This window comes from Magallana gigas, chromosome 7 (genome assembly GCF_963853765.1).
Source record: "Magallana gigas chromosome 7, xbMagGiga1.1, whole genome shotgun sequence".
Taxonomy (NCBI): Eukaryota; Metazoa; Mollusca; class Bivalvia; order Ostreida; family Ostreidae; genus Magallana; species Magallana gigas.
Window position 1 is genome coordinate 7,344,604 of NC_088859.1, and position 123,354 is coordinate 7,467,957.

General features: G+C 33.0%; 1 protein-coding gene across 1 annotated transcript; it reads right to left on the reverse strand.

Annotated features, from left to right (window-relative positions):
* Window positions 1-45,399: 45,399 nt before the first annotated feature.
* LOC105335833 (E-selectin) lies at window positions 45,400-104,709 on the reverse strand. The gene is made up of 13 exons (XM_066067493.1): window positions 104,554-104,709; window positions 99,007-99,147; window positions 98,748-98,924; window positions 80,942-81,166; window positions 77,264-77,470; window positions 76,982-77,104; window positions 61,425-61,610; window positions 60,828-61,013; window positions 58,418-58,603; window positions 50,753-50,938; window positions 46,878-47,069; window positions 46,437-46,539; window positions 45,400-46,265 (listed from the first exon to the last, which is right to left on the reverse strand). The coding sequence occupies exons 1-13, from the start codon at window positions 104,573-104,575 to the stop codon at window positions 45,971-45,973; spliced, it is 2,229 nt and encodes a 742-aa protein (XP_065923565.1). The 5' UTR covers window positions 104,576-104,709; the 3' UTR covers window positions 45,400-45,970.
* Window positions 104,710-123,354: the final 18,645 nt, after the last annotated feature.

Below are 123,354 nucleotides of genomic sequence, written 5' to 3' on the forward strand. Positions count from 1 at the left end.
CTAGAATTATGACCTCTGGCAATCATCTGTGAAAAAATGGTCAAAATCGGCCGAATAGTTTCTGAGAAATCGCGTGCACAAAATTTGTGGAAAAAAATAACAATAAGAAACAGTACGAAAACAATAAGGTCTTCCGTTGGAAACGGAAGACCTTAATAAACTAGATACGATCTCGTTACGGGTAACGAGTAGGTCTTCCGTTCAAATTTTAAACGATACGATTAAAATATCAATGAAATTTCAGATAACCACTCCATTTCAGATATTGTATACGATCGTCAATATCCTTTAAAATGCTTAACAAAGAGTTTTGCTTTATCACATACATGTACAGCACATTTAAGATTTAAGTTTTGAGTCCCCCACAATCCCTAATTACCTCATCAATGGGTTTGGAAATTAGTTTTACAAACTGATATTGTTACGATCAACAACTTTGTTTCTGTAATGCTTTTCAAAATTTGATCGTTTTTAAGGTATGTGTAATAAAGTTTACGAGTGTCTTGGCCCCTAATTTAAAGGGCCAGCCCCTTTTTCTTGAGTTTATTTGAAAGGTCTTACGAATACTAACATTTTTTTGTTCTTACACCTATCTAGAATTTCTATTCATTTTTTAGATACAAATGATTGGATATTTTAGGGGCCAGCCCTCTAGATCCCTTATGGGGACATACATTGGTGCTTTGATTAATGGAATCGATTATAATCATCAATGCAAACATTTTCTCTTCTACAATGCTCACTAGAATATGTCTACTTCTTTAGATATATTGTGTCAAAGTTTAAGTACTTCGGCCCCTAAAAATCCCTAATTACGTACTAAATGGGCAAGGCAATGATCTTACCTGATAGATATTGTAACGATCAACAACTTTGCTTCTATAATGCATTACACAATCTTGATCGTTTTTAAGTAATTTGTTATAGAGTTTACGAGTATCTTGGCCCCTAATTTAAGGGGCCAGTCCCTTCTTCTTGATTTCTTTGAAAAGTTCTTAAGAATAGTAACATTTTTTGTTCTTACACCCATTTAAAATTATTGATCATTTTTTAAATACAAATGATTGAATATTTTAGGGGCCAGCCCTCTAGATCCTTAATGGGGACAGAGATTGGTGTTTTGATTGATGGAATCGATTAGAATCATCAACGCAAGCATTTCTCTTCTACAAAGCTTAACAATATATGTCTCCTTCTCTAGATATATTGCGTCAAAGTTTCAGTACTTTGGCCCCTAAAAATCCATAATTACCTAAAAAATGGGCGTGGCAATGATTTTTCCTGATAGATATTGTTACGATCAATAACTTTGCTTCTATAATGCATTACAAAATCTTTATCGTTTTCAAGTTATTTGTAATAGAGTTAACGAGTGTCTTGGCCCCTAATTTAAGGGGCCAGCCCATTTTTCTTGATTTCAATCGAAAGGTCTTACAAATTCTAACATTTTTTGTTCTTACATCTATTTAAAATTGTTTATCATTTTTGAGATACAAATGTTTGAACATTTAAGGGGCCAGCCCTCCAGATCCCTAATGGGGACAGAGATTGGTATTTTGATTGATGGAATCGATGAGAATCATCAATACAAGCATTTTCTCTTCTACAGTGCTTAACAAAATATGTCTCCTTCTCTAGATATATTGCGTCAAAGTTTAAGTACTTTGGCCCCTAAAAATCCCTAATTACGTAATAAATGGGCGTGGCAATGATTTTACCTGACAGATATTGTGACGATCAACAACTTTGCTTCTATAATGCATTACAAAATCTTAATCGTTTTAAAGTTATTTGTATTAGAGTTTACAGGTGTCTTGGCCCCTAAATAAAGGGACCAGCCCCATTTTTTTTGATTTCGTTGGAAAGAACATTGAAATATCTACTACTTTTGTTATATATGTTTTATCAAAATATTAACTGATAGAAAGATACAGATCAAAATGTATGAAAATTTTGATTCAAAATTCGTATCCATTTTTCGAGCCCAGGCGAGCTCCTAAACTTTGCGCCACTGGCGTAAAAAAACTACTTTGTGCACAACTACAATCTATGGTCTACCTATCCTGAAAATTTCATAATTATATCTTTGATAGTCTCTGAGTTTATGTCTGCACAAAATGGGTCGTAAAAACTTACAAAATCGGCCGTAAATCGGAACCGGAAGTGACGATTTCAAAATTTCAAAAAACTTCTAGAATTATGACCACTCGCAATCATCTGTGAAAAAATGGTCGAAATCGGCCGAATAGTTTTCGAGATATCGCGTGCACAAAATTTATGGAAAAAAATAATAATAATAACTAGACACGATCTCGTTGCGAGCAACGAGGAGGTCTTCCGTCCGATTTTTTGAAGAGGAAATGACTTTGTCTTTTATCTTCATCAACAAAACTTATCAGGAAATGCACATGTGATCTAAAAGAGCGATGGATGAAGGATTATACACCCCATTGGATCCCTAGTTTTAAGGACCAGCCACATTTTATTTCATATTAAATAAGAGGTCTTTTGACCTTAGAACAGGTCTAATAACCTGTAATAAAAAGAAACCGTAGAAAAAATGAGGGTCTTCCTTTGTAAACGGAAGACCCTCATAACAATAAGAATAGACCCGTCCGCTGAAGACGGAAGACCCTAATAATAAATGACTGTTTTCGTCTAAATCTTAATTGAAGAGTGTTTTTCAACTTGTACTACAATCCAGCAACCCTTTTATGTTGAATATTTTAGCTAGAAAATTTAATAAAAAGGAGAGAAGAAATAGAGAGAAAGAAGAAATCTTGGCTCCGGCGAGATTAGAACACACAGCCTTTGCAGGTGTCTCAAAACATGGTTGACGCAAAATAATTCCCGAATTTGTCTTTGAATTTGGGGCGTTTCCACCCGGGAGAAGAGCTGAGTTTTTGTATGAGATAAAAAACAACGTGTAAGATGTCTTACTATTCAGGTTTGGTAACAGTGCGAGGTCATTTGAAATATTGATGCGTGTTTGTGTCTGGAGGGGGATGAAAAGACCCGAACTTGATTTTCGTCTTAAATAAATCGAAAATAGAATTTTGAGGTGTGGATTTCGGATTCGGTTAACAACAATTAGGGGAAGTCCTAAAACAATGACTGATGCATTTTACCCATGTATTTCAGTGTGGAGAATATTTTTTCGTGTCGTTTACTATTATGTTTGACTGTTTTATTTCAGCAGGATTGATAAAATCTTTTTAAATGTAGAAATAACGAAATCAGTAACGCGTAAATTTATTCGGTAAAAATTTGATGACGGTAATTTCCCGTTCTAACATTCATTAGTAGTTCACACGCTTTCGTAGATACAGATTAAACGGAAAACAAGAAATATACATGCAACAGAAATATTACGCGGCTGCTTATATCCCTTGTACTGTGTAAATTTTAAGTCCCCGTACAGGCTATACTCGCCGTTTGATCTCAGGAATTTCTCCTTAATTGTTCAATCCGCTGCATATTTGGCAAACAATAAGAATGGGGTCCGAGGTACATTTACACAAAATTTCATTAGGATTGAGTAAGGGGCTCGGGAGTTAGAACTTTTTTCTACAGTACATGTCAAGCACGCCAATCGAAACTCGAATGCCCAAGAATTCATATCTCTCTTAAAAATGAACGAATAGGTCTGCATGGTCATTAGTACATAAATCTAGACTTGAATTAGGTTGAAAATAAAGGTTCAAGATGAAAGATCCAGTAAAATCAGGCCAAAAAAACTAAATGATTTTGGGAATAGGAAGGGGGGGGGGTCGGTGGGTGTACTGTGTAAATTTGATTTCAACGTATAGGCAATAAGCGCCGTTTAATCTCAGGAATTTCGTCTTAATTGTGCAATCCGCTGCATATTTCACAGACAATAAGAATGGGGTCCGAGGTTCATTTTCACGAATTTTCATTAGGATTGAGTGAAGGGCTTGGGAATTTTTTTTTTATAATACATGTCAAACACGACAATTGAAACTCAAATGCCAAAAACTTCATAACTCTGTTATTAATGAACGAATTGGTCTGGTAATTAGTACAGTTATCTAGAATGGTAATTAGTTGAAATTAAAGGCCCAAGATCAAAGATCAAGTTAAATCGGGCAAAAAAACCTAAATGATTTTATGAATTGGGAAGGGGGGGGGTTCGGTCGGTGACTTCTATATTAAACGTAGAATATTAAATTCTAAATATCACATATTACACAATTTCTAAATAAAATACATATGTTAGAAAAATGTATATGCCTTGTTTGAAAGGATACATATATTATACCCAGATAAAAATTTTCGCTAGGCTAATTTATACGGATATGCACATCTAGCTATAATGAGAGAGAGAGAGAGAGAGAGAGAGAGAGAGAGAGAGAGAGAGAGAGAGAGAGAGAGAGAGAGAGAGAGAGATGAGTATCAAAAATCGTTATGGTAAAGAAATTGTTAATTTTTTTTATCTGCTTCTTTGATACATCGATTATTTTTTCTTTTTGTCTCAAGTTTATCTTTGCCGACTAACACTGTGTGATGATAAAAAAAATTCTGCAAAGTCGGAAAATAAAATTACATACATCTAACAAATGTAGCATGGTTAATTATCCCCTCTTTTCCCAAATCCACTCGATACCCCAGTGTTATGTCTCAACGATCAGTGTTATAAGCAATCAGTTAATAACAGGAAATTTATGAATTATTGACACCGCTGCTGAATCACTAATCCCGCTTTTGGGCGAACACGTACATGTTTGTAGACTTTTGTAAATAAATATAAACTTTATAAGACTGATTGTAAATGATTATAATCCCAATCCACCCTGCCGTAATGATTTTTATAAATTAAAAGTGAATAATCAGACTCTTTGTTTTAACAGTGTATTTCAACGATCGGTGTTTACATCTGTTAATACATAGGCCCGAACACAGATACAAGAGTGGTCAGTTTTCACACCGTATCGCAGTCACCCGGTTGTCAGGGTGAGAGAGAGAGAGAGAGAGAGAGAGAGAGAGAGAGAGAGAGAGAGAGAGAGAGAGAGAGAGAGAGATTACATAGTGTTTTATAGTGTTCAGGAAATCAAATTGATATAAGCAACATATGTCAATAAACCCATGTATACATGCATGCGTGTATCTATATAATTATGTGAATAAATACTAATATGTCCTCCTTTTAAAGCCATGTAGAATATCGTTGGTGCATTGCTAAATATTGTGTGCATACAATCATGGAGATGACGGCATTTCTTTGATGCCGGCAAAGCGACTCAGTGAACTCTAATGCGGTCGTACTGCAGGGGCGCTTTGGCGGCATGTCTTTGATGCCGGCGATGCGACGAGCGTCTGAATTAAGCAAACTGCTGACAGAAACGAGAACTAGATTTGTACTAAAAAGCTGTTATTATTTTTATTTAGGATAAAAATAAAACGGAAAACAATAAAAACCACCATTTAAAAGATAAAATCGTTAAAGAAAAAAAAATAAGGAAAGAAAAATAATCGGCACTCGGGGACGGAACCCGGGTCGCCTGGGCACAAGTTCAACACTCTAACGACTGAGCTACGCGGACTCTCGCTTCAGAACTTTTGAGCTCAAAATCTCAGGAATGCTTTGATCGATTTTAAAACAAATTTCATGTTCTGAAGTGTTTTAGGCGTCTTAATCGAATAAAAACATAAATAAAATTCAAGTTTAAAAAATTGAAAAATTAAGGTTTTCTATTTCCTTCCGGTGACGACCAGAAGTGACGACGGACGTTCGGATATGCGAAGGGCACTGCGGCCGTTCACTCTTTACCTTCTCTGAAAATTTGACAGTCCTATCTTGAATACTTTTTTAGAAAAATTGTGAACAAGCAAAAACATAAAATCTTAAATAACTCGGTACCGGAAGTGACGACCAAAAAAATCTCGTGTAATTTTCTTACAAATTTTGTCATGAATAAGAACTGAAAGTTTCATCAAAATCGGCTGAAGCACTTTTCAGAAAACGTGGGAGAAAAAAAAAAGAATAATAATAATAATAGAGGAAAAGAATCAAAGCAATAACAATAAGGTCTTCCGTTGGAAACGGAAGACCTTAATCATAACTAGATACGATCTCGTTACGAGTAACGGGTAGGTCTTCCGTTCAATTCTTAAACGATACGATTAAGATATCAATAAAATATCAGAATTCCCCCCTCAACCACTCCCTTTCAGATAATGCATACGATTGTCAATATCCCTTGAAATGTTTAACAAAGTTTTGCTTTTTCAGATACAGCACATTAAAGATTAAAGTTTTTAGTCCCCTATAAACCCTTTTTACATCATTAATTGGTTTGGAAATGTGTTTTACAAATTGTTATTGTTACGACCAACAACTTTGTTTCTGTAATGCTTAACAAAATCTTGATCGTTTTCAAGGTATTTGTAATAGATTTAACGAGGGTCTTGACCCCTAATTTAAGGGGCAAGCCCCTTTTTCTTGAATTCATTCGAAAGGTCTCACTAATACTTACAATTTTTGTTCTTGCACTTATCTAGAATTGTTGTTCATATTTTAGATACAAATGATTGAATATTTTAGGGGCCAGCCCTCTAGTTCCTTAATGGGGACATACTTTGGTGTTTTGATCAATGGAATCAATTAGACTCATCAATGCAAACATTTTCTCTTCTACAATACATAACAAAATATGTCTCCTTTTCTAGATATATTGCGTCAATGTTTAAGTCTTTGGCCCCTAAAAATCCCTAATTACGTCATAAATGGGCGTGGCAATAATTTTTTCTGATAGATAATGTAACGATCAACAACTTTGCTTCTTTAATGCATTACAAAATCTTTATCGTTTTTAAGTTATCTGTAACAGAAATTACGATTGCGTTGGCCCTTCCCAAAAAAGGGGCCAGCCCCTTTTTCTTGATTTTGATAAAAAGAACTTTTGATTCTCTACAATTTTTGTTATATATGTTTTTACAAAATATCAACAGATAAATAGATACAGATCAAAACGTATGCAAATTTTGAATAAAACTTCGTACCCAATTTTCGTGCCTAGGCGAGCTCCAAGAAATGGCGCCGCTGGCGTAAAACAAAATAATAGTGCACAACTACAGACTATCGACTACCTATCCTGAAAATTTCATAGTCATATCTCTGATAGTTTCTGAGATCAGCTCTGCACAAAATAGGTCGTAAAAAAACTACAAAATGGCCGATAAATCGGTACCGGAAGTGACGACAACAAAAATTTCAAAACATATAAAATTCAGATCATGACTCATTACCTGTGAAAAAATTGCTGAAATCGGCTGAATAGTTTTAGATAAATCGCGTGCACAAAATTTGGAAAAAATAATAATAAGAAACAGTACGAAAACTATAAGGTCTTCCGTTGGAAACGGAAGACCTTAATAATAAGAAACAGTACGAAAACAATAAGGTCTTCCGTTGGAAACGGAAGACCTTAATAATAATAATAAGAAGAAACAGTACGAAAACAATAAGGTCTTCCGTTGGAAACGGAAGACCTTAATAACTAGATACGATCTCGTTACGAGTAACGAGTAGGTCTTCCTTGCGATTTCTGTTATAAATCATACCATGAATAATCGATACAATTTCAGAATTATCCCCCCCCCCCACACTTTCAGATAATGTATACAAATCCCTTATTACATAATAAATGGGTGTGACAATGAGTTTTCCAGATGAATATTGCTACAATCAACAACTTTGCTTTTATAATGCATTACGAAATCTTAATCGTTTTTATCTAATTTGTAATAGACTTTACGAGTCTCTTGCCCCCCCCCCCCCAAAAAAAGGGGCCAGACCCTTGTTCTCGATTTCCTTGAAAAGTTCTTAAGAATACTAACAATTTTTGTTCTTACACCCATCTAAAATTGTTGATCATTTTTGGGATACAAATGTTTGAATATTTTAGGGGCTAGCCCTCTAGATCCTTAATAGGGACAGAAATTTGTGTTTTGATAATAGGAATCGATTTAAATCATAAATTCAAACATTTTTTCTTCATGATGTCTAACAAAATATGTCTACTTCTCTAGTTATATTGCGTCAAAGTTTAAGTACTTTGGCCCCTAAAAATCCCTAATTACGTAAGAAAATGGCCGTGGCAATGATTTTTTCTGATAGATATTTGTACGATCAACTACTTTGCTTCTATAATGCATTACAAAATCTTTATCGTTATTAAGTTATTTGTAATAGAGTTAACGAGTGCCTTGGCCCCTAATTTAAGGGGCTAGCCTCTTTTTCTTGATTTCTTTGAAAAGGTCTTAAGAATACTAACATTTCTTGTTCTTACACGCATCTAAAATTGTTAATCACTTTTGAGATACAAATGATTGAATATTTTAGGGGCCAGCCCTCTAAATCCTTAATGGGGACAGAAATTCGTGTTTTGACATGTGGAATCGATTTAAATCATAAATTCAAACATTTTCTCTTCTATGATGTCTAACAAAATATTTCTACTTCTCTAGTTATATTGCGTCAAAGTTTAAGTTCTTTGGCCCCTAAAAATCCCTAATTACGTAATAAATGGGTGTAGCAATTATTTTTTCAAATTGATATTGGTACGATCAACAACTTTGCTTCTATAATGCATTACAAAATCTCTATCGTTTTTAAGTTATTCGTAATAGAGTTTAAGAGTGCCTTGGCCCCTAAATAAAGGGGCCAGCCCCTTTTTCTTGATTTCGTTGGAAAGAACTTTTGATTATCTACCACTTTTGTTATATATGTTTTAACAAAATATCAACTGATAAAAAGATATAAATCAAATCGTGTGAAATTTTTGAATGAAAATTCGTACCCAATTTTCGTGCCCAGGCGAGCTCCAAGAAATGGCACAACAGGCATTAAACAACTACATGCTGCACAACTTCAAACTATTGTCTACCTATCCTGAAAATTTCATATTCATATCTCTTATGGTTTTCGAGTTTATAGCTGCTCAAAATGGGTCGTCAAAAATTACAAAATGGCCGACAATGCGGTACCGGAAGTGACTATGAAAAAATTAAGAAAACTGTATGAAGTTTAGATCACGCCCTAACAGCTGTGAAAAAATGGTTGAAATCGGTCGAATAGATTCCGAGAAATCTCGTGCACAAAATTTGGAAAAAAATAATAATAATAATAATAAACTAGATACGATCTCGTTACGAGTAACGAGGAGGTCTTCCGTTCAATTTTTTAAACGATACCATTATAATATCAATGACATTTCAGAATTTCCACTCAACCCCTCCCACTCATATAATGTAAACGATTGTTATTATCCTTTCAAATGCTTGACAAAGTGTTTTGCTTTTTCACATACAGCACATTAAAGATTTAAGATTTTAGTCCCCTAAAATTTCTAATTACGTCATCAATGGGTGTGGCAATAAGTTTTACAACTGATATTGTTACGATCAACAACTTTGCTTCTACAATGCATTACAAAATCTTTATCGTTTTTAAGTTATTTGTAATAGAGTTTACGAGTGCCTTGGTCCCTAATTTATTGATTCTTGATTTTTTTAAAAAGTTCTTAAGAATACTAACATTTTTTGTTCTTACACCCATCTAAAATTGTTGATCATTTTTTAGATACAAATGATTGAATATTTTAGGGGCCAGCCCTCTAGATTCCTTAATGGGGACAGACATTGGTGCTTTGATAAATGGGATCGATTAGAATCAAAAATGCAAACATTTTCTTTTCTAAAATGCTTAACAAAATATGTCTCCTTTTCTAGATATATTGCGTCAAAGTTTAATTACTTTGGCCCCTAGAAAATCCTTAATTACGTAATAAATGTGCGTGGCAATGATTTTTTCTGATAGATATTATTACGATCAACAACTTTGCTTCTATAATGCATTACAACATTTTTATTGTTTTTAAGTTATTTGTAATATTTTTACGAGTTAACGAGTGTCGTGACCCCAAAATAAAGGGGCCAGCCCCTTTTTCTTGATTTTGTTGGAAAGAACTTATGATTATCTACTACTTTTGTTATATATGTCTTAACAAAATACCAACTCATAAAAAGATATAAATCAGAACGTGTGAAAATTTTGAATGAAAATTCATACCCAATTTTCGTGCCCAGGCGAGCTCCAAGAAATGGCGCCACTGGCGTAAAACAACATAATAGTGCACAACTTCAAACTATAGACTACCTATCCTGAAAATTTCATAGCCATATCTCTGATAGTTTCTGAGATCAGCTCTGCACAAAATAGGTCGTAAAAATGTACAAAATGGCCGATATATCAGTACCGGAAGTGACAACAGGAAAAGTCTCACAAATGTATTTAGTTTACATCAAGTCCCATCTTCTGTGAAAAAATGGTTGAAATCGGTTGAACAGTTTTCGAGAAATCTCGTGCACAAAATTTGGAAAAAAAAAAATAAGAAACAGTACGAAAACTATAAGGTCTTCCGTTGGAAACGGAAGACCTTAATAATAATAATAAGAAACAGTACGAAAACAATAAGGTCTTCCGTTGGAAACGGAAGACCTTAATAAGAAATCGTACGAAAACTATAAGGTCTTCCGTTGGAAACGGAAGACCTTAATAAACAGTACGAAAACAATAAGGTCTTCCGTTGGTAACGGAAGACCTTAATAAGAAACAGTACGAAAACTATAAGGTCTTCCGTTGGAAACGGAAGACCTTAATAATAATAATAAGAAATCGTACGAAAACTAATAATAAAACAAGTCCCTAAATACATAGCATTTTAAAATTTAAAACTAAATATAGATAGAAATTGTTCTTTGGTAAAGTTGTATTATAACATTATCATGTATATTTAGTTGGAAAAAATTAAATTTGAAATTGTATTTTTCGACAAAACCAAAGGTGCATTTGCGCTATCTTATTCCCCCTACCTTTAATAAAAATATCTTGTATCAATTATCAATTATTTTCAAGTTCTAAGTTTTGTCAGTGGTGATGGCGTGTGCGTAGGTCGAAACTTCAGTCTTTTCCCACATGTTTTGGAGTAAAGAAGACTTTTAAAATAAGATTATATACATGTTCACTATATGGCTATATGGTCCCACCTTAAGGTGTAAACCCCGGACCAAGGGCTCATGAATTTCACAATTAAGGTAGAGAACTTACCAAGAGCCCATGAATTTCACAATTGCTTGGGAGTAGAGAAGTAGATTTTTGAAAATAAGGGTTTTTTTTTGCTAATTTGGTCCCAGCCTGTGGCGCCCCAAAGGGTAGTAGAACCATTAATTTTAAAATTTAGATATCTCTTACCATAAAAATGCTTCACATCAAACATGGTAGCAGTTGGCCTTGTAGTTTCAAAGAAGAAGTTATAAATGTTAAAATTGATGGACATCACGAAGCGCACGACGCACGAAGACAGACGAAAAAACAAAGCAATAGTTTACTAAAATGTCCTAATCATACCCATCGTTTGTGAAGCAAAATATTGACCTAAAGATAGCGTAAATGTTAAGAAGTCTTCCTCTAAAATGGACGCCTGTACAGTTTGCATGAGTAAATTTCTAAATGACGGAAGTGAACACAAGTATCAATACTTCAGGATTGCTAATTTCAATTATTTTTTATATATTCTTAAAAAAATATTTGAAAAATGTAGCGTTACATACAGTGACATAACTTCACAAATAAAAAAAACCCTCAATCAGGATATATAAAAGGGCGATATATTGGCAATAATGTAAGGCTAATTTTAGATATTTTTGAATATTGTGAAAATACGAATACTGAAGAAATTCTCCTATTTGCCGACTTTCAAAAGGCTTTTGACTCCGTCGAATGGAACTCTTTCTTTTTAAATCGCTAGAAAAATTTAATTTCGGAAAAAACTTTATCAAATGCATAAACATTCTTTACACTAACCCATATTTTTACATTAAAAATAATGGGTGGATCTCACGAAAATGTAAAATGCGCAGGGGGATACGACAAGGATGCCCTGTCTCAGCGATATTATTCTTATTTGTTATGGAAATTTTGAACGAAAGGTTAAATAGTACAAACTCAATTAAAGGCTTTAAATTAGAAGGAATAGATAGAGAAATAAAATGTATACAACACGCTGATGACAGTACTTTCCCTTTAAAAAACACAGACTCCTTAGAGAAGACAATTGACATTATCGAAAATTTTGGAAGTGTCTCGGGAACAAAATTAAATCTATCGAAAACCGAATGTATACTCTTAGGAGAACTAAAAAATATGCTTAAAGAAGAAAATTTCATACTAAATATCATTATAAATAGGACCACTGTAAAATGCCTAGGGATCCACATTGGACACAACAATAAAGAATGCAATGAAAAAAACTGGTTATGCAAATTAAAAGAATTTGAAAAAATCCTAGATTCATGGCGAATACGAAAATTGACGATCTTTGGAAAATGTCAAATAATCAACTCTTTAATTGTATCTAAACTTGTATATGTAGCAACAGTACTTGAATATCCGGAACAAAATACAATCAAACAAATAAATAGAATTATTTTCTCGTTTCTCTGGGGAAACAGAGAAAGAACTAGAGACGAGCTCGTTGCAAGCAACGATTAGGTTTTCCGTCGTAGCTGCGTCATACTTGTGACGTATTACAAAAAATTTATAGCTGACCATAGTACAATATTAGATGTACAAACACTGAGAAACAAAGTATTTCATTACATAATCAAACGGATTTTGTTGTTTTATTACCAATTAGATATTTGCGTCTATTTTGAACTGCCGGTCAATAGGACCGCCGGTCAATAGACTGCAATCTATTGGACCGGCAACGTATTTCAGAACGCGGGTATGTTAAAGGTACATCCTTTCGATAGTTCTCAGGGAATGTATATTCCTTTACATAGACGTTGTTTTTAGTACTTGGTGAAACTAAATTCAATGTTATCAAAATGGAGTATCAAATAATCAACAGCTTTAAAGCCACAAATAAGGTAAAAGACTATTTAAAATCTAATGGGTTTAAGCCCCCCTTCTTTTGTTTAAACTACTATTAAATTTGAGATGTTGTAATGCATGCAATGTAATGCTTGAACAGTCAATAGACCATAGATCATACTGAGCTGTTCCCTGCACCAAGGGAAAAAAATTCTGGTCTATTGACTGCTCAAGCATTAAATAATTGTATAATATTTCTGTGACCGCGTAGATTTTACGGTGCTAGATAATTCGTCTGGATCTGCATCGGTCATGTGCAGTACGAACCGGGTGAGGGAATGTTGGCGTAAAGTGTATAAGGTATAAGGTTGTGGCGCGCTGTGGGCTGTAAGCTAAAACGAAGGGTAGGTTTGCCGTATTCCCGAAGGTCCACCAGTATACAGTTCCAGAGAAATAAACAGGCAATTGATGCAGGATTCCACATTAATTGGACGACACTCAACGATGGCAACATTATAACAATTTAACAGACAGACATGTTACAAACAAGTGGCCTCGGGACTCAAAACTCTGGGAGAGTCGGACGTGGCCGGGGCTGGCCGCCGTATTCCAGACTGCGCATTGACAATTGTACGTCAGGCAATAAGAATCTTAACAATGAGTATAAATTGACAGGTAATGATATAAGTAAGCTGAGTGAAAGGTTCACAGATATAAAATAATTAAATAAACTCAATGAGTCTTTGATGTCCAAGAAATGAAAATCTGATAATTGCACAATGTTGTTTTAAGAGATAAACAGTCCTTGAGACATGACACTCTGTCTCTTTGAAATCACATATTAAGTCTGAAGAGTGTACATGTCAATCACTAAATAAAAAAGTAACTTTGTAAGAAATAAACTGTGAGAAAAAATTATACGAAACAGATGTTGAATTTTACAAGTACAGTAAAAAAAAAATTATAATTGAACAGTACATTTTGCACGATGATACTACACGTTTATAAGCAAATACAGATCTTAACACGTTGTCTCTAGCTTGATTCGCCGCATTTTATTCACAGAGTGGGACTATGGTTATGCCCGGTACGAAGGTAAAAAGACCATTGGCAAACGTTTTACACGCATTTTTATCGAACGCAAGCGCCAATGAATCTCTTAGTATATATGCGGATATCCTGGAAATTTTACAGGGGGTTTTGAAGAATAATTTTGTATTTCGAGGAGGGGGAACATGCGCGGATCAGAAAATTTTTCCGGGGTGGGGGTTGAAAAGTCAGACAGTTTTTTGAGTTTGCCAAGGGATGTCCGAGGCATATTTGGTAAGTTTATAATGTACACGTAATTGAAAGAAATTTCGCTGGGGTGGGGGGGGGGGGGGGTCTGGAACCCTTCCCCTTCTAGATCCGCGCATGGAGAAGACCGGTGCCGGTACTTTTACTGTAATTTTAACCATTTTTATATAATAATTCATGTTCATAATTATCAGAAAACCAATATTATCTTTCAAAGCAGTTAAAACTTAAAACTTACGAACCATTTAGTCTCGGTGAGTATTGCGTCCGCGTACGAAAGAAATGGCAATTTTCAAGAAATTCGGATGGACGATCTGTGTCCTAGGTCGTCCATCCGATTCTTTTTCAGACTAAAAGCTACAGACCTGCAGTTAGAGATTGTCAAACTTTTATTGATTATGTCAATTTGTTTGTCTCAAAGAATCATCTTTAAATCAATAAAGTTTTACCTTAAAAAAAAGAAAGAAATCGGGCACAATTTTCAATGTTAGCATTTTACAATTTTATGGTCTAATAAAATTTCAAGAAACAACTCTTCATTGCTTTATCCGAAATATTGCATGAAAAAAAAAATTACATCGCATTTTTTAAATTACAAAAGGATATTCAAAATGAACTTGGATTAACCGCTAACAAACAGGCATAAAGAGAGACTGAGAACCAATTTCTTCTTTCTTTTTTTTTTACATCAAAAGAAATTCAAAAATAAATCAAAATATATTTCTTCTTTGTATGCGTTAATGAAAATGTAGATCAGCAAAGGGTTCTTTGTCGTGCAAGCACCTACTTAACAGATTGTTACACGGGTCTACAACGATGACAAATATCGAAAAGGCAATATTGTGGGTGACGGATGAATGTGTAGTTAGTTTTTGAAGTTTATTTTTGATACATGTAATTATATTTATCTGGATCGGTTATGTTTGTTGGTTTGTTTTGTTTATTAAAGAAGGGAATAAAGAAATGAGTAATTTCCAGACACGTAGCATCGTTTTTGAAAGTGGGGGGGGGGGGGGGGCAAACTCATCCAACAAATCTTGACAAGCAAAAAATGAAAAAAAGAAGAATAATTTTGAATTTTTCAAAATTGTCAAAATTTCACCCATAATTTCATGATTTTCATACCATTTTTTTTACATGCTACCAAAATGGGGGGGGGGGGGGGTGGTAACTCCATGATAATTCAATTTTTGTATGTATATTTTAAAAAAAATAGTTGCTGCGAGAAAAAGTGGGGAGAGGACATCTTTATGTCATATAACATGTGAAACTGATTTCATTCCACCCACAAGCTTGAAATAATTTTAATGAAAACAATATAAATAGACGTCATAAATCCCATATCAAACGACATATTACCACTTGATTCTGCGCGTCTTTTTAATGAATTTATAAACAGCGGCAAATTCTAAAATGTATTTTTAAAGGTAATGTTGGTTGCAAGTGTGTAGACCTTGTATGAAAAATTTCGGATGGTAGTCTATTTTTCCGGGATACAGACCGAGCGTGTACATGTACTAATCCTTCTTCACAATGTAATTTTTGTATATATCTTCTCTGCACTGTAAACACAGTTTATTGAGAATAAAGTTCATTGTCATTGGTACATATATGCAGCTAAGGTAACTAAGAATGCTTCCAATAAAATACTAAGTTGAGTAATGCAAGCTTTTAAGAAAGCAATACTTATATTTGTTTAAAATATTACACCCCCAACACTTCGTCTTACATTCGCTATTTGTAGAACAAGCAGAACCAGTATCAGTCCGACCGGCCTCACCATATACATTGTTGAAATTTAATTGTCCTAGCATTGCATTGCTCTGCATGTACACAATTTCTTTTAAAAATTAAACACTTAAATTGTTCATCTATATGGCTACACATAAAGTACACACGTGATTCAAAATAACGCAGACGGAAAACGGTAAATAATTCAGTCATTAGGTCTACATTTTATAGAACTTGTAAAAAAAACACATTGCGGGTCTGAATGTTTGTTGATATGTCAATCTATCAATATACAGTTTGTTAATTATTTTCGATTGCTAAGGCTACAGCGTATTTGATGAACATTGAACAACATTTTTTCCATGCCACTTTTTTCCATGGAAGATAGCGAGTACAAGTATAAAGCATTTATAAAATTTATTTAATTACCTCTTTAGAATTGTGTATGGAATAAATAATTTATAAGTTGCTGCTGAAGGTTGTTTGGTATTTTCGTTTGTAGATGTTTTGCAAGTAAAAAACGTGAAACGCGGGGCAAGTCATAATTAATATCCCTAATAATCGTAACTTAAAACTAGCGGATTAGGATTCAAATATTATCGTATACGAATATTACATTCACTTTTTAAAATCATCTCCACGATGATAATTATATTATGTCCATCGCAAATCAGTATTTTTTTTTTTTGCTTTAAAAGAAATGTTCTATCGGGAGCAATCCCGCGTTCGCGTACATTTGTCATGTCAGTAAAACGCATTGTGCTTTATAAGACGGCCGTGTATACGTATTGTAGAAAATTTGAGTTTAATTACCATGTATTGGAACCATTTTATTAACACATCTCCCAGTACTGAAACAATTCAAAGTAACACAGTGGGGTGTTAAACGTGAACGTCCAGCTCTACAAGCACATACACTGTCGTCTAGGCGACGGCCATGAATACAGCTAGCGACTCTCCTATCGATCGGTTACCTGAGTCTCGTAATGCATCTAAATATAGACAGGGGCACAGTTATGAAACAAACAACAAAAATAAGGTCAGAGAGGTTCATCTTTATGAAATGAAAATGTACATATGAATAAAAACATTTGGGAATTTTATGTGGAATTATTTTTGCGCGCTACATGTATCAGTTAGTGCATTACAAGAAGTCCTTTCATAACCTCATAAACGTGCGCACCCCCACAAAAATGGACCGAACTGACAACAATTGTTTCTGCAAATACTGACTATAAATTACGAAAACATTAAATTGAATACTATGGAAGGATTCAAAATTAATTTCTTTACAACTTTGCTTCAATAATGCATTAGAAATTTTTATTCCTTTTTAAGTTATTGACAAGAAACTTTGGACGCCTCTAACTCCCTAATTATAGGGGCCAGCCCCTTTTTCGGTATACCGAATGAAAGGTCTGAGTAAGACCAAGAACTTTTACAATACATGTTATAACAAATTTTTATCAGGTAGAAAACTAACACGGAAAATACGCGAATGTTTTTAATTTTTTTTCTTACCTTTGTTTCAACATCTATACCACCCCTTTTATTTGCATTTAAATAATAAATGAAATATATCTCGCACAAATTCAATGTACTAGCTTCAAAACCAGCCCATCTTTGAGACTCTGCCAGTCATCGCTATAGCTAAACCCCCCTGGACAAAAGAAGTCGTTAAATTTTACTAAAAGGGGAATAACTCAAAACCGGATATGGATTTTCCTCAACTAAAATATGCAACGACAACATCAAGCGGCATGTTATCAGTCCTGAAAATTTCAAAACAATCGGTGAACAAACGAGCGAGATATTAAGGATCAAAGTTGGCGTCTAGAAGAAAAAAAAAATAATAAGAAATTTGAAAATTTTTCAGAATAATAGTAAGGTTTTCCGCTGAGAGCGGAAAACCTTAATAAAACGTAAAACACTTATCCGACCCATATCAGAGGGGGGAATTGGTATCACCGACTTCGAATTAAAAATTAAAGCTATAAAGGCAGCATGGGTCTCAAAGCTTATACAATCTGACAATGCTTTAAACAAATTCATAAACTCTTGCATTAGAAGATATAATTTAGACATAGCTTACTTATTAAATACCAATGTAACAAAGACAGAAGACCGAAACATAAAACACCTTCCAAATTTCTATAAAGAAGTGATATGTGCCTTTAATGAGTGTAAAAGTAATTGTCAAGAAAAACTTCAAATTCAAAATATATGGTTTAATAAAAACATAACATATAAAGGAAAACCTCTGTTTTTTCCAGCATGGGCTAAAAGTGGACTAATATTTGTAAATGATGTTATTGATGCAAATGGATTTCTAACTTTAGAAGAAATTAAGAACACGCTTAAAACTACAAACAACTATCTGTGTGAGTATATAACTGTCAAAAGTGCCCTTCAAAAATATGCTTCAAAAACAAACCTTCGAGATTCCGCAAAACGAAGGCATTTAAAATTTGTATTTAATTTTCGAGGTCATATTAAGTCAATCGAAAGGCAAAAGTCAAGCTTCTTCTATAGTATCTTACTTCAACAAAACTCAAAAAAACCTAACATGGAAAGTGTGTGGGCAAATACTTTTTTACTCGATGACACTTATGTGTGGGAAAATATATATACGGAAAAAATAAAGAAAATATTTGATAAAAATGTGTCAGAATTTAATTATAAACTATTGCATAACCTTATAACATGAACAAATATGTAAGTAAATGGAAAACAGATCTAGACAAAAATTGTATTAATTGTAATCTAGAAGAAGATGTTAAACATCTTATTTTTGATTGTTATATTTCTCAACCATTATGGAAAAAAATATCTGAGGTTTTAAATGTAAATGTGTTATGGAAAATTATTGTTGTTGGTTTTCCAGCATATTGTAATGAGAATACATTTGTCTTAAACAACGTTATATCCTTTGTGGCATATAAGATGTATAAATATAAAATGAAATGTAGAGTATTAAGCGAAAATGTATCATATAATGGTATTTTATGTTTTTTGAAAAATGCTCTTACTCAGTTCTTCCTTACAACAAAATCCTCTAAGAGCGTATCATATGATTTCAAAATTTTAGATACATTGTGTAAAAAACTGTAATAATCCAAGGGTGACCCGGCCTTTGGAGCATAACTAGTAGGGGTTTCTATGGACACTTTATTTTGAATCCCCTACTTATTCATTTTGTAAATTAACTATGCATAATATTTTCTTTATATGCACATGTATTTAATGACATAACTCAAACTGAATATTATTATATATTATTATTATATATTATCATATGATTGATATTTATTATATAAAAAAAAATTATATTGCTACATATATTTCCATATTCGGAATACAATGTATGAAAGTTGTGAATCTATTGCTTACACATTTAAAATATAATTATATGTATTATGCACTTACTACAAATGTATATTGAATGATATAATACTATATAAAACTGTATAAAACTATAACTTATCGGATCCAGGGGGCCCCTGGCACCCCAGGTGACGATATACCGGAGGGTCTCTGCGGAGATGTTGTCTCGCTTATTTTGTAATTTATTGAATAAAATATATATATATATAAAAAACAAAAAAAAAACAAAAAAAAACCCCAAATCTTTCAAATATATTCCACCTAAAATATATAATCATTAAAGTCCTGCTCTAACACCAGAACCCCTGACCCAGGGCCCTTGAAATTCTTACTTTTGGAAGATGCACCCTTCGTCTTCATAACCATGTACTTATCGTTCATCTGCTTAACATTTAGGAGCAAAGGAGACTTCAAGATTTTCAAAAAATGTATGCACCTTCACTGTAATCACTAGAGCCCCGCCCTCACACCAGAACCCTGACCCAGGGGGTATGAAATTCACAATTTTGAAAGAAACATTCTTCCTTATCATAACCATGTACATGTTTATTGGCGAAATATTCAAGAGGAATGGAGAGGAATGGGCCATGCATATCATAAATTTGGTAGAGGGCACAATGTTTGACTGCTTTATGTCCAGGAATAAGAAGAAGGTGTTTTGAAAGCAAACACTGCATTCAGAACAATATATGATTTGAACCTTAAACGGTCCCTTAAAATAACAATCAATATTTTACTGCCATTCTATGTTTTCATTGTAGAGATTTACATGTAATTTTTTTTTCATAATTTCCCTTTTGAGTCATTTGCCCACAATTTAGAAATATGACATCATAAAGTTAACCATTTCCTGCAATTTTTTTTTATATATATTTTTAGCTTAAAGCGGCTTGTTTTAATTAGTTTTTCTTTCAGCGAACACTTAGCGCATGTTTGAACAAACAAAATATTTTCATTAGAGATGTATCTATTTAAGACTTATAAGTGACAAAAACTTTTGCTTTTTTAAAGATGCCCTCTATTTTTCCATTCGAAAAACGACGAGAAAAATGTAAATTTTTGACTGATATTTGTTTAATTAGAAAAAAGCGTCACTTCTGACGTCATGTGCTGAGTACAAAAAAATCAAATAAAAAAGTGGAAAATATACCTTATATCAACTCTTCGTAAAAATAACACAATAATTTAATTACTAATGGCAAATTATGGGGGCCAAATTTGAATCATATCGTATATAGTTCTTTTGATGGTTTTATCCCCACATCTCAGGCCCAAGGGGCTATTCTTTTACACTTTTTACTTCTCTCTAACCATAAATGCTTTATGCCAAATTTGGTTGAAATTGTTTCCATGGTTCCAGAAAAGAAGTTTAAAATGTTTAAAAGTTTCCGACGAACCACGTACGACAAGCCAAGATCGGATCAACTGTTTGCTAAGGTTAAGGTTCAAAGGCGCCACTGGAGGAAATGGAGATTGGCCAGGTAATACCCGCCTTTCGGGAACTGACATGAACGGGTGATAAGAAAAGGACTGTTAGCGACTGATAGCAGGGATGGAGGTCAAAAACGGACACCTCAAATCTTTACTGCATTTTTCAGTCATTCGAGCCAACGAGATTTGCCATCCAGATGATCAGAATCTGGAAAGCGTTAAAGATCAGGTATTCAATTCAAGTGATAAAAGTTGTAATACACGTGAATGACAATAGGAATCAATTAATATTGGTTTATCTTTGATTCGTTATGAGGTTAGAAAAGAGGAAAATAATAATAACTAGATCTCGTTCCGTCCGATTTGTTTTATAGAATACAATGAAATATCAATACTCTCTACCAAATCTGAGATCCTGGTGAAACTAAGTTTTTTGTCTCGAGGCCGGAAACGGACGAACGAAAGTGATTGATGAAAATAAAAGCTTTTTTTTTTTTTTATACATTTGCCTAGTTTACATCACTGTTTATCATGCTAGATGAAACACCAAAGACAATCAGTAAAAACTTGTTAAAAACATGAATTGTTTGAACTCTTCTGGTGAGTACCGGAAGTGACGGTTGACAAAAGAAACCCCGTTAAACACATCTTCAATCAACTGTCTATCATTCATAAAATTCGTGTCTCAATCACTTACAGTGACTAAAATCTCGCGGGTATCAAGTTTGTAAAAAGGATAGGTACCTAAGATATTTGATATAACTCACCGGAAGTAGGATATGTTTGCTTATTTAACAAATGTAAGATCGTGTAATGATATACCGTTATTCATTCCATGTAAAAAAAAATAAGGAAAACAATTTAAGTGCTTCCGGTGACGACCGGAAGTGACGACAATTCAAACAAAATAATGTAAACACGGATACATACTTAGGGCTATCATCCCACAGAGTTTGGTTGTTCAAGTCATCACTGTTTTTTTTTAGATCTCGTGGAGTAATTGTTTTTTGTCTCTTGACAGGAAACGAACAAACGGAAATGCTCAGTGAAATAAAAAGTTAATATTTCTTGAACATTAGACACTTGTACTTTATTGTTTTGTCATTTTTACTAAAAATATCAAAGAAAAACAGTTAAACTTTCAAACAGCTTGATTTGTTTTAACCCTTCCGGGGAGGACCGGAAATGACGGTTGACAAAATGAAAGCGAATATGCGCATTTTCTATCGAATGCCTATTATCTATACAAGTTTCGTGTATTGATCACTTTACTTTCTAAGATCTCGTGGGTAAAACATTTATTTAAAAAACGCTTTATGGGATATTTGAGATATCTCACCGGAAGTAGATTTTTTTGCTTTTATTTAAAATCGGATACATGACATATATAAGGATTTTTCTTTTATTTCATTTCTTTATGAAACGAATTAAATGTGAAAGAAAAAATAATTTTTGAAGTGCTTCCGGTGACTATCGGAAGTTATAACGGACAAAACAAAATAGCTTAAAGACATCTACAAGTATAGATCTATAATACTATAAAGTCTGAATGCTCAAGTCCTTATCATTTTTGAGATCTCAATATCTAAAGCTTTTTGTCGCGGGACAGGATACGGACGACAGGAAATGAACTTTGAAAAAATGAAAAATGGATACTCGAGAAGTAAATTTTTTTCTATCACACCTGAAAATTTCAAGAAAATCTATCGAGTCATCTCAGAGAAATAGTGTGTTCAAAAAAGGGGAACAAAATTTGTACCCAATTTTCGAGCCATAGTGAGCTCTTAAGAATGGCGCCACTGGCGTAAAACGAAAACAATAGGCACAACTTCAGACTATGGTCTACGTATCCTGAAAATTTCATATCCATATCTTTGTTACTTTGTGAGAAGAAGCGTGCACAAAATTGGTCGTAAAAGTTACAAAACCAGCGATAAATCGGTACCGGAAGTGACGACGACAAAAATATTAAAAAAAAAAATTAATTAAAATTCAGATCACTTCAAATCATCTGTGAAAAAAATGGTGTAAATCGGTTGCATAGTTTTCAAGAAATCGCGTGCACAAAATTTGTGGAAAAAAAATAAGAAGAAGAAACTGTACGAAAACTATAAAGTCTTCCGTTGGAAACGGAATACCTTAATAACAATTTTAAAAAAATAGATTTTAAATGGCAGGGAATAAGTCTTTCACGTGTTGTAATTATAGGTGAGCGAACCACAAAAGCCCCAAAATAAAAGGGTAAAGTCATCTTCATGGAGCTTGGAAAAGGAATATCACAGAGCTGGAGAAAAGACAGAAAAAGATGATATCAAATAAAAGAATATGAAAGAAAGGTGAGGAGTTTGGCTTTCAAACATAACACAGTGCCCCCCTTATCCTGGTAAGTTAATTTGAACTTTAGGACAACAGGGCCCTGCATGCATGCAGTATTTATCAAAGATGTGTTTTATTTTCAATCGCTTCTTTTTGCCTCTAAAGTTTTTTAATAATATTTTATTTTTATAACTGTTTATTTCTACATTTCTTACTCGATTAAACAAAATAACATTATTTAAAGTTTGGTTCGTAAGTCAAAAGTCAAAAGTCAAAAGTCGGGCGTACGAAAGTTGTTGCTACGATTTAAAATGAACGTCAATTTATTCACACAATTATTATAACCACCTTCGTTAGGATTGTTTTGTGTAGTGCGGCCGGTCGGCAGGGAATACTTACTCCTCCTAAAACCTGATCCACCCTTTCTTTAGATCTGTGTTGTTCTGCTTTGAATTTGTATTTCGCTATATAGATTTTTAAGATGGTTGACAGATTGTTTTTGTATTTTTTATTTATACAATTTGTATATATACATAGATAAATAAATTTAAAAAATTACCCAATAGTGTTGTGTTTTGCATGTACTATGCATAAATAGTAGTTTACACTTTTTGTTGTTTAGAAATATCCTTCATCTCGTGCACAACAGATCATGAAAAAAATACATAAAAACAAAATAAGCCAACTTACGGTTATCTTTCCTGTTTTTTATTTTTATTGCGATTATATAGTACGCATTCCCTAGGTTCACATTCCATGTGGGATTATTGTCTTGTGGGTAAGTTGATGTATGAGTGCATGTGCCGCTACCGAAATCTCCATCGTCGTTCCCATCAACAGCCTTGTCAGAGGTAAAAGTTGTACTTCCATCAAAATAATCTGAAGACTGGTTGGTAGATTTCCAAAGCGCCACATTTTTGCCTTTTAATATAAAAGTGAAAATCAAGATCAAAATTTCAAAACATCTAGATCTACAAAAATGTTAGATGTTTGCAATCTTATTATAATTAATAAAAAAAAGCATGTATCGGACACCGAAAGGTAACTCTAATTTTAATTAGATTAATAATAACATTCTGCTTTCTAAAACTACAAGTGTATGTGTATACGACAGATCTTCATGTCAGTGTTTAAGATAAATATGACAACTATTATGTAGACGTAAGATAAAAACCAATAAATATTGCATGATTATGTGTTATATTTTGTAACGTATAATATTTACCCCTCTCTATGTCCGAAATGTGTTATTACATAACTTCAAAAATAGATTATCAATTTGATATTCGTACCATACTTTTTCAATTTAAATACAAGATTAAAGCTCACTACTTTATTTTATTGTAAACGTGCTTACATAATTAAATATAAACATATAAAATAGATGGTGCTTTCTAATAAATAGCCGCCGGCATTTCTGGAATGCAATAATTCAAGTTTTTTGTCATTGTGATATGCTACAAGAGAACAATACAATTTAATACATCAATATGCAATATTATTTAAAAATTTAAGCATTTTTAAATCAATATTCTACTTATCAGAATTAGAGTTTGCAATTGCATTCTGTTTGTGTATAGTTTCTGTGTTCTTTTAACATTAAAATGTTGAAACGTATTGTTCATACATACCTCCAAACACCTCTATTTCATTAATGTCCAAAGAAGAACTAAATGTCATACGCAGTCCACTTGTCAAAACCGTTTTTTCAAAAAAGATCGTCGGCGTAGATGGCGGAAAGTTACCATTAAATATAATGTTGCTTCTATCGTCCTTCACAATCAAGGTGTCCAAATATTCACTTCCTTAAACAAGTATACTTGTTTCAATACAACGATTTTTAAATCAAATATTTAATTGTAAATGCAGTTTGAAATTGATCAATCAATTACTTGCTGGCATTCTGAGAGCATCAACATAAAACGTTCCGTTAAAATTTATTGTGGCTCTTCCATCTATGATTTTTCGATGCGTAGTGAGGTTTCCATCAAAAACCAGATCTCTAGGATCATAAGCCAGGTTAACTAAAATTTGAATTTTAAAATGAAATTGGCAAAACACTACTTTTAACCGACAAAAATGTATGACATAACAATTTCACATAAAGAATATAATAAATTTCAAGAAATCAATGTGTTAATTATGAAAACAGTTGACATTAATGATTACACGTAATAATATTTTTTGAAAATATGGACTGAGCACATGGATTTTTGTTAACTTTACTGAGAGTATTAAAAAAGTATCGTTCATTAGACATATTCTAAAAACTAAAAACATTCATTTTTGATAATGACAAAATGACCGTCGCTAGGTTGTAAGATATTTAACCCTGTTTAGTGGCAAAAATGGTTTTCTCATATCAGAATCTCCCTCTCTCTCTCTCTCTCTCTCTCTCTCTCTCTCTCTTTTTATATATATATATATATATACTTACCGTACTGGCACCCTGGTCCCATCCATCCAGGTTTACACTGATTTCCTGAACCTGGACAGTCACCTGTCTGTGCATCAAAGGTTAAGAAACAATGTTCTTTTTCCGTACAATCTTTTCCGATTGAACTTGTCTGTCTAGTTTGGCTCGAACAGAATTTACCTATAAAAGACATGAAAGATTCATGTATCAGACTGTACTCAATCAAAATATTGTGATTTATTTTAAAAAATATACAGCAAAGAACATTTTAACCTTGCTGTTATTACTTATATTTACAGAAAAAAAGGCAAATCGTTCAGGCTCCTACCCCACCCCCCCCCCCCCAAAAAAAAAAATAAGTTTAATTTCAAATACTGAGAATCTACTCAGCTGAGATTTTTCTCAAAATGCGTTTCTGGAATCAAACTTTGTCAATTCCCAACTAAGTTGAATCTTTTACTTAGCTGAGTCAAGAATCTCCATTGTCACAAGAGGTTCGGTATAAATTTTCCATGTGTTTTCATTCATCAATGAAAACAATCCTCTGATTTTGTTTTAAACAGAAGAAATATGTAGAATTAACGCCTAAATGGAAGTCAAGGTTTAATACACAGTGAGCCTTACCTCTGTTTGCACACTATGTATTTAACTCCGACCACTATTTAGGCATAGTTAATGCACAACAGAACAATATTCTATACACAACACTATTCGACCTCGGGTTGTCATGCAACATACACGCAAACTCGTACTTTAAATTCCTCTTTTCCTTTCAATTTTACATACCAAATTTGGTACCAAGATTTGACGTCAACATGATCGTTTATCTTAACAAATTTTAAAAAATAAATACTTTTGATGAAAGCTTTTATTTCATTTAGAACTTTATGTTGTCAATTAATACTACATGTATGACAGTTCAGAAATCAGTAAGGTTATATTTTCTATTTTTAAAAAAAATATAAAACATACTACTTCTTGGAAAGAAAATAGTTCATAACAATTTGAAAACAAAGATCCACACAACACGAAACACTTCATTAAGAATTCCTTGAAAAGTTACCTTGTGGAATGTGGATACGTATACAAGGAAGTTAAATCTAATCTTATCAGCAATTCATCTCTTCAAATTGAGACAATATCTATATCACCAGGTGGAAACCAACGGGGTAGCGATTGTTATGTTTTGTATTACGATATGTTTAACAAGAAATTCTGAAAAGAATTTTAAAAAGTGGATGCTAACGTTACCGCAATATAATCAAAACTAAAAACTTTTCAAAGAAAATGAAAAATAAATATTCCCAGGGCATCCATCAAGTAAGGGGTGTATTCATTACTTTATTATTGCGAATTATGTTAAAAATTGGTCAATACAGTCATCTTAAAACAAACAACATTCACTGTTTATCATCTTAATTCGTTGAGAACGATTTTGTTGTTGAACCGATCAACAAAATATTCGTTGTTGAGTATGTATATTGTATATTAAATACATATCTGACATAATGAATAAGTAATTCATTGGCACAACTAATATTTTCTAATTTACCTGTTCTTAAAACTTGTTTGAAAAAAATAGAGTAAAAGTCAGAACAAGAATGGTGTTTTGTCGTTTATGAATCATATCTTTCAGGCGTAGGTTTAGATCTCTCAATCATAATCAAGACAAGTACTATATTAAGAGGTCTAATTCATGTCTCCTCTTTACAAATTAAAAAAAATACACTACAAAATATGACATCTTTATACAATATGATAGGGAAAAATATAATTATCTATAATTTGACAACATTGTTCATTACTTCTATAATGTCACTTACATGGGACATTTCTCATCTTATCTCAAAATAATAAAATAGTAATACCAATAATAAAATATAAATACATAACTATTGCTAGGTTAAGATATAAATTCAATATCTCCTGGATAATAACACTATAAACTGCGTTTGGGCGTATTAGGATTTATAAACCGTTGAAATATAACGGACTTGTCGCAAACAGAGAAAATACGGACTTATTATTTTTCTTAATTTTTCTCCACTAAAATACCTGTATTTCGGCATCGAAAATAATGAATTAAATTAAATTGAGTTAAACAAATGTTATTGATTAAATCAAAAGGATTAGACACAAGGTCTAAATAACTTATATAGTCTTCTCCTTATAATGACATTTTATAAATATTGCCAGTAATAACGTTATATATAAATACACATAAATAAACATGAATAATCAATTTACTACATATATAATATCACATTATAAATTTAGACATTTTTTTAAAAGCAACCACATTCACTCAAACAATTTGTACCGTCTTGAAAATTTCTTTTCATTCATTCATTCATACTTTATTTCTCCATAAGGAGATAATGAAAATACATACAAGTTATACATTTTCAGAAAACATCAAATAATAAGGAAAAGGGTGAAAAGAAAAGAAAAGATGACTAACATAAACATATATACATAAAATATACATGATTGTATACTGCACTATTTCATAAACATTTCGTCAGAACTGGAAGTTATGAGCTCACATTGCACTTAAACGAAGGGCTCTGAAGTATTGGGCGGCACATGAACGCACTAAACGAAAATTGGTCAGGTAAAAGGACGCATGGAGTGACTTGTCCAGCGGAGTAGATGTATGGCGACCAATGAGTCATATATAGGTCATCTTCAGAGAGACCACTTATTTCTGCAATTAGTGGAATATCAAAAGAAATAATAATTACGCTCCACCGCCTATTACGAAGATCGGAAATAACTGGGCACGTACATGAACAGTGACAAAAGACATCCCTGAATGCGCGATTGCACAACACACAGATAATTATATAGATTTTCATGATAATTACAATGCATATTTGAACACAATTTGGCAATTTACACAAGTCGATTTTGTCGGGAGTTGATGGTAATTTCCATATAGATGAAGGTATAAACCTGGAAAAAATTTCTCGGAGGAAGGAAAAGTCTGAATCATAGGACATGCGTATCTCTTGATCTCTGTTATGAGACGATTTCACAGTTCGTCTTACAATTTTTTTCCAGGAGTCTTTGGTTGGGAAAGCACCATTAAACAGCCAGTTTTGTAAGTAGTCTGCAAGGTCATAAAGATGAAGGATTGTTATGATGTCCGAGATAAATCCTTTTTGCTTGTCCGACAAACCTAGCATAAAGGACATCAACCGAGTGAGAAAGATTATTTTACGCAGGGCATCGTAATCCAAGCGGCAGAGTCTTCCAAAGAAAAGCAGTGTTCTTGTGTCAATTTCAGCTGATATAGGTTGAACGTTGAAAAGTGACTCGGATATATCAGATCTGCATAGTTTGGGAAGATCCAGGGCATTTTTGCATACAAAGTGTTGAAATGTATTAAGTTGCTGTAGATCTGAAGAGGTCATATTACTCCACAGTTCACAACCACACAAAACCGATGGAAGAACTACACATTTATAAAGGTGAGGCACTGTTGCAGGGTTTAAGTACTTGGATCCAATGTCAGATCATGCAAAATAAGATTTGTTGCCCTTTTTACACGCATTAGATATCGCGACCGATAGTTTGCACTTGGATTGAGTGGATGGTAATGCCTAGGTGGTTGTACGACTCTTCTGTGGTACTTCAGTTTGTCCAAGATGCCATAAAAATTCATTTTTTCGATTGTTGCACTTAGCAGAGAAAGTTAATACGCAGGATTTTGACGCGTTGAATTCGAAACGCCACTTGCACGAATATGCCAATAATCTCTGAAGCTGCACTGGCGAAGTGGAGATGAACGATAGGTCATCAGCTAGCGAAGTACAGCTGCTTCTTACGCCAAGAACACCAGAGTTTGGACTGTTGAGTTCCATGTCATTTATCAAATCATTGATAAATACCAAATACAAAAATGTATATAATATCCCACCTTGCCGCACGCCTTGGTGTACAGAAAACCATCTCGATCGTACGAAAGCCGAGAAGGATCATTCGAGATTCGAGATTCAAAATACGAGATTCGACATACGAGATTCAAGATTCGAAATTCGAGATTCAATATCTAAATTGACCAATCAAATCAAGGATCTGAAACCTGTATCCTAGCGACATCAAACTGTTCTAAATAAAGATCATTCGTACATGCTCTTTCCTACAAATACATGTCTTAATCGCTCTTATATAGTGGTTATAAAAAGGTTAAATTAACATTGATAAATTAACCCCACACAGTATAAACAATTAAATTAGTGATAACGCTGTGGGCTTTGCAAATCTATGTGATTTTGTTTGTCCTGTATGTATTTCCCCCCCGAACCATTTTAACCCGGTGTGTATTCGCCCCAACTGTGTAAATTCGGCTCGCGAAGAAAGATCTGTTCAATCTAAATAATTAAAACTGAGTGTGGTTGTACCTATGAAACGAAATTCAATGAAATAATAGACATGTCCAAATATAGGTTATGATCAAGTTTTAAACCATAGAAAATATAATGATTTACAACCTCAACGACAACAATCCAGATAGGAATAGTGTATTGTAGGGTATCAATGTCATTGTCGATATGAGAGACACAGAGAGAGAGAGAGAGAGAGAGAGAGAGAGAGAGAGAGAGAGAGAGAGAGAGAGAGAGAGAGAGAGTTTTGTAGTGTCAAATTCAATTTTGAAATAGAATTTGAAATGTATTTGATTTGATACAAGCATATATAGACAATAATGAAGCCTCTTAAAGGAGAAAAGAGAGGAGGTAGCTAGGGTAGGGCAGACCAACTAGCAAGCTTTAATTTTAACAATGTTAGCGCACCTGTGATTTACATCGACTCTCTCTCTCTCTCTCTCTCTCTCTCTCTCTCTCTCTCTCTCTCTCTCTCTCTCTCTCTCATTCATCACCTAGCATTTCCTTTTCCGTGAGGGGGTTTGAGGTATTTGTGATGTCTTACATTAGCTAGCGAAAATGATAAAAAAAAAACATGAAATTTTCTTTAAATTGTGTGCGGATGTTGTACTCAATAATCTGTTTTCAGTATATAAATTTCGGGAGGGGGGGGGTGGTATAGTCCTAATTTAATTTGTCAGTTATTCTGTCCCCACTTCGTTTTCTCTTCGTTTTCCAGGTTTTTTTTAATTTGATTTGGCTCGGCAAATTAATTTCAAACTCTCTGTGTAGCTCCATAACGATGCACTATAGATAAATTATGAGTAGTTTTACTTTTGATAAACAGGTATATATCCGTACTTGATTTTAAATTTGACTCTTATAATCGGATTTAATGTTCCAATTGATATAGGGTAGGAAAGGACGGGACTTTTTTGCGCATATCCTACTGTACCATTCATTCAACACATGTATTAGCACTCATCGAGTTCGACTTGCTTTCCTTTTTTATCCACTGGTTTTAAAGCTATTAATTTTTGACGAAATATTTCGAATTTATGGCCTGATTATATATATATTAGAGCTGCGCTGATGCATCTATTTACCCAAATGGACCAAAATATAACCAAATGAATCTAAAAATTTTGACAAAATTAGTTTTAAATGACTCATTTTTCAATTCTCATCCTGTACATGTATGTCCTTTAGAAAAATCTTGAACCACACACATGTTTAGCAAATAAAACGACAATTGTTTCATTTTTTTATGGGGAGGGGGTGGTGCCGGTAAAGGATATGTATTGCTTGTGGTAGTTGCGCTATACTCTCATTTGTTATAATAGGTAATACTACATATTGATATAAAATGAAAGTTTCCAATTACACTGTACATAGCTTCTATCATGCATTTGGACCCGTGCGATAGTTAAAAACAATTTTCAAAGCATTTAATTCAACCGATCATTTTTGGAATTTATTTTCTGGATCCCCGCCTGATACATTCGTCTCCTTGTATATTAGAATTACATGAACGTTGACCATATGTACACATTAACTTAATCGACTATGTTATGTGACGATAACATTTTTTATCAATGTATTTGCAGGATAGGTAACAAATAACAGCCTATTTGTTGGTTTTTGCACTGATTATTTGAGATAATTTGTCGCCATCTTTTATGCATTCCCCACACCACTCACAGTTTCTTTATTTGGTGTTCTGTGTGTATGGCGGCAAATTGGTAAGGTACAGTTTCTTTCAATATTTGCCCTAAAATTCAAAAGTTGTTTAAATCTCATAAAAATACACATATACCATTTTGGACATGTGTGTATATAAAGTACCAAGTTAAACACTTTTTTCTTGTTTCAATAAATAGTTATGACTTAAACATTTTGGCATATTTCTAATATTTGGTAAAAAATGATGAAAGATGGCACATTTTCTCATAGGTTTTTTGAAGAGGAAAATGTGTCCGCAGCCGTCGCCCAAAACGAAATCAATATATTTTATGTGATATCACATGATAAAGTTATAATGCGAGTTTCATTGTGGGCGACAGCTGTGGATATATTTTTCTATTAAAAAACGACTAAGAAATTGGTGTCTTCTGCTCAGTTTAATGAAATTTACATTGTATGTGAAAATGCAGTTTGTGACGTCACAATTAAACTTTAGGAAGTCTAATCTGGTAACTATATATAGATTCTTAATTTATGGGTATTCTTTTGTAAATAAACGTTACATTTCAATTTCTTGTGATATCTTTAAAATCACTCTAAAACAGGGCAAAATATGATTGAAACTGTACCTAGTTCTTTGCACCACTCGCCGCTTGTAGCTTCACCCTGATTACATTTTATCTGGCTAAGTGTAATGTAGTAGTATATTAAGTACACACATCTTTACAGCGCTTATTTACATCTTTAGAGAGTTACTTACATACAAAGTAAACATTTGTATGATTTATATGTAATTATTATCTATACCTTCTATTCTTTCTTGTTGATATATCAATGAATGAATTATAACAAAATACAACAATTAATTTTTAAAAATCCATGCACAATCAAATTTTTAAAAAAGTTTTACTGTTCTCTGCACAAGAAATCGGCAATGTGAACAAATTGGCACCCTATCATCCCTACCTTTAATTGTAGAGAGTATGTATCCTTCTATATTGAAAACAATATAATGCCAAAAGTAAGAATCATAATAAGTTATTTACTGAAGAAAAGGAAACAAAATTGTATTAATTAATAATTCCTTATGATGTGATAATATCTCAATGATTAGTTTATAATCATAGTACTAGTGTATGCCTGTATACATACATAAAAACGATAAGTAATGCTTATATTTATCGGTGAAACCGGACTGATTATTTATATTTCGATTATTTAGATACTAATCTTCATGCGCGGATCTAGAAAGGAGGGGGTCAGGGGGTCTGGGCCCCGTCCTCGGGAACATTGGAGCTTATTAAATTTACATAGTAAAATTATTTTAAATTGGCCTAGGACCCCCCTACAAAAATATTAGCTCCGCTTATGAAGTTCTCTACTATAACCGCATTTTTACACAAAAGGGGTGAATAAACCCGGGGTTTAAACTATTACTGGTGTCGAAATACCCCAGGGTTCAAACGCATCAGGTGGAAATGCACCATAGCAAGCAAAATCACTTAGATCCGCGAAGCACACTCAGTCTGCATTATTACTAGTCAACTTAAATATTCTGTGTAAAAATAAATACAAATAATTATTTAGTTAGGGAGAAGTGAACATAGCATTTATTTCAATTTGTATATATATAAGAGCATGTACGAATAATCTTTATTTACAGTTTGATGTCGCTAGAATACATATTTTCAGATCCTTGATTTGATTGGTCAATTTAGATATTGAATCTCGAATTTCGAATCTCGTATTTTGAATCTCGAATCTCGAATGATCCTTCTCGGCTTTCGTATCGTGTCTGATTAACAACCACTGAACTGGCCGTGTTGGAATGGCAGTTTTGTATCAATGACCAGGTTTTGCCAGTGATTCCAAGATTGAAAAGTTTAAATAGAAGTCCATTTCTCCAGACATTATCGAAAGCGTTACTTGTATCAAGAAAGCTGAGATAGACATTATTATTTTTTTTGTGTATTTGTCAAAGAATCATCCCCCATAACAGTAAATGTGCATCTATAATGTGTACATGACGTAATGTCAATAGCTTATTGATAAGAGAATTCCGAGCTATTGTATACAGACAAAATAAAACAAAAAAGAAATGATATCAATTGAATGAGCAAAGTGAATATATAATTGTGTAATTGTCTAATATTGAGAGATTTATACTTGTATACAATATATATACGTTTTCTCCCTAGTTTTTGATTTAATTACTATTGGTGATACTGATTGCATATCAGAAATCTTAAATGTCTATTTCATACAGTTATATTGATATATGTACATGTTATATAATTGTTGCAGGATCAATATCAATGTCAATATTAAATTCAAAATCAACTTAATTGATTATTTGACTTATTTAAAGCCAAGTCAGAAAAAACAGACTTGTGTTGTTTATATACCATCCGCAAATAATAGGAAATATAAACTTAACCTTTTGCTATAATAATATTCCTAGTTTTTTTATGACAAAGATCATACAGTTTGTCTTTATATACTTGAATATTGTATATATATAGGGTATCTCATGATTTGCGATGGTATGTGATTTTTATCCAACAAGTTGTTTGTTTTTTATCCTCTAGCCTTGGCGAGGGGATAGAAAACACACATCGCAAATCATGGGAAATTCTTTTTATGACATGTTTTACCACAAGTTAAACCTCAATCTTTTGTCAAACCTCAATCTTTCTGTAAACATTATAATTGTGAGCCGCACAACACATTCAATACAAGACGTCAACAACTTTACGCATGGAAAAAGTTTCTTTGAATATTGTAATCCTTCAATGATAGCAAAGCATACTTGCGGTATGCCTAACATTTACTAAGCAAGATTTTCATCATTTCTATTATATCCTAACTTACCTGAACACTGGGGAATCAGCGAGAAAATGAATACAATAATGTTTAGTTCCATGTTTCGAAGACAAGTTATGCTGGAGATCTGTTCAAAACGGAAGTTAAATTCAACCCGTCTCTTGCGTTAACATGTTTGTGAGGGCGAAATATAAACACAGATAACGTGTAGTCAAATACCAGGGGTGACCTAGACACGAGTACATGAGAGATAAAATCAAGGCCCATAATCGTAGATTTCTTAAATCATTATCTCTTTTTATGTAAGAATCTTTTTATTTGATAAATTGATTTCTGATACGCAGTGAACTTGTTTTACTAGACTAATTAAGAATTATTGAGCTCTTTGGGACAAGCTGTAGGTGTGTATAATTATTATGGCGTCAAGTTCTATATTTTTCTGCTCATACGCAGAAGAAGGATTGTGAAACTATATCTTTGCATAGTTGGTGCAAATTGGTGCACGAAATAAAAAGTTTTCAGAATTTATAAGTGGATATACCAAGATCGTTTTTCTCTCCCTCTCATCCTAATACACATATAAAAAGATAAAAAGAAAAGAACAACATACATTTTAATTGTACCTAATGGTATAATTCAAAGTTTCTAATTTTATGCTGGATCATTAAATTATCAATCATTGGTAGGGCTTTTACATGGAATTGTCACAGGTACTTCTTACTTGAATGAAAATTTAACTAACTGAATACTAAACACATAAAGCATCGAACTCCGAATTACGTCGAGTGGTGACTTTGACCCCCCCCCCCCCCCCACACACACACACACACACACACAAATGGCAATATGGTAAGCTTGTATTTATTCACTTCTGTCTACATTAACAATGTTCAAACATTGTTCAAGAATTGAAAAGTCGTTTCACACATCGAACCCTTACAAGTCCCTTACAAATCCCGGACAGAACTCAGACATTTAACTCAAACTTTGTGTTAAAATATCCTGTGTTGATCTGCAAACATTCAACAATCAGTACCTTATATAACATATCAGAAAAACACGGTTTTGCACATTGTAATGTGCAATATTTTTTGCTCCCCTAAAACCCCATTCGTGATACGTAATCAAATAACGCGCACTTATTCTGCGAGAGACCAGTGATTGGGAGTTCATACTTTCACGTACCAACAGACGTACGTCTACTTACATCTGCGTCGTAAGTCATGTGCAAGTCAATCGAACTGACGCACTGAATTAATTTTTTAAGATCTACTTAACAAGTAAAGATAGAACTTAGACATCCCAAAACGTGCATGCAAGTCAGCGACTCCTACATGTACATATGCAACAAACAATACAGCTAGAAAATCAACCATGATTTTGATAATCTTCAAATCTTGATTAGTGTTAAAAGCTTAGATCCTTTTGTATCCTGGGGATTTATATCTTCCATGCATATGGGATTGTTTTATCTTAGATAAAAGGGGGTTTAAGAGGGCACACATATCAGATTATGTATATGCAAAATGAAACTAAAATTCAGAACTTTATCTTTTGTCACCTTAACGGGGCTGTATTTCACATCGCCCTTTTTTCTCAAAACACAGTCTTTTTGCTTACAAGTCTGAATTTACAAAATATTTTATTACAATTTGAAATTAATAGTTAGTCGTGGGGAAAGTCTTTATGTCTAAAAATTTCATTCGATGACTGGCATTTTCTATAGTCTGTAATCTTTTTTAATCTTAGGAAACTATTATACTTTTTTGTCAACTGTTTGTTAAGTTATACAGAAATAGTTTACAAAGTCTGTTAAGAACAATTAATGAAACTTTATTTAAGCAATATTTGCCGAAGTAAACATAAAACGCACAGTAAATTTTGCGTTGATATACATACATGTAGTTTATATAATTCTCTTAATTTTAAAAACCTAAACGTCACAAACAATTTTTTTGCGTTGGTGGAAACCAGCTAATTTTGTTGGCATAAAAGAAAACCGAGTGACAAATTATTTGTGCATATTTCGTTTGTGGAGATTTGGGCATGGGCGCAGGGGAAAGCAATCAGGAGAAAAGGCTTGGAGGAAGATACATGAGCAAGTTAGTGTGGTGTACACAATTTTTTATAAGTATGAAAATACCAACTATGAACAATGATTTTGAAAATTATTCCTTCAGAGCCTTCTTTACAAATGAATAAATGTTTTAAAAGAATATAAAAAACATACAAACCTAGTCAAATATAAAAAGAAATCGACTTACACCTTTCTGAAGTCTGAACTACTCATATCTGACGTTTTTTTGGAATTCGGAAGTTGGAGTTCTATTCGTTTTTCGCTATTCGAATAGCGAATAGAATTCTGTGGTCGGTTCGGTATTCAAATTACCGTAAACATGCTAATAAACGTAAATTCAAAATTCCATTTAAACTTCCCTTTTTAATTGAAAGAAACAGCTTTATAGTAAAAAATATTATTTGCTGATTTAACTTGAACATTGACATCATTTAAACGACTAGTAAGAGGCTTAGCTAGCCTGGCGAAAATAGGACATTTCGTATAATATAGTTCTAATGGGATATCTTTCAAAGTGCTAGCCAACACCCTGTATCCCATATTTAGGCCATGGGAGAGCCCAGTCGACCCTCAAAAGTAATTTGGTTTACACGACCAATAAGAGACTTAGCTAGCCTGGCGAAAATAGGACATTTCGTATAAAATAGTTATAATGGGACTTCTTTCAAGGGGCTGGCTTACACCATGTATCCTATATATATGCCTTAATATTTGGTTAGGATGGACCTCGGGAGAGCCCAGTCGACCCTCAAAAGAAATTGGGTCTACACGACCAGTAAAAGGCTTAGCTAGCCTGGCGAAAATAGGACATTTCGTATAATACAGTTATAATTGGATTTCTTTCAAGGAGCTGGCTAACGCCCTGTATCCTATATCAACACCAGTGTTGACTCAAATGCACGCAAATGCTTTGGATTCGCAAGCGAGGTGGTTGTAGTTGTAGAAGAGACACATATTTATTACATCGAAATTGATTTAAACAAATAGTACAACATTAATTAAAATCAAGAAATGAATATTTGAATTACAATTTTTTTTTTCTTAAAACACAATATGCTTTGGTATGTACAGCGGGAAGGGGGGGGGCTATAATCAAGCCACTCCTTGATTTTCTTTATTCCTCCAAACATTAAATTGTTATATACACATAAATGCAAACATGTACTAGTCGTTGAAAGTTACATATATGCAATATCCGACATTTTGCTGTCGGAACATAGGTTCAGTTCTCTTCATCTATCACAATTTTTCAAGTCGATAAAAAGTGGGAACATTTGTTCGTCCGTAGCGCGAAATATTTTATCATATATAGTTACCATAGAAAAAACCTACTAGCATATCCATGCATGGATTTAGAGGACAGAGTCGCCCACCCCCTGCCAAACAAAATTATCCCCACGGGAAATTTTCTAATCCGGGCATCGTCCAGTGCACTCAGTGAGCAGTTCACACATGTGTATTTGTGGTTAATGTGTTGGAATAATAGAGAGAGAGAGAGAGAGAGAGAGAGAGAGAGAGAGAGAGAGAGAGAGAGAGAGAGAGAGAGAGAGAGAGAGAGAAAAAGAGAGAGAGTCTGCCTCAGAGAGAGAGAGAGAGAGAGAGAGAGAGAGAGATGCCTTTAAGATCAAGCAAATTTCACCAAAAGGAGGGGGCTGAAAAAAATAATTTTGTTGGTGGGATTGGTGTGTCCGACCCCTACCTCTAGTTCTACACATATAGTTGCCCACTCAAGGTACAATGGGTTTCTTTGTTATGTATAAAAATATAATATATATTATATAATATTATATAATATCAATTGACTTAATGCCCTATATACACCGCCTCCTTTACATAAAATTCTGTAAAGCATTGAGTTATTGGTCAAAGCAAATGCATATTTCAGGTGTTTTGGTGGGGTGGGGTTGGGGAAGGGGGTCACTGCTCAGACTAGGCATTTTTTTGTATTGCGCGTTTTTCTCTCTAAATTTTAAAGGCGACCTTGACTTTCATGTCAACAAACTGATACGCATTTTTGTTTGTTAATTTGGGTGGTAGCATGGGTCAGTTTCGCAGACCCGGTCATATTTTACAAAAAGGGGTAAAAGTGAGGTTTGTGTGGTTTTTTGAGGGGTATAAATTCCTAGAATATTTTTTTTATTTATTTTTTGGATAGGGGAGCTTATGTCTAAATCATTGACATATGACACTTTAGATGCGAAACTGTGGCCTCAATTTTCACTTTCGATTTGAAATGGAAAAGGGGGGATCAGAACATGAAACATCACTCGAAGGGAACGTCAATGATTTCAAAACAATTCTTGATTATTTGCATGGAAAAACATTAGGCTGCAAATTCTATCGTAGTTTATTGGAGTCGCCCGGAATTAAAGAGTACGTGTATAATGGGACCAACGTATATATAAAAAAAAGCGAATAAGGGACAATTCTTCAAAAACTTTTGAGATCGACCCTGGCTATTCTAATAAATGTTTGATGTAAGTTGTACATTTATGATTCCACAACGTCTGAAATGAGTTCTGACCATGTCTCCCCTACATGTAAACCAGTTGAAACCAATTTAAAAAATCAACTGAAAAAAAAAATACAACCAGCATCTGCTTCACCTTTCCTCAACAAATAGAAAATAATTTCTTTTCAACCTGAAGTTTCATATGAATAAGTATATATCGTATTTCAGCAAACAGAGTGAAGAAATAATTAAACATAACAATGAAATAAATTTCAAACAAGAGATGTTTGTGAAACATTTCTGCCCCCTTCCCTTGGAAACATCCACAAAGAAAATGAACGTAAACTGCAAATAACTGGTATTTTTCTAAGTTCAAGGGCCATAACTCTGTCGAAAATTGCTCTATCATACCCAAAATCAAACTTGACCTAGATATTATTTAGATAAACCTGTATTTCAAATTTCATATCCATATATGCACCCTCTGCGAAGAAAATGAGCAGAAACTGCAAATAACTTGAATTTTTTTATATCCAAGAGGCATAACTCTGTCGAAAATTGCTCGATTGTACCCAATATCGAAGTTGACCTAGATATTATCATGATAAACCTGTATACCAAATTTCATTTCAATATGTTTATCCTCTCCTAAGAAAATGAGCGGAAACTGCAAATAACTGGAATTTTTCTACGTCCACGGGCTATAACTCTGTCGAAAATTGCTCGATCGTACCCAATATCGGACTTGACCTAGATATTATCATGATAAACCTGTATACCAAAGTTCATTTCAATATGTATATCCTCTCCTAAGAAAATGAACGGAAACTGCAAAAAACTAGAATTTTTCTACGTCCAAGGGCCATTAGATAACTCTTTCGAAAATTGCTCGATTGTACCCAATATCGAACTTGATCTAGATATTATCATGATAAACCTGTATACCAAATTTCATTTCAATATGTTCATCCTCTGCGAAGAAAATGAACGGAAACTGTTGGTGGACCGACCGACAGACCGACGGACAGCAGCAAAGCAATATGCCCTCCCTTCTTCGAAGGGGGGCATAATTACAAAGCGACGTGTAAAATAAGTTTCAATTCACTATTAATCACTACACAACAAAAGAAAGGGGCTCTCCCGGGGCCCCATCCTCACCAAATATGAAGGCCCAAATATGGTATACACAGTGTTAGCTAGCCTCATGAAAGAAATTTAATCCCATTATAACTGTATTATACGAAATGTCCTATTTTCGCCGGGCTATCTAAGCCTTTTACAGGTCGTGTGAACCACATTCCTTTTGAGGGTCGACTAGGCTCTCCTGGGGCCCCATCCTCACCAAATATGAAGACCCAAAATATGTGATAAAGGGTGTTAGCCAGCCCCTTGAAAGAAATCCCATTATAACTGTATTATACGAAATGTCCTATTTTCGCCCGGCTAGCTAAGCCTTTTACAGATGGTGTGAACCACATTCCTTTTAAGGATCGACTAGGTTCTCCTAGGGCCCCATCCTCACCAAATATAAAGGCCCAAATATGGTATACACGGTGTGAGCTAGCCCCTTGAAAGAAATCCCATTATACATGTAACTGTATTATATTTCCGCCCGGCTAGTTAAGCCTTTTACAGATGGTGTGAACCACATTCCTTTTAAGGGTCGACTAGGCTCTCCCAGGGCCCCATCCTAACCAAATATGAAGGCCCAAATATGGGATACAGGGTGTTGGTCAGCCCCTTGAAAGAAATCCCATTATAACTGATTTATACGAAATGTCCTATTATCGCCAGGCTAGCTTGGCCTCTTACAGGTCTTGTAAATTTTGTCAATGTTCAGGCCATGTCAGCAAGTAATACTTTTTACTATGAAGCTGTTTCTTTCAATTAAAAAGGGAAGTTTATATGGAATTTTGAATTTACGTTCATTGGCATGTTTACGGTAATTTGAATAGCTACATGTAACCGACCACAGAATATTCTATTCGCCTTTCGAACAGTGAAAAGCGAATAGAACTCCAACTTCTGGATGCCCGTGTGCTTGGCTATTTTTTTCATCGATTTGAGATATTTTACTCACCAGGAAAGTGTCAGAACCGTACCGGTGTAACATAGAATATTGACCCGGGTTGAAAATTGAAATATTTCAAAAATATTTTCTTTTGTCATAACTCACCTGAACAAAATCGTACCACGAGGAAAACAACCAAGGTCGTCATAAAATGCATCCTCACGATGTGGCGAGGCATTTCCAAGATCTCATATAATGAAGGAAGTATTTTTTTCTTTTTATCAGACTTATTACATCTCCGGAAGACACCATAGGAACTAGGAAGTGTTTAGCTGCAATAACACATGACACTAGAATAAACAGTTTTGGATTTTTTTTGCATAAGATTCAAAGAGGGTGAAAGATAATGCCACACAGTATACATGTATGAACATATTAATAAAAGAAAAGAAGACAATACACAGTTAAATTTAAATTGAATTAAATTAAATTAAATTAAATTAAATTAAAATTAAATTAAAACTAATTATTCATAAACCCTTTCTGGATTTAAATACGTCTTCGGTGATATATACTAGATTGTGTAGTATAAAATATGGTTATGTCAATCAAGTATTATTTTGTAATTATAAGTTGTATTTCTAATAAAATTTCTGTGAAAATGAAACAATTGCATGGGAAATCTGTTTTGCTTTGTCGTTTCATACGAAATAATTTTAAGACCCTTATCTCTTCACGATACGATATCATTTTGCAAGAATTCAATGATTGTACCTGGGAAATTGATTCCGAATTTGAGGGCATCTGATTAAACTTCATGAGTGGTTTGATCTTTCTCTTTGATCATCAAATATTTCTTCTTTTATTAGTGACTGGTCCTGCTTTGCTGGTGTGTTTGGGTTTTTTTTTTTTACATAATTAAATGGAAGATTGGCTTGCAATTGGAAAAAATCTATTAACCATCGAAACATGTCTGGGATCAATCAAGCCTATTTTGGTCATTGTAGGTTAACACTTCAAATAACATTCGTTTTACACCGTATAAGAAAAAGAGTTTTAAAGTAAGAAAATGATAATGGTATGTAAAGGAAGTACATGTACATGTGTAGAACAACGTCGACCTATATTTTCATATACTGCAGTCTTCGCAATTTGTATTTGCTTGTAACAAGTAAATGTGCCGTAAGATCTATGTAATTCAGAGATCGAAAGAGCGGAGACATGCAAGGCTCTGTCTGTCTGTCTGTCTGTCTGTCTCTCTTTCTCTCCATTACGCGATTTCTTGATGTTTTCCATCTCTCTCTCTCTCTCTCTCTCTCTCTCTCTCTCTCTCTCTCTCTCTCTCTCTCTTACGTTATTTCTTGATGTTTCCCATAAGAAAATAAATAAGGTGAAATTTTTAACTTATTAACTTGTAATACTTCCTCAAACAACTTTGAGGCTTTACTTCCTTAGTTAACATGAGTGGACGAATTATATCCAGTTTAATCCGAAGAGCCTCTACAGGACGAAAAACACCGGGCTTAACTCATTCATGACAACTAGTAATAGGCTAACTTTGTGGAATCATATAAATCTGAGGGAGGGAGGGACGAGCAAATCTTGGCGGAATGTCAATTTTAATATTTTTTTTCATATAGTAACAGTGCATGTCATTTCGTGAATGTGGTCGTGCGTGTAATGAATAAAGATGTGCTTCATTATTCGCTGGGGATGTTAATTCGAAACTCTCGAAAACTATTCGGGGCAGCACACATCTAATGAATAAGCCAGTTATCATACAGTATAAAGTGTGACGTACAGCTAATAGAAAAGGTATTTGTAAAACTTGTTGAAACATTAAGTAGTATATTCTCAATTGTTATGTCAAAATTGCATCATATATAAAGAGTAGGCCCCTTTCTTTTGGAATATTTTATTGGGTCAGTGCAGCATGAATATTTATACAGAAAACTTGCACTCTGCAAGGTCTCTCTCTCCCCCCCCCCCTCAACCCCTACCCCGACAAAATCAAACCTTTACCCGCTCATTTGTAAACATCTCCCGTCCCTTATCTCAACGAGATTCGTAGCAACCAAAACAAAAGCTCAAATTTTTTAGTCTTTGAGTTTATCTCTCTACTATAGAGAACATTGGTAGCTTCTATTGCCTTTATCCTATTTAAGAGTACAGCATTTTAATTATTTTAATTTGATAATCTGTTCCGATATGTTTTTGCATCACATTTTTTCTTACTTATACCCTCTGCAAACAAGATTTGGCGGTATATTATAAGAATCGCCTTGTCTGTATGTCTGTCCGTGCAATCGTGTTATGATCCATATTTTTCTTCCTACTAGGAACATTAAAATATGAAATATTCCATAAACATGACAAATCAGATTAAGTGCGTTTCTTCTCATTGATATACAGCCATAAGTAAGAGAAACCAGGGTTGTTTTTTTATCTTCTTTGACTATTGGTTAGCATGTGATTTCTACCCTTTTAAAGGGAGACTAATCCTGTTATACGATTTGGTAAAAATACATCATTGCGAATGTCTGTATATCCTTAATTGAGAAGTATTTCTTATTTGGCAAAAATATTTCATCAAATAGCTTTATGCGTTTTATGATGGTCATGTATACATTTCCCATATTTGAAACTTGAGGTTTCTTTTATTTAATTGTCATTTGCAATGAATAATCTTTAAAAATTTGTACAGACTGTATATATACACCATGTACATTAAATTCATAATTATGAATTGCTTTGTGCATTTACAGTCGCTCTTAATTATAATAAGAAATTAATTGTATATACATGCATCTAATTAGTGCATCACGAAACACTCATTGCAATGACGATTGCAAGAATTAAACCACTTACATCATGCATGTAGGCACTTGATGTTAAAAACATACCTCTTGATTAATAGGAAAATATGTTTCCATACTTTAACCCTATTATTAAAGTAGGGAGTATACAAGCACCTTCAAAAAAGTAATGTTTTTATCATCAAGTGCCAATATTAACTACTGACTTGAATACTTTTATGAAAAGAAAACTTGAGCAATCTGCACATTTGTCATATAAGTGAAGATTAATTTTCCATTACTTGTAGTGTCCATTATGCCACGGTATAAATTTCTTTCATGATTGACTGCCGTGTATATAAATGTAATATAAATGTAGTTATATTAAGTGACTCTCGATGCATAAAAAACTTTATAGGATCTTGAAATGTATGAGTCATCAAACAAGTATAAATCTCTTTACAGTCATATGATTCAACTCAGCTTCTCTCAGTTTAAAAGTGTGTTGTTTAAATACTAGTTCTATCAGATGTTGGTGTCTGTTTTGTCTAAATCTAGTACATTTGTGTTAAAAGAATTAAAAAAATGTACAAGTGAGTTCTTTAGGTTTTTTTCACTCATAGAACATCAAATAAATTTCAAACATTTATTTTATTTACTTAATTTTAAATTTAATAAGATGTACGTTTAAGCGACATTGTAAGTATGCAAATACTAATAATTTAAAAATGGCCTAGTACTTAATATATCAAATATTAAATTTGGTTCCTCTATATCTTTCAGATTTAATTGTGAAGCGCAGTTTGTTTCCCAACTGTATATGATTCTGTAAAGGATGGACAATGGATGCAGTGTACAAAAATCCCACCTGCAATCACTTTTGGAGGCATTTACTTTGCAGCTATATTTGGATTGAAAAGTTAGCTCAGGTATTTCATTGCAACGCTACATGTTCTGGTTCATTTCTTATTTAGCGAGGTAGCGTGCCTTGATGGTATTTTATTTTGATAATTCAGATGGCTAATTATAATGAAGTACGCTAGAAAATTTCATGTAAGTAGATGGTTAAATTACACCGACCATTTAAACTAGTCTAATCCGGCGGAGGGTGGTTCTGAAAAATTTGGCTGCATTAGGCAACATCCGGTTTGGAGGACAATGTTACAAATTAATTTTAGTATTTAATACATTAGGTCTTGATCCTCTATTCTTGCAACATTTTTAATTCTTCTAAAATATAGTCGACCTCTTCAATTGTGTTTAAAGTGTCGATTTCCTTTTTATTTTTGATTTGCAAAACAATCATTGCACAACGGAATTCGTACAACAGAAATACTTTTTTTAAAAATTAAATTGATTAATTTTCAAAAAAGTTTAATGGCATGCAATGATCCTGAACCTAGGTTATAGTCAAAGTAGACCTCTGTGAAAAATCAAATCCTTTTCTTGTCTATAGTTTCTGTCACCATCGTCTAATATTTTTTCGACTTTACTGAAAAACTGTTTTTAGGTAAGTGGTGTGTTGTGTCCTTAGAACAACTTCCTTGGTCAAAACTCAAATGTCTTATCAGTTACATGTAGTTCTGTATCAAAACCTCGATTCTATTTTCTTTCTCCTTGGTGATATCTGCTTTTTTCTTCACCATGCAGTATTTGTTAGAATAAGGATGCATAATGAATTTACTTTTATTTAAAACCTCCTTTGCACTTTTGTTATTACATGTAACTTTTTTAATCCTCCAAACTGTTTGATGCTTAATTTTTATCAAAATAAAGAAGCAAATTTAATAAGAGGTTCATGCTAATAACATACTTATTTATCTACGTTTTTGTCCTCTTGGTAAGGTGACATTAACTGTGCTGGAAATGAGTGTTAACCATTACAGGGCTATTGTCGAAGACAAAATCAGCTACCACTGTCTTGATTTACGAAACTCAATATAACCAGACCATACAACTATTTGAAATCACAGGACAAAGAATTCATTAATTGTAAAAGTCTTCATGAATCATGCAATGTAACAAACAAAGTTGAGGTAAAAAGTATAAACAATGGAACACTAATTGCATGATTATTTGTTTTGTTTTCACTATGATCAATTATTTTAATTTATTGTTCATACATGTATATGCGTTAATTTGATTTGATCTCAAAAGTATATATTTCAATGTCATTATGGGCTGTTTAAAGCATTAAAAATGTTGAAAAAACTAAATTAATAAACCAGGAATCTTTTCTTAATAAGAGTCGTGCGCAATTTGATAGCATATATATCTGTACACGGTTTAAGAATCACTTGGTCCTTTTTTCAGTTGTCTCCCTTGGTAGACTCATCTGAACCATTTTCAGTTCCGCATATTCGTGGTCATTTTCGTTTGGCGAAGTACTTGTCTCCTCATAATGTCCATCTCTGACTGTATTATGGGGGTTGATGTTTTCAGAAACTGAAGATACTTTTGTAAGGTCATCATCACTGAGGTTAGAAATGTGTTCTATACCAGCGTACTCATGATCTCTAAGGTCTGATTGGTGAATTCTTTCTTCGTAGTCAGTGTTTCCTTTCTTCTTTTGCAAACTGCGTCGCCGTCTAAAATATTTGATAAAAATTATGTTCCAAATATATTGATGAAATCAAAAGGTATCACTGGGCTAGTTATTGACCTTAAACTTTAGCATTAATTTTTAAGATAATATTTTTACTTACAAATGATACTAAATTCATGAGGTTTTTAAAAGTTTTGATTGAAAACAGAGTTACCTTATAATGACGATAACGATCATAACAGATGAAAGTAAAACGATGCCAATGGCACCTCCTGACAAAAAGGCGACGGTTAATGATATCTGTGTGCTCTGGATTTCTTAAAATATAAGAAAAACAAAGCGTTCATGATCATTTATTTACATCTACCAAGTATTATTCCCTCTATTTCTTACGGAAACTTATAGTTACACATCTCACAAAAACTCTATAATGTTTAACGTAGTCAAAATATGGCAATCATATGGAAAAATAAGAAAATTAAAAATTCTTGATTGTTTTACTGATAACCAAACTAATTGATAGTAATTTACGGCATGTGCATGTGTATATCTATTTTCGAAATATGTTATCATATTTTATAAAAAAAATTATAAAATACGACCAGGAAAATAAAATATAGGTTTTAAAAAAAAGAAATAAGGATTATGGTTAAACCTATACATGTTGGTAAATTATGTTCAAAATCTCCATTGTGTCGACAGTATTTTATTGTGGGCCCTTGTAGAATGTATCCTAAAGTGCAGGTAAATTTAATAGATTCATTGTAAAAAAATATCTGCTGGAGTGTGTTTGTGGACAGTTGTAGAGCACTTGTAGTTTTTAAGTTTGGTCTCTTGCATGTTATGTCTGAAATAAAACAAAACAGCTTATATCAGAACAGGTGAAAATGAAATATCTTAACAGTAAATAAAAAATTTACATTTCGAAATTTGTATTTTACCACTTTATACTGTTATACGATTTTCTTGTAATACAAGTTTATTGCTAAATCATTTAGTATAAAATGCAGCATTTATAAAATCTTTGTCATACTTGTTCCAATTTTTTTATTTTCTACTGTATACTATTTACGATTTGTTTTTATCCTTAAAAATTTTTATAAGATGGAATAACACTGGGAAAAGGTCACTCAAATTCACAGTAAATTATTTGATTATGAGAAGACAAATTATAGATAAACTGTAAAATTTGCGAAACGCTGGCTGTTTTGGGATGAGAAATACATATCCAAAATAATCAATTCAGTAAGTAACAACGAAAGAACTTGCAAGATTTGAACTCCAAAATAAACTGATCACAATCCGGGCACTTTATCCAATCGGCTATGAAAAAAAAATCGATGTTGCCGTCGATAAAATGCTTTTGATAAAACGAAATGTCGTTACGATCACAGGTCAGCCATTTTGTGATGATGTGTTATTTAACCTAAAAGTGTATCTATGTATGATTCATGTAAATCTTCCTCAAGATAATGGAATAATAAAAGATCTTTCTATATTAGTTCATCTGAGCCGAAGGTTTAAGTGAGCTTTTCTGATCACCAGTTGTCCGTCGTCAGTCTTTCCGTCCGTCTGTAAACTTTTCACATTTTTGTCTTCTTCTCTAGCACCACTTGACCAAATTTAACAAAACTTGGTACGTAACATCCTTATTGGAAGGAAATTCTAAATTGTAGAAGAGCATATTTCTTAAAAAGGAAAAAATCGAGAAACAGTGTAAAAATAAGGGGTATAGTTTTAAGATATACTTCTAAACATTTTCTAAAAAACAACCAGTGCTAAAATTTATACAAAACTTGCATATATAGTGAATATTCTAAACTCTCAAATTCATATCCTGCAGACCAATACTAGGGCACAAAATGGGGCTCAAATTTAATGATAGTCATATATTGGGACAATGTTTATAATTTTATTCTCAAAAACTTTAATGATACAAATTGAGAGATTACAAAGCACGCATTCTTAGATAATGTAAGAATGAATAGTTTTTAAAATCGTCTAAAAAACCAGAACATCAGAAACGCTAAAATTTACACCTAAGCTTGCATATATAGTGACGATTCTAAACTGTCAAAATCATAACCACCAGACCAATATTTGGGCCCCAGATGGGTTCACATACTTACATAAAAATATATCGGGAAAATGTTTACAAATGTTATTCTCATAAACTGGGATGAATAAATTAAGAGATTACAATGCACGCATTCTCTGATAATTGAGATTCTAAATTGTTAAAACCGTGACCCTCGGACCAATACTGGGGTCACATGCGGGATTCAAAGAAAAAGTAGGGTAAGGGGAAATCTTAAAAATTTTAACATATAATTTTGCAAACATCAAACATTTTCAATATTATACAATATTTATTTAAAATATATTCAAAGGAACGAAATTACAAAATGATCATGCTCTAAGAGTCTTAATTATCTTACACGACATAATTAGAATAGTTAGGTTTCATCAGGGATATATAGAAAAATAGATAGCATGCGATAAAAATTGTAAATATGACTATTTGAACAAATTTAAACCAAAGAAATCCGATTAAAATTATGTTCTACAGTTGTTGTAGTAAACGTTAACATTGAATTTATTTTGGTTTAACGTGGTCTTTGTACATAAAATTAGAGGAATATTTCAATTAGTGACTTTTCAAATACAATCATGAATATAGCCAAAATATTTTTAAGACATCGAATGAAAGTCTTAGATGCGTGGCCTAGTTGTAACGCGGAGTTCTTTTTGATTTTTGGGTCGCTGGATCGATTCCACCAGCTGTTAGTAATTTTTTGTCACTTACTTGTAATTGAAACAAGTAAAATTTTAAGCAGTTCAAATTACATGTATCTAATCGGCTGGACTTGATTTTTCCTTCAAATTATCTTGTTTAATTCAGCCTAAATATGAATATGCCCAATATAAACAGATCTCTTCAATAACATTATACATGTATTCTATATACAACTGTACACTTATATATGTTATCATTGTTAGGTATACCAACTGACATTACATACAGAGGTCTTTATATTCGTTTCTCGATGCAAGTTTCCCAAACTTATGACAAATCAGTTGTTACAGACTCTATTATAAAAGCAGTATCTCTGTTTCAAAAATCATATTGCGACAGGTACCTGAAGGTATGTTTAGTAACAGGTACTTTCTGGCCAAACACAGGTGTATGCAAATTAATGGGAATAGGCGCTGTAGCTCTTTTCAAGCCCTAATTTGCACAATTTTTAAAATATCTATAATTCTTGAAGAACACGTGACATACAGGATTTGACTTTCACCGGAAGCTTAGTAAGATACGACTCAGGGATTCACAGGGATTCATAGAATAGCCATTAGATAATTATATGATCATGAAAAATCGACCGATAGAGTAAAGACTAATAAAACAAGATTTAAAGAGTGGCGAAGGAAAAAGAATGTGAATGAATCTGGTACTCTGAAATACTAATAAAATATACTAAATTCAATCAACGACGTAACTTGTAAATTACGACCCATGCAAGAACGTATGACGTGACGTATGATATCGGTTGTAGCTATATGAAAGTTTTTTGTGTTTCCATCGATAAAATAAGGAGAAATCCCTAATATATGCTAAGAACATGGGACAGGAGTTGAAAGGAAATTAGGATAAAATATAAAGGGCTAACGCTTTGCTAAAGTATTCTATGGTTTTATGAATGCCATTGTTAACTAAAGTCATTTTCTAAAATACATATCAATTTCATTATTATGATTAGTTGGTTATTATTGGCTAAGGTATACAATGAATGACATTGGTATTTTTAAGAAATGTTTAAACATTAATACCAGATTAAACAAATGAAGAAAAATATTTTATTTGCGTTTTGTTTTGAGTACTAGATAATTATTTTGGCATCGAAAAACATTTTTAAAAAATAGGTTTTTTTTCTACATGTGTGTAAAAAAATTATTTTCATTGATGAATTAAAATTTCAAAAAGTATGACAATCTTTCCAATATTATATTTGAATTTGCTCGACAAGCTTTCTAAGAAAATACTATTTTTACTTTAATTTTCTTTCAAAATTCTATATTGCAAATACTTAATTGTTGTCAAGTTACAGGGATTGCACTTTTAGATTTGATAAGGAATAAAAACTCGCACAGTTACTTTTCAGAAAATCGCACATGATTAATGACAACAAAAATATTATAAGTTATAAATGTCAAAGACATTTGTAGAAATAATTCCAATAGTTCGTTTACTCTAGGTTTAGTACCCTTTGATATTATATACACGAATTGGTGACTTACAGGTTTTGATTTATAAAGATTTAACGCTGCTGCGTACAAAATTGATGTCGGTTAGGATATTTTCTTTGTAATGCAACAATCAATTGTTTATTAACTTCTAATCTACGTAAGCATTTAAGATGTGTTGGTTAAAAACTCAACAGTTTTTGTCTATTTGCATTGTATTTATGAACGTATTGATTTGCATATTGTACAAATGAAAAAGAAAATAATGAAACCGTAATATCTTACTTGCACAAGTTGGTAAGTCATGTTGAAAATCATCTGTTTTCGTACAATATTTAATTGATGATCCCTGGAGATGAAATCCAACGGAACAGAAAAAAGAAAGTGACTCATTTAAATAAAACCTCTGTCTAAATGGATTGGAGGTAAGATGAAGTTCACTTGTTAAGTTAGGACGCTGACATGTTATAACTGAAAAAAGCAACAACAACAAAAATTAAGTACATTTGCTCAAGCTTTTATTAAGGTTTTCCGTTTCTAACGGAAGACCTTATTGTTATTGTTTTGTTTCGCTTTCCCAATTCTTCTATATCATTTTTTTTCTTAGAAATTTTGTGCACGCGAGATCTCGGACACTACTCGATCGATTTTCATGAAATTTTTTAGGTCTGATATCTGTGTGCGTCACTATGAATATTACAATGAGCTAGATTATTTCTGTTGACAAAACTTACTTCGTAAGATTCGTTTAAAAAAAAGTTCAGAAAACCAATCAACAAAAAAATCGGACACAAATAAATATGTACAAAAACACAAAGCCCATTAATTTGTAAAGTGTTATTTCCCACGCTTGTGCGGGATGTCATCAAGTTATTTTTATATTAAGGGTTTTATTATCAATTGCGTATACTGCAGGTATATTAGATAAAGTTTCTGGTCCGCTTGTCAATATAAATACATGTATCTAAGTACTTGTACTAGAACTCCGCTTTTAAATCTCATCAATCCAAAACCTTTATAGTTGTCTTCAGTTTAGCACTCATGTGCATATGACGGCTATGTAAAAAGGATGTGCAAGGTCGATTAAAAACTACTAATTATAAAAGTAATCGCAGCGAAAATATTTGTTTTTCATCATTGAATTTTTTTTAATGAGTCCATTCAGACAATGGTCATTCTATTAAGTTAACTACATGTAACCATTTGAAAACAACCCTTAATCATAGAACTATGCGTACAGTAACATTCGAAATATATGCTTAAAATTGCGCTTCGCATACAGTATGAAATAATGACAACTCATGATATTCTGAGAAATTTTTCCACTTTTATTTGCAATGACATCAAACTCAATGTCAGATTACTCTCTTGATGTATATATCTACCTCTACATTTTCACTATTCAGCTGTAATGATTGCATTTTGTATTAAGAAATATTTCAGTTTGTTGTTGTGAAAGGAATACTACTTTTTATACTTGTGCCAGTTTATTACCATAACGTATTGAATTGTTAAGGATTTTTTTTTACATCCTTTTATCAATTTATTTGATTAAAATTTTCGACTGTTCACGGAGCTACGTCTTCTATTTGTTTATTCGCTTCGACAAACAGCGTTACCCACAACCGCACACTTCCGGTCCTAAACTGTGCATGTTGTACAGTGTTTATTCATTTTTATAGCGCGTAGAATCAGTGGATCGGTAGAAAAAGGTCCTTCCGTGATCATAAAGTGTTTGACTTAATCTTTAGAAGACACTTTAAACATTTAGATAAAGTTCCTTCCGTGATCATAAAGTTTTTGACTTAATCTTTAGAAGACACTTTAAACATTTAGATAAAGTTCCTTCCGTGATCTTGTCTTAAAGTTGTTGACTCCATCTTTATCGCGAACATTTTAAACATTTTGTTAAGACATTATTTTTTTGAAAAAACCGAGAGAGAGAAAGAGAGAGAGAAAGAGAGAGAGAATAAAGGGGGTACAATTCAGTTGTTGCCTTAATATTAATAAGACACTTGAAACATTTAGATTGAGTTTTATCTTAAAAGTTTTTGACTTAATCTATAATTGACATTTTAAACATTTAGATAAAGTTCCTTCCATGATCTTGTCCTAAAGTTTTTGACTCCATCTTTATCGGACATTTGAAACATCCTTTTTTTAACTGATGGAGAGAGAGAGAGAGAGAGAGAGAGAGAGAGAGAGAGAGAGAGAATGATTGGATACATTTCACTTGTAATTCACTAAAATGAGACATTGTTTCTAATTCACTTTCCATGTATAAATAATTCTTTAATCGCTTAAGTAATGCACATTGTGATAAAATTTTAAAAAAGCAGTTTCAGTCAGACGCCACGTGTTTGTCAATCAAATCAGGCCGCGAGCTGCACCACGTGTTCCTTCTATGATAAAGATTTTTAGTAAAGTATTTTACAGTGTTTAATATATAATATGATTCTTACACACTAAGTGTGTAAGGTTGATTTGAATGCTCGTTGTTTAAACAGAAAAAAAATGTGTGTGTGTGTGTGTGTGTGTGTGTGTGTGTGTGTGTGTGTGTGTGTGTGTGTGTTCAGTTTGGAAGGAAGTTTAAAAGAAAACCCTTGCACGGATATTTATCAAACTTCGTACACTTATTTGACATGATTAAAGGAAAAACCCTGATAATTTTCAATTAGTTGAGTACTTTTTAATAAAGTATAGAAATAACACAATTTTAAACAGAAATTTTATGTAAGACTTGACAATAACTACTTCCGCTTCACTTCTGTGACACCTAAGTAAAAGTAAGCAGTTCAAGTCAACAACTTGATATTCTTTGGATTTAGATCTAGTACATGTAAAAAATAGTAGTTTTTGTAGTAATGGAGGGTTAGTAGAATGTGATCTCCTCATTTACATTTACATTACTATATATTCCTATAAATAATACACATCCCACACACAATAACTCATGTCGCGAGGGGATGCTCCGCTTAACGGTGCCCTTGTTTAAAAGTGTTTCAGGTACATTAATTTATTCTGGGATTTTTTAGAAGAGTTGACAAAAAATATGTTCTTTGCCTATTTGTTTGATTCATATACACTTACTTGCAGTATATGACGTAATAAGTGACACAATTTTTTTTATAATTAAATCAAAATCAATCAAAAAATTGAATTTTTTAGGTCTTTCAACGGAAGTGCAAAAAAACGAGGCATTCTAACATCCAGACATGTCTTAAACTTATTAGAACCCGACACTCCTTATTAAGCATTTGGTCAATTGCTTATATGTCATAGTTAGTAAAAAGTCTTTCGGCGGTATTAATAGCACATGTCATTTTTGTTTTGTTATTAGGCCCGCCTCGTCAGGAGTTCACCTTATGCATAAACCAATTACTAAGTAATCTCTTTGAACTTCATTTGGTTTTAATTTGGATCTAATGATTAGATCATCTATATTTTTATGTTTACTGTATGCAACCATAAGAGGTGTTGTGAATAATTTTTTGCATACTTCGTCATGTTGTAAGTTATCCCAGTATTTCATAAGTCGTTTCCTTAACCCTTTAATACATGGGTTAAATTTGATCACCAAAACGTTCGGTCCAGCCTTTTTAGTGTTTTTCTTCTTTTGTTTATTGAGAAGATCCATTCTAATTGCAGAAAGAGTTTCTTGCATAATAGGTTCAATTTCTGATTGTTTGTAACCTCTTTTTTCGATGTGAGTTTTGAAATCTTTGAAAATATTTAGTAATATAGCTTGATCGCTAGTATTTCTCAGATGTCTGGTCCATTCATACAGGCCCTTGAATACTGATTAGTTATGAGCACTTTGTATGTGCAGGTATTGGAAGCTGTTAGTAGGTTTGATATTTGAGCGAATGTCTAATCGCTGGCTATCTGAGAATCTTGTTCCTTTGTATATGGTAGTGTCTAAGAAATTGACACTGGAGTGAGATAATTAGTAAATCTCAGATATTTATGACAAAAGTTACCTATATCAATAAGTTCCTTAATTTCAGCCGGGCTTACATTAAATAGAATAAAGCCGTCATCACTATATCTGCCGTGATAGATAAGTTTGTCGGCATGTTGAAATTTAGATATTACATCATCAGTGATGTCTTTCATACGTATATCTGTAATTTCTGGTGACGGACGTGCCTCCATCGCCGCGCCAATAATTTGATTGTAATATTTTCCGTTAAACTAAAAAAAAATTGTTTTCAACTATGCATCTCAGAAAAAAAAGATCAGAACTGCAAGGTCGAGGTAATTCTAAACTAGAATTGTCTGCTAAATATGCTTTCTCGACAGAATGAAGTAAATCATCTAATTCCATGTTGGTGTACATGCTGGTCACGTCATAAGTAACCAAGATGGCATGTTCAGGTACAATCAGAGATTCGATTTTTAGTATAAAATCAGACGTGTCTTTGATGTAAAAATTCTGTTTCTGAACAATGGGCACAAGGAAATGAGCACAGTAGTAACTTACAGTACCGATCATGCTACAGTATTGAAGGATGTTTTATTAGGGTGCTTTAAAGCGAAGTACATACGTATCAGATTGCTGTAAAGTGATCGAAAGAAGCAACATAGCGTTTCAAAGCGACATCATACAACTAAAGTAAACCATTGAGGGAGGCAGCAATATTCACGGTCCAATTCCCTATGCAAAGCCGAGGGAAATATACTTGCTAGAGGGTAATTGGAATCTTGCTGACTTCCTCAATAACTTTCTATTATACCAATTGTTTTCTGATTGATTGTTTGTATCAGTATAATAAAACAGTTAAAGTATGCCATTGAAGGAGTCGGCAATAGTTTAGTTCTCCCAGAGCAAGTCAATTTACCGAGGCTAATCTTGCTTAAAATGTATATACATATTATACGCTAAAGATGAGTTGGTATAGCTAATCAAAACGATGTTTAACTAAAATTTAATTATTATGAGTATGAATATTTACGGTTATACTCGGGTAATTTTTCATTCTTTCTGTGGATTAATAATGAATTAGTAACCAGTAAGTGTTCCAAATAGGTGTGTATCAGGTCATCCAATTGACGCAACTTTTTGCAGGGAATCAGTCTGTTTGGCAGGGTGTAACAGCAGGGAACTAGACTGTTTACTTCAGGGAATCAGCGAAATATATCAAATTACTCTTTTTATATATAGTGAAAAATAAGCAGATGAGATGTCATAAATTAACAAGTATATAGAAGTGCACATAATAATTTGGTTTTTTGTTTGTATTTTAAATCAACAATCGTAAAAGAAGCGGAAAGAACTTATAAATAAATTTTTAAAAAACATATTTTAAAAGAATTGAACACCTCAGCAGTTTCATCCGTGATTTTTTTTTATACCGTGTTAGATCAGACATTTTTAAAAGGACATTACTGTTGTCTTAACAGTTTTATACCACTATTACACTGCCGTATTTTAAGTAAGCGAATTACCAATAGAATGTATAGTATTTATAATATAATATGTTGTTAGTGCATCAGATTTTGCTCATTTTGCGCAGGTAAACAATTAACTGTCTGATTTACCGAAGTCTATATTTGATTCGATACGTAAAAAATTCAAAATACAGGCGATATTACCATAAAGCATAAACGAAATACAAAGCAACGTAAAACAAGGTCATGAGTGAAAATGTCAACGCATTGAAAGATTCAACCTCAATTCACTTCACGAAATCGGCACAAATATATTAGCATGTTTCAAGTATCCCTTCGTACGTAAGCTGTTGCACAACAGGCAAATTTATCTTTGTCAGTTTGACCCGTTTGTCATGCGTCAACATTCAAACAAACATGGCTGCTTTGTACAAAGAACTTTCGTTTTCGATATGGTATACCGAACCCAAAGTTATAAACTGATTGACCGCGATTATCTCTTTATTTTTATTTTCGTAAATTACTCAAATTTGAAACAGAGTTTGCCGATAAATTTTGCAATTTACATTTTCCTTTCCATAAGAATTATTCATGCAAAATTACGTTGAATCGGACTCAGTAGTTCTTGAGAAGAAGATTTATTAAAATGCACCCCCTTTTTCTACATTTTCGATGTTTTCTCCGCTTTGAATAAAGACCGGTCTTTCATTTCTGCACTTTATTTTTGCCTTCTCATAAGGATGCTTTGTGTCAAATTTGGTTGAAATTGGCCCAGCGGTTTTAGAGAAGAAGTTCAAAATGTAAAAAGTTTACAGACGGACAGAAAGACGGACGGACAGACGGACAACGAACAAAATGTGATCAGAATAGCTTACTTGAGGTTTCAGCTCAGGTGAGCTAAAAAACTTACAAGTACTTTATCTCTATCTCAAACCCGTGTAATTTTGACGTTCAAATGTATTGTGACATCATCTATACACACGTAACGACGTCATAAATTCGACTGCAGATATGCATAGAAAAAGAGAATAGGATTAGAAGTGGGTTCATAAAAGGTATAATGAAGGGTATGAAAAAGGGTGAAAAAAATTAAATGTGATGATACAGAGGATGTGATGAAGGTGAATACCACTGTTCTTATTAGAGGTTCAGTTCAGTAGAACATACATGTACCATTTATTGTTTGAATTTATTCAGAGTTCAACTTTTTTTTTACACGAATATTTTTTAACAATTAATAGGCTATATCAAAGTAAACAATCGATTTGTTTGAAAAAAAATACCGATAACTCAATACTGATGATATCTATTTATGTGTTTCATTAAAGTAGCTTGGACAATAACCTATAATTGTCAACGGGGCGGGAGCGTATACCATACTTGTCATATTCTAACTTAGTTAATCTTCTTCATGTAGTCGAATTGTTAACATAAAAAGTAGAGTTGCTCCTTATTTATGCTATTATGGAGTATATTGTATCGGTTCTTGTGATTTTACATTTTTGTTATAAACTGGAATTTGATCAATCTGAATATCAACTTAAGAATTGAATTGAGTTTAAAAGATTGATCTACGGATGAGATGTTATCAAAACGAGATATACACTTAAAGAACAATTAAAATCTTCAGAAGAACATTATTATAATCATTTTGTTTTCCAACTTTTTCATTTACTTAAGGATGACGTTTACTCAGAATGAAAAAAAAAAAATCACTGATGATAATGAAAAACCAACTATTGTGTGTTATAGACCTTACATGGTAGTGTTATTCTTCACTTTTAAAAAAGTAGGTCAATGACCTACTTTTTGAGTTAATGACCATTTAATATTTTTTGAAAATTCAAGAAAAATCCAGTTTGCATATGTTATACAATTGCAAGTAAAATATAACGAAATATAATTATTTAAAATCAGTTCCAGATTAAACTTACTATGTACAGTAAGTTCAAGCATATATTGTACAACACACACCATACCAAAGCATAGCATTGCAATCTCACACCATAGTATTGTAATCTCATACCATAGCATTGAAATCTCATACCATAGCATACAATCTCATAAAATTTCATTTGTCATATCATGCCGTAGCATAGCATACAACATGATTTTAACTCGGTTTAAATGATTTTTATAAAAGAATAAATGTTCACATTACAGATAAGTGGTAAATTTTGAATTCTTATCATTCCATTTGGAATTGTTCGGAACTCTTCTGTGAATTGAGGAGTTTTTGTTCAAATCTAGTAGCATACCATATCATAGCATATCATACCATATCATCAAGCCCTTTATTTAAATTTCTCATAGCATTTTTAAAAATCTTATTGAATTGCCTTGGATCTCATAGCATATATTTGAAATCGCATACCAAAGCATAGCATAAGATTGTAAAAGATATGCATGTAATGACTGTGCATCTTAAATTGCTAAAAAATAATTTACTTTTGAAACAGAGCAAATAAAACGTGCCTACGAAATATAATTTAAAAAAATGTTAAGACTGTTCTGTTTTCCTCATATAAATAATAAAAATTGATTAATAAAAAAGCATACGTGAGCATGTAGGCAAATTCTGTTGAAAAATTCCATTCTGTGTACATTGTTTGACCGCCTCTCCAATCAAGTTGTATCCCTCTTTACAGCGAAACTCAATAGACTCATTGAATTGAAATGTATCTTTGTTTGGAGCTGTATCTATTTGGAGAGGGGACGTAACTGTTGGTCGCTGACATGTTGTACCTGAATACGAACATTTTAGTTATCTTACATGTATGTTCATGAATAACAATACATAACTAATCGAATAAACATTAAACCATCAGAATGTTTTGATTTCCTGTGAATTGTTATGGCAAAACGGGTAAATGTCTCCTTAAAAGGCAACCTTTGATAACATTTTGACTGCCTGATTAATTTTTAGAATGGTTTGGGATCTAAATTTTTATTTTATCTCAAACTTAAATCAAATATATCAGTATTTTAAAAAATAAATATCTAATACTTAATGTACTAAATTATGAATACTAATTCCTGATGTTTTATGTAACGAAAACGTTTATGTACTCAAATCCATTCAGGAAAAGAGTTATTGATGATTTCATTAACTTGGTTCTGTTATAAGAATTGGCAAACAATTCACGTACGTGAGCATGTAGGCAAATTCAAAAAAAAAGTGACAACACCAAGAATCTGTTAAATCATGTTCTTGATAAATTTGAAAAAAAAGAAAAAATTGTATGTAAATGATGCTTTTACCAGTATATAAAAACTTGATACCAAATAAATTGACCTAGCTATCTCTAAATAACACAAAAATGTGGTCTCTCTATCTCGATTATAACCTAACAACTGACGTAAGATGTTTGGCTAATCAGTGATATCTAAAGATAAGCAAACATTAAAATTAGAAAAGTAAAATTAAACTAGAGGGGATATCATTGCAAAGAACGAGAAGTCTTCCGTTTGAAAGCACCTTAAAATGGTTTTCCGGGATTGTCTCTGGACTTGAAGTGACGAAAAGAAAAATGATCGATTTTTTAAAAACAATTTTGTTTAGCGTAAGATCTGAAAGTTTTATCGAAATCAACCACAGCGTTTTTTTAGAAAACGTTACAGAAAAACTAGAGGCGATCTCGTTTCGGGCAACGAGAGGTCTTTAGTTTGAATGAAACTTAAGGGTTATCGGGATAGTTGTTCTTTTCTTTCATTTCTTAAAATTCCAATTAACCCTCTCTATAAAAGGATTTTAATATACATGTATTTATATTGAAAAGATATGCGCTAGAATTGTGATATTTGATTAATTTAAAAGGAAATTAAGCAAAATCAATCATTTTAAAGATAAAATCGTAAATCGAAACACCATTATAGAAGAAAAACATTCGGCACTCGGAATTTGACCCTGGGTCGCTTAGGTACAAGCCTACAACTCTAACTAAAACTCCATTGGGTCTCTCGATTCAGGGTTTGAAGGCCAACACTTCGAGATTGCGTAAATTGATTTGAAACAAATTTCATTTTGTGCATTTACCTATAAGGTGTTTAATTTGAAATATAACAGAAAAATATTTCAAAACAACAAAGTTAAAAAACAGAGGTTTTTGTTTCCTTCCGATTACGACTGAAAGTGATGGCAGTCCAGAACTAGCGCACGTTTTTCTGCGCAATAAATATACAATTTTTTCAATGGGTGGCCCTGTAGCTCTCCGGTTGTCAATATCTTTTTTCCCGGAGAGCTACAGTTCTGCAGCTAGTAAAGAACACGCATTCACACCAACAAAGTATGAATAATGGTTTCTTTCTTTTCTTTTCTTTAAGTTTATCCGGTTATAAAACAAACTAAAATATGAACAAATAATAAATCATTTAATTTGATAATCAGTTTAAGTTAATCTTGTTTTTTACAATTTCAGTTATTTCTAGGTCTAATTCATTATCTGTAAGATACATGTTACAGACGAAAAGACTCTCAACTGCCTTTGTTATATTGGGCGGGATATTGCTGCTTGTTTGTCTAAACATGGTTAAATTCGTTTGTGTATATCTAATTAAAGTCTACTGTCCAACTTGGGAAAACCCCTGAAACTAATTTGAAAAAAATATAATAATAGGGAAAAGGAAACAAAGCAATAACATAAAGGTCTTCTGTTGGAATGGAAGACCTTAATAAAAGAGGAGAAGAAACAAAGCAATAACAGCAATGCCTTCCGTTAAAACGGATGACCTTAATAATAATAGAGGTAAAGAAACAAAGCAATAACAAGAGGTCTTCTCTTGGTGACGAAAGACATTTAAAAACACTAGTTAGCCCCTTTTAGTTTGAACAATAATTTTAAAATCTGAAAATGCAAAATCCAGGTGATAACTTTAGAATTGAAAAAATCCATTCCAAACCTTAGCAGGTTTTTGTTTTGGTGTCTGCTTCATTAAGTAAGATTTTAAGGAATGACAAGAATATACATACGTGAGCATAAAGGCAAATTCTGTTGAAGAATTCCATTCTGTGTACACTGTTTGACTGCCTCTACAATCAAGTTGTATCCCTCTTTACAGCGAAACTCAATAGACTCATTGTAGTTAAATGTCAGTTTGTATGGAACTGTAGCTATTTGAAGAGGGGACGTAACTCTTGGTCGCTGACAAGTTATAGCTGAAAACGAACAATGCAGTATTTTTCAGGTGCATGTACAAGTATTATCATGTCCGCAACATCACTGATTTTGAACTATACACATTTGATAAAATAGACATTTGACCGTTCATGCACATGCGAATACAATGAGGTGAACTTAAATTATGTATGTTGCTTTGATAAAAAAGAAAATCATATATAATAAATTTACCTACTGACTAAATTCTAGAAAAGTGTGTAGTCCATAATTTGTTTATTCACTTTTACTAAAACTCAACTTCTTTAAATGGCATTATAAGTGATCAACATACCAAAAGTTCGTAAATTTTGTTATAACGGAATACATTTTGATTTTCCTCAAAAATATAAAGAAAAGTGCTTGATGGATATTTTTTTTTCAATTAGGGTATGGTCATCAAATATACATACGTGAGCATGTAGGCAAATTCTGTTGAAGAATTTCATTCTGTGTACACTGTTTGACTGCCTCTCCAATCAAGTTGTATCCCTCTTTACAGCGAAACATAATAGACTCCTTGTAGTTAAATGTCAGTTTGTATGGAACTGTAGCTATTTGAAGAGGGGACGTAACTCTTGGTCGCTGACATGTTATACCTGAAAACAAACCATTTTTTTTGTTATCTTTTAATTTCATTTATGCAACATCCTTTATTTAATTTGCCAAATAGACATAAAACTATGCATGGGCATGTGCGTGCCTTGATATGCATTTGCTTAAATATATATGCACCTAAAAATAAAAAAAATGTTTCAATTTTGACATTATATATTAACTGTATGATGTTTCATAGTTCGTTTATTCAATTTTTTCAAATGTACGTCATTCGTTTAAATTAGGGACATTCATCCATAATTTATAATCATTTTGTCTGCAACATCTGCAACATCACTGATTATTGACTAGATATTTATGATCTGCTAGACATTTACCTTTGCACGCGTTTGTGGTTTATGTAATGTGTATTAATATTTTGTATATCTGCCTAAAAGAGGAAGGTTTTTAATCATTTTGACATACTGGTTACTAAACAAGATCTGATAAATTTCAAATTATAATAAATAATACAAAATGTTAACATAAATAAAAACAGTAACAAGAGGCCAATTGGTCTTAAAGGTCACCTGAGTAGCATATAACCAATACACAAACTTGTCGAGGAGTCTCATACATGCATTTTATTATTTAAGTTGCATTCTGGAGTAGAAAAATTAAAAAACTACCTCCCGGCCTGAAATCTTTCAAAAAGAACTGTGAAACCTATAATTTTGGAGAAAAACTTAAAGATATGGTCTACAAAATCATGAATTCAGTTTTCCTTTCAGGTGTGTGGGAGTAAAGAAGATTATTTTTTAACATTATATACATTAACACCTATACATCCATTTTGGCGCTGTCCTAAAGTCAAAACCCCTACTCCAGGGGACATGAAAATTAAAATTTCAGTGGAGGACTTCCTGGTGAACATTATTATAAGTCAGTTTTTATACAGATGTGTGAGAATAGAGAAGAAAATTTTAAAACATTATATGCATTAACACTATATTGACATATTGCCTCCCCCCCTTATGTCCTGACCCCTGACCCAGGGGCAATACATTTCACAATTTAAGTAGAAGAGTTAGTGGACATTATAACCATGTAGTCAGTTTTTCGCCCACATGTGTGGGAGTAGAGCAGATTTCAGACATTTTTACTGTATGGTCATATTGGTCCCACCCTAGAGCCTGAACCCCTGACCCAGGGGTCATGAATTTCACAATTTTAATAGAGGGCCTCATGGACATCATAACCATACATTTAGCTTTTAACAAATATATATGGGAGTAGAGAACAAAATTTCCTAAGAATTAATATATTTTTACTATATGGCCATATTGGCACCACCCTAGAGCCAGAACCTCTGACCCAGGGGTCATGAATTTCACAATTTTGGTAGAGGGCCTCATGGACATTATATCCGGGCATTTAGTTTTTTACAAATATGCATTGAAGTAGAGAAGACGATTTTCTAAGATGTAATACATTTTAACTATATGGCCATACCCTAGAGCCTGAACCCCTGACACAGGGTCATTAATTTCACAATTTAGGTAGAGAGCTTCATGGACATCATAATAATGCATTTAGATTTTAATAAATATATATGGTAGTAGAGAGGAAGAATTCCTAAGATTTAATACATTTTTACTATATGGCCATAATTGCCCCACCCTAGAGCCAGAACCTCTGACCAAGGGGTCATGAATTTCACAATTTTGGTAGAGGGCTTAATGGACATCATAACTATGCAACCAGTTTTTTCCTCACTTGTGTGGGAATAGCATATTCGGCCCCACATGTGGCGCCCCGGAGGTTGTAGAGCTATTAATTTCACATTTTAGATTCCTCTTACCATAGAGATGCCTCACACTAAACATAGGTAATCACAGATTACTAAACTCACAAAGATGAGGCATCATCTTTATGAGACCACCTTTATCATTTTATATGAAAATCATACTTTATGATCTTGGATATTCATGGATACTGTTTTGACACAATATTGTATATCATCTATTAATAAAATTGTATAATATTCACATTTTCATTTCATCCGGTATGATAAGATACAATGTTTATCAATACAATAATATAAAATACAATATTGCATCCTATCACACTTACAATATATATCATATAATACAATAAAATACTGTAATAAACAATGATAAGATATGATATTGTAACATATGATATGAAAATGTATTGTGTTATTAATAATTGTATTTAACTACATAATACAATAATATAATATATTATATAAAATACAATATAGTATAATATGACACAATATCATATCACAAAATACATCATAATATTCTAACATATGATATTATATTGTGTAATATATTATAATATTGAATTGTATGATATTGTAACATTTTTGATACATAATATGATATCGTATCATATGATACAATATAATTTGATACTACATTGTATCATATCAAAATATCAAATGATACAATATCAAGTGATATAGTAAAATATTATATAATATAAAAATATATTATTAATATTGTATCATATGATACAATAATATAAATTACAATATTATATAATACAATTTCATGTGATATTATATAAATAGTGCCTGTTTGGGAGGGTAACAGTTAAAATTGACACCCCGAGGAAACCAATGTTAACCGACGCAAAGCGTAGGTTGACAATGGTTTTCGAGGGGTGTCAATTTCAACTGTTATCCTCCCAAACAGGCACTATTTATTTATTATGCTAAATGTCTTAATTTTAGAGATTTTTTTTTACTGATTTTAAATAGAAATGACGTGAACTCCACGGCGAACCGTACGTGCATAATTTACGCGCATGTAACAATTCGTTGTGTTACCCGTTGCTAAGTGTGTTGCTAACGCTGAGGGTAATTGAACGGATTATCAACTGCGTCTAAACCAATCAGATTTCAGTATTTAACATGAGAGTATAATAAAATCATATATAATATCATTCAATAAAATATTATACAATATCATATGATACGATATTATATCATATAACAATATCATATAATACAATTTCATGTGATATCATACTATATCATAGAAACCAATAATATATTATACAATATCGTAAGATACAATATCATATAATATACAATATCGTATCATATGATACAATACGGTATATTGCAATATCATATGTAACAGAATCATGTGATGATATAATAAAAAATAATACTTTATCATATTATACAATATTGTATTATTATATACATTACTATACATAACAATATCATGATACAATATCATATCATAAAACATACAAAAAAAATTGATACTATATCATATCATATAACTTTTTACAATATATGATATAATATTGTATCATATTAAACAATAGTGTATCATATTATACAATTTTTTATCATAGAAATCATGTTATATCATTTAAGAACAAACACTTCTATCTATCAAGCACGTTTGAGTGAGTTAGATTTTTTAAGCATCATTGATAATGTAGATCAGGCTCTACATCTAAAGCTACCTCGGTGTTTCATTTATAAAATAGTTAAATCAAGTATGCAAGCTATCATCTATAAAACATGTGACCAATTCCAAAAAACTTAACCTCATTCAGCATTTAAAACCTATGGCTCAGATTCAGCATTCAAGCCTGTCAGGTGCATCAGTATCATAAGACGCACCATCCATGCAAGTTTGGTGAAGTTAGGACCAGTTATAACAAAGATATATTTTTAGCATCCTTGTATTGAAGATCAAGCACTGCATCTGAAGCTTCCTCTGCGATTCATTCATATTTATTTATAGTTTAATCAAATAGGCACATTTGAAAAAGTACTATTATCTATTAAATGTGACCTGTTCCAAAACTTAACCTTATCCAGTATCCGAAACCTATGGCTCAGATTCAGCATTCAAGCCTGACAGGTGCATCAGTATCAAAAGACGCACCATCACTGCAAGTTTGGTTAAGTTAGGACAAGTAATAACTAAAATATCATCATCAGAGGACACCTTCAACAAAAACTCTTACCAGCTCTTTAAACCTTAATCTCCTCTAGCATCTGAAACCTATGGCTCAGATTCAGCATCAAAGCCTGTTTGGTGCATCAGTATCATAAGACGCACAATCCGTGCAAGTTCGATGAAGTTTTGACCAGTAGTATCTAAGATATCATCATCAGAGGGCACCTGCAATAAAAACTTTAACCAGCTTTAAAAACCTTAACCTCCTCCATCTTCTGAAACCTATAGCTCAGATTCAACATCAAAGCCTGTCAGGAGCATCAGTATCATAAGACGCACCATCAATGCAAGTTTGGTGAAGTGAAGACCAGTAGTAACTAAGATATAATCATCAGGGGGCCCTGCAACAAAAACTTTAACCAGCTCTAAAAACCTTAACCTCCTCCAGCATCTGAAACCTATGGCTCAGATTCAGCATCCAAGCCTGTCAGGTGCATCAGTATCATAAGACGCACCATCCGTGCAAGTTTGATTAGGTTTTGACCAGTAGCATCTAAGATATCATCATCAGAGGGTACCTGCTCCAAAAACTTAAACCAGCTTTAAAAACCTTAACCTCCTCCAGCTTCTGAAACCTATGGCTCAGATTCAACAGTCAAGCCTTTCAGGGGCATCAGTATCATAAGACACCATCCATGTAAGTTTGGTGAAATTAAGACCTGTAGTAACTAAGATATCATCATCAGAGGGCAGCTGCAATAAAAACTTTAACATGCCTTTAAAACCTGAACCTCCTCCAGCATCTGAAACCTATGGCTCAGATTCAGCAGTCAAGCCTGTCTGGAGCATCAGTTTTATAAGACACACAAACCATGCAAGTTTGGTGAAGTTAGGACCAGTAGGTACTTAGATATAAACATCAGAGGACACCTGCAACAAAAACTTTAACCTGCTTCAAAAACCTCCTCCAGCATCTGCAATTTAGGACCCAGATTCAGAATCCAAGTCTTTCAAGTCCATAAGTAGGTCCAGATGCATCATCCATGCAAGTTTGGTGAAGATAGGACAAGTAATAACTTAGATACAGGACCTGCAACAAAAACTTTAACCAGGACCGGACCCCGACGCCGACGCCGACGCCGGGGGTATAGCATAAGCTCCCCATGACTTCGTCTCGGTGAGCTAAAAATGGTAACAATCAGCCTTGTAGTTTTTAAGAAGAAGTGTAAAATGTAAAATTGTTAACGCACGACGACGGACGAAAACGGATAGCAATAGGTCACCAGAGTTTACTCAGGTGACTAAAAAGCAAATTCGAGCATCCAATAATAGAAAATAATTCATCTACTTAAAACTGTTCACATATCTTTTGTTAGAATCCACAGGGTCGGCCGATCTATTTGTGATTGTGTTAGAAAGTACACATACGGGAATAAGACGTTTTTTTCTTGACTCAATAAAATATTTCTTTCTCATAACATTTGTAAAATTTAAAAAAGGATCATTCAGAAACAGGTCGATGTCAAATCAATATGATTATCAAAAAATTATTCTATTTTTCTTTTGCTTTTATAGGATATTTATCAAATTAAAATTATTCATATATTTTGTATTTACAAATGCTCCCCATTAAAGAGTGTATAAAATAAACTCGTTATAAATAAGAGTTAACGGATAATCCAACAACGGAAAAATACAAATGACATTCGAGCTAATTTTTGTTATTTACAGGAAAGAGTAGACAGAAGCAAATTCAGTTTTGTTGATAAGATATTTAAAGGGAGGTGTTTGACCATCTTGTACATTTGAGGAACAAAATGTAAACATTTCTTATACGCTATATATCAGTTGGTACGAAATTTGTCTGTGTCTATGAGGGTCATTAAAGTAATATTTTCATTGAAAAACAAGTTTATTTCTTACTTAAAACAATGTCTTGGATCCCTACCCCACTTCCAAAAATAATTTAATTTATACACATAGAAGTGATAAAACAAACTTGCAACCGGTGTTGTTTAGCAGTTTTTCCCTCATAGTACTAGCTTCTCCACACAGAAAACCTATTATACAGTAGCCTCTCCCCTGGGGTGAAAAGCTACTATATAGTAGCTTTTCCCCTATAGTATCGTTTCGCTCTCACGTTTTTGGTTCAAATTTTATAAAAAATATTTATGGAAACCCAGTAAGGATTAAAATCAATATTTCAACACTCCTAGGTTACATATATCTGCATTCATCTGTACAGGTTAGGTTTCGTTTTGCCGATTTATAATTTGTTTTAAAGACAATGCTGAAAATTGAACATATGTGTAATTGAGTTATACATAGAATTTAATTTAGGTGATTAATTGAAAAAGTACTTGGTTTTACAAGATATAACATAACTCTCTGTTCTGAATTTGTATGTGAAAATGTTTTGAGATTTATTTAATAAATCTATCAGTCCGTCCGCTTAACCTCTGTTTAAGAGATTTTTTGGAAGAACTGAAGGATCGCTTATGAAGAAACAGTGTGTTCAGACTTTACCCTTTCAGACTTTACCCAATTTTCATTGAGGCCAAGTAATTAATATAATTCAAAAGTATATATAATATTTTTAAAGTTTTCTCATTATGTTATAATTGAGATATTTTTTGATATCGCCCAAGAAATAGTTATATTCCACAGAAAAAAATGATATTGCCCTCCCGAATTTGTTATATCACACTCGCGTGCATCAATTCTGTATATTAATTACGTTGGATTCGAAATTTAGCTAACATAAAGTTTAAACAACGTAAACTAGATCGAAATGTCAGGTCAGTGTCTGCTATTCGGGACGCTGCTATTCAGAGGAAATTACTTTAGTCGTCTTAGTTGAAAAATAATAAGTTTTTATTAAGATATGAAGATGTGTCACATGTTAAATTCATTATTCTTCAAAATATTAAATTAATTCATAAGATGATTAATGATATTATAAATAAATTGATAAATAAATCAATAAATTCTTATTTATAAAAGTAGCAACCGAAAAAACAAAAATAAATAACCAACAAAAGCGCTCTAGATATACGATTTTTTTTACTTGCCAGTTGATTAGAACAACAAGCTTCTATTTAAAAAAATAAGTCCGCTCATCATATAAATGTGTTAATTTTTTTTTTTTTTGATTGTGTTTGAATTTTAGTTACCCTTGTTTCATTGTTTGAAAATATAATGTGGTAAACAACTAAATATATATTGCAAAAATTTGATATACATAGTATGATAAGATTTTTAGGTAAATGAATCGTGTATTTTACTACATTGTATATATGTCATCGTTTTCAAAACTGTATATTTCTAAATCACGTTGCAAAAAAAAATTTTTACAAATTAACACGCAGTGAATGATAATATATTCATAAGTTTAGTTTAGGCTCCATTTCACATTTTCCGAATTGACCAGCAAAGATATCGAGTTTGTTCTGGTTGTGAAGCCATTTCATTTTTATTTAAATTGTCTTCATCATAAAACCTTGCGTTTGGTAAAAAGTGTGCTTAAAAACATGAATATGAATATGCGTAATTTTAAAACAAAATTGTAAATATTAACTTTACACATGCCTTTAATGTATAATAAATTATACTAACCTTATACCCATAATTTAGAACCCCATCAATCGAAGCGAAACATTTTATTTTCTAATTATATCATTGCACCCTGTCTATGGTTTGATATTTAGAAGTAGAAATACAATGTATATAATTATTGATAAGATCTTCAATTCTAACGGTATTAGTTTAAAATTTATAGCCTTTTGGACGAAAGGGGTAATACATTTATATTTCTTATTCCTTCCTTTACAAAATTAAGTCAAGATAGGTCAGTTAGTTTCCTGGGAGGAGCTTTATATATACAAAGAAGTTAATGCATGGCAAAATTAAAGTTCCAAGCCGGCGTATTTTCACTCAAATGTATTTTGACGTGTTCTGTGCAAAAATGTTCATGTCATAACGTCATAAAGTCAAAACTGTATACAAGAATCGATTAGAGAGGAAAAATTCGAGGTATTCCGAATCCGAATAAAAGGCGTTTCAAAAAGTTGTAACAAAAGGTGAAATGGTAATGACACAGAAATGGTATGAAGGCGAGTGCCTTTGTTCATATCAAAGTGAAAAACCATGTATTTTATACTATGTACAGTGTATCAATAAATACCATTTTTATCCTTTATTATGAGAAATTAATATCATTATCAGTTGTTACATGACCGGAATATAAAAAAGGGGGAAATCGACTATATAGGTTTCCGTTGGGGTAATCTGGCTATTAAAAAGAAGAAAACAACCACCATGTAGTCAGCTTTATGTGGGGGAAAACTGCTATATACATGTAGCAATTTTTCGGGGGGGGGGGGTGGATAGGGGGAAAGGCACTATATAACACTGGTATAGAGATGTCTGTCAAATAGATCACTTGAACTTTCAGATCAGGGGAGCTAAAAAGGCATTATTCTGCAACTGTGTGCGGAATTAGCATACAAACCATCAAGTACATATAAAACCTCATATATTTTGTTTTTTGTCTGTTCACAACAGTTTTGGTCAGTTTTTGGGTTAAATAAATGTTTACATTGTGGAACACATGTGTACAAGATATCCAGACATCCCCCTTAAGGATGTTACTTCGTGTAAGTATCAACCGACAACAGAGGCGATCAAAAGTATATTGTCGACAATTGCGGTTTAACAGCTTTTTGCTCATTACGTCACGTGCAGTTATTCAGTGTACACAAATGCAAGTATTGTCATGTGTTTTTCTCTGCATCATATAACATTAAAAAGAATTTGCGGTAAAACGTATAGTTTCATCCTTTAAAAATTCCATCATATAATATGTTTTACGGTGCTACCGTTGTGGCGAGCGCAGCAAGAATTACACATACCTTGCATCATTGTCAACTTACTTTTATTTGGGTATCAACGAACGTTAAAGAATTTTTGAGAGAGTAATGCTCTACAATAAGTATGCCAAATGTACTAATTTTAATGGTTATGATACATACAGCGCACCCCCCTTCCCAGAGAGAGAGAGAGAGAGAGAGAGAGAGAGAGAGAGAGAGAGAGAGAGAGAGAGAGAGAGAGAGAGAGAGAGTCCGGTACCTGTTTGTAGGTGTGTAATTTTCCACTTTTAAATTTAATTGTCTGACTATATACAATATCTACATTATTTTTTTATCTGTTTATTTTTTTCATTTTATTCCTATTTATTTAGTTCAAAATGTCCTATTGTTTATTTCCTCCCTACTCATGCATACACAATTAGCTTAAAAATGGATCGATATGACAGTAAAGTATGGCTCTTGCTAATATATATACATAAAATCTCTATATTAATTTTTTTTTTAAACAAATCATAGGTCAATGAGGCAGGTATCGCAGTTTATACTGAAATAGCTAGTACACGCATTGCAGATGTTTGATCCACCTCTAAATTTATCACGGGAAATATAGCGCGAGTGCACTGTGACGTCATCCATGACTTTGTTCGTCTTTGTTTACGTTTCTCGACTCAATACGGACGTATGGAAGCATGTAACAAATATGAGTCTCGCCAAAGCATATGCGGTACTCAAAACGTGTATTCAAACTTTAAGTCACTGTAAATTACGAGTTAAAAGTCGGTCATTTTTGGCATAGCACCACGGGTGAAAACATTAGAGAGCATTATGGGACGTAGACAAAAAATTTTGTTTGATGAACTGTTGGTTTAGCTCGTTCTTTTTCCCGCGCACACTGGTTCTTAGAGCTCGCATCGCTCGCTGGCGCTGCGCGCCGGCGAGCTGCGCTCGCTTTAATGTTTTGTTATCTAATTTGATCGAGTATAGACTAATCTACACTTTGTGGGATCAACCGAAATGTTTACAGTGAAAAACTCATGCACCGTTTTTATGCTTCCAAATATTTAGGCACCCTGTAATTAAATTACTCTGGATTTTAACTTTTTCTTTCATGTATTCGTAGCCCTATACTTGGGAAATCAAAATACAAGACTATAACAGCTACTGTGTGAAATCTATTGATTTTACACACACAGAGAGAGAGAGAGAGAGAGAGAGAGAGAGAGAGAGAGAGAGAGAGAGAGAGAGAGAGAGAGAGAGAGAGAGAGAGAGTCCGGTACCTGTTTGTAGGTGTGTAATTTTCCCCTTTTAAATTTAATGGTCTGACTATATACAATATCTACATAATTTTTTTAACTGTTTATTTTTTCATTTTATTCCTTTTTATTTAGTTCAAAATGTCCTATTGTTTACTTCCTCCCTACTCATGCATACACAATTAGCTTAAAAATGGATCGATATGACAGTAAAGAATGGCTCTTGCTAATATATATACATAAAATCTCTATATTAAAATTTTTTTTACAACAAATCATATGTCAATGAGGCAGGTATCGCAGTCTATACTGAAATAGCTAGTACACGCATTGCAGATGTTTGATCCACCTCTAAATTTATCGCGGGAAATATAGCGCGAGTGCACTGTGACGTCATCCATGACTTTGTTCGTCTTTGTTTACGTTTCTCGACTCAATACGGAGGTATGGAAGCATGTAAAAAATCTTTTGAGTCTCGCCAAAGCATATGCGCACGGGCGGATTTAGGGGGGGGGGGCCTCCCCCCCTAAAATTTTCAAAGTATGCATGACTGTAGATGATTTGATAAATTTTACATAGAAAAGTTAGCATTTTGTGTTTCACTTTATTTATAATTATGCCTGACTCAATATTACAACTCATTGATACACCAGCTGTGCCATGCTGACTGCAATTCTGCTGCTCTATAAACATCTATATTTGCATTTCCATTGTTCTTTCCCACTGTAAGCCCATACGGAGGAGCTGCAAATATTTCTCTATAATCGCAATTGCTCTGTCTGTATACTATGACGTCATAAAGGTGTAACGTTATATACTTTCCATGACGTTATAGATTAAACAGCTATACGATACATCATGTGTTTTTCTCCAACTCCATTAAAATTGACGTATTTAATATTGAAACATGTTTTTTGATAACATTTTAAAGGAATTACTGTTATGACATATCATTTATTCTGTTAACAAATGTATGTGAATTAAAAAGATACATTACAAAGTCTGAATGTTTACTTTTGATGTAATAGCTTAATGTCAAGGTCTAGGCTAATACAGGGTATTTGCGAGTGGTAAAATGCAAATATAAGTAATAAACAACGATTATTTAGTGAACATGGCGTTATGAATAGCAACTGCTCTGCTGGCATATTTTCCATGATGCGCTAGCGCGCATCATGGAATATGCCAACAGAGCAATTGCTATTCATAACGCCATGTTCACTAAATAACGTTGTTTATTTCTTAAATAAACATCTAATCCTAATGCATGTTGACAGGTTCTGATAACAAACTAATTAAACTGTGTTTAAAACAAGCAGTGTTGGTCATTTTATTATGGTGGCTGCATCAAATTCCCCAGGGCCCTGAACTTGGGGCTTCGACCAAGAATCGACTGGAAATCCTAGCAGTTTTGTTTCAAGTGTAGACTGCGCTGTCATTTCCATATTGCGATGCAAGCAGAAATTTCTGAATAACTGTATATTTTTTTATTTTTTTTCTAGGTAAATAGACTATTTTAATATAAGAATATTGAAGATTTGATGTATCAGATATTTCTAACAGCTAATAGGGGGTCTGATACCGTAACGTCATTAGAATGTTGTAACTTTGATAACCAGGTTAATTTTGGGAGCTCATAAATGCCTAAAATATTTTGTTTTTAATCCAATACATGTATTAGGTATAAGTAACAATATGTGTTAAATTGTTATATACTTTTGTGTAAAGTGTACATAACTGAAAAAATACCACTATTTTGAGCCTGGTTTTACCTTCAAAATACACGAAAACCCAGGAGCTTCCGGGGGCTTCGCCTCCTGTGCCCCCAGACCCCCTGCCTAAATAATTTTATCCACGCCCCCCCTAACTACAAATCCTGTATCCGCCCCTGATGCGGTACTCAAAACGTGTCTTCAAACTTTAAGTCACTGTAAATTACGAGTTAAAAGTAGGTCATTTTTGGCATAGCACCACGGGTGAAAACATTAGAGAGCATTATGGGACGTAGACAAAAATTTTGTTTGATGAACTGTAGGTTTAGCTCGTTCTTTCTCCCGCGCACACTGGTTCTTAGAGCTCGCTTCGCTCGCAGGCGCTGCGCGCCGGCGAGCTGCGCTCGCTATAATGTTTGTTATCTAATTTGATCGAGTATAGACTAATCTACACTTTGTGGGATCAACCGAAATGTTTACAGTGAAAAACTCATGCACCGTTTTTATGCTTCCAAATATTTAGGCACCCTGTAATTAAATTACTCTGGATTTTAACTTTTTCTTTCATGTATTCGTAGCCCCATACTTGGGAAATCAAAATACAAGACTATAACAGCTACTGTGTGAAATCTATGGATTTTACCCAGAGAGAGAGAGAGAGAGAGAGAGAGAGAGAGTTCCTTGCCTTTCATTGCCTATCATTAAAATACCTTTGAAATGGTTTAAAATTTTAAAAAGTGGGCGGTTTCAAGCTTTGTGTCAAATTATCTTGTGAGTATTTTAACGTAGGTTATAAGAATGGACAGTTATTTTACTAGAGTACTAGAGCATGTAGGCAAATTCTGTTGAAAAATTCCGTTCTGTGTACACTGTTTGACTACATCTCCATTCAAGTTGTAACCCTCTTTACAGCGAAACATAATAGAATCCTTGTAGTAAAGTGTCTGTCTGTTTGGGAATGTAGCTATTTGGAGAGGGGATATCACTGTTGGTCGCTGACATGTTATCTCTGAAAACGAAAACTTTAATTTTCTTTAATTTTCTTACCTTTAATTTCATTTATGCAACATCCTATACATAATTGGCCAAATAGACATAAAACTGTGCATAGACATATTGATGTTGTGAGATGCGAACATATGTTGGTCGCAAACATGATATTTCTAAATATGAAAACTTGTTTTATTACACATACACATGTAGCTTCAAATCTGCAACAAAAATATGCATAATATAACATTAAACGTGAATGAGTATGTGTATTCTCTGAACAGCATAAAATTTCGCTAAACTGCATGTCGAGAAACGTATGATGCAAAAAGACCTGCTATTTTAATGTTGAATATTAAGAACTATAATTGTACAAATATTACGATCTAATAAAATTTTAATTTAAAAAATCAGTTATATTAAATGATTTATATCTGCATTACCATCTATTGATGGTAATGTTAATAATTTGTTAATAATGCTTGTACAGATATTTACTAAACTCTGTAAATACGTAAATTCCCCTTTTTTATTCAATGTAGTTAATTTGTCATTATTAAAATACATTTTCAAGTAGAATTAATAAATGATGCAGAATGTTCAGAATAGATGTGATCCAATATTGCTACTTAAAAACAGAGGAACGACCCTTTTTAAGATTTAAATTGAATTACTTATAATCATATTTATAGGTAAAATAAGTAACTACGTCAATTTTAAATACACTTTGTCCATCTTGTATATCGGACATTGACAGAGGTGTAACCGAAGCTTGTATAACACGACTTCTAGTGAGAGAATGATGCGATTAAAACTTTATGATCGTTTAATCGATGTATTCCCTCTCTTTCTTTTGAAATGAAAATAAAATTATTGTGTTTTAAATAATAAAATTAGAAACTTCAGACTTAAAAAGGACCATTTTAGCGTTTATATTTATATGAATACACCTTGCTTCTTCATGCGCCATAAGCACAAATATAAATGTAATCACGTGTTCTGAATATATTTATTTTTGTAAGATTAAATGAAACGTTCAATCTTATATAATCAATTTAATAAGTACTTTTATATATAATGGCTTACATCGACAATAAACATATATTTCATACAAATAAACATAAGTACGAACAGCATGAATATAAATATAAGCATTGAATGCTTATTTTTGGATGTCGTCGGTCCTATAACACAACAAACAGTGCAGACTATCGCGCGGTATTCAATTTGTCTTCACCGCTTGGTGTGTTATAGGACCGACGACATCCAAAAATAAACACTCAATGCTTTAATATTGTTTACCCAATCTGCTATTATTTATATAATAGTGTTGTGTTGTGCATGTACTATGCCTAAATAGTAGTCAGGGTTTGATATCAATTGATTTGATTGTTTATTTAATCAATAAGGTGTTGTACAATAATAAGTCAACAAAGGTTTATGTTCTTTTCAAGATATGAGAGACGTTTGGCCTTACCGAGAAAACTCGAAATGTTTAGCAGACGAAATCTCATTGAATTTTTTACTTGTATATTCTTTATCAAGCGTCATTTAAAAAAGCGTTTTTGTGATTCTCATGTACATGTAGAATTTCTTTGAAAATTGTTCAATCAACTTGTTCAAAAGTTACTTAAGAAACTTAAACTTTAAAATTACCGCCAATAATGAAGTGTGTTTGGAAAAATGAATAATTTTAATTGCTTGATGTCAGTCGTGTATATCTACGTTTTATATATATAAATACCGTTAGATATAATAACGGCGAATATAGCTTAGCGGTAACGTGTTGGGCTTCAAGCTGGAATGATTTTAGCGTCGTGAGTTCGAATCCCGCTGTCGGCGCTTGAAAGATTTTAGTTGAAAATATTTGCCGTGCTCTATTTCGGCATAGTATGCTTACGCTATATAAATCCTTTGATACTATGCGAAAATAGATGAGTATTGAATATATAGTGACAAACTGACAGAAGGCATAATAAGCTTGCATAACACCAGCCTGGGTCAGGAGGTCAAAATAGCGCATGAATAATCCTGTTCAGGCATACGTTTTGTATGTACTCAAACTAAACGACGTATGCTAAACACATGCTCAATTTAGGCATGAATAAAACTAAACTTATCTGTATTTTTTAATACTTGTTTCATTCATTTATTTTCCTACAATTTATAACATTAATCATTTAATTGCAGGGATAAATGATCATGGATTCACGTTGAATAATATTTATGGATTGGCATCGAAACGTAGCGTTCTTGAAAACGACAATTGCAATTTGTCAAAGGAGTCAGAATCAGTTATAATTCATCTCTGGTTCTTATAACAAACCTCGACAAAATCGCAAACGCAATATCACAGATCTTTCCATCGTCTCAAGCCTCGGGTTTTGTGTCCATTCTATTTCCACAAACAGATTGGACCCAAAACCTGTGGCTTGAGACCATGGGATCTTTCGTGTTAGTCCACTGACGATCAAATTTAACTCCTTCTTCACCTCTTTTGGGATTTGATCACGTGACCAACCCGTATTTATATCCCGCTAAACATCCAAAAATGATATCTTTTTTTCTTAAATATAATGACTAAAGTCAATTAACTCATGAGTGCCTTTAAAAAAAGTAAGCTGCCAAATTATTTGAGACTGCTTTAAGAAACTTACGATGACAATATGGTCCTCCCCATCCATCCTGACAAGTAGGACACACAAGATTGTCAGTTCTACAGATGGAATTCCTCTGACATTTTTCAGGACAAAAGTTTCCATGTTTATTTTTTATACTGGCTAAAAATAAATGATAATAATATGTTTCTTTTTTCAGCACACAATGTAGTGTCAATCTTAAAAAACAGTCGCTTGTATAATCTTTATTCTGTATATAAATGGATATGCACTTAACATTAAGATTTGCAATTAACTAATCAGAAAACCCATTTAATTTACCGTATACGAACACTTCACACAAAGTCAGGATTCTCTGATCAGTGTTCGGTCCTTTTATAGTAATCACTTTTATCGGAACATCAAGCATATGTGAAGAATCAATGAATATTTCATCGCGGTTCTGAGTTGGGGATGTATCATTATATATCGAGAGTACACTTCCATTCTCCGCTGTTCCATATAATTTGAAACCATTTATGCGATTCTCTACAAAACATTCAGAAAACTGATAAGTATGACTCATGAAACGATATATCTTGAATATCATACGGCGCTTTACAAAGAAGATGATTTTAAAGTATTTCTCCCAGTGTTTTGTAAAAGTCCAATTTCAAAAATAAATTGTGGTGATTCCAAATTATAATATGCACTACATGTATCTGACGTATACTATGTATTCTTAAATGTCGGGTTAAAAACTATTCTAAAAAAAAAAGGCTTACTTGCTACTTGATTTTCCTGTTGCGTGAAAATCGATTGCATCTTTTAATAAGATTTTAGCTCCATTTTTTAAAGGATTTTTCAGCCATACACAAATTCCTTTTTCTAAATTATTGTTCTCTAAATTTCTTTCGCTTTCCATCATTACCTCTTTACATCTAAAAATTATAGTAAGATCCTTAATTTTATTAAGAATCAACAATTATATTAACCCATGAAGGATAGCGTTAAATATAAAACAAGAGGTTAGAAGGCCTTAACGGTCACCTGAGTAGCATATAATCCATACACAAACTTTTCGAGGAGTCTCATATATTCATTTAATTGGGTTTCATTCTGGAGTAGAAAAATGTTAAATTTGTATTGACGACCACCTCCCAGCCTAAACTCTTTAAAAAAGAACTAAAATTTTGGCATAAAACTTAAAGATCTGATCTACAAAATAATGAATTCAAATTTCCTTTGAGGTGTGTGAGAGTAAAGAAGTTCATTTAAACATTATATGCATTAACACCTATATATCCATTATGGCCCTGCCCTAGAGTCAAAATCCATACTCCATGAAAATACTACATGAAATTTAAAATTAGAGGACTTCCTGGTAAACATATTATGAAGTCAGTTTTTACATATGTGTGAGAATAGAGATGAAGATTTTAAAAGATTATATGCATTAACACTATATATCCATATGCCCCCCCCCCCTCATGTCCTGAACCCCTGACCCATGGGTCATTAATTTCACAATTTAGGTAGAGGAGTTAGTGGACATCATAACCATGTATTCAGTTTTTTGCCCACATGTTTGGGAGTAAAGAAGATGATTTTTTAAGATTTAATACATTATTACTATATGGTTAATTGGTCTCACCCTAGAGCCTGAAACCCTGACCCAGGGGTCATGAATTTCACAATTTTGGTAGAGGGCTTCATGGGCATCATATCATGCATTTAGTTTTTAACAAATATATATTGGAGTAGAGAAGAAGATTTTCTAAGATTTAATACATTTTTACATATTGGTCCCACCCTAGAGCTAGAACCCCTGACCCAGGGGCCATGAATTATACAACTTTGATAGAAGACTTCATGGACATCATAATCATGCATTTAGTTTTTAACAAATATACATGGGAGAAGAGAAGAAGATTTTCTAAGATTTAATACATAATTACTATACGGCCTTATTGGCCCCACCCTAGAGCCAGAACCCCTGACCAGGGGCCATGAATTTCACAATTTTGGTAGAGGACTTTATGGACAGCATAACCATGCAACCAGTTTTTTTCCTCATGTGTGTGGGAGTAGAGATAAGGATTTGTGAAATTTTGGCCTTTTGGGACATATTTGGCCCCACTTGTGGTGCCCCGGGAGTGGTAGAGCCATTAATTTCACAATTTAGATTTCTTTTACCATAGAGATGCATCACACCAAAAATGGTAACAATTAGCATTGTAGTTTTTAAGAAGAAGTAAAAAATGTAAAATTGTAAACGCACGACGACGGACGAAAACGGATAGAAACACAATACAACGGGGATGTAAAGTGTATTGTTCTGTTAAGTCATTTGTTTGTCTTAGCATTCATTTAGTAGAGTGCACCAGATGTTTGTTTAAGAAAGAAGTTCATTTAAACATTATATGCATTAACACCTATATATCCATTATGGCCCTGCCCTAGAGTCAAAATCCATACTCCATGAAAATACTACATGAAATTTAAAATTAGAGGACTTCCTGGTAAACATATTATGAAGTCAGTTTTTACATATGTGTGAGAATAGAGATGAAAATTTTAAAAGATTATATGCATTAACACTATATATCCATATGCCCCCCCCCCCTCATGTCCTGAACCCCTGACCCATGGGTCATTAATTTCACAATTTAGGTAGAGGAGTTAGTGGACATCATAACCATGTATTCAGTTTTTTGCCCACATGTTTGGGAGTAAAGAAGATGATTTTTTAAGATTTAATACATTATTACTATATGGTTAATTGGCCCCACCCTAGAGCCTGAAACCCTGACCCAGGGGTCATGAATTTCACAATTTTGGTAGAGGGCTTCATGGGCATCATATCATGCATTTAGTTTTTAACAAATATATATTGGAGTAGAGAAGAAGATTTTCTAAGATTTAATACATTTTTATTATATGGCCATATTGGTCCCACCCTAGAGCTAGAACCCCTGACCCAGGGGCCATGAATTATACAACTTTGATAGAAGACTTCATGGACATCATAATCATGCATTTAGTTTTTAACAAATATACATGGGAGAAGAGAAGAAGATTTTCTAAGATTTAATACATAATTACTATACGGCCTTATTGGCCCCACCCTAGAGCCAGAACCCCTGACCAGGGGCCATGAATTTCACAATTTTGGTAGAGGACTTTATGGACAGCATAACCATGCAACCAGTTTTTTTTTCTCATGTGTGTGGGAGTAGAGATAAGGATTTGTGAAATTTTGGCCTTTTGGGACATATTTGGCCCCACTTGTGGTGCCCCGGGAGTGGTAGAGCCATTAATTTCACAATTTAGATTTCTTTTACCATAGAGATGCATCACACCAAAAATGGTAACAATTAGCATTGTAGTTTTTAAGAAGAAGTAAAAAATGTAAAATTGTAAACGCACGACGACGGACGAAAACGGATAGAAACACAATACAACGGGGATGTAAAGTGTATTGTTCTGTTAAGTCATTTGTTTGTCTTAGCATTCATTTAGTAGAGTGCACCAGATGTTTGTATGTTCCTTGGGCCGCATTTGCGGGTGAGTGTTTAGATATCCAGTGTGCTGAGATGCCCATGTAGTCCATGTACCCATTAGTTAGTTAAACATATTATGTCAATCTTACTTGGTGCTACCCTGGTAGTCTCTACCTGCCGGAGTCTTTGACTCCAGTATACAGTACGATTTGGGAGAAACGCTATATGTGACACTGATATTAGTTTATAAATGACTTATGTTACACTTTTCAAATCATTCATCAGAAATTGATTCATGTCATAAGACCATAAACCTTACTTATCTTTAGCCTTTTCCAAAACGTTTGATTACACATACGTGAAGATGATAAAAAACACGAACTTAAATTAAAAGATATGACACCACTCTATCAATAATTTTAAAATAAACACGAAAATAACCATATCTCATGCAGAAAAAGATGAAGATTACATTGTATATACCTGTACATACATGTAAATCAAAATAAATACTCACGGTTATCATTCCTGTTCTTTATTTTTATTGCAATTATATAGTATGCATTTCCGAGGTTAACATTCCATGTGGGATTATCGCTTTCAGGTTGTGTATGTGTACAGGTGTGACTATTCCAATTTCCATCCCCGTTACCATCAACTGCCTTGTCCGAGGTGAATATTATTCCTGGTTCATAATATGTTGTAGACTGATTGGTAGATTTCCATATGGCTACATTTTTACCTACCGTAAAAATAAAGTAGTTTTGTATATGAACAATCAATCCGAAATCTTACACACCAAAAACTTTACACTTGTTTTATACACTTACATTGTGTAACTATATCATTAAGAACATTTTCAATTCAACTATAAAACGTGAACACATTAAATCTACTCTTTTTATGTGGTACTATTTTATGTAAATTTGCATTTATTTTCTATTTTAAGGATGACCGAATTTTTTCAATTACTAACTGTTGTTATATGTGGAACCATCTGATCATCAGTTTTCATAGTAAAACACTACCATTGAAGAGAATCCTCTTCGTTTGTTTTTGGCAGGGGTCACTATTTACAGACAATATTCTAAGGCTTTTTGTTCCAACAAATTTTGAATGCCTTTAGAATACAAGAGCTTAATTAGGTTTATTTATTATCATCAGCTTATAATAATTTTCCCCCCAAAATGTATGTATATTGAATTAAAATTGATATACCTAACCTCATGCGCACAGATTGTTTTTTAAAGTTTTCCAATAAAGAATGGAATTTAGCGATGGACAATACCACGTGACATGTTAGCGAGTCTTTCTAATCAATTCCTTTTTATATTTATATGCATACCGTATTTTTCCATTATTTTCATTTTCTTTTTTCATTTGAAAAATAGGATCAAAGGCCAACACTAAATTACTAATAATATGCACAGCAAATCATCGACTGCGCGTCGATTATAACGACCAAAGAGCAATTTGAGGCACTGTACACGAAACAAACACTATATTATTCCATTATCTTTTAAAAACCATTACAATATGAAAGGTCTGTCCTATGAAAAGAGGCCGCTGACTTTCGTGATTGGGTTAAATCCATCATTCATTTGTTATCTTGAAATCCGACATTTAGGTAGTACGAAACATCTGTGAAATCAATATTTTGAAATATTTTCTAAAATAGGCAAAATAATGGCTTAGTAATATTATGTAATCAGAAATTACCTTAAACTGTCAGTAAAAATTTATTTCAGTATCTTTAAGTAACAAAAAGGTCTTCTGTAAAAATGGCAGCACGGGCATTTGTAATATCTTGAAGAGTAACTTATTGGTATAGCAAATCATAACGATCATTACTTATTTTACTCTCCACTCAAAGGAGGTTCAATTGGTAGATTTGGGGCGATGGAGGCAAAAATTGTCAGGTCGCATTTTTTTCAAAAGAAGAAGGTATATTTTCCTTCAATATTTGCCCTAAATTCAAAAGTTGTTTAAATCTCATAAAAATACACATATGCCATCTTGAACATGTGTATATATAAAATACCAAGTTATACACTTTTATCTTGTTTCAAAAAATAATTATGACTTCAACACTAATAATTCTAAGATTTGGTCAAAAATGATGAAAAATGGCACTTGTTCTCATAGTTTTTTGAAGAGAAAAGTGTGTCCGCAGTCGTCGCCCACAACGAAATTAATACAATTTTTGTGATATCGCATGATAAAGTTATTATGTGAGTTTCATCGTGAGCGACAGCTGCGGACATATTTTTCTATTTAAAAAACTACTAAAGAATTGGTGTCTTCTGCTCATTTTTATGAAAAGTTCGGGAAAATGCACTGTTTGTGACGTCACAATTTACCCTGTGAAAGTCTAATCAGGTAACTATTTATAGATTCTTAATGTATTGGTATTCTTGTGAAAATAAACGTTACATTTCAATTTCCTGTGATATTTTTAAAAATCACACTAAAACATGGCAAAATATGACTGAAACTGAAGGATTGTCCATCAGTCTGACTAAAACACCTCCTTCTCCTGACACTTGTCAGAGCCTGACAGACCCAGTATTGATAAAAGGTCATCTTTACACGACCATTTCTTCTTACCAATTAGAGCTTTAGAAAATTGATTGGAACTCTTCAAATGGAGACAAAAAAGATAAATTCATGCATGTTTTCTATGTAACCTCTAAATTGAGTATTGCACCACTCATTAAACAGATAAAGGCATATCTTTGCTAAGTAGGTGTTTATTTAGATTGTATGCAGATGTGGAGGTCAAGTGGAGATAGTCTGTTATTGATACAGGTCTATCAGAACCTTGCGAGTGTAAGGAGAAGGAAAATGGTTTTTAATGATACTGGATTATCAATATGATAATAGTAAGTTCAAGAAATCGAAAACGAGACTCAATTTCAAAGTATTATTTTCATACCAGGCAAGTTCTTCGTTTAACTTACTTCAAGTTTAGGATAACTTTAAAAAGTACATCATTTATGTACATGTATATAATTAATTTAATTATAATAAAAGTGTGGATGTGGCGGTGGGGGAAATGACCCAAAAATCAATTTTCTAAGCGTTAACTTAAGGGAAATTTTGGTTGAGAGAAAGGGGGGGGGGCATTGCTCCCACTGGACCATCTAAAAGGTACTGTTAGCAAGCTCACAAATGATATCCCCACTAAGAAAGAAGTCATTACTCACGTATTTCTCTATTAGAGAATAGTGGATGGTTCTTTTTTTTTAGCGAGTCAGACAAGGCAGGGTATATTTACAGGTCACAAGTATTCTTTATGTCAAACTCTAGCTTTTACTCATTTCCATTAATACAAGATATGACACATGTTTAATATGACTTTGAACTTGCGCAACTGACCCTGGGCCAAGTTCATGACACATCATCGGTCATCAGGAATCTTTACATGAAATAGAAACTCCCAATGTTTCTCCTTAAATGACTTAGGGACAAATCATTACACACCCTCAGGTCATAAGCAATCTTTGTGTGAAGTAAGAAATTCCAAAGTGGACCGGAAACAAATTTTGCACTTTTCCTGCCAGTAACCTTTACTTTGTCCAAATGACCTTGGGTTTAGCTCATGACGCTTCGTTAGGTAATGAGTAATATTTGTACGAAGTAAGAACACTTCCAATGTTTTTCCATCAGAAAGATATAGACCGGACACGACATACGGACGGACAAGGTGTTTTTTATTTAACCCCCCCCCCCTCAATTTTTTTTCGTGGGGTATAAAAATCCTTTTCGCCCGTTTTGTGCGGCACAAAAAAAGACCTATATTTTTCAATTATTTCTATCATATCACATATAAATATACATGTAAATGTATGATTTGTATGCATATTTGAGTTCTTCTCATCATCGTCGGAAAGGATAAGAAACCCTTGGGGTCCAATAATGTCTTTTCATGGGCATTTGTCAATTTTCATCACTATATGATTTCCAAGCGGTAAGCTATCAAAGCTTTTGAGATGTTACATGTAGATATTGAATTTCTATAGATTTAAATTTAAGGTTAGAAAAAACAACACTTTTTATACAGTAAAAAAAAAAATCTAAAATAGCTTTATGTACGCGTACACATAAATAAGAAGATGTAGCGAAAGCTATAAAGACTTTATTTCTTCTGTTCTAGACTTTTTCAGAGTTAACAAGCTACAAGTTAACAATCTCCCATTTTGACAAGCTAGATTAAAAATAAAATATTCAGCTGAGTTTTAGGTAACTTAATCTGCATTACAACCTCATACTACACACCTTCAATGATTTTTTTTTTATCAATTTGCATATAACAATAAGTAAAATCCCCAAGAACAAATATCTATCGCAATTAAATGCATACATTTTTGGAAGGCAGAAAAGTCGCTATATTATAGTCTGCAAGTCAATTGAACTACTACAATTATTTCAAAGAAATAAGAAACTGTCGACACTTGCAGTACTCTGATGATTTAATGACGATCGACCGACTTTATTGCTTAATGTAGTCGTATATCATTACTTCTAATCCTGAGAACAAATTTTATTTAATCTTTGACTTAAAACTGTTAACTTATAAAACCAGAGACATAAATAACTTATTAAGTTATTTATGTCTCTGATAATATATATTTTATTCTGTTCATAACTATAGAAGTTTAGCGTGTTCAACAGGTTAATTTTTTAGCCACATTCTCAGATTACGATATCGCACCTTTAAGGTGAGGTTGATTGACATCGAATATTTAGACACTTATTGTTTAACAATTGACCGCTGCAGTGAAAGCATCCTTCAATTATTTATCAATTGCTGGTCTGCAGCCCGGGGGCAATATTCTGAGCTATGTGCGCTGACGCGACACGAGATTTTCGGTCGCACGTGGAGCGGATTGACTTAGCATAGACTGACCGAATAAACACACGGGTGGGAAAGTGACATACATTGAGGAGAAAAATGTACACATGTTAAGTAGTCGCCAAAAATAGGTCTTCGCCACATTTGGAAAAAAAATAAAGCCCTTGCACTGTGATCAAGAAACCGATAAAATCTAAACAAATCTTGTTTAAAAACTCATGTGAACATTCTAAAAATAATTACTTAATCCCTCAATTCTGGACAATTCTTTTATCGTGTCAGCCTCTACCGCCCATCGCAACTTCTCGGGCCTTTCCGGCAAGCTCGGAAAAACACTTCGAATGTATTACCTAGGCGTCCATGACAACCCCCTTTTTTATAAAACTTGATATAATTACAACACATTTTATGATCTGTTGAGATGTGAGCTATACTTCATTAAAGGTATCAATATACAATAAAATATAACACAGAAACGACATACAAGACTTCTTAGCGATACTTATTTTAATGGGAAGCGACTCCATTTTGTATAAAATTCTAACATCCGGTGATGTTAATACATCGAGGTGTTTTTCCAAACTTGCCGGAAAGGCCAGAGAAGTTGCAATTGCCTCTACCGCATGTGTTAATTTGATATTTGATTTTTTTTTATCCTGCCTTGAACGCTTGGGGACTGTTTCATTTTCTAAATTCGGCTAAATAATGCTTCCAATTTTGGATTCTCTCTCTCTCTCTCTCTCTCTCTCTCTCTCTCTCTCTCTCTCTCTCTCTCTCTCTCTCATTTTATGTGCAACCTTATGAAGATGTCAACTACTTTCTACGATATCTATAAAACCTATCAGCAGTATTTAGCGGAAATATTCGTGGGTAAATAAAAAAATCTTAAATTGAAACACAAGTCAATCTTACATGTACCGGTCAAAATCTCGAAAAAACAAATAGTTGGAATCGTACAAAATATCAATAAACATGCGCGTGTGATAAAGTACATGTAGAAGAACACGAAGCTACCGCGGATCACTTGTCCACTCGCGCGGGATCTCCTTGGCTACATGTATGTTCTGGGGGTGATCTTCATTTTAAGGTTTAATCTTTGTGGTTTTTCGTTGTTTATCTATAACATTATTAGTACATGTATAGTTTTTAGAACATTTTAGAATTACAAATTCACTATTGATTTATGTCTGATGATGTTTCTGATTTGGAATAATATCGCTTTTATCAATTTTTAGAGGGGCTTCTCAATTCACATTCTAATGTTTAATTAAATAAATTGAAGATGAACAAACTAACTGAAACAGTTCTGTATCTTGTTATTAGATAACCGCTGACCTCTAGGTAGTGCAGCCGCGACTGATTTCCTCGGCCGCGGATGAGGGGTCGGATAACTTACGTAATGTTAAAACACACGTAGAGAGCTCAGAACCCAGGAAGATTTACAATGTTTGCAGTATGATGACTAAACTCTAATTAATATAAGTTTTACCCCTTTAATCCCACAGTTGATCTATCTGTCTGATACTGCTTCAGTTCGAGAATGGCATTGCTTTTATGATTAAACAGAACGATTTCTTATTGACACTCTTTCGTTTAATTCAAATTAAGAAGAGTAAGCTTTAATGTCATTGTGTACGATTCTTGTGTTTGCGGGTAAATAAAATCACACATGACACACGCGATTCTTGTGTATTAGATAACCGCTGACCGCTAGGTAGTCCAGCCGCGACCTTGGCGATCGATTTTCTCGGCCGCGGGCGAGATGGGTTATGTAAATACGCACACAACTAAGAATTTAGGTCGATTTGAAATGCTTGCAGTAAAATGACTCAAATTTATTTCATGGAAGTTATTATTTTTTTAAATCTAGTTTATGTATCTCACTAGATAAGAAAAAGAACGTTTATATTTTCTCGTTTTTGATTTTCTTAACGGTTGTCCACTATAGGACCTAAACAGAGGTGACTCCAAACAAGAGGCCTAGGGGCCACATCGCTCACCTGAGCAACAATTGCCTTAATTCTGATCAAATTAGCATTACAGTATCAAAATATCTTGACAACTGAGTACAGTAGATCTTGCTAAAAAAAAATTGAAAATCTGCCAATTTTTATCAACCTCTTATTTTTTAGTAAATACCAAGCCTCTTTTGTTGTTGTACCTGTAAGAAGATTTTTCTCTATTCCTATATCCCCCCCCCCCCAGGGAATCATGGTTTCACCAGACTTAAATCTGCATAACCTTTGCTTTCACACTAAGTACTGAGTTTTGAACCGAACACTTTCCCAGAATAGTTTTAAAGATTTTCTCTTTATATTCCTATGTAAACATTCAAACCGCCATCACGGTCCCGCCCTACCACTAGGGACTGTGATTTTGCAAACTTGAATTTACACTACCCGAGGATGCCTCTACACAAGTTTAAACCCTTTCTGGCCAAAAATTCTTTAAAAAGAAGATTTTTAAAGATTTTCTCTATATATTCCTAAGTAAAAATTCATCCCCCTTTGTGGCCTCACCCTACCACTGGACTATTAATTAAACAAACTTGAATCTATATGATCTGAGGATGCTTCCACTCAAATTTGGGCTTTCCTGGCCTAATAGTTTTGAGAAGAAGACTTTTAAAGTTTTTCTCTATCTATAAAAATTCATCCCCCATTGTGACCCCGCCCTACCCCCAGGGACCATGATTTGAACAAACTTGAATCTACACATCCTAAGGATGGTTACATGCCAATTTGAGATTTCTTGGCCAAATATTTTTGAGAAGAAAATTTTTACAAGGTATTCCTACATGTATATAAAACTTGATCCCCCAATTGTGGCCCCACCCTACCCCCCGGGGACCATGATTTGAACAAACTTGAATCTATACTATCTGAGGATGCTTTCACTCAAATATGAGCTTTCCTGGCCTAATAGTTTTTGAGAAGAAGATTTTTAAAGATTTTCTCAATATATTCCTATGTAAAACTTGATCCCCCAATTGTGGCCCCACCCTACCCATGGGAACTATGATTTGAACAAACTTGAATCTACACTACCTGAGGATGCTTCCATTTTAATTTGAGCTTTCCTGGCCTAATAGTTTTTGATAAGAAGATTTTTAAAGATTTTCTCTATATATTCCAATGTAAAACTTGATCTCCCAATTGTGGCCCCACCCTACCCATGGGAACTATGATTTGAACAAACTTGAATCTACACTACCTGAGGATGCTTCCATTTTAATTTGAGCTTTCCTGGCCTAATAGTTTTTGAGAAGAAGATTTTTAAAGATTTTCTCTATATATTCCTATGTAAAACTTGATCTCCCAATTGTGGCCCCACCCTACCCCCGGGGATCATGATTTGAACACACTTGAATTTACACTACCTGAGGATGCTTCCATTTCAATTTGAGCTTTTCTGGCCTAATAGTTTTTGAGAAGATATTTGAAGATTTTCTCTATATATTCTTATGTAAAACATGATCCCCCTATTGTGGCCCCACCCAACCCCCGGGGACCATGATTTGAACAAACTTAAATCTACACTATCTGAGGATACTTCCACTCAAATTTGAGCTTTCCTGGCCTAATAGTTTTTGAGAAGAAGACTTTGGCTCAGGTGAGCTAAAAAAGGTTAAGTTTACAATACAATAAGTTGTTAAAGTTGGTTTCTGGAAGAAGAGACTTTGAAAATTTTCTTAATAAATATTGACAATTTTTTTTACTTTTTTAATCTTTAGTTTTTAAGATCTGTGTACAAACATAGAATTGTGAGCAAATCTCTGTATCTTGCTTATAATTCGAAGCTTAACACTCAAATATGGTTAGTAAATAGAAATTGTAAACAATTAAAACACAAGAAACATGCATTATAACAAATAAAGAACACAATTTATTTTTTCGAAATGAATCATATATATACATGTACATGTATATACCTACATATTTCCGACAGCAATATCAAACTCTATTTAAACTGAATAAACTCGAGAAAATGCCGAGCATCTCAACAAAACCTATTGCATTAATCTACCATTACGCAAAATATAATGCCGAATTACCGATATAATGAATTGTATTTCAGTACTTTTTTGATACATCAGATTTTGCTTAATTTGCGCAGGTAAACAGTTAACTGTTTGATTTACCGAAGTCTCTGTTTGATTTGATACGTAAAAATCACGAAATACAGACGATAGTTCCCAGGTTACAAAGCATAAATTAATAATGAAAACGAAACGAAAATCAGAACAAGCTAACACCAACGTCATGTGTGAAAACTGTCAACGCATTGAAATATTTAGTCTCAATTTACTTCACAAAATCGGCACCAATATATTTTGCATGTTTCAAAAATTTCCCTTCATTCGCAAACTGTTGCACAACAAGCAAATTCATCATAGTCAGATCGACCCTTTTTCGTATAATGCCATGGCTGCTTTAAACAAAGAACCTCATTTTAGATATATGGAATACGAGTCTTGGTAAAATGGGTACGCAAACCCGGGCCGTGGCAAAAAAAAGCCGGGGCAGATCGGCAATCGTCAATTCCAAATACGCATTATTTTGCAGCAATATTTACAGCAAATACAAATATACTGGTCAATCAAATATCCTGAAATTTTAATGAGATTGGCAGATTAATAACTGCCAATCTTTTGTTTTGCCCAGGCCAAGTCTTGTCTACCCATTTTACCGGATGCCGAATCCGAAGCTATTAAACTGATTGAAACACGCCTTTCCTTTATTATTATTTTCGTAATAACTCAGATTTGAAACAGAATTAGACCTTAATTTTTGCAATTTATATTTTCCTTCCCATAAGGATAATTTATGCTTAACTACGTTGAATTGGAATCAGTAGTTCTTGAGAAGAAGATTTTTTAAAATGCACCCCCCTTTTTCTACAGTTTCAAGGTTTTCTCCGCTTTGAATACAGATCGGACTTTTATTTCTGCAATTTATATTTGCCCTCCCATAAGGATGCTTTGTGCCAAATTTGGTTGAAATTGGATAAGCGGTTTTAGAGAAGAAGTTCAAAATGTAAAAAGTTTACAGACGGACAGACAGACGGACGGACAGACGGACGGACGGACGGACGGACGACGGACAAAAAGTGATCAGAATAGCTCACTTGAGCTTTCAGCTCAGGTGAGCTAAAAAGGGCTGTAAGAAAAACATGTACACGTATACTTTTTAGACACTTTTTCAAATGAATCAAAGCATCCCGTATATGCTGGTACACTTTCAGCTGTTAATTTATGTACGTTATGCGCACAAAGACGATTCGCTTACTTGCCAAATGAATACAGGTACATGTTAACAAGACAAGCTTTTTACACTCATATTACACATTACCGGTACAAAATAATTTTGTAACGACATTGATAACACAATAATGAACAACTTTTCTATCGACAGCTATAGCGAAATATTAACCATTTTTGAGTTATAAAACGAAAACTTTTAAGGGCTCTAGACCCCTAATTTAAGGGGCCAGCCCTTTTTCAATGGTGTCAAGTAAAAGCCCTTGATATTTTGCACATATTTTGTTCTATGTGTATTTAGGGAAAATTTTAAACTAAAGAGCTACATAACAAAAACACAACCAAATATCGGCATTTTTTGAAACACAAATTCAAATTAATTTTTTGAAACTTTAAAGGAGGAAAATTGTAAAAACAACACTCGGAGGACAACGTTCAAACTCTCTATTTTTAAGATTTGTGACTTTGTAACACATGCTGTGAGCGGTTTCAGAGCCTATGCGTGCACAAGAATGCCTATATTTTTCGGAAAAAGGGGAATAACTCGGTACCGGAAGTGTCGATTTCAACGATTTTCCGTAGATATTGAGAAATAGTAACTACCATTAAGCTCTGAAAATTTGAACTTTATAGGACAACAAACAAACAAGATATTTGAGTTTAAAAAAACGTCTAGAAGAAAAACAAGAGGCCCATGGGCCACATCGCTCACCTGAACAGCAGTTCCTTGTAACATTACATTTCGTAGCATATGCTTTTTCTATTTTAAACATTGAACCCCTTTCTGGGGACCAAGTAATGGTCCGAGGTTTATGGTTGGCTTGAACAACATAAATAGTAAAATAGGAATGAAAATGTGTAGCACTGCGGTGGGACCGCACGTACACAACCTGAAAAACTGAACGTAGAAGAGTTCCACTTCAAGAGGAATAACTCTCAGACTGTACAGAACATTAAGAAAGATAACTCTTGGTTCCACTACATTAGAGTTTACACAATTTGAGGATCCTTGCATAGTAATCTCACAAACTGTAGCATTATAGTTCTCGATAAGAACTTTTTAAAAACATTTTCAATATATCTTTCTATGTTAAACTTTGAACCCCTTTTGGGGACACAGTATTAGTCCAGTGCTAAAGTTTTAATTATTTGGAATCGAAATTATTTAAGGATGCTTGCATAGTTATCTCACAAGCTGAAGCATTATAGTTCCCTAGAAAAAGATTTTTCAACATTTTCCCTCTATATTTCTATGCTAAACTTTGAACACCTCTTGGGGCCCCAGTATTAGATTGAGGTCACGGCTTTTATAATTTTGAATCTACACTATTTGAGGGTGCTTACGTAGTTATCTGACAAATTGATGCATTGTAGTTCTCGAAAAGATTTTTAAACATTTTCCATATATACCGGTACTTCTACATTTAACTTTAAACCCATCTTGGGTCCTTAGTATTAGTCCAGGGGTCACTATTTTAAAACTGTCGAACCTTCATTATCCAAGGTTGTATGCATGATAGTAATCTCACAAATTGAAGCATTGTAGTTCTCGAGAAGAAGATTTTTTAACCTGTTACCTTTATATTTCTATAATAAACTTTGACACCATCTTGGGGCCCCATTATTGGTCCGGGGGTCACGATTTTACGAATTAGGAATCTACAAAAGCGAAGGATGCATGCATAGATATTCCACTAACTAAAACATTGTAGTTCTTGAGAAGAAAATTTTTAAACTTTTCCTTTGTTTTTTAAAATGTTTAAATTTTGAACCCCTCTTGGTGCCCATCAATTGTCCGGGAGTTACAATTTTTTGAATCTACATTATTTAAGGATGTACATGTATGCATAGTAATATCCCAAACAGTTGCACGATGGTTCTTGAGAAGATTTTTAAAACATTTTCCTATGTATGTTAAAATCTAAACCCCTCCTGGGGCCCCACTTTTGTTCGGGGGTCACGATTTTTACAATCTTCACTATATATACAACCTTTTGTGTATGTATTGGCATTTTTGGTGAAGTGGTTCTTGAGAAGAAAATTTTTAAACATTTTTCATATGTAGTTCTATGTTAAATTTTGATCCCCGCCTGGTGCCCCAGTTTTGGTCCGAGGGTCACGATTTTTACAATTTAGAATCTTCATTATACAGTGGTAACAACGTTATTGTTGACAAGCCAATCGTGTTAAATAGTTCGTGTAACGTGGGTGATCGTTCGTGTAACGTGCGGGATCGTGCGTGTATCAGGAAAATTGGTTTGCGTTTTTTACCGTGCGTGTTCGTGCGTGATCATGCGGTTTTTTCGTTTTGTAACCTTTTTTACGGAATGCAAGGATTTATTCTCAATCGCAACTTCTCGGGCCTTTCCGGCAAGCTCGGAAAAACACCTCGAATGTATTAACATCACCGGATGTTAGAATTTTATACAAAATGGAGTCGCTTCCCATTAAAATAAGTATCGGCTAGACAGTCTTGTATGCCGCTTCTGTGTTATATTTTAGTGTATATCGTTTACTTTAATGAAGTAATAACTCACATCTCAACAGATCTTAAAATGTGTTCTATTTATATCAAGTTTTACAAAAAGGGGGGTTGTCATGGACGCCTAGGTAATACATTCGAGGTGTTTTTCCGAGCTTGCCGGAAAGGCCCGAGAAGTTGCGATTGGATTTATTCTGAAAACAACGACAAATAGGTTTTGTAAAACATTGTGAATTTAAACCTTTTTAATAGAAGAACATTGATTCTTTCTCTTTTTTTTTTTATAGAAGAACATTCATTCTCTCTTTCGACGTTAAATACATTTAGTATTTCCATAGCTCATTCAATCGGTCGAGTTAGTTTTGCATACTTGATTATAATCAATTTCATATCAAGCATTTATTGTGTTTTGATACATAATTTTAATCATATTAGCAAGAGCGACACGTTGAATGAAAGCGGTCAAGCTTACCCATGCCCCGTTTTAAAGTAAACGATTATTCCTAACGTTTTTCTTTCAAATGAGAATACGATACGTATTCCTATCTGGTACATTGTATAATTATTTGTTTGAAATAAAATTTATTTAGACGCTTTAAAATTTAGAATATATAGAAATAAATCAATTATTGGATGTGAAAAATCGAAATTCTATGGAACAAGGTAACAATTTTACCTGTATCCCACATAATTAAATCGTACGTAACAGTCAACTCGTATGGAAATAATTTTGAGCAGTTTATGCATTATCTTCATTTCTTTTACACGTAATTTTTTTAACTTATGATTGAAGTTAATATTCGTTATGGAGACACAAACATTAATTTGTGTGTGAATCCTATATTGTGTATGAATGTGTAAAAAATTTTACTCGTTAAATATGAAACAGTGCATGGCTAAAGTACATGCCTCTTTTCAATAAAACACAAACATAAAGCATTGCAAATTAAAGCAATACGTTTCCTCAATTATAATCTTAAAAATTAATTTTGATTTTGCGTGTTTAATGGTGTAGAATCGTTTGGTTGCGTGTTTTATCGTTTTTGTTCGTGTATCGTGAAAATTCAGTAAGTTAGTAATCGTCCGTGTATCGTGCGTGATCGTTCGTGTATCGTGCGTGATCGTTCGTGTATCAGAATCGTGCGTGTCGTTTGTCAACAATAACGTTGCAACTACTGTACATACAAGCTTTTTTTTTTTTTTATAATTTATTTCTTTTTCAAGGAACAAACATACAGAAAAAACACCTAAATGTACATGTATGCATAGTAATATCCCAAACAGTTGCACGATGGTTCTTGAGAAGATTTTTAAAACATTTTCCTATGTATGTTAAAATCTAAACCCCTCCTGGGGCCCCACTTTTGTTCGGGGGTCACGATTTTTACAATCTTCACTATATATACAAGCTTTTGTGTAAATATTGGCATTTCTGGTGCAGTGGTTCTTGAGAAGAAGATTTTTTAAACATTTTCCTATGTATTTCTATGTTAAACTTTGAACCCCGCCTGGGGCCCCAGTTTTGGTCCGAGGGTCACGATTTTTACAATTTAGAATCTTCACTATATATACAAGCTTTTGTGTAAATATTGGCATTTCTGGTGCAGTGGTTCTTGAGAAGAAGATTTTTTAAATATTTTCCTATGTATTTCTATGTTAAACTTTGAACCCCGCCTGGGGCCCCAGTTTTAGTCCGAGGGTCACGATTTTTACAATTTAGAATATTCACTATATATACAAGCTTTTGTGTAAATATTGGCATTTCTGGTGCAGTGGTTCTTGAGAAGAAGATTTTTTAAACATTTTCCTATGTATTTCTATGTTAAACTTTGAACCCCGCCTGGGGCCCCAGTTTTGGTCCGAGGGTCACGATTTTTACAATTTAGAATCTTCACTTTGTATACCAGCTTTTGTGTAAATATTGGCATTCCTGGTGCAGTGGTTCTTGAGAAGAAGATTTTTTAAACATTTTCCTATGTATTTCTATGTTAAACTTTGAACCCCGCCTGGGGCCCCAGTTTTGGTCCGAGGGTCACGATTTTTACAATTTAGAATCTTCACTATGTATACAAGCTTTTGTGTAAATATTGGCATTTCTGGTGCAGTGGTTCTTGAGAAGAAGATTTTTAAAACATTTTCCTATGTATTTCTATGTTAAACTTTGAACCCCGCCTGGGGCCCCAGTTTTGGTCCGAGGGTCACGATTTTTACAATTTAGAATCTTCACTATGTATACAAGCTTTTGTGTAAATATTGGCATTTCTGGTGCAGTGGTTCTTGAGAAGAAGATTTTTAAAACATTTTCCTATGTATTTCTATGTTAAACTTTGAACCCCGCCTGGGGCCCCAGTTTTGGTCCGAGGGTCACGATTTTTACAATTTAGAATCTTCACTATGTATACAAGCTTTTGTGTAAATATTGGCATTTCTGGTGCAGTGGTTCTTGAGAAGAAGATTTTTAAAACATTTTCCTATGTATTTCTATATATGTTAAATTTTGAACCCCGCCTGGGGCCCCAGTTTTGGTCCGAGGGTCACGATTTTTACAATTTAGAATCTTCACTATATATACAAGCTTTTGTGTAAATATTGGCATTTCTGGTGCAGTGGTTCTTGAGAAGAAGATTTTTAAAACATTTTCCTATGTTTTTCTATATATGTTAAATTTTGAACCCCGCCTGGGGCCCCAGTTTTGGTCCGAGGGTCACGATTTTTACAATTTAGAATCTTCACTATATATACAAGCTTTTGTGTAAATATTGGCATTTCTGGTGCAGTGGTTCTTGAGAAGAAGATTTTTAAAACATTTTCCTATGTTTTGCTATATATGTTAAATTTTGAACCCCGCCTGGGGCCCCAGTTTTGGTCCGAGGGTCACGATTTTTACAATTTAGAATCTTCACTATATATACAAGCTTTTGTGTAAATATTGGCATTTCTGGTGCAGTGGTTCTTGAGAAGAAGATTTTTAAAACATTTTCCTATGTTTTTCTATATATGTTAAATTTTGAACCCCGCCTGGGGCCCCAGTTTTGGTCCGAGGGTCACGATTTTTACAATTTAGAATCTTCACTATATATACAAGCTTTTGTGTAAATATTGGCATTTCTGGTGCAGTGGTTCTTGAGAAGAAGATTTTTTAAACATTTTCCTATGTATTTCTATGTTAAACTTTGAACCCCGCCTGGGGCCCCAGTTTTGGTCCGAGGGTCACGATTTTTACAATTTAGAATCTTCACTATATATACAAGCTTTTGTGTAAATATTGGCATTTCTGGTGCAGTGGTTCTTGAGAAGAAGATTTTTAAAGACATGCAACCTATACTCACTGTTTCGCAATTATTTCCCTTTTGAAAAGGGCTGTGCCCTTTATTTTAACAATTTATAATCTCCTTTCCATAAGGATGCTTTGTACCAAATTTGGTTAAATTTGGCCTAGTGGTTTTTGAGAAGAAGTTGAAAATGTGAAAAGTTTACAGACGGACGGACAGACAGACGGACGGACGGACGACGGACAACGGGTGATCAGAAAAGCTCACTTGAACCTTCGGTTCAGGTGAGCTAAAAAGAATAAAAAGAATTATCAACAGAATCAGTACAAGGTCTTCCGTTGAAAACGGAAGACCTTAATTAGCTCTTCTGTTGTTTAATATCGAAAATTAGAATAATGCAATTTGCAAATACTAGCAATAACAAACTTTGGTTATTTGATAATATTATCTTTTTGTTAGTGTTTGAACTGTGCATGACTGTGTGAAATTATTCAGAGATGAGGTAAACTTAATACATAATAGCTGATAATAACTAAGCAAATTTTATATCGTATAAAAATGTCCCCTTCTCGATATTAAAGCGGGTTGAAAAAAATCGTTGTTCGTGGTTTAGTCGAAAAAATTGATCCTTTTATGATCAATAATTGATTTTTTAACCATTATTTAGCTCAGTTGGATATATTATCCAATTAACTTTCGGCTAATTTGATAAACAGTTTCTCCATTTGAATATTTTTTTTTCTTTTATCATAAGCTTAGCGTACGTAGTTCAACAATTTACATATGAAAAACATAGAGGAAAATTTGGATTATCCGAATATAACAACAACATTAGCAACTGCCTTTTCCTGTAATTTTATTTTTTTGTTACGTTAAGCTGTACCAGAAACAAAAATTGTTTATATTTATAGATTTCTGATCTTGATATCAATGCATTATATATTTAAACTGGCTTCAATTCATGTACTTATAAACAAACATGATGTAAACAAAAAAAGATACGTTAGTTATGTTTATCAAAACAATATGATCTTTTGAAACATCAGTGCGAGATAATAAAAACGTACGTCTTAATGTTTATTTTTTTGGTTTATAATAATTTATTGTTTGTCAATGAGAATTGTTTTAATGTAGCTATTTATTTGATTAAAGTTTGAAAATAGAGTTTATGTTGAAACACGTCCAGATTCTTTTACATGCCAATGCAGGAATTATTGTTTGGTAGCTAATTATTTCATTATTATTGTACTTAATTTACAAGAAAGCGTAATTCTTTTTCGTTCTTTATATGCCTTTACAACAAGTTGCTGAATATCATGCTTTTGAAAAAATGATGAGGGGTAGGATACCTTCCTCCTGTAATCAATTAAACTGGTAATTAATGGAAAATTGTATCTTTGGTTAACACCTGCCCTCATTACTGTTCTCAAAGACACAAATTGGATTCACTAGTGTTAACAAATTATCATTATATCAACAAATTAAAATTCAACTCCAGAATTCATGATTTTTACATATTTTTTTCAAGTGCGTTAAGTGTCTCGTTATCAAAAATAGCCTTTAGAATGCACTTGACATTTTTTTTTCAAAGTATTCAAAGTGCGTTGCCACAAAGCTTTCCTTTAAAATGGCCATTAAAAATCTAATATTTACATTCCACATCTGTTTTGCTTGTGAAGTGTGTAGAAAGCTACGGCAGTTATAACACTGTAACACACACAGGGTATTCAAAGCTTAAAATGTCGAGATTTATTATGACGTCACAAGCTAACGCGCGTTACTCAATTTATATGCACCCACCGATGCAGTTTTGATATTATAATATAATTCTGGTTGTAACGTTCTCTGATTGGCTAAAAAATTGTTTTATATCGTATAAAGAATGTTGCCTACGTCATAGTAAAACTAACGTCAAAAACCGATCAATACGCCTGACGTAACGTTTGAATTTTGTACAATTTAACGTCATTTAAAAGGTCATGTGACCGTTTTTATCTACAATTAAGAGTAAAAAAAAATAAATTATAAGCAATGAATTCAATATTTATTTGTTTTATATGATATAAAATGGTTTGAAACAGTTTACGCTTTTTTCATAAACCGCTTCGCGGTTTTAAAGCGTAAACAGCCCCAAACCATTTTATATCGTATAAAACAAATAAATATTGAATTTATTTCTTTAGTATCTTTTAAAAAATGATGATTTAGTGCTTAAATATATCACCATTTAGAAATGCAAATGGGAATTTTTGCGTTGAAAATCGTGACGTTCAATTTTTAATATCACGATATTGAGAACAATGAATGTTTCTTTAATCAGTATGTATTGGTTAAAAAAAAATTCTTGCTTCATTAATTTTAAGTGTTTTTATGTTGCAATTATTTGTGAGTAATTTACTGTGCTTTCTTTTAAAGTAACATTTTATAACGTTGATACGTAATGTTGATACATACCTCCAAATACCTCTAATTCAGCAATGTCCAAGAAAGAATCGAAACTCATATGTAATCCATTTGTAAGGGTAGGATTTGTTAAAAAGATGGTCGGCGATGATGAAGGGAAGGTATTGTTGTAAAGTATTCTGTTTTGACTGTCCCTGACAGTCAACGTGCCCAAATTATTTCTATTCACTAAAACCAGTAAAATCATTTTAAAGCAATGGATTTAATCACAACTCTTTCAATCTTAAATGCTGCTAAAATTGTTTAGTACCTGTTATAAATCTGAGAGCGCTAACATAATATTTCCCGTCAAAAATAATTGCGGCTTTTCCATCTTCAGTTCTTCGATGTGTGTTCATTTGTCCATCGAAAACGATATCATTTGTCATTCCAGGATGAAATGCCAGGTTAACTGAAAAAGTATTTTGATAGAATAGAAATAGGAAAAACACTGTATTTTTACCACACAAACAATGACATGTGATATGATAACAACAGATAAAAAAGATCTAGAATGTGTCACAAAAGTTGGTACATCCCGTTCCTAATTAACAACACGTCTATATTTTGATGCGTAATTTACAGTAGTTTTATTTTCATTTTATATACCGTAATTTAAAGAATTTACAAACATTTGAAAACTTTACAATATTAGGGTTTATCTATATATCAGTAGTAATAATAAAATTAATAATGATGGTAATAAAAAAGAATAAAAAACAACGAATACCACTGGATAAAGTAATTGTTAATTTAAGCAATCAAAAATATTCAAATCCCTAAATTTACTCAAAAAGCGAATATGTAAGATTGAATACTACAGAAACGCAAACAACGGAAGATGTTCTGTAACGGTTTTTTAATACATTTTGCGACTGTATTCCATCGAATACAATTTAGTAGAATATACTGTGTTTTAAGAAAATTTCAATTTTCTTTTTTCGATATGATGAATGAGTCCCTTCCGTAATTCAAATTTTTGAAAGAAAATTTCTCTATATATTCCAATGTAAAACCTCAATCCCAAACTGTGGTCTAACCCTACCACCTAGGATATTGATTTGGATAAACTTGAATCACATTCCTTAAAATTTCTGTTTATAGTGCCATATAAAGATAGACAGAGGCATGTGTTGGAAGCAACACAACGTAAGGACGCTTTTACGTGTCACATATTTCACCTTTTCTGTCCATTAATGCATTAAAGATTTTTTAATGGTTCTTAGTTATTTTTCTTAAAAATACGGAATATTACTTTATTTCAAATGGAACATTTGTTAAATAAAATTCACTGTTGGCAGTGGATGTGTGCATTTGGAACTGTGTAACTAGAATTTCGTCAGTCCAACTTTTACAACTTCTTTCAATTTTTTATGGAATAATAAACATCAAAGAGTGGCAAAAAATGTATCACACAATACTACAAAGATGGTGGACTTAGAATGATAAATTTATCTAATTTATGTACAAGCTATAAGATCACGTGGATTCGTAGATTTCATATGCTGAAGAACTATGGAATGTTTCCCCAAATAAATGGAAGTACCGGCTTTTTGACATCATAAAGAGCTGCTTTTTAAAAATTTGTGGATCTCGTATATTTACTTACTTTGACATCGGTCATTTACAAAACTACTTTGTTAGAAACTATTCGGATTCCTTACACAAGTACTCTGAAGTGGATATATTTCAGATTGACAACATTCAATCAGGTCCTCCAACAATCATTTAAAATTCTCATGGGTACCAATAGCGCACCGTTGTTGTAAACCTAGTATTAATATTCATATGAAGCAGTATTTATTTATTTCTTGCACATGGAAAAAAGAAATCACTCGGTGTGGCCTTCAACTCGACATTAAAGTTTTTCAAGGACGCATCATCAATTGTTGATTCCATTCTTATGTCGACTGGATATATTACAGTGAACTTGATTAGTAAAAGATACATGTACCACAGAGTCTGAGTCATCAGTTTCATATTTAGATCTTTTGCTAGAAAAATAGTAACCTAACAACAAAACTTTGTGATAAACGGGATGACTTTAATTTATGCTATCGTTAACGTTTACTTACTAGCAATATACCATCATCATCAGGATATGAAGGTTTTTTTCTCTCAATTGATTCGATACGCGAGGACTCGCTCTACGTATGACCAATTTTAAAAACGAATCAAGCAACTGACTATAAAGCCAAGTGGATAAAGATTATCAACAGTCTTGATTGCAGTCATTATTTCGTAAGATCCATGGTCGATATAACTGCTTTGTAAATATTCCGCTAGGTTGAATAATGACGGACGTTTTTCATAATTCATACCAGCAATTATTCAATACCGAATTGTCTACGGATTATTTCGTTTTCCCGATTACGAGCACACTGCGGATGCGACCGATCAACAAAAGATGATCACTCTTCGATTGCAGCTGATCATACCTCTGATTTTTTAAGAGATCCGTGTTTGATCTGCTCCTGCTTTTTATGTTTCCTTTAAACTCTTGATTTTAAAAACTGTTCGTTATCATCATAGTTCATTCTTAGTCAGCACAAGCACCTACAATATACTCCTTACAATCCCTACCACCAATTTGAGAACAATAATCAGTCAGAACATGTAAAATAAATGTCATAGTGGTTTTTCGATATTTCGTATCATGTGCATGTTGCCCCTCTACATATCAGAAACTTACCAGGGTATAATTAACTATGTCCCATCCACCTACTTTTCGTGTTATTTTACCTTCCATCTGTAACTTTTGCAATTTTACTATGAAAAGTTATCAAAACAGTTACAGCTGCAAATTTTGCATTTTACTTCTGATTCTAGTGTACTTAATAACATTAGAGGCCTACTTATAACATACCAATTTCAACTGGACACAACTTTTTAGTTACTTATAATCATTAAAAGTATTTTTTAAACTGAAGCAACACTCATCAGTCTTTAAGTTCGGCAAGTCGTACTTTAAGAAATATTCAATATTATCCGAAACCCAGTACTTTATCCGAAACTGCCCCTTGCTACCTTAACAATCTTTTATTCCACACACTTAAGAATGCTTTTTGCCAAGTTTAGTTGAAATCAGTAAAGTCGTTTAAGAGAAGTTCACTGTAGCCAAAAATGGGGAAAATATACGGATGAGCGGACAGATAGTCTGGCAGACAAACGGACGGATCACTGACAAAAAGCTGCCTTGAGCTTTCAGCTCAGGTGAGCCAAAAATCGTCTGACACATAATTTATGAACAAATTCTAAATAAAGGCACATGCTTATGGTTCTTTAAATCTATCTTGACTTTTATTAAGGAAATAACACCATGGTTATATGAATACGCCGGTGTAAAGCAGATAATGATGACGGGGGTGTTTTTGACGTAAAATATTGTCCTCGGCCATTATTCTTCGAAGAAAAATCACTTGTTTGCTTGCAGAAAAATGGATTTATCCTTAAATTCATTTACAAAAGCAACAGTAAACTTAGCCTTAGTCGTGATCCTAATCGGATTTGGTTATCTTCAGCTAAACAACTGGGTTTTGGGTTCGCAATTCATATCGGTTCGACATCCTTTTCATCAAATTCTTCCATGATACGGGATCATTAGACGAAATTTCAGGATGTTAATCCATTCTATATGACGACTTGAGTAACCATCGATCGAAAATATCTTTTGTTAAGTATACGCTTAATTACTGTTAGCATTGCCTAATTTATTTCAAAACACGTATTCTGTCCATTATTAAGCTGAATTTCAGGTATGACGTTATATCAACATAAACACTTGCACTTAAAATTCCTCAACATCAGTATATATATTTCATTCGATATTATTATTCAATATATTATATATTATATTATTCGATATATAAGAAATAATCGAAAGTTACATAGCCCTTATGCTATTTAAAAAAATATTTCATATATGTATACCTTAATTACATACATGAGTTTTGTTATACCATTATACTTTTGCTAAACTGGTTATTCGCCATTTTAGAGCTATGCGGCTATTAAGACCTTATAGCACCTGTGTTTTAAAACACGTTGAAGTCTGTTAAGTATATGATCAACTACTGTAAGTATTGACAGTCTTGTAATAAATTTAATTTAAAAGCAGCATTGACCACATAATAAGCTGATTATTAGGTAATGTCATACATTGATGTGAGTGACAGTAACTAATATTTCATACAGCATTTCATGTGATAAGACAAATTTTAAGCTAAAGCGTGTTCCTCATTTACTGCCACCCAGTAAATTCAAAATTTACAACATGACAATTTCAACCCTGAGATTCCATAACCATTCAGTTAGTTGAAATATAAAATACAATAATTCAGCACGTTATTTAAAAGAAACAAATAGCACCCAATATAGATATCTTCTCTAACCCCACTATCTATCTATCTATCTATCTATCTATCTATCTATCTATCTATCTATCTATCTATCTATCTATCTATCTATCCAGGGGCGGATACAGGATTTGTAGTTAGGGGGGTGGGGGGCGTGGATACAATTATTGAGGCAGGGGGTCTGGGAAGCCCCCGGAAGCTCCTGGGTTTTCGTGTATTTTGAAGGTAAAAACCAGGCTCAAAATAGTTGTAATTTTTTTAGTTACGTACACTTATTATATTAAAATAGTTTATTTACCTAGAAAAAAAAAATATACAGTAATTAATAAATGATTGCACACAGACCGTCTGGTTTTAAATGCAATTATATATAATTTACCTTCGACCAGCTTTTAAATATTCAGACATTTTTGCTTGCATCGCAATAGGGAAATGATAGCGCAGTCTACACTTGAAACAAAATTGCTGGGATTTCCAGTCGATTCTTGGTCGAAGCCCCAAGTTCAGGGCCCTGGGGAATTTGATGCAGCCACCATAATGAAATGACCAACATATTCTTTTGTTTATGTTTTTATGTTTTTATGTTCACAGTTTAATTGGTTTGTTATCAGAATCTGTAAACATGCATTAGGATCAGATGTTTATAGAACAGCAGAATTACAGTCAGCATAGCACAGCTGGTGTATCAATGGGGTGTAACAATTAAAAATAAAGTGAAACACAAAATGCTAACTTTTCTATATAAACAACTATAATATATGATAAGAGTAAAATTTGGCCCCCATAATTCACCATTTTTTAAAGTGTTTCGGGTACAATAAAATGGTATGTTAAAATTTAGAAGAGTTGTTATAAAATATATGGTTCACATATTTGTTTGATTTATTTGCACTCATTGGCAGTATATGACGTCAGAAGTGACGCTATTTCAAAATTCAATCAAAATCAGACGAAAATTAACATTTTTCTCATCTTTTTACGAATGGGAAATTTAGAGCGCATGCTTGAACCAGGACAAATTTTTTGTCACTTATTAGACTTGGGTAGATACATCTCTGATTAAAATATTTTGTTGGTTCAAGCATGCGCTCTATGTTTCCTGAAAGAAAAACTGCTTAAAAACAAGCTCTTTTATGCTTAAATGCAAAAATGGCGGGAACAGGTTGTCGTTACAATGCCGTATTTCTAAATTGTGGGCACTTGAATCAAAATGAACATTAAGTAAAAACATCACATATATATCTGTGCAAAGAAAACAAAGAATTACAGTGAAATAAATTTAATGATATTCCTTTTAGGGGCCATTTTAGGTCCATACCATATATAATCCTTTATCAAATCATCTACAGTCATGCATACTTTGAAAATTTTAGGGGGGGGGGGCGTGCGCCCTCCACGCCCCCCTTAAATCCGCCAGTGCTATCTATCTATCTATAAATCTATCTATCTATCCATCCACTAACCGTACTGACATCCTGGTCCCATCCATCCTGGTTCACACTGATTCCTTGGACCTAGGCACTGACCTGTCTGGTTATCAAAGCTAGAGACACAGTGTTCCAGTTCTGTACAGGCTGTTCCAATTGAATTTGTCTGCCTTTTTTGGCTCGAACAGAATATACCTTAAACAATACAAACATCGGACTATGAGCAATCAACACATAGTACTCACGTACTAATATCAATGGCAACGTTGGATACTTACTTCTCGTCCTGCACAATATATTTAATTATACTTTCATGTTAAATACTGAAATCTGATTGGTTTAGGCGCAGTTGATAATCCGTTTTATTACCCTCAGCGATAGCAACACACTTAGCAACGGGTAACACAACGAATTGTTACATGCGCGTAAATTATGCGCGTACGGTTCGCCGTAGAATTCGCATCATTTCTATATAAAAGCAGTAAACATTTCTCTAAAATTAAGACATTCAGTATGATAAAATAAATAGTGCCTGTTTGGGAGGGTAACAGTTGAAATTGCCCCCCCCCCCCTTCGAAAACCATTGTCAACCGACACGAAGCGGAGGCACTATTCATATATTACTCCATCGAATATGTATTTTATAAGGCATGAAACCTAACGACATAATTCATGTTAAAAATGAATTAATACTCTTGCGTTTGTATTAACTTGTATTTTAACAGGAATTAATCAGTAAGTCGGTGTTAATAACCGTAGGAACACATGATAATACTAGGTTTTAGACAATGATTTAAAACAATTATACAATTATTGCCAAGATAATTGAAAAGCAGTATTTATAAGTATGCAATATTCTACGAACGTCATTAGTAAATTAATATATCAGAAACAAAACTACTAAACTACTACTATCAAACTTACTCTGAATATGGGTATACTCCTTAAACTTAATGTTTAACTTTAATTCTACTACAGTTATTGCCGAGATCATAGAGATGCCGCGGATATTATTCTCCAATATACCACGAACGTCATCAGTAAATTATCAGATCAGAAATACCTATTTGGCTCGCACTGACCATGAAAGTACAACTTCACACCGTAAAAAGTTTTAAAACTATGTCAATTTCACGTGTTAGTTCCAGTCAAAACGATGTGTATTGCCTCAAATGTTTATTTTTAAGAGATCAAAGCGGACGTTCCTAGCACCTGCCTAGCACATTTTCACTGCGTGCTTTTACATAAAATATATAACGAGTAGCAGTAACAATCGCATTAAATTGCTTTTAAAATATTAGGAATGTGATTCAAAGATATTTCATAAATAAGTAAAGAGTATTAAAAATCCAAAAAAAAATTCTGTCGTCTGCATGTGATTCCTGTAATCGATACACATGTAAACATTACTAACAAAACCATTGGGGTTACACGGAACAGCCGTCAAAACGACCTAGATCGTCTTTCTATAGGAGAAACGATCCGTAGAAATACTGGGCTGTTAGTAGTTGTTGTTATCGTGAATGTTGCAGGATAACCTCCTTGGTCTCGAAATGTTGTTTGAAAAATAAAGCCTCGGCTAACGCCTCGGGTTTTATATTTCAAAACAACATTTCTCGATTTCGTGCCACATTCACGAAAACTCGTACTTTATTTCTCAAACATTAAACATAACGTTTTTCATGTCTTAGTTTATGTCACAGCGATGTTTATTGCCCGGAACGCTCAATGAGACTGTTCCAATGACCTACCTTACATAACAACACCTTGCATGTGTTCTAACCCCCAAAAGGTTAACAGTTTAAAATAAAATTATTTTTATCACTATACATTTTGTTGAATTACAAGAAATATTTTATCAATGATTTAAGTGTAACTTTACATCCATCCAAAATGCTTGCATTAATCGATACTCTGCGATAGATACATGTACAAGAGTAACATAGAACAACCGTCCCGATAAGACCGCCTTAATCTCTCTATAGATCAAAACGATCATCGGAAATAGAGCTGTTAGAAGAATGGAAATAAAAATTCTTGTTATCATGGAAGTTGCATACCTACTTTCTCGAACTCGAAATGCCGTTTAAAATATAAAAGCCTCTGCTAACGCTACGACTGTTTAAATAATTCAAATTAATATTTCTTGACGTCGGAGGTCATTATTTAACATACATGAATACTCGTAATTTATGTATTACATGTACCTAACATTTACATTTATGTTTCTCTGTCCATTTCAATATTACACATCATATTTAGGCATTATATCGGTAAAAGATTCGAAAAAATCGTTAACATTTTTCAAGATTTTACCCTCAGCAAAACTAAAGCTTATCCAGTACTTATGTTGACAATTCAAACAACGAGTGTTCAGAAATTAGTATAAAAGTAATATATCTTGAAAATATTTTTCTAGAAATGTTCAGAAATTAGTATAGATTGTGTAATATTTTTTGAAAATAGTTTTTAAAATAAATTTATTTTTTCATGAAAAGAAAAATTGAATTATTTGATTTTAACTTGAAAACGTAGATCCATTAAACAATTGCAAAAACATGCACGCAGACTTTGTGAAAACATAAATCTAGTGTTGAGTATGGAAACGCATATAAGGAAGTGAAAGCTGATATCTTATCAGCAATTCATATGTTCAAATAAAGACAATATTGATCTCACCAGGTGGAAACCAACGGTTTAGTGATTGCGATGTTGTTACACTCTTTTTTAAGGTCTTCCGTTTCCAACGGAAGACCTTTCTATTATTGTGCGGGAAAGATTATTTTTCTTTTTTTTTTTTTTCTTCCTAGACGCGAACTTCGAGGCTTCATATCTTGCTTATTTCTGAACGGTTTTTGCTCAAATTTTCAGGGCAAATGTACTTTACAAAACACTATCTTTAGCAATTCATAAAATTTAGAACTCCCTTTCCGTTAAAGAGTTATTCCACTTTTAAAATTTTTTAGGGCCTTTTGTTTCCAGACAAAGGCTCCGAGACTATGATAGCAGGGAATGGGAATCCAACGAATTTGAATAACAGAGACATTGTAGTTGTGCACATCTGTTTTTGTTTTTAGATTACGTTTTTTATTTAGGAAAAGGTAGGGGGTCAAAAAACAGGATTCAAAAAAGTGCGAAAATTTAGACATATTTTCCTTTATATCTTTTAAACGAAAAGTATTTTGTTAAGACATGTAGAATAAAAGTTGTGCAAAATATAGAGGGCTTTCATTTGAAACCAATAAGAAAGGGCTGGCCCCTTAAATTAAGGGCCAATGGCCCCTAAAAAAATTTGCTTAATAACTCAAAAACGGTTAGGATTTTGATATGGCTGTCGCTGGAAAAGTTGTTTGTTGGGATCTCATAAAGGTCGTTACAATGTTATTTTGTATGTGATTTGTGTAGTATGAGTGTAAAAAGCTTTACATGTTAACATGTACCTGTTTTAATTTGACAAGTTAACGAAAGTCTTTGCGCGTACAACTGGCATAAAGTCACCGCAGAAAGTATGCTGGATTATACAAACGGCATTAATTCATAAGAATTTTTTTTTTAGAATATACGTGCTTTTTTTTAGGAGTTTAAGTCATTGTTGTTAAGTTCTTATAATGCTCAACCCTTAAAAACGGGATTTGGGAAACAAATCATTGTTTTTCTTTTCTAGTAAACCACAAAATATGGAATTAAAAAAAAATCTATGCAATACATTTTAGTTATTAACTCCATACATTTAAAATCTACCTTGAATCAGAGCTGGTGTGTACCATTACGTAAGCTCTCCCTCGCCCGCGGCCGAGAAAATCGGTCACCATGGTCGCGGCTGGACTACCTAGCGGTCAGGGGTTATCTAATACACGAGAGTTGCGTCTCTCATATATGAGTTTATCCGCAAACCCAAGAATTGTTTTCGTTTTGATTACACATGTTTTTTATGGATTAAACGATTGAGTGTCAATTAACAAATCGTTCAATTAAATAATAAAAGCAATGTCATTCTCAATCTAAAGCAATAATAGATATAGATAAATTGTGGGTTTTAAGTTTAAAATAAATAACTTCTATATAATAGAGTAAGGTCATTATACTGCAATTTTCAAGGCTTACTGGGTTCTGAGCTGTGTGGGTCTGTGCGTTGTACCTTTACGTAATCTATCGTTCGCCCACGGCCGAGGATCTCAGCCACGGCTGCACTACATAGCGGTTATTTATACACAAGATTCGCACACCGAGACGCACACTTCCATGCATATGAACGTGTTTGAGTTAATATAGTCGTAAATACAAGAACTGTTTTAATTTTATGTTATAAAAGTTTGTCCATTTTGTATTTATTTAATTAAATTTGAGTGTAAATGAATATTAATGAACGATATTACTCCAAATCGGAAACATCGTCAGACATAAATTAATGGTTGGTTTGTTTATATAAAATATTTTATAAACTGTACAAATAATGTTTTAAATCAACACCCCCCCCCCCCCTAAATATTAAACATTTAAATGATGATCATCCACCGCCCATGGTTGAGGAGATCCGGCACGATTGGACAAGTGATCCGCGGTTGGTTCTTGATCTTGTACCTTATCACGCGTTCATGTTTCATATTTTGGCATTTTGCACGGACACAACTATATTTCATTATGTTTTCAACTATTATTTTGGTTTAAGATGAAAAGATAAATTTATTTTACTTGTACAGTTGATTAAGCATTGGTGTATACGATAGCGTACAAAGTAGTTTAAAAATCAAATCAAATTATAATCAAAGTTCCATGTTACATGTTTGCGGTAGGTGCTAGCACGATAAAAGAATGTCCTGAGTTGAGGCATTCGATGATTATTTAAAAGAATATTCACAGGAGTTTTAAACAACTTTAGATTAGATTCTGTCGGTCACATATTAATCACTTCTGTAGTTTTTCTACATGTTCGTTTCATTATGGAAGCGAACTCATTGCTGCCCCCCCCCCCCCCCGCCCCTCTCCTCCCGCCCCGCTGACAGGAGCTCGCGCTGTATTTTTTTTTTTTGAGCGAAACGATATCAAGATCTGTCGAAAATCATTTTTGGTGGCTTCTTCTTATGTGTAACATTTTGTTTCACTTTCCCAACCGTTTGTTTATTCGGTCAGTCTGTGTTAATTCAATCGCCACGTGCGACCGAGAATCTTGTGTCGCTTCAGCGCGCACAGCTCAGAACATATATAGCCCCGGGTCATCAATTGTTATGTAATTGAGTAACAGTTGGAATGGTGCTTTTACTACATAAAATATAAATAAAAAAATCATCCAGAAAAAAATGTTACCGTAACTCAATAGTCAATACCAAAAATAAAAATCCGTATGATTACAAACTGAAATCAGTTTTTCAGTATTCGGCGGGATTTGATTTTTCTTCTAACATTAGTATTTTTATTGGTTTCAGAGAATACGATGTAAAAATACAAACAGGAAATAAATCTGATATTTTTTACATTGATAATGTTGAAAAATATTTAAAATTAAATTAGTCACATTCGTTAGAAAACAATGTTATACAAACATCCGATAATTTTTTTCCTATGTCGTATCATTCGCGTAAATAAATATGTTCTGTACATATCCATGTACCTCATATAAAAAATTCAAATGATTAAACAAAAAAGAAAGTTGTAATTACTATTTCGGATTTTTTTCAAAGTAATTTAACATTGTATTGAAAAGAACAAGATAAAAATGATTTAAATTTTTGACTCAATCTTCGTATATATTACCGGCGCTCCTTACATGTATAACGGCGTACAGTGTATATAGATTATCATGATATATTTGAATTAAGTTCCATTCGTAAAGATTCCCTTAATAATTAATTGCATGACTGTGTACATTGTAGGCAAATCCATGTGCGTTAATTACGTCTTGTTTTCCGTTAACAGTGGTTTAAGTAATTAAAATAATTACTTGTAAAATATCTATAATCGGGATTCCAAAGAACTTACTTCCCGCAATTCATAGAAATGATCAGTATGTTTTCTTTCTATGTTTACATTTAATTTTGTTCAAATAATTAATAAATTTTCTATCAGTTAAATTGTGTGCTTCATCAGATACTGATTCCAATTACCTTGAAGTCATTAATTTTTCCATTGGCTATTGACAAAAAAAGAGACGCTTGACCATCCAATGAAAACAAATACACAGAGTTTGATTGACAGGTTCAGCCAGGTGCAGGTCTCACCCGATGTCCGAGGTTATGTGTGCCGCAAGTGGTCTCAATAAGAGTTATCGATGTAAATAAATTAAAAAAGATACATGCTTACCAAAACATGCTCGTGTAAGTTAAAGTTGATTAAGGCTTGTTCCAACAGAAATCATGTTTTTCTAACTGTATTTAATATTTTTTATGTATAGCGAATTTTAATATTGTACAGTCATTTTACCGGTAACGAATCAGTATGCGGTTTCTCGTGCATGCAATTATTATTATCAAAATTCCAAATGTTTTTATTTTTTGTTTAAATCGCGTTTCTTTGTCCTTCTAAACTGTATCAAACTTCCGAAAATATAAAGGATGAATTACGGAGACAGTAATTTCAACACCCCCTCCAGTTTCCTAGTTTCGAATTCGTTTCCGAGTATCGAATTAAGCGCCCTTTATCACTTCTGACCGAATATTTTGAGGCGAATTAATTTCAAAAATATACTAGAGGTACATGTTAATGGACTTATAAATGAACAAGGAAAAACGATTGTGGGAATATGTCATTTAAACAAATTATATGATCGTTATTTTTATCATACCGTTTTCCGGTCAAATTGAAACTGGACTTGAACAGTTTTCATGTCCGTCACTTTATAATATTGAATTTTCATATAAAAACACTTTATAATAGTAATTGATGATAAGTAGTTGCCATTTTCCTTTGTTTTTCTCGTATATCTATCAATTTTTGCAGCCAAATAATACTTCTGTCGCAATGAACCGTAACTAGGAAAACTACACGTGGTTCTACTTGAAGTCGTAATTTCATTCAAAGCTCCATTATTATTTGATATGATGTATTATCTTTTTAAATGAATTATATTTACTAATTATTCACTAAATAGGGATCAATAACAAACTTATTTTCATAGTTAGGCTTAATTGTTTTCACACTTTCGTTTTTTCTGCTTTGAACATCTGGCAGCTCATATCTGGGGCACATTTTTTATTTGTTAACAATTCGGTAAATAATCGTGCAAATGGCAAACAACTTCACACACTGCTATAATATTTATTTCTGTGTTATAATCACCTAGCTAGAATTTTTTTAAAACCTCAACTTTGTCTTCCACCAATAATTTTTCTAAAAATTATTCGATACTGGCAAATATTCGTTACCGGTAAAACTGTACCAGTACTGAAACATCGTATAAAAACGTTATATATACATGTACTCTGTAACTAGTCGTCTTTTAATACATATACCTTTCTTTTGTTTGTTAAAAATAAATTCAATTTTGTTAAAAGATAAGTATATCATTTCTTCTAGATTTTTTTTCTTCATGAAAATACCTACACAAGAGAGTTTTGCCAATCACAAACAGTTTAAAGTACATGTTATGTAAAACACGGGCTCCATTTTGAAACAAATTGTCAGAGAGTTCCGAATGAAATCTGATAAACGTTTCACATGGTTCTCGCACGCTTTGCTCGAAACGATTTAAACGCATTGTCCGAAATTCTGCACGCTTTGTCCGAAATGCTAAACGGTTCACACGAAACGCTAAACGGTTAGGCCTAATACAAAACGTTTTTCGCACGTAAGTCGCACGCTTTTTTTTGTTGTAGTAGTACGTTTCAGGGTCTGTAAAATTTGTCAGCACGCAACAATTCTAAATTGCACATTGTCTTCAAAAATTTACAAATATTTAAATAAAGAAGTTATCTTAGAGAAAAGGTTACGTGTTTTGTAAACGGGTTCGGTTTTAAAAAAAACCCCACAATTCCTGACATGACACATGAGTACATACTGTTTATTACAATGCTTGCTACCCTCTGAAAATTTAACTCGCCATTAAATATCTCATTTTTTAAATAATGTTTGTTACGATTACATAAACTGTGTGCGACAAATAGTTTCCCTAAAACATTTTCTTATTTTCTTTTTCAAAACACGTTTTATATGCAGGCTTTCAATCACAACACGTTTTTATAACAAAAGCAGAACTAAAAGTTTAGTAATTATAATCGTTTGACACCATATCACATATATTTTCAACTCGCAGCAACAACGGAAGACCTACTCGTGGCTTTGCCACGAGCTCTGCTCTAGTTTTTATCAGAAATTTTGAACAGATACTCAAAAAGTGGTTAATAACGTTATCGCAACGCAGTCAAAGACTAAACACATTTTTTAAATAAGCGAAAAAAAAATGTTGTTAGGGCATCCATAAAGTAATGTGCCTTTTCATAGTTTATTATTTTAAATTATGTTAAAAATCAATCACTACAGTTATAACACTGTGCCGGATACATGTAAGTAATTATGCCAGGTTTTCTACAAATCCTATAGGAATAATATTTCCTATAGGAGAAGAGTATTTCCTGCAGGAATTCGATTCAGGCAGGTAGTTTTCCTATTGGAAATTCAGATTTTCTATCGGATTTAAAATTCGTATAAGAAATTCTTGTATTCCGATAGGAAATTTGAAATTTCTTATCGGAATATTGTAGAATTTTATTTTTGAAAGGTAAATATCTCACCTGACAGGTGAGATACAATGATAACAAAGGTGGTTGTTAACTCTTTAAGCAATGGCCTTTCGTATGGCATATTTGAATTTTTCGATGTATGCAGCTTAGACGGGTACAAAATGCCACCTTGGCTTTGGCATAATTACCCGGCACGGTGTTTCATCCTAGAACAAGCTGCAGTTACTGTGTTTGTCATCATTGAGAAGAAATTTTCGTGGATTTCGTTATTGAATCGATCAACAAAATTAAATATTTTTTTATTGTAGTTAACATAATGACAACATTATGTATTAGGAGAGCTCTTTTAATTTTACGTATTCTCAAAAGTAGTGTAAACAATATCCATAAACTAGAGTATAAATCACAACACGATTTGTGTTTCGTCGATTTTGAAACTCATCTTTGAGGCGTAAGTTAAGATCTGTCAATCAAAATTAAGCGAAAAACTATATTTTATAATGGTCAGTTTCTGTCCCTATTTTTTCTACACTTTTTTAAGATGTACACTAACAAAACAGACATTTCAATACAATATGAAAATAGTTATAATTAAGAGATTAACTCCATGTCTATCCAAGTTATACGTGTATAACCTGGATTGAGAGAATTTATGCTTTATAATCAGCATAGCAGGTTATACGATAGCGTAAATGCTTAAACACAAGTTATACGAGTATAACAGGGGTAGCCAATGAGTTCATTTCCTATTTATAATCAAAGTAGTTAAGACACTTGCAGTATACCCAACATTTACTAAGCAAGTTCATCGTCATTACTAATATATAAAACCTTACCTGAACAGCAAGGGATCACCAAGAAAATGAATACAAATATTCTTAATTCAATGTTTTGAAGCCAAATCATGCTGAAGATCTGTTGAATACGGAAGTTAAAAATTCTACCGCCCTTACGTAATCAACTTTGTCGATGAGAAATATAAACACTGATAACGTACAACCAAATACCATTTGTGACCTAGACTTTTACAAAAGACAAATAGGGCCTCATAGAAATATCTTTAAAATAGTAAAGATCTCCTTATTACGAGAAAAGATCTACATAAAATGGTACATTTTTAACAGACCTCAAAGCTGACTGAATCACCCTTTCTATTTTTTTTCTTTCCAGAAACGTTAATTCAATTTTGATTATTTTTTCTAATAACAAAGATCATTATTCACTAATATCTAGATAAAATGATCGTATTTTACATTTATTCTTATATGAATAAAAGGAAGGAACTTCATGTAATTTTACTTTTCAACGTATATAACAATCCGAAGTAAATATCATAAAGTTCTAGTCATAAAAACACAATTCTATTAGTCACAGATAACTATTGTAAACGTCTTTAATTCCAAGTGTCTAAATTCTTATTGATGGAAGATAATACGACTATTGTATATTGCGCACCCGACATCTTGAGCCTGAAAATTGGGGGGGGGGTGTAATTTTTTTTTCAATCTGCACGACTTTTAAATATAATCAATTAATCTTAAAAGTGAACTGCTCAATATGAATGCCAATCGCAAACAAAAATCCTGCAAAGTGTACAGGAATCTTTGGAGATGCCCGAAATTATAAGTGGCATTTTGGCGCACGTCTTCACAGCAATGGGTTCGATAGGGCCGCAGGGCTGAGGGGTGATAAATTAAAGGTGAATCGAATGCTACGTTAAAACCAGTTGTTTAATTTATATTAATCATACATACTATTTATGCTTGCGTTTTTAAAACTACTAAAATTATGATAAGAACGTGGTAATTTGTGCCCCACTCATGCACACATCTATCAATAACATCAGTAATGGCGGCATACACAGAGTTTGCTAATATTCACGGTGGCCTAATTTTCAAGGATAATTGTCTGAACGTGAACACAGTGAAATTAAAAACATCGTAATGCTTTCCACGTCTACAGTAAATAATTGTTTTTGTATATAACACTGTGCCGGATAATTATGCCAGTGCCAAGGTGTCATTTTTGCACCCGCTAAAAAGGCAGATTCATACATACAATATGACAGACCATTGTCTAGAAAGTATATAACCACTTTTGTGTTTCACCTGACAGTTGAGACGTTTACCTTTAAAAATTAATACCCCATAGGAAAATGACAATTCCCATAGGAGAAATGATTCTCCTACAGGAAATATTGACAATCCTATAGGATTTTCTAAAACTCCAAGAGGAAGTATATTTCCTGTAGGAGAAAGGTATTTCCTGTTGGAATTTGATTCAGACAGGCAGTTTTCCCAAAGGAAACTAATGTATCCTATCGGATTTTATCAAATCCTGTCGGAATTGAAATTCCTGTAGGAAGTTCTTTTATTCCGATAGGAAATTTCAAATTTCCTATAGGAATATTGTTTTTCCAATGAGAAAATCATTTTCCTGTAAGAATTTATTTTTGAAAGGTAAATATCTCACCTGACAGGTGAGTTACGATGATAACAAAGGTAGTTGGTAACTCTTTAAGCAATGATCTATCATGTGGAATATTTGAATTTTTCGATATATGCAGCTTAGATGTGTGCAAAAATGCCACCTTGGCACTGGCATAATTATCTGGCACAGTGTTATATTATCATTTTGGAGTTTGGAAACAAATTATCCTTCATATCAATAAATTGGTTAATTAATTCATTAATCAATCTGTTATGCTCCTTTTTAAAATTTCTTTAACTTATTTATTGAATTTCTTATGTTCATCAATTTTACATAGAGAGTAGAACGATAAAAGGCACCATTTTATACATCGTCGGATATATACCCACGGGTGATCGCGTCTTTTACTTATCATGATAAGTAAAAGACGCGATCTCCCGTTGGTATCCGACGATGCATTTTATATAGATTTTTTCGTAGTAAAAAGATTTGTTCTCGTAATATCAATATAACTGACTCGTAATAATGATATCTTTCTTTTCTAGTAATTACGATTTATTTTCTCGTTAATATGTAAACGGTGTGACCGTTGGACCGAGCGCAGATTTAACACAGTGCAGTTTGATTTTTGTATTATAAAATATACTTAAAACGTACACAGTAGGATCCGCCAACATGGTTGCCTACTCAAATCATTCGTCAAAGTTAAACTAAACGTCGCGTGCTCAGTCTACATTATGACGTCATATTTCAGACGTAAAACGTTCAAGTTTTGTCTTCGGAAATAGCCGAAGAGAGTTACGTGATTCTGAATTTTTTTTAATTTCTTTTTTCATTGTTGATCAATTTAATTCATATGAATGCCAATGTAATAAACTTGAATACTTTATTTAGAATCTAAAAGATCTTTAATGGTTTTATTTTCCATCTGATAAGGACTATATATGATAAGGGCCTAAAATGGCCCCCTAAAATTAACATCATCATTTTAATATCATTCTTTGTTTTCTTAGTACAGATATGTATGTGATGTGTTTACATAATATTCATTTTGGTCCAAGTGCTCACAATTGAGAAATAATAGATAGTAAAAAACAACCTTTTCCTGTCATTTTTGCATTTTTAGCATAAAACAGCTTGTTTTCAAGGAGTTTTTCCTTCCGAAAACATAGAGCGCATTCTTGAACAAATAAAATATTTTAATCAGAGATGTATCTAGCCAAGACTAATAAGTGAAAAAAAAATTTTTACTTGTTCAAGCATGCGCTCTATATTTCCCATTCGTAAATAGATAAAAAAAAAAAAAATGTCAATTTTCGTCTGATTTTGATTGAATTATAGAAATGGCGTCACTTCTGACGTCATATACTGCCAGTGAGTGCAAATAAATCAAATAAATAGATGAAGAATATATTTTATATCAACTCTTCTTAAAAATTAGTTAACATTTTCTTGTGCCCGAAACACTTAAAAAATTGCGAATTATGGGGGCCAAATTTAACTCTTATCATATATAGTTCTTTCTTCTGGTGAGATATCTCATATACTGTAAATTTCTTATATTACGCGAGTACTTAATTCAACGATCCTGCTAGTTTGTATCAAATCGCGGGAATATAAAGTAGAAAGTAAGACATCATTATACCTGTATATCAGGTTTTTCCGTGAGTATCCAATTTCCACTTTGTTTGAGATGATTTCAGAATAGCGGAAAATAAATAAAAGTAACTCTTATCATATATAGTTCTTTGATAAGACATACATAGAACAAGTCGTGTTTCTTGATTGAAGCACTATTGAAACTTATCTGGTTTCCGTTTTAATTTCTTCTAATTCAAATTACCTTCTATTAAAACACTGGAACTTATTTAATCGAGTATAGGGGCAATAAACATCGATAAGTACCAGTCAATCAATGATCGAAATAACTTTTTAAAAACAAATTGGCTGCCAATATGGCAGCGCCCAGGGCTGGAAGAATTATTTTTTTTGGCCTTAGTACCCCTGATTCAACTTTCATTTTTCACTGATTTTCTTATATTTACGTGTTACCATTAATCCTTGCTTCACGAGGCGGGCTTCCCCCGCCTCTCGCTGCGCTCGGTATTACGAGATGACTCGTAACAACGATATCTTTACTCGAAATTACGAGAAAAAATGTTTTTATCACTTTTCTTATGGACATGACTACCTGAGATATAAAACCAAGGTCACTTATTGTATATTTTATAACTAATTTTCTCTTTAAGGCATACGTTTACACAGAAAGAAAAAATCCACTGATGATAATGAAAAACCATCTATTCTGAGTTAAAGATCTTTCATGGTAGTGTACCGTTTCACTTTCAAAAAGTAGGTAAATGACCCACGTTTTGAATTAATAGCCCTTGAATATTTTTTGAAAATTTAAGAAAAATCCATAAATGTTTTACACTATAATTAAACTTTTCTTAATTGTGAAAAATTGCTAAACACTTTTAAAAATTAAACACAGTTTATGGATGGCAGGGACATTAATAGATACAAATCATTGTGTTTTTATTCGCAATTTTTATGAATAATGCAGTCCAAATTTCCTCTATCAGTTTTCATATCCCTACCCATTTTTGAAATAATTTAACAAAACAAACCTGATTGATGCATTAAACTAAGTATTTAATCCAAACAATATAATTTTATTATGCAATATATCACATAAACGGATGGGATAGCAGGTATTGCCTATAAAAATCCCCTCCGACCTAAGTACTAAGTATAAACTAAGTATATTGGCCTTACTCTGTTGGCATAAAATTTATATAAGGTCAATGATTAAAATGTTGGGGTATGGTGGGTTTTTTTTATTGTTTTAAAGCATTTTTCAGCATTCTGATAGTGTGTGCCCTACAGTTATTTAAACGAAAAAGTGAGATAAAACTGACAGAAAATATGCAAAATTACATGTATGTTGACTAACAAATAAAATCTTAACTTTGAATATTTTAGTACTATCAAAAATATTTCAAATCTGAAAGATTAAGCCCAATTATGTTTAAGCCAAATTCGATAATTGAGTAAAAACATCGATTTTGTTCCAATAAAAAATCATTTCATATATACTTTTTGTATTTAGAACTCATGACATTGAACTCTGTATTATATATATTTTATATATATATATATATATATATATATATATATATATATATATATATATATATATATATATATATATATATTTATATATATATATATATATATATATATATATATATATATATATATATATATATATATATATATATATATATATATATATATATTAGGTAAGTTACTGACTCACTATGGAAATGTATTGGGTTGATCAATCTCATAGATGGCGAGGCGAAGCCGAGCCGTCTATGAGATTGATCAACCCAATATATTTCCGTAGTGAGTCAGTAACTCACCTAATAAGTGTTTTGTTTTCCTGAGGACTATTAATTAAGCGACATATTTATTCACAAATAGCGATGATCATGGCACAGCCATGTACCAGATGTCTAACACCTCGTCCAATTTAACTCATTTAAACTCTTCAAAATTTTCAATCCCACCTTTCAAATACTCTTTAAAAATCTTCGCTTCACGCATGTTTACCTACAATGTTTTGTTGCTATTCAATTTTAAATGTTTTCTCCCTTTTCTCTGCAGAGATTTGAGCAAATTTCGACGCTGCCATTTTGTTCTGCTCCAGACAAAACAATGTGACGTAAATATTCTAAGGGCAACTCCTCTAATTTTAAAGAATTTCAAAGGGCAACTACTCCAAATACTTTAAAAACTTACGGCATGCGGTTTATGTATAATTAAAAACTATGAAATGTCGAAATGAGTAAGCAAAGCGTTGACCAATGACGGCCATATTGCCAAATATTAATTCTCACAGAACAAATATAGAGATATATGAGGCAATCACGTGCTATGTGTAAACCAATGCAAATGTGACATTTCAGTCCAAGGGAAAAAAAAAAAAAAAAAATATATATATATATATATATATATATATATATATATATATATATATATATATATATATATATATATATATATATATAAGGAGAATGGGTTCAGAGGTCGTGAGTTCAAACCCCGGCCGGGGCGGAGGTGGACCTCTAATAAGGTGAATATATATATAAAGGGATAACCAAACTTTTTAGAATTTAATGATTAAAACACCTTATAACTTTACTAAAAGAGGCCAACATATTTTTACCTTGGCACGTTTGTTTTCTTACAGCGATATTAAAGATATTAAAGTTAAAAAAGCGTCCATATTCCATACTGCTCGGACAACGACTGTGAAACTTTTTTTCAATTACTATAAATTAAGAGAACTAGAACCGTGAGTTTACTGTGTATGGCCTAAAATCAAGAAGTGGAACGTAAATCGATATGCTTTTTGAAATGACAGAAACCATACCGGTCCTATTGGTTAAGTGTTTTGTTAAATACAAGTGTGTCTTTGATACTAAACACTTTCACCCGTTCTCTCTCTGAATATGCATTCATTTCTTTTATAAAAAAAAAAAAAGAAGCTCAATAGAATAAGATTTTAAACATAATATACAAACAATCCCACCAAACCAGACCTACCGTCTTAGGTGTTACGGAATTTTTATTGTCATAATAGGAAGACAGCTTTATGGTCTTTCAAAATATGCAGTCAGATTCTATTTAGTGTCAGTATATTTAATGAATATCATTAAATATTATATACTTGAACACAGGGTGACCAGTTTTGGTTTGGTTGTCTTTCTATATATGCAATCGATTTAATTCCGTTTCAGTAGAGGTAAAGAAGATGCTTTTTTAACATTATATAAATAACCATTTTGGCCATGCTCAAGAGTCAAAATTCCATTGCAGGGGGATATCAAATTTACAATAATAGTAGATGACTTTTTTAATCTTTCTAAATATGCGGACAATTCAGTCCCAGTAAAAGTAAAGAAGATATCTGAATATTATATACATTACACTTTATTAAATGTTTTATGTTTTCTCCAGGTTCCGGTTTCTCCACGGTACGATTTCTCCTGATACCTCTTTGCACGCCAGCTAACTTTATTCAGTGCATGACTGTTGATTTTGAATCGTTTGTTTTGCATCGGTATCTGTTTTGTAAAAGAGGCTGTTAAGTTTGTTTTTAACCCGGTCTGTTTTACATTTTAGCATGTTTTTGAAAGTAAACTGTTGTATAAACGTCTTCTTTAACCTTTCCGCCGCCCATACGCTAATTGTTCACTGTATTTCGATGCAAGTTTTGTTTCCCAAAGTGGTAAAAAACAACAACACCATTTTGTTTTAAAAATGGAAATGTTTTATGAATTCCCGTGTCTTCCCTGTTGACTCTGTTTTTTCTACAAAATGAATTGGTGAATTGTTACGGGCCGCCAGGAGGCGGTCCGTTATTTGATACACATTTAAATATTGTTACTGCGTTTCTGCGGGATAGTTTCTTTTTAAATGAATTAATATTATGCTCATTTTTATCAATTTAAAGTAAATTTGCATGTAGAAATATGTTTTATGCCTTTTAAAAAATATTACATTTTTGTTGTTTTACTCGTAAATGAAAAGTTGGTAATAGACTGTCGTGTTAGACACGTTTTTTTTCGAGACTATAATATATTCGGAAAATTTCGGAGTTTTTCATTGCATTTGGATTAGTCTCGTTCAACCAGACACTCGGGTATCTTCGTAAATCTCCGACGAGTAGAGATGGAATGAGAGTACCAATGCACCGGATGTTGACATCAGAGAAGTGTTAATACAAGATTGAGCCGCGCAGAAAAAGGTATGGCTAAGGTGATTGGCTGAATTAATTGCTGAAATAATGATTATTTCAAAGTAAATTTATCACTGTTTAAAATGAATGATGGATTGAAGAAGTACTGCAAAAAGTGAAGAAATAAGAGGGGTTGAAATAGGGGATGGGTGTCAATTTTGGGACTTGGATTTATTTGCTGCGGATCGCTGTAAGTTGTAAACAAGCTCAATTTTGACCTATAAACGCCATGGGACCCTATGTATTTCTATTGATTTTGTGTTAGTGCTTGGAATGAACTTTCAAATGTGACCAAGGATATGTCTGTAAGTATAATAGCAAACTAGCCAGGTGGGTTTAGGTTAACATTGAGCCCTATGGGAAATGAATTGGTACTCTTTTCCCAGATACGGTATACGGGACATACTAAAGACCTGAAATACTAAAGACCTGAATGACATGAAATTTTATATAAATGGTGTATTTGAATTTCTATGTGCTGCGTCAGATAAAATGAGTTTGTGTGTGAATTTATTGTATTGACATGTGCTTTGTGGTAGAAAATTATCATGAAATGACATCCATATCAATTATTTACGCAAAAATCGAAGAGAACTAAAAATTTCAATGGGCCCGAAAATTTGAGGGAACCTGGTTTATTTTTAATTTCTTTGAAATAACCATGATTATCTTCATAAACTGTAGTGCAGATAAGATTTATAATTCCATTTAGGAAAAAAACTATCCGGCTTATTTGTTACCATTAAAAGTGTGCAGTTTCTACCGGATGAGCATGATCTTATACATGTACATGTACCTTTATATTAATCCATTTCCATTTTATTATATGGTCCCTTGAAAGTATATAAACTAATGCATTAAGTTTTAATTCAATACAATGCAACAAGAAAATCAAGATGGTTTGAAATATATAATCTCCAATAGAATAATGATGAAATGAACTTTGTATTAAAATGATGTACAAATCAATGTGTTCTTCATTGCTTCATACTATAGCAATGATCATACAATTACCGTTAGAAATGCTTACAGTAACGAACTCTATTCTTAATAATAATTGTAAAATGTTAAAATTCAAAACGTGTTGCTGAAAATATACAATGTAGTAATTAAAATTAAAATCTACCATTAAAATTAGTACAACCAACTCGTTATTTTCTTCTTCGTGGTGTGTTTTTTTATGTAAACAACCAATGATAATTCATACAACAATTATCGTGGTGTGTTTTTTTATGTAAACAACCAATGATAATTCATACAACAATTGTCCACGCTTTTTTGCGGCCCAGAGCGGTTATCCGACCATACTTTGTGATGTTTTCTAAAATACTGGTCATTAAAACAAACAACGATAATTTATCTTATTCTATATAGAATTATTTTTTTTTTGATTTAAAAGACAAGAGACCAACATGCCTTGACGATCACCTGAGTATCATAGCCGTTTGATATATAGATGACCCCGTGATGCAGACTTACACTTGCATTTTGGAATCTCGACAATATTTCGTGACCCACGTTTAATGTTAGCTTTTGTAAAAAGTAACATACTATATAAATAGTGCCTGTTTGGGAGGGTAACAGTTGAAATTGACACCCCGAGAAAACGATTGTCAACCGACGCGAAGCACTATTTATTTTGTTATACTGAATGTCTTAATTTTTAAAAAAAATTTACTGCTTTCATATAGGAATAACTATATTCTACAGTATAGTTCGTGAATTCTACAACGAACCGTACGCGCATAATTTTCCCGCATGTAACAATTTTTAATGTTACCCGTTGCTAAGTGCGTTGCTAACGCTGAGGGTAATAGAAAGGATTATGAACTGCGTCTTAACCAATCAGATTTCAGTATTTAACATGAAAGTATAACAAAAACTTTTAATAACCAATCTTTAATTATATTTACAGTTAATTGCTAG

Bases quoted from the DNA above. Each gene is read 5' to 3' on its own strand.
- LOC105335833 (XM_066067493.1), bottom strand. From the start codon at position 104,575: ATGGGACCAGGATGTCAGTACG. The intron at 99,148-104,553 runs GTTAGTGGATGG...ATACTTTTTCAG, and splicing joins GGGACCAGGATGTCAGTACG to TTAACCTGGCATTTCATCCT. The intron at 77,105-77,263 runs GTAAATTAAATG...ATTTATTTTTAG, and splicing joins GTGTGAAGTGTTCGTATACG to CCAGTATAAAAAATAAACAT.